A 144,179-nucleotide genomic window follows, 5' to 3' on the forward strand; every position below is an offset into this window, starting at 1 on the left:
TCTGTATTCTGCTTGCTGGAGACTTTGTGTGAGAACTGGAAAAAGACATGGCATCCTTTTTATAGGACTGGCTGAAACAAAGGGAGCAAAGAACGAAAGGGAAAATCAGATGTATTAGAAAAAAACAGCTCGTGGTTTAATAGCCTGTGGAAAAAATGTTTAAAAACCAGAAAGAGTTTGATTTTCAGTCATCTTGCCTATGTTACACTGGGACTGCTCAACTCCCTTAATCTTTCTTCCCTCCAATAAACTTCATGCTTTTAAAACCCCAGGTTGGTGCAACCGAATCAATTCCCCCGAGTTACTCCAGCTTTATTATGGTTTTCAATCCTTGTGCCTTTACTAGGTTTCTCAATTTAAGTGTTATTATCTCTAATCTGTGTAGAGTTAAACCTGAACAGGAGACTATTTATTGCATGTGTGTCTGTCTTTGTGTTTGTGTGTAACTCCACTGTCCTTTAAAATCCTGATTGCAGGGCCATTTTGGACTTGTCGGATTGTCTGTCTAGACTGTGTCTGTCTTTCTCGATCTGTGTTTGTGTCTTTGTCCCTCTCTGGGTCTGTGTTTGTGTCTTTGTCCCTCTCTGGGTCTGTGTTTGTGTCTTTGTCCCTCTCTGGGTCTGGGTCTGTGTCTCTCTCTCTCAGTCTGGGTTTGTGTCTGTGTCTGTGGGGTGTCTCTCTCAGTCTGGGTTTGTGTCTGTGTGTCTCTCTCTCTCTCATTCTGTGTTTGTGTCTGTGTGTGTCTCTCTCTCAGTCGGGGTTTGTGTCTGTGTGTCTCTCTCTCAGTCTGGGTTTGTGTCTGTGTCTGTGTGTCTCATTCGGGGTTTGTGTCTGTGTGTGTGTCTCTCTCAGTCTGGGTTTGTATCTGTGTCTCTCTCTCTGTCTGGGTTTGTGTCTGTATAAGTCTCTCACTCAATCTGGGTTTGTGTTTGTGTCTCTCTCTCTCAGTCTGGGTTTTTGTCTGTATGTCTCTCTCTCTCAGTCTGGGTTTTTGTCTGTGTGTGTCTCTCTCAATCTGGGTTTGTGTCTGTGTGTGGGTCTCTCTCTCAGTCTGGGTTTGTATCTCTGTGTGTCTCTCTCAGTCTAGGTTTGTCTCTGTGTGTCTCTCAGTCTGGGTTTGTGTCTGTGTGTCTCTCTCTCAGTCTGGGTTTGTGTCTGTGTGTCTCTCTTTCAGTCTGGGTTTGTGTCTGTGTGTGTCTCTCTCTCAGTCTGGGTTTGTGTCTGTGTCTCTCTCGCTCTCTCTCTCAGTCTGGGTTTGCATCTGTGTGTGTCTCTCTCTCAGTCTGGGTTTTTGTCTGTGTGTGTGTCTCTCTCTCAGTCTGGGTTTGTGTGTGTGTCTCTCTCTCTCAGTCTGGGTTTGTGTCTGTGTGTGTGTGTCTCTCTCTCAGTTTGGGTTTGTGTCTGTGTCTCTCTCTCTCTCTCAGTCTGGGTTTGTGTCCCTGTCTCTCTCTCTCTCAGTCTGGGTTTTTGTCTGTGTGTGTCTCTCTCTCTCTCAGTCTGGGTTTGTGTCTGTGTGTGGGTCTCTCTCTCAGTCTGGGTTTGTGTCTGTGTGTGTCTCTCTCTCAGTCTGGGTTTGTGTCAGTGTCTCTCTCTCTCAGTCTGGGTTTGTGTCTGTGTCTCTCTCAGACTGGGTTTGTGTCTCTGTCTCTCTCTCTCTCAGTCTGGGTTTGTGTCTGTGTGTGTCTCTCTCTCAGTCTGGGTTTGTGTCAGTGTCTCTCTCTCTCAGTCTGGGTTTGTGTCTGTGTGTCTCTCTCTCAGTTTGGGTTTGTGTCAGTGTCTCTCTCTCTCAGTCTGGGTTTGTGTCTGTGTGTCTCTCTCTCAGTCTGGGTTTGTGTCAGTGTCTCTCTCTCAGTCTGGGTTTGTGTCTGTGTGTCTCTCTCTCAGTCTGGGTTTGTGTCTGTGTGTCTCTCTCTCAGTCTGGGTTTGTGTCAGTGTCTCTCTCTCTCTCTCTGTCTGGGTTTGTGTGTGTCTCTCTCTCAGTCTGTGTGTCTCTCTCTCAGTCTGGGTTTGTGTCTGTCTCTCTCTCAGTCTGGGTTTGTGTGTGTCTCTCTCTCAGTCTGGGTTTGTGTCCGTCTCTCTCTCAGTCTGGGTTTGTGTCTGTCTCTCTCTCTCAGTCTGGGTTTGTGTCTGTCTCTCTCTCTCTTTCTCTCAGCCTGGGTTTGTGTCTGTCTCTCTCTCTCTCTCTCAGTCTGGGTTTGTGTCTGTCTCTCTCTCTTTCTCTCAGTCTGGGTTTGTGTCTGTCTCTCTCTCTCTCTCTCTCAGTCTGGGTTTGTGTCTGTCTCTCTCTCTCTCTCAGTCTGGGTTTGTGTGTCTCTCTCTCTCAGTCTGGGTTTGTGTCTGTCTCTCTCTCTCAGTCTGGGTTTGTGTCTGTCTCTGTCTCTCTCTCTCAGTCTGGGTTTGTGTCTGTCTCTCTCTCTCTCTCTCAGTCTGAGTTTGTGTCTGTCTCTCTCTCTCTCTCAGTCTGGGTTTGTGTCTGTCTCTCTCTCTCTCTCTCAGTCTGGGTTTGTGTCTGTCTCTCTTTCTTTCTCTCAGTCTGGGTTTGTGTCTGTCTCTCTCTCTCTTTCTCAGTCTGGGTTTGTGTCCGTCTCTCTCTCTCAGTCTGGGTTTGTGTCTGTCTCTCTCTCTCTCTCAGTCTGGGTTTGTGTCTGTCTCTCTCTCTCTCAGTCTGGGTTTGTGTCTGTCTCTCTCTCAGTCTGGGTTTGTGTCTCTCTCTCTTTCTCTCAGTCTGGGTTTGTGTCTGTCTCTCTCTCTTTCTCTTAGTCTGGGTTTGTGTCTGTCTCTCTCTCTTTCTCTTAGTCTGGGTTTGTGTGTGTCTCTCTCTCAGTCTGGGTTTGTGTCTGTCTCTCTCTCTTTCTCTCAGTCTGGGTTTGTGTCTGTCTCTCTCTCTCTCTCAGTCTGGGTTTGTGTCTGTCTCTCTCTCTCTTTCTCTCAGTCTGGGTTTGTGTCTGTCTCTCTCAGTCTGGGTTTGTGTCTGTCTCTCTCTCTCTCAGTCTGGGTTTGTGTGTGTCTCTCTCTCAGTCTGGGTTTGTGTCTGTGTCTCTCTCTCTCAGTCTGGGTTTGTGTCTGTCTCTCTCTCTCTCTCTCTCAGTCTGGGTTTGTGTCTGTCTCTCTCTCTCTTTCTCTCAGTCTGGGTTTGTGTCTGGGTCTCCGTGGACACTGATGGAGCCGGGAGCCGGTGACTGGTAGGTGCTGCTGCCGAGGAGCCGCCTCCCGACCGAGGAGCCGCGCTGGACTTCCAGCCGGGCAAGTACGGGACCCGAGTCCGGGTTTATTGGGTGGGTCCGAGGCCCGTTTAATGGGGCGAGTTATTATTTCCGATGCCGGCCCGGCCGTGTTGCGGTCCCCGGGCAGGGCGAGCCTGAGTCGGGCTCTTCTCACTGACGCTCCGCTCGGCTGTCTGGGCTGCGGGCGGGCCGCTCCCCGCTTAATCTGCTCATTTAACAAAAAAAACCAAAGGTTTAACATCAAATCTCCAGTTACCGACCCTCAAACCCAATGAAAGAGCCACGATCCCCGCCTGATGGACAGACCACCGAGCTAAGGACAGCCCTGTGGACCCAAGCCCTATATTAGGGTTGCCAACCCTCCAGGATTGCCCTGGAGTCTCCAGTAATTACAGGTTAACCTCCTGGACGCTGCTGCGAGCAATCCCCCAGGAGGAAAATCATATGGGCATGGGGAAAAAAAATGTTTTTTTTCATTTTCTTTGAATACTTTTGTTTATTGATTATGACAATGTTGCAAATTGGGGGAAAAAATGACTGTTTGACTGGGTGGGGCGGTGGGAGGCCAGTGGTCATGTGATGAAACCTCCAGAGATATGTGCAACCAGAGTTGGCAACCCCACCCCAAGCCCGTGCGTGTTCCACAATGGGCCCCTGTCTCTGAAAGGCCCAGCTTACCATTGCCAGGGTAAGCAGCCTCCGCCTCCCACAGGGCGAGGAGATACTGCCTCCCACAGGGCGAGGAGCCTCCCCCCGCCGGCAGGCAAGGAGATACCGCCTCCCACAGGGCGAGGAGCCTCCCTCCGCCGGCAGGTCGAGGAGATACCGCCTCCCACAGGGCGAGGAGCCTCCCCCGCTGGCGGGTCGAGGAGATACCGCCTCCCACAGGGCGAGGAGCCTCCCCCAGCCGGCGGGTCGAGGAGATACCGCCTCCCACAGGGCGAGGAGCCTCCCCCGCTGGCGGGTCAAGGAGCCTCCCCCGCTGGCGGGTCGAGGAGATACCGCCTCCCACAGGGCGAGGAGCCTCCCCCGCTGGCGGGTCAAGGAGCCTCCCCCGCTGGCGGGTCGAGGAGCCTCCCCCGCTGGCGGGTCGAGGAGATACCGCCTCCCACAGGGCGAGGAGCCTCCCCCCGCCGGCGGGTCGAGGAGCTCGTGTCAGGGCCTGAAGTTAACAGCTTTGGTCTTTCTGATGTTGAGCTGGAGGAAGTTGTCACTCATCCAAGACTAGGTGTCATACATACCCTTTAAGAACCTACTCTAGTGAGGGTGCAGTGCAGTAACTCACACAGCAGAACATTGATTTCCCTGCTTACAATGAGAATGTGCTGGGCAAAACAAAATGCAAAAAATACTGCAGATGCTGGAAAACTGAAATAAAAGCAGAAAATGCTGGAAAACACTCAGCAGGTCAGGCAGCATCTGTGGAGAGAGAAACAGGATTAATGTTTCAGGTTGATGATGTTCTGGAGAAAGGTCATCAACCTGAAACATTAAGCCTACCTTTCTCTCTCCACAGATGCTGCCTGACCTGCTGAGTGTTTCCAGCATTTTCTGAGAAAATTCTGGGGGCTTGGGTTGTGATCCTCTGGGGGCACCTTCCCACCCCCATCAGTCGAATAGCCATCCAATTCTTCCTGTTCACTCCTGATTCAATATCAGCCTGAGGCTCAGAGTAAGAAGGGATCACTGGCCCATCCTGTTTAAATGCAAACCTTTGTTGTGCAGGTAGCAGAGAGTTTTGGAAGATGCTGGGGACAGGTGCTGGTGACCACAGCCCTTCGATGCTGCAGAGGGTGGCCCTGGGCTTCGTACCTCTTGTTGCTGCCCTCCTTGCTGTCACCACATTCTTCAGGATGGAGCTTCTGGAGCATTTGTCTTGGTTGAAGGGACCTGGGGACAGGAGTTCAGACTCATGCCTGTCTGGCCACTTCCGACTGGGAGGAATGAAGGATTGCCTCTCCTGGCTGTCCTGTGATAGGATACAGAGTGAGGTTACTGTGACGGAGCTGATTGGACAAGGTGCTGTCAAGCAGGTGAGTTCGTCATGAAGAAGTTTGATTCCCCCCCCCCCCCCCCTTTCTTTAAATCAGTTTTATCCTTTTCATTTTCATTTTTGGTGAAGTGTTATCTTGGGGAGTGGAACACTTAACTTCTCCCCTCTGAATTGGGTTTAGAACGAAAGACTTGCATTTATACAATGCCTTTCACAAACCCAGGATATCCCTCAACCAACATCACTAAAACAGATTATCCGGTCATTATCTCATTGCTGTTTGTAGGACCTTGCTGTGCGCAAATTGGCTGCTGCGTTTCCAACATTACAATGGTGACTACACTTCAAAAGTACATCATTGGCTGTAAAGCGCTTGGGTCGTGCTGAGGTCGTGAAAGGCACTATATGAATGCAAGACTTTCTTTTACTGGGCAAGACCAGTCTATGGTTTCTATTTCCACCATGTACAGAGGTTGTGCCCAGAGGCGGTTGTGAATCCCAGCTCAGCACTCGCAGAAATGATTGAAACTTGCTAAAAAAAAAATCTTTTTTGTGGTAGGCATCTTTTGCATTATTTATATTCACATATAATTTTTCACTAAAGTTAGTGAATGGAAGCAAATATACTGCCAGGCCTTCAGCCTGCTCTCCATTCAGAAACATGCTGCCCTCGGACTGCCCGACATAGCAGAAGGTTGTGTGACCTCAAACCGAGGGAGGCACATTCTCATCTTATCAATTCAAATCAAGGCATAGGAGAACTCTCAGTTCCTGAAATTCGTACAGATCCATTAAATTCAGTTCTGTAGGTAGATGTGTCAGTCACACTTGTGGAGCCTGTTCATGTTCTGGGGTATAAATGACCTCAGCTTGTACCCAAGTGTTACCATTACCTATCAGACTAAATAGACAGTCGGTATATTTCCCTCCAGTCATGAATCGGGACATGTTCCCTTTGGAGCTTGGAAGAGAATTCTGTAATAACTATTGCTCTGCCAGTGGGATCTCCGCTAAAAATCCCACACCTCGTTCCTTAATAAAATAATTTCCTGATTGATAAATCAACTAATCAAACTCTCTGGAGAAATTAAGACTGTACTGAAATTTATTTTTAGGGAAACAGATTTCAAGCTGTCACCAGGCCCCATTGAGACCAGCTCATCTCTAACTTCCTAGTTACATTGTTCCATATTTGGCTTTGACAGTTGCAACATTTTATGATCTCTATATTGTTACCCTCTCCATTCACCCTCCTCAATAGCCCACCCCATTCTCCCTTCATAATCACCTTCCCCCATTCCCCCTTTCCCCCCACAATCTAGATAATTAATCATTAACCCATGACACTGCAGCTTTCCTGATACAATTAATAAACCTCTAATGAGATCACTGTCCCATTAACCGGTCTGTATATTCACAAATGCCTCTGTTTGCACTGCAGGTATTCCTCGCACACTGGAGGGGAAACAACGTTGCTCTCTCTCGACTTGCTGTCTCTGAATTCAGGAATGACTTCTTTCATGGATTAGAGATGCTGAAAGGCTTACAGAGTGCGTACGTGGTTAAACTGCTGGGATACTGTGAAGAAGATCACACTATTCTCACCGAGTATCACCCCTTTGGATCATTAATCAACGTTAATTCAGTTTTGGGGCAAGAGGGGCATCGCGGCTTAAATACTTGGGAAGTTCGATTTCGTTTAGCAGTTGAATACGTGACGATCCTGCATTATCTACACAGCAGCCCTTTGGGCACTCGGGTTATGTGTGATTCCAACGACCTGGGGAAGAGCTTGTCCCAGTATTTGTTAACTACAGACCTGCACGTGATAGCTAATGATTTGGACGCTCTTCCGCTGGTGAATCGGAGCGCTGGCATTTTAGTAAAATGTGGTGCCCGGCAGCTGCAGGGTGATTTTGTGGCCCCAGAACAGCTTTGGCCGTTTGGCGATGACCTCCCATTTTCTGATGACCTCCTGCCTCCATACGACGAGAAAACAGATATATGGAAGGTGCCGGATGTTACGGATTTCCTGCTGGGACAAGTGGAAGGAAGTGATGTAGTCAGGCTCCATTTGTTTCAATTGCATCAAGACTGCAAGAGGAATAAGCCACAGCAAAGGCCATCGATGCTGACTGTTGTACGGACTTATAAAGCTGTTTATACTTCACTGACACAGGAGTCAGAACTGTTCGGTACTTACAGCGACACATTACATGATTTATAATAAATGATGGGATTCTGTTCTTATGGGATGCTGTAATTTAACTTCAATAAAATCCCTTCTATATTGGAGGTAAAAGTGACACCTTTTGTCAATCTGCAGGTATCACGAGTAATCCAAAGACAGCGCACCAGGTAACACCTGCCTTCTCCTCGGCTGTGGGCAGATTGGCTTCACCTTATCTAAAAAAGAAGCCACCACATATCAGGGCTCCAACTGTGCAGATCTGTTTGACTCTAATGCTTTCCCACACCTGCTAACCCCAGCCCTTCCAAACCTTAGGCCCACTCATCCCACTCACCCCCAGTATGCCCATACCCAGGGACCCTTCTCCCACCCCCCAGTACACCCACGTTCTGAGAACCTTCTCCGACGAAGCCATTGTCTTCAGGCCCTGCCTCAAACTCTGTTCCCTGGCCACCGACTCCCTCCCTCTCCCTGACCACTGTCTGAGGCAGAACCAGATCGTTCGCAACCTTGGCGTCCAATTTGACCCTGAATTGAGCTTCCGACCACATATCCACTCCATCACCAACACCACCTACTTCCACCTCGGTAACATCGCCCGTCTCCGTCCCTGCCTCAGCTCACGTGCTGCTGAAAACCTCTAGATTCGATTATGCCAATGCTCTCCTGGCCGGCCTCCACCTTGGACCCTCCGTAAATTTGAGCTCATACGAAACCCTGCTCCCCTCATCCTAACTCGCACCAAGTCCCATTCACCCATCACCTCTGTGCTCGCTGACCTACATTGGCTCCTGGTCCGGCAATGCCTTGATTTTAAAATTCTTATCGTTTTTAAATCCTTTCATGGTTACTTCCGTCTCTATCTCTTTAATCTCCTCCAGCCCTACAATGCTCCAAGATCTCTGCGCTCCTCAAATTCTGGCCTCTTGCGCATCCCCGATTTTGATCGCTGCACCATTGGCGGCCATGCCTTCGGCTGCCTAGGCCCTAAGCTCTGGAATTCCCTCCCTAAACCTCTCCGCCTCTCTATCTCTCTCCTCTTAAACACTCATTAAAACCTACCTCTTTGACCAAGCTTTTGGCCACCTGTTCTAATTTCACCTTAAGGCTCGGTGTCAAATTTTGTTTGATAATCGCTCCTGTGAAGCGCCTTGGGATGTTTCATTACATCAAAGGCACTATATAAATGAAAGTTGTTGTACTTACCACCCCCAGCACACCCATACCCAGGACCTTCTGGTACTTATCCCACCCGCAGGACTTTTCCACAGTGCACGTTTACCCTGGGACCCTTCTCCCACTCCTACCTGACTGGTATCCCTTTCGCAGAGCTCCCTCACTGAAGTACACCCTCCCACTACTGCCACACCAAAATCTCTCCCAGTGCTCCCACACCCTGGGACTCCTCTGCCATTCCTACCCATACCAGTGGTAGCTATTGGTCCCACACTACTATTAACCACTCTGCCACTTATCCCACATCCCAGAATTGTCCCCTCATTCAATGCTCCCATGCCCAACAGCCTCTTTCCACTCCCATTCCTTTGTACAGTATTACAAATGTGTCCCTGCACTGCTCATGGTGTATTGGAGGATAAGCTGTTTTCCACAGACATAGAATAACATCAAAGGTATGAAACAGAAACAGGCCAATCAACCCAATTAGTCCGTGTTGGTATTTATTCGCTACGTGCACAGTAATCCTCATCCCACACATCAGCTCTGTTCCAATATCCCTCTATCCCCCTTTCCTTCACCAACCTATCTAACCTATTCTTAAATGTTGACATAGTCTCTCTTCAATCATGAACTCTGGTAGTGCTGAGGTATGCTAGGAAAGATGCAGTATTTTGAACTGACATAGGAACAGGCATAGGCCTTCAGCCCCTTGAGCTTGTTCCACCACTCAATTAGATCATGGCTGATCTGTATCTTAACTCCATCTACCTGCCTTGGTTCCGTAACCCTTAATACCCTTGCCTAACAAAAATCTATCAATCTCAGTTTTGAAATTTTCAATTGACCCCCAGCCTCAACAGCTTTTGGGGAAGAGAATTCCAGATTTCCACTACACTTTGTGTGAAAAAGTGCTTCCTAACATTACCCTGAATGGCCCACCTCTAATTTTAAGTTTAAGCCCCCTTGTTTTGGACTCCCCCACCAGTGGCAATAGTTTCTCTCTATCTACTCTATCAACTCGTTTAATCATCTTAAACATCTCAATTAGATCACCCCTTAATCTTCTACACTCAAGAGAATACAAACCTAGTCTATGCAACCTGTCCAAATAATTTAATCCTTTTTGTCCCGGTATCATTCTGGTGAATCTGTGCTGCACCCCCTCCAAGGTCAGTTTATCCTTTTTGCCAATCAGTCGCTGGTTGCCAAGATGTAGCAGACTATGAAAATACCCTCCTCTTTGTTATCTGGATTGTCCCTATACCATTTGCTTTGAAGATGATGGGTCCTCACCATCCAATCAGAAGATTAAAATGGAGTAAAAAGATATCGCTTTCTCCTCAGTTGATAAGAAGGTGAAAAAAGTTTGTCAGTGTGGTCATTGGCCATGAGGTTTGTGCCCGACTTTACCATGAGAGTTTGACATCTGAAAGTGAGAGAAAGTTCAAACAAATGCAGATGCCTAACACAAAACTTGCTTTATGTTTTCAAAATGGAAGTCAAGCACGTATTCAAGTGATGTAACTAAGTAAACAGTGCATGATTATCAACATATGTTCTATCAAACAACACAGGGCCATACCCTTTCCAGAATTAATCTTCTAATATATCCACATACCTCCCCCATTCCTCTGTCCACATGTACAATGGAAACTTTGTATGTAAACGTGTCACATAGTAATTACACCACCTACCAGTGGTGGTGCTGTAATGCCTCTGTTTTGCCTCTCCTAGCGCCTCAGTCTGTACTGCAGAGAAACCCCTCTTCTCCAATGATCACCATTTCTCTGCTGCCCAAATTGTTGCAAGTTTTGCAATTTAACTATTGATTATTTTACATTAGATTAGGGCTCATGGGATTGGGGGCAATATATCAGCATGGATTGAGGATTGGTTAACGGGCAGAAAACAGAGAGCAGGAATAAACGGGTCATTTTTGGGTTGGCAGGTTGTAACTAGTGGGGTGCCACGAGGATCAGTGCTTGGGCCTCAGATGTTTACAATCTATATCAATGATTTAGATGAGGGGACTGAGTGTAATGTATCCAAGTTTGCTGACGATACAAAGCTAGGTGGGAAAGTAAGCTGTGAGGAGGAGGCAAAGAGACTGCAAAGGGATATAGACAGGTTAAGTGAGTGGGCGAGAAGGTGGCAGATGGAGTATAATGTGGGGAAATATGAATTATCCACTTTAATAGGAAGAATAGAAAAGCAGAATACTTTTTAAAATGTGAAAGACTAAGAAATGTTGGTATTCAGAGAGATTAGGGTGTCCTTGTACACGAATCACAGAAAGTTAACACACAGGTACAGCAAGCAATTAGGAAGGGAAATGGTATGTCAGCCTTTATTGCAAGGGGGTTGGAGTATAAGAGTAAGGAGATCTTGCTGCAATTATATAGGGCTCTGGTGAGACCACACCTGGAGTATTGTGTACAGTTTTGGTCCGATTACCTAAGGAAGGATATTCATGCCTTCGAGGCGGTGCAACGAAGGTTCATAAGATTGATTCCTGGTGTGAGAGGATTGTCCTATGAGGAGAGATTGAGTAGAATGGGTCTATATTCTCTGGAGTTTAGAAGAATGAGAGGTGATCTCATTGAAACGTATAAAATTCTTAGAAGGCTTGATAGATACTGAGAGGCTGTTTCCCCTGGCTGGAGAGTCTAGAACTAGAGGTAATAGTCTCAAGATAAGGGATCGGCTATTTAGGACCGAGATGAGGAAAAATTTCTTCACTCAGAGGGTTGTGAATCTTTGGAATTCTCTACTCCAGAAGGCTGTGGAGTATCTTCAAGACTGAGATTGATGGATATTTGGACACTAAGGGAATCAAGGGATATGGGGTTAGAGCAGGAAAATGGAGTTGAGGTAGAAGATTAGTCATGATCTTATTGAATGGCAGAGCAGGTTCGAGGGGCCCTATGGCCTACTCCTGCTCCTATTTCTTATGTTCTTATTAAAAATGTAAACAATTTTACAACACCAAGTTATAGTCCAGCAATTTTATTTTAAATTCACAAGCTTTCGGAGGCTTCCTCCTTCGTCAGGTAAACATTTACCTGACGAAGGAGGAAGCCTCCGAAAGCTTGTGAATTTAAAATAAAATTGCTGGACTATAACTTGGTGTTGTAAAATTGTTTACAATTGTCAACCCCAGTCCATCACCGGCATCTCCACATCATTATTAAAAATGGGGATTAAGTTACAATTGCACACCTTGGTCCAACTATCTCTTTTCCCCTGGCCCAACTTCACCTGAAAACTACAATTGATCTTCAGCCCCTGTACAATACACGGGAGATTGGCTAGTGTAACATTTTTTAAATGAAGACACAATTCCTTTAAATATGATGAGAATTTAAATCTACACCACCTGCATATGATAATTCTACTACTGCAGTACTAATAAATTCGAAAAAAACGATGAAAAATGTTATTATTTACACACATTTAGAAAAATCAAAGAACTGCACTATTTTCTTTGCAGCTCAGGGTCACTCCCATTAAAGTTATCCCTTTCTTGAAGGTTGATTACTTCAGGATCTTTCAGTTACCGTCTCAGACCGTCACCCACTGCATTTGAATCGGATAACTCCGAAATAGTAAATCCTCAATAAACCAGCCCTCGATAACATTGAACAGAGGAATTGTTAAATCACAGTGGAAAATCAGTACACAATACAGTTCCCTGGTTTTTTTTCTCACAGTTTTAGATGTCAGATGTTTTGTGATATCCTAGCGCTGCCGTCTGGAGCTCCTGTGACCAGTATCCATGTAGTGGCATGGTCAACATACAGTAGCTTTATTTTATCTTGTGTTTGAGAGGTGTGAGGTGTTAATCTGGGTGGAAGGGGCTCCCTGGGGTCTGAGAATGTACTCAGGGTGTGAGTTCCCTGGGGTGTAAGGAGCTCCGCAGGGTGTGAAGGGAAACCCGGGGAGTGAGTGTTTTTTTTTATTCATTCATGGTATGTGGGCGTCGCTGGCAAGGCCAGCAATTATTGCCCATTTCTAATTGCCCTTGAGAAGGTGGCGGTGAGCTGCCTTCTTGAACTGCTGCAGTCCGTGTGATGACGGTTCTCCCACAGTGCTGTTAGGAAGGGAGTTCCAGGATTTTGACCCAGCGACGATGAAGGAACGGCGATATATTTCCAAGTCGGGATGGTGTGTGACTTGGAGGGGAACGTGCAGGTGGTGTTGTTCCCATGCGCCTGCTGCTCTTGTCCTTCTAGGTGGTAGAGGCCGATTTGGGAGGTGCTGTCGAAGAAGCCTTGCCGCACATGGGTGGGGTGAGGGGGCATCACGCCCCCACATGTGCCCCCCGCGCCTCTCCTGACATTGCCCTGTGTACTGACTGTCGCCTCCCCTGTACTAATGGTCCAATATTCCAGCTCCCACCTTGATCCGGCCCCGCCCTCAGACAGATGCCACGCCCCCAGACAGATGCCCCGCCCCCAGACCGGTGCCCCGCCCCCCCGCCGATGCCCCGCCCCCAGACCGGTGCCCCGCCCCCCGCCGATGCCCCGCCCCCAGACCGGTGCCCCGCCCTGTGAGGCGGAGTCGGAAGTGGCCGCCGATGAAGCGCCGAGTGCGGCTGGTGGCGGAGGAGAAGCAGCGGCGGGAGCGGGGCTCACCGGGGCAGAGCGGAGCGCCGGGACGGCATCAGGGCAGTCGGGCAGCGACGGGAGAGCCGATGGATCCTGGGGGCCTGAGCCTGGCGACTGTGCTGTTCTTCGCCCTGACAGTTCTGCTGGTGGGCGGCGTGTACCCGCCGGGCGCGGTGTCTGAAGGTAAGAGGCCAGCGGAGAGGAGACAGTGTGTCCCGGGGGGGGAGCGAGGAGAGGAGACAGTGTGTCCCGGGGGGGGGGAGCGAGGAGAGGAGACAGTGTGTCCCGGGGGGGGGGAGCGAGGAGAGGAGACAGTGTGTCCCGGGGGGGGGAGCGAGGAGAGGAGACAGTGTGTCCCGGGGGGGGGAGCGAGGAGAGGAGAGAGTGTGTCCCGGGGGGGGGGAGCGAGGAGAGGAGACAGTGTGTCCCGGGGGGGGAGCGAGGAGAGGAGACAGTGTGTCCCGGGGGGGGAGCGAGGAGAGGAGACAGTGTGTCCCGGGGGGGGGGGGGGGGGAGAGGAGACAGTGTGTCCCGGGGGGGGGGGGGGAGCGAGGAGAGGAGACAGTGTGTCCCGGGGGGGGGGGGAGCGAGGAGAGGAGACAGTGTGTCCCGGGGGGGGGGGGGAGCGAGGAGAGGAGACAGTGTGTCCCGGGGGGGGGGGGGAGCGAGGAGAGGAGACAGTGTGTCCCGGGGGGGGGGGAGCGAGGAGAGGAGACAGTGTGTCCCGGGGGGGGGGGGGAGCGAGGAGAGGAGACAGTGTGTCCCGGGGGGGGGGAGCGAGGAGAGGAGACAGTGTGTCCCGGGGGGGGAGCGAGGAGAGGATACAGTGTGTCCCGGGGGGGGGGGGGGGAGCGAGGAGAGGAGACAGTGTGTCCCGGGGGGGGGGGGAGCGAGGAGAGGAGACAGTGTGTCCCGGGGGGGGGGAGCGAGGAGAGGAGACAGTGTGTCCCGGGGGGGGGGAGCGAGGAGAGGAGACAGTGTGTCCCGGGGGGGGGGAGCGAGGAGAGGAGACAGTGTGTCCCGGGGGGGGGGAGCGAGGAGAGGAGACAGTGTGTCCCGGGGGGGGGGAGCGAGGAGAGGAGACAGTGTGTCCCGGGGGGGGGGAGCGAGGAGAGGAGACAGTGTGTCCCGGGGGGGGGGAGCGAGGAGAGGAGACAGTGTGTCCCGGGGGGGGGGAGCGAGGAGAGGAGAGAGTGTGTCCCGGGGGGGGGGAGCGAGGAGAGGATACAGTGTGTCCCGGGGGATACCGTGTGTCCTCCTCCCCCGGGGGGTAGTGGGGGGGGGGGGCTACAGTGTGTCCTCCTCCCCCGGGGGGTAGTGGGGGGGGGGGCTACAGTGTGTCCTCCTCCCCCGGGGGGTAGTGGGGGGGGGGCTACAGTGTGTCCTCCTCCCCCGGGGGGTAGTGGGGGGGGAGCTACAGTGTGTCCTCCTCCCCCGGGGGGTAGTGGGGGGGGGGCTACAGTGTGTCCTCCTCCCCCGGGGGGTAGTGGGGGGGGAGCTACAGTGTGTCCTCCTCCCCCGGGGGGGTAGTGGGGGGGGGCTACAGTGTGTCCTCCTCCCCCGGGGGGTAGTGGGGGGGGCTACAGTGTGTCCTCCTCCCCCGGGGGGTAGTGGGGGGGGCTACAGTGTGTCCTCCTCCCCCGGGGGGTAGTGGGGGGGGCTACAGTGTGTCCTCCTCCCCCGGGGGGTAGTGGGGGGGGCTACAGTGTGTCCTCCTCCCCCGGGGGGGTAGTGGGGGGGGGGCAGAGTGTGTCCTCCTCCCCCGGGGGGTAGTGGGGGGGGCTACAGTGTGTCCTCCTCCCCCGGGGGGGTAGTGGGGGGGGGGCAGAGTGTGTCCTCCTCCCCCGGGGGGGTAGTGGGGGGGGCTACAGTGTGTCCTCCTCCCCCGGGGGGGTAGTGGGGGGGGGGCAGAGTGTGTCCTCCTCCCCCGGGGGGGGCAGAGTGTGTCCTCCTCCCCCGGGGGGGGCAGAGTGTGTCCTCCTCCCCCGGGGGGGGCAGAGTGTGTCCTCCTCCCCCGGGGGGGGGCAGAGTGTGTCCTCCTCCCCCGGGGGGGGCAGAGTGTGTCCTCCTCCCCCGGGGGGGGCCAGAGTGTGTCCTCCTCCCCCGGGGGGGCCAGAGTGTGTCCTCCTCCCCCGGGGGGGCCAGAGTGTGTCCTCCTCCCCCGGGGGGGCCAGAGTGTGTCGTCCTCCCCCGGGGGGGCCAGAGTGTGTCGTCCTCCCCCGGGGGGGCCAGAGTGTGTCGTCCTCCCCCGGGGGGGCCAGAGTGTGTCGTCCTCCCCCGGGGGGGCCAGAGTGTGTCGTCCTCCCCCGGGGGGGCCAGAGTGTGTCGTCCTCCCCCGGGGGGGCCAGAGTGTGTCGTCCTCCCCCGGGGGGGCCAGAGTGTGTCGTCCTCCCCCGGGGGGGCCAGAGTGTGTCGTCCTCCCCCGGGGGGGCCAGAGTGTGTCGTCCTCCCCCGGGGGGGCCAGAGTGTGTCGTCCTCCCCCGGGGGGGCCAGAGTGTGTCCTCCTCCCCCGGGGGGGCCAGAGTGTGTCCTCCTCCCCCGGGGGGGCCAGAGTGTGTCCTCCTCCCCCGGGGGGGCCAGAGTGTGTCCTCCTCCCCCGGGGGGGCCAGAGTGTGTCCTCCTCCCCCGGGGGGGCCAGAGTGTGTCCTCCTCCCCCGGGGGGGCCAGAGTGTGTCCTCCTCCCCCGGGGGGGCCAGAGTGTGTCCTCCTCCCCCGGGGGGGCCAGAGTGTGTCCTCCTCCCCCCCACCTCAGACACCATACCACCCCTGTCCCACCCTCTGTACCCCATCTTGGACTTACTGTACCTCCCACCCACCACATCTTGGAGCTGTACCCACCCCTGGGGGGGGGGGGTAGGAGTGATATGGTGTGCCCCCTGTGGGGTTGAGGGGATATGGTGTGCCCCCTGAGGGTTGTCCTCCTGGAGGGGTACAGCGTGCCCCTCTTGTGTGGGCCCTCCTGGAGGTGAATGGTGCCCGAGGGGTGGGTGGTGATGGTACGGTGGTGGAGGGGGTGATATAGTGTGTCCAGGGCTGAGGGGGATTGTTTTTCTGGATATTTTTGAGCCTGCATGTGTCACTGCCAAAATCAATAAACACAAGTGTATCCAATCTTTAAATATTCATGTGTGTATCGATGATTTTTATAAAAGGTTTCATGTGTGTTTGTGATTTACTGTTTACTCATTGCTTCTTCCCTTAGTCTCGGTATTTTTTCTTACATCTCCCATTTTTCCTGCTCTCCCTTTTCTTTGTCAATTTCCTGTTTTTTTAAAAAAATGCAGGAAATCTGAAACAAAAGCTGCGAGTACTCAGGTCAGTGAGCATCTGTGTCGCGAGCAGTCAGTGTTTTGGATGTCGATCCTTTAGAACTAAAATGTGAAAAATGGAAAGCATTGAAATAGGAACCAAACAAATGGCAAAAGAGAGAGAAAATATTGGTGAAATGACCTGTAATGTGTTTGAAAGAAAAATGGATGGTTAGATGTCCAAGATATTTTATATAAGGTTGCAATCTCTGCTCTAAGTCAGAAGGTCGTGTGGTTCAAGCCGCACACCAGAGACGTGAACATAATCCAGGCTGACACTTCATTGCAGTTCTGAGGGAGTGCTGCACTGTCAGAGGTGCCGTCTTTTGGATGAGACATTAAACCGAGGCCCCATCTGCCCTCTCGGATGGGCGTAAAAGATCCCACAGCACTATTTTGAAGAAGAGCAGGGGAGGCATTTATCCTTCAACCAACAGCTAAAACAGGTTACTTGGTTTGTTTCATTGCTGTTTTTGGGATCTTTACACTTCAAAAGTTCTTCTTTGGCTGTAAAATGCATTGGGGCATTCTGAGGTTGTGAAAGGTACTGTAAAAATGCAAGTCTTTTTTTCTATAAGGCGATGGGACGGAGTTCTAATAAAAGGAATTGAAGGTGTGAGCGAGAAGAACAACTGAAGTGGGGGACGGTAAGTCAGGCCTGAAATGGTAACAGGAGAAGCTACTAAAATGGGGCAGGATTCCTGCGGTCTGGAGAGAAGAAAAGCAGGACTGACCCCTCGAGTCCTCAGGCCCTGCCAGCAAAGTGTTCTGATGGAGGGTCCCCACTCAAACAGGATGGGTGTGTCAGTGCGGAGGGGGAGATGGGTTGGCCCTTCAAGGTGGGGAGAGGGGGTGTTTGAAACCCTGCGCGTGTGAGTGGGAAATGCTCAGGTTCCTATCTGCTGGTTGCATGCAGGTAGTTTCTACTTCCAACAGTACAGCTACCTACAGCTCCCAGCCGATCCTTTCTCTGTAACTAGATGCTTTCCTGCGAATTGGGGAAAGCCACTCCCCCATTTAGTTGTTGCACGTTGGCGTCTGGAACCATAACCGAAGCACTCTGCCTCAGGTGGTCCTGAACTCCAACCCACTGACCGCTGTCTGTTGCAACCCTATACTCTTTGCTAATACATAGCAGCAGTGTTCCCTCACGTTAGTTCCACAGTATGTGGCCTCTGTTTTCACAGCAGCGTTGCAGAAAATGAAGGGGAAAGAAATGGGGAGGGAGTGTGACCCCTTTGAACCATTCATTCTTCTCAGCCCTCTCCCAGTTTCAGATTACAGTGTTTAGGCACCGGGACCCTCTGTTACTGGGTCCTCCTGAAAGCACAACACTAACCCTTGCCTTTTCCCTCGCTGTGTTCTTTCGGGTTTAGGATTTGGCCAAAATTGGCGACCCTAATCGGGTGGTGCCAAGAATTCCCACTGGGAATTCTGCAGGAGTGGGGGAAGCTAAGTGCTGAAAATCGGAAATAAAACAGAAAATGCTGGTAATATACTGCACCCTGTCAAGAGATGGTATTTTGGGTTTAGACAGTTCATTGAAATTGGCAGAGCAGGCTCGAGGGGACGCATGGCCTACTCCTGTTCCCGTGTAATTCCATGGGATTCACTCACTAGACACGACAGTCTCCACTTTCATTGGAAAGTGATAATTTCACAGAAGTTAACTTTTGCAAGAAATAAGTATAAGAAAAGCAGTATCTCTTAAAAATATTTGTAAAATGCAACACACTGCAGATGCTGGAAATCTGGAACAAAATATTGGAAGTACTCAGCAGGTCAGTCAGCATCTGGAGAGAGAACAGACAAGTCAACATTTCTGTTGTGTCCTGCTGTGTGTTTCCAGCATTTACCTGTGTGTGGTGTGGAATCAGGATATTGGTGTAGAAGGTATTTATTTATCTTTTTATTGCTGTCTTGTGACCTGGATGGGCAGTGAATGTTGCTCTGATTGGTACAGATTGTTGGAGGTTATATCTGCCTGTTTAACTTACGCAAGTATGTGGGCAACATATGGGATGAGAGTCGCAAGTCTGTACAAGCGCACTGAGAGACATGCTGTCTGCCCTAAGGCGGGATTTACATCAGAGGTCAGGTAGTTAGTAGAAACTACATCTGTTGCTCACCAGGCTAAATGCACTTTGATTGAAGAGCGCAGGAATGAGCTGTGCTTCCTCTTCCAGCGATTTCTGTGACGTTGACAGTAGTTGAAGGGGCAAACTGGTTTAACAACCCATGACACTTCCTTTTTTCCCCCTTCTATCTAATATCAGTGAGGTAAAGTCATTTAGTATTCCTCAGTGAAAGTGGGGGGAGGGGGTGAATGATAGTTACATAGAAAATAACTTCTCAATTGAAATTAAGTATTATAAATGCACAACAGCCTCTTAAAGCTGAACGTAAGTTAATGTTTTGTTCAAAAGGCATTCGATAAGGTGTCACATAAAAGGTTGTTACGCAAAATCGGGGCTCATGAGGTTGGGGGTAATATATCAGCATGGATAGAGGATTGGTTAACAGACAGAAAACAGAGTAGGGATAAAAAGGTCATTTTCAGCTTGGCAGGCTATAACTAGTGGAGTGCCGCAAGGATCAGTGCTTGGGCCTCAGCTATTTACAATCTGTATTAATGACTTAGATGAAGGGACCGAGTGTAATGTATCCAAGTTTGCTGATGATACAAAGCTAGGTTGGAAAGTAAGCTGTGAGGCGGACACAGTGTCTGCAAAGGGGATATAGACAGGCTAAGTGAGTGGCCAAGGTGGCAGATGGAGTATAATGTGGGGAAATGTGAAGTTATTCACTTCGGTAGGAAGAATAGAAAAACAGAATATTTTTTTAAATGGTGAGAAACTACTAAATGTTGGTGTTCAGAGGGATTTGTGTATCCTCGTATAAGAAACACAAAAAGTTAGCAATTAGGAAAGCAAATGGCACGTTGGCCTTCATTGCAAGGGGGTTGGAGTGCAAGTGTAAGGAAGTCTTGCTATTGTACAGGGCTTTGGTGAGACCTAACCTGGAGTACTGCGTACAGTTTTGGTCTCCTTATCAAAGGAAGAATATACTTGCCTTAAAGGGGGTGCAACAAAGGTTGATTGTAAACCAGGCATCTTTTTAGGGTTTGTGTACTGTTGGCGTTGGTGGGAAGCTGCTTCCGGTTGGCCTCTGGACAGCAGTGATGAGATTTCGTGAAGGAGGCTGTCTGCTTTAATTTGATGCCATGTTGGGATGTAAATCTTTGAGCAGTAAATATTACCCAAGGGAAGGATCCCTTTTACCTCCTGGGCACTTTTTAAGTGGGCATGTGATCTCAGTACTCATTCACATGGCATATGCATGTGAACATTAACCTTTTTATACAGTTGGTAAGATGGTAAGACACAAGTAGATTGGTCCAGATGCAGCTTACGCTGCGCTACATCACTCTGAAGCCCGTGGACAGACCGCAGGGGTTAAAGGAAGGGAGGATTAGAGGGAGTGGTTCCCTCTGTCCTGTGATCGTTTAAGATGCTGAATTGGTAGTAACCTCTGACCAGGCTGCCATTAGGCGATTTGAGGTACCTGCCAAGAGACCAAAAAGACGAATTTGAAGGGGTACATGCTATTTATTTTGTATGTTTTTATAAAAAACCTGAACCATTCTCAATAAATCCTGAGAATTTTTAATTAACTAGAAATGCACCTATCTTGCCAGAAGACAAGAAAATGTGATGGTGGTTTTATTGGGGAGGCGGGGAAAGGACAAAGGAAGTTGAGGTTTGTTACTTGCATGATGGGTATTTGCATTTGAGTTTTTTCTTTTTTATTTCACAGAAGTGCCTGAAAGAAGGTCTCAAAAACTCGAGATGGACCAAGCAGTTTTAAGAGTTTACAACGAGCTATTTCATGAAGGCCTGGTGGTCTCCTGGTTGTCGGATCACTGTTACCAGGTGGGAGTGAGGTAGCACACGTCAACCGAGTTGTGTCCTGTCAGTTGTTGTGCTCAGGCCTGTCACTGTATCCCACTGTAAGCTCTAGATCGTATCTTCGCTGTAACGGCATTGAGCAATCGGAACTGGGGTGAAAATAGGAAAGTACCGCTTCAGAAATTAAAACCACGTGCACTGGACCCAGTGTTACAATATTGAGAGGGCACGCTCTTGATTGTGGGAAGCAACTACTTTTGATGATCAGGACTTTGTGTTAAGATAACTTTGTCCTTTATTCTCGTCCCTTTTGCATTTGCGCTTGGAATTGAGCTGGTTAGATTACGTTTAAATTTAAACGTTTAAACGCCTGATTTAAAATCACTGAAAATGACTTTTTAAAAAAAAAAATTATACTGAGCCATTTAATAGTTTCATTGGTGTACACTGGTCAGCTTCTTCGTAAATTAAATATATTTTGATATGCAAAAACTTGTAAAACGTGCCAACTAGCGCTTTTGCGTGTGAGAAAATGAGCGCAATTTGAAGAGCCTCCCCGAACCAGCGCAATCTGTGCAATCTCGCAGAGTGTTTATCTGGAGGTGTGGCTAGTTTTGTGGGCAGGGCCTGATCCGGGCGAATTGAATCTTGAACCACCGCAAAAGATCAGTGAAAACACGAGCATGAGTGGTTTTGGGCATAACTTACCGACGTTTTAAATTTCCCGATCTTTCTTTTGTGCTGGAGTCTGGGCACAAACTAGCAGAAACTCCACCCACCCCCCCCCCCCCCCCCCCCCCAATATAAAAGGTTGTATGTGATTAGCCAGCTAAGCAGAGCTGGAATTTTGCCTTGGATTCAGACCATTGTCTGTTTGGAGTTGATGTTGGAGCTAGGCAGCAATTTATTTGGAGCATCTCTCGGTCACAGAGACTCTCCAGACAGGAGGATTTTTTTTTTAATCCAAACTTTCTCGAGGTCTGCGTACTGTCGGTTGTAAAACACGAGCAAATGAAATCGTATGGCGAGGTGTAAATCTGCCTTCGTTAATATTTATCTCACTGTTTGTTTCCATCTGTGTATCTGATTTTTTCAGTGCTTGTATCAGGAACTTGGAAAAGTGCCTCCAGAAAAACGTCTAGGACACCCTAGGAATTCAACATTTGTCATTGACACCAAGCATCCAGTCACATTACAGCTGAAAACTAAGGTCGATGGACAAGAGGTGTGCAGGTTAGTGAATGCACTTCCGCACTGTTACTACTGTATCCCCAAGTGCATGCATCTGGGAAAAGTCTGATATCTGACCTGGCTCGCTCTTTGTTGGGAGAAGTCTCTGGCCCGCTCTTCGTTAAATTACTAAACTGATGAAGACGCAGTTCCTGAGTATGGAACGGAAGCTGTGTGTTACATAGTCACGGTTTCAGGCAGAAGACCTTCAGCCCATCTAGCCCTCCCATCCACAGTGTTCCCATGGTGCATTGTTAATAACCCTGAATCCCATTTGTTGACCAGAACCTGTCTAGTTCTTTCCTGTCACCCATTAAGGTATCTTGTTCCACCACCCATACTGGCAATCTATTCCACATACTCCCCATCCTTTAGTTGCTCCTGCAGTTATCCTTAATTTCTAAATATAAATGTTTTTGTGATGAGTTGGTTTGGTCAGTTGGTGCTAATCATTGATGGGATGTAATTTGCAGGCCTCCCCACTCTCACACTTAACCGCACTCACCAGGCTCTTCTGATCTCTGCCACACATGCTCAAGACAGGGATGTCCCCAAGTAGAACCAGTCTGAGCTGAGCACTTCAGGCTTGGCGCTGGCTCCTCTGGAGTACTCCCAGTGCCTGCACCCGCCCCAATTAGATAAATGAAATCCTTTAGAAACAACTGCAAGACCTTGATGAGAAACAAAGCAGCAACGTTAGCTCAGTACAGTAATGTGGAACACTCCTTGCTCCAAATTATCCATGAGCAGCATTACAGGTGGTCTATCCCAACTAGTATAAAGAATTAGGTGCAAATATTCAACAGTAATTTGCCTGATGTCAAATCTTCACGGCATAAAAATGCAAGCATAATGTGATTAGAATGGTGCATCTTACGAGTCTAATCATCGTGAAGTAGGAGTAACTAAGAAGCTACACAACTTAAAAAGTTTTATTTTCATTTCTCATTGTCACTGATTCTGTGTGTCTCTCTTGCAGGGTCCATGAAAGCTTTGGTGAGCTTGGACACTACTCCTTATGGGTGACAAAGGCCAACTTGAGTAATGTGAGTGGACCAGTCAACTGTAAAATCATCATCGACCAAGAACCCATCAACAGCAACCTTCGTATGTACACTGTGGAGTGTTACCACATTTTGCCCTGTTCAGAGTCAATGGGGCAATGTTTCTTTTGAGGAAGTGGAAAAAGAGAAATAACCTTTAATTACTGCCCTGGGTGGGTGAGGGAGTCCTATCGTGAAAGATGCAACAAAGAGCTTTAGTCTCTCGTGAAAGCGTGGAATACGTTTTTCAATACACAGCCGTATCAATATTGCATATACGGCGTATGTATCAAACCCGTATTCTCAGTGGTGAAATATGCGGATTGACCCACTGGTTGTGGTTTGGATTTAAATTGTATTAAAATAAACTATTAGCTTGGGTGCAAATTCCTGTGAATTTTTTCTTTTTTTTTCTGTTTTAATTTTTTTTCACCTGTTTCTAAAAGAATTTCTTACGCTATACTTTACAGTCTCAAAATAAAACAATCTTCTGTGTTTTTACTACAGCTATTTTATATGCGTTCCTTGTCTATGCTGGATTGGCCATTTCAGTGTGTTTAGGACAATTTATACTGGGGTAAGTACCATAATTTAAAATGAGTTATTAAATTAATTGAAGTTTAATTTGCAGCACTCTGTGGTAGAATTAACAATAGAGCCATATAGACAGGGCAGGCAGGTTCAATTCCTGGTCTGTGCTCAGTTTCTGATATCAGCTAGTGTCGCAATTGCCTGTAGAGAGGGCAGAATTGTAGAATCATAGGCCCCAGCCCAATGCATCTCACCATTTAGTCTCTTTCTCTAAACCCTTGCAAGTTCTTTCTGTTCCCAGTAAAGTTTCAAAAGCTGTAATAGATTCTGCTTCCATCACTGTTTTCTGGCCAGCCATTCCATGTTCTAACAACCATCTGTGTAATTTTTTGCTAACCTTTCCCATTGTTCTTTTGGTGTTTAGATTTATGCCCTCATTACCTGCTAACTGACCATAAATTTTTTCCGATTTACCTCACCAAAGCCCCTCCTTAATTCCTCTGTCTGATCTCCTCTTAACCGTCTTTGTCTTAATAAAAAGAGCACCAGTTTCTCTAGGCTTTCCTCATAACTAAATCCCTGGTGGTATAGCAAATCTCTACAGTACACTCGCCACAGCCTTGATGCTGTCCAGAGTTTCTGCTCCTGATCAATAGCCAACCACCTCTGCTGAGTTGGGACTGTTTTTGTTAGAACAGATGAGATTTGGGGGTGACTTGATAGCGCTGCTTAAAATTATGACAGGATGGGACAGATTGTATCCAGCAAGTGAGGGGTCTAGAACAAGATGTGAACATTTGATTTAAATGTAAAAGATTTATGAGGGCTGTGAGGCTGTGGAATGCACTACTGGAGTTAGTGATTGAAGCAGTGACCGTGCGAACATTTAAGAATAGGTTAGATAGATGGTTGAAGGAAAGGTGGATAAAGGGATGTGGATTAGGACCACTGCTCGTATGGAGGATGAACACCAACACAGATTGACTGGGACGAACAGGCTGTTTCCGTGTTGTAATTTGTGTAACTGTGTTTGGGGGCGTAGGGTGAAGATAGAATAGAACTTGCCTGTGATGGCCTCTGGCCTCCTGTGGTCGAGTAGTTTGATGCTGTCCATGGTCACGTGGGAAAAATCATCATCTGGCTAAGTTACAAACAATGATGCCTGTGGGATCCAACAAGGAGTAAATGCCTTCAAGAGGGGAGGGGGAGGGGTGATGTGAATGGGATAAATGGGGAGGGAAGTCTAATTTTGCCTTATTTTTCTCTTCAGACTTCATTCTGTTAATAACCTGTTGTTCCGCCTGTCGCCTCGTGTGGAGATGGAAAGGTTAATTAATTCTGTAAGTATCAAATTTGTTTGTTTTTGAAATTAATTTTTAATTTAGTTATTCAGCATTACTATGCTTTTCTCTTTAAGAACATGCAGAAGAAATGCTACATTAAAATCAGAAATTCACTTTATTGAGGAATTAAAGATAGCATTTGCTTAAATTGGCATCGATGTTTGTTTATGGGCCACTACCTGATGGGAAGGAAGTTGGGTGACTTTTGAATTTGATGCTGGGAGTATTACAAGATGACAGACTGACGTGCCCTCTGATTGTGAAAGAGATGGGACTCCTAAATAAGTTGAAAAGAGCACAAAACAAACACAGCCGAATGGATAGATGGTCAAAGAAGCGAGAGGGAATAGGGAGGAGACTTGTGAGGGAGGCACTGGACACTGGAGAGGTACCGGTAGATTGGAAATGGGCTAATGGGGTGCTCAAGTTCAAAAAGAGAAACAAAACTAATTCAGGCAACTACAGTCATTAGTCTGGCTTCAGCTCTATGTAAAACAATGAACTTGTCAGAAGTAAACTTGAGGACAATAACCTTAAGAGCATTCAATACAGCTTTACAAGGGGATCCTGCCTACCTAACTTCCATGACTTCTTTGAGGAAATGAGAATCCAAATGGACTGTGGTAAACCGTGATTTGGTGTGTCTTGACTTGCAAAAGGCATTTAATAAAGTTTCATACAAAAGGTTATTAGTTATGGTCAAAGCTGTTGGGATTCATGATAAACCCTCAAAATTGGCTGAAGGGTAGAAAACAACAGGTAGTGGTTAGAGGGGCAATGCTTGAGGGGGGCGGGTGTTGGGGAGTTAGAGTGGGGTGCCCCAGGGTTCAGTGTTGGGGCCACAACTGTTTCTAATTTACATCAATAACTTGAACCCAGAAACCCAATGCAAATTGGTCAAGTTTGCCATTGATGCCAAACTAGGAGGGAGGTGGGATCTGAGGAGGCAGCTCAGAAACTATAGGATGAGTTGGACAAAATATGGAATTGGATTGAACAGAAGAGGGCATTTAATGCAGACAAGTGTAAAGTATGGCACGTAGGAAAGAAAAATGGGCAACACTTGTACTCCAGGAATGATGTTGAAATAGCAGAGGATGAAGCTGAACGAGACCTAGGAGTCTCAGTAGACTCAACACTCAACATGTCCAACCAATGCAGAGCAGCAATCAACAAAGCCAGTAGAATGTTGGATTTCATAGCCAAAAGAGTGGAATATAAGTCAGAGGAGGTTGTGATCAAACTGTATGAGGCTCTGGTGAGACGACATCGCTAGTACTGGAGACAGTGCAGAAAAGAGCCACGAGGCTGATTGCCAGTGTCAGGGTTCTGAGTTATGAGGAAAGACTGGAGCGACTTGGGCTTTTCAGTAGGGAAAGGAGGTGCCTGAGAGGTGATCTTAGCAGTTGGGTGGGGGAGAGGGGATGTGTGTTTTTTGTTACTTAACATAAATAACATCTGTTTATGTAAACTATTTGGTTTCTCTTCCTTCTTAGGGTTTTGCTGCTACTTGATTAGAACTTTTTTAATAAAATGTGTGTGCTTTGTTTCAAAGGAGCTGGGATCACCAAACCGTCTAACAGACAACACGAGTCACGGTAACCTGGTATCAGGACACAATCCAGGCTACCCTCGACTCCGTTCAATTGACACCTTGCGAGGGTAACTCGATTTCAGACTGTTTTAAAGCCCTTGCTGTAACAAAACGTCAGTGTGTCTGCCATCCCCACGGTTGTAAAATTTTTGTAATTAAACAAAAACATTAAGAACAACTTTCTCCCAATCCCCCCGGTCTCTTGATGTTTGTAGGGGTGCACTCCATCGGAGCTTTAAGTAGCCCTGATGTGCAGCACCTGGCGTGTTGTTGGATGCACTGCTGTTGCTGTGCCTTAAATTATGTGCAGCATTGCAGACACGAGCAGTCTGATTACAGTCCAGTGTATGTTGGTTTATAAGTGAGATCTGAGCTTAAACAATTGCTGTTATAACCTCAGAGTAACGATACAAGACCACTCCCTGCCATCGGTCCCTCTATTGGAAGTGTACATGTTGAATTAATCTGCAAACTCTTTTTGCCATGTTGGGTTTAGTCGTGTGAGTGAGAGTTAACAAAACTGTTTTGAGTGTGTACTCAAATTGAGTTGAGTGTATATCATTCAGAATTCTTAACTGTTTGCTAGGTAGAGAATTTAACTTTTAACGTGAATGATTCATTACTCATAATAAATCAGAGAAATTTATGGTACAGAAGGAGGCCTTTCAGCCTGTCGTGTCTGCCGGTTGAAAAAAGAGCTATCCAGCCGAATCCCACTTTCCAGCTCTTGGTCCGTTGCCTTGTAGTTTACGGCACTTCATCTGCATATCCAAGTACTTTTTAAATGCAATGAGGGTTTCTGCCTCTACTACCCTTTCAGACAGCTAGTTCCAGACCCCCACCACCCTCTGGGTGAAAAAATTCTCCTCGACTCCCCTCTAATCCTTCTACCAGTTGATTTTAAATCTATGCCCCCTGGTTGTTGACCTCTCTGCTAAAGGAAATAGGCCCTTCCTGTCCATTCTATCTAGGCCCCTCATAATTTTATACACCTCAATTAAATCTCCCCTCAGTCTCCTCTGTTCCAAAGAAAACAACCCCAGCCTATCCAATCTTTCCTCATAGCTAAAATTCTCCAGTCCTGGCAACATCCTCGTACATCTCCTCTGTATCCTCTCTAGTGCAATCACATCTTTCCTGTAATGTGACCAGAACTGTACGCAGTACTCAAGCTGTAGCCTAACTAGTGTTTTATACAGGTCTATCATAACTTCCCTGCTCTTATGTTCTGTGCCACAGCTAATAAAGGAAAGTATTCCGTATGCCGCCTTAACCACCTTATCTACCTGTTCTGCTACGTTCGGGGATCTGTGGACATGCACTCCAAGGTCCCTCTGTTTATACTTTTCAGTATCCTACCATTTATTGTGTATTCCCTTGCCTTGTTTACCCTCCCCAAATGCATTACCTCATACCTCCAGATTGCATTCCATTTGCCACTTTTCTGCCCGCCCATCCATCGATAACTTCCTGCAGTCTACAGCTTTCTTCCTCACTATCAACCATACGGCCAATTTTTGTATCATCTGCAAACTTCTTAATCATGCCCCCTACATTTAAGTTTAAATCATTGATATATACCACAAAAAGCAAGGGACCTGGTACTGAGCCCCGGGGAACCCCATTGGAAACAGCCTTCCAGTCACACAAACGCCTGTCAACCATTACCCTTTGCTTCCTGCCACTGAGCTAATTTTGGATCCAATTTGCTACTTTCCCTTGGATCCCATGGGCTTTTACTTTTCTGACCAGTCTGCCATGTGGGACCTTGTCAAAAGCCTTGCTAAAATCCACATAGACTACATCAAACACGCTACCCTCATCGACTCGCTACCCTAATACTCCTTTTATTTTTGATATATATAAATAAAAATTTTACTCCCTGCGGCATTCCTGATGAGATGACCACTTGCCTCTCAGTGAAAGCGAGTTTTATGATATGGCTTTCCTTCCTTTGGCGGGGAGAGGAGAGACACTCGACTTGATGCTGCAATTGAGAGCTCGGTGTTAGAGAGAATGATGAGTGAGGTCACACTGGCTCCAGCACACCATTGCCATCCTGTTTTTTTTTTCCCCCAGCAGATATTTAAATAAATATAATGAATCCCCATGTAACTGATTCCTCAAAGCTGTTGCAAACTAAAAATATAGAATAAATAGAACAATACAGAATGGTGCTTCATTGATGTTTGTTTATGAATCAAGCTACCAAAGTACCTCTGATCCTCCTATTCTTCACCTAGTGAGTCAAAGTATAGGGGAATGTATCAGTCAGAATGTAACCAGATTTCTGTATACTCTCCTAGGCTGGCTTTGGTGATCATGATCTTTGTTAACTATGGAGGTGGGAAGTACTGGTTCTTCAAACATGAAAGCTGGAATGGTGGGTGAGGCTGCTTTTTGTTTGTTTGTGTGCATGTGTCTGCGGTTACTGATCATGAGTCCTGCGGTGCATGTGACGCTCGCGAGTCCAGTCCTGCCATCTTTTGTTCTAATACTGTGAATAATTTGCTTTTTGAAATAAGGGTTCAGAGGTCCTGTTTTGTTAAATTGATTAAGATCTTGTTTATTCGTGACACATTGAGAATTGTGTAAATGATCAAATACTTGCTGCTGGGATGGTCCTGTCCGTTCACTAGTTTTATGTAAACATCTGGATGCAGCACAGGAGAATGTCTCTTCATATTGGTTGATGTTGGTTTATGGTGTTTATGTGAAATTTTCTTTATTAATCTACAGTTGTTTGTTATGTGAAGTTTCTGCCTAGATCTGTAATAGTATTTTCTGAACTCTTTATAGGATTAACAATAGCAGATTTAGTGTTTCCATGGTAAGTGTGATTTTTATCTTGTATTTTTTTGTGATGGAGATGCTTGTGTGAAGAATAAACCTTGCAGTCTCAGACTGTAACAATTACCCAACAATCATAAATAACACAGGTGTTAGCCATGCCTCAGTGGTTGTACACTTACCTCAGTCAGAAGGCTGTGGGTTCAAGTCCCGCTCCAGAGACTTGAACACAAAATCTATGCTGACACTCCAGTGCAGTACTGAGAGAGTGCTGCACTGTCGGAGGTGCCATCTTTTGGATGAGGTACCACCTGTCTTCAGGTGGATGTAAAAGATCCCATGGCACTGTTCAAAGAAGAGCAGGGGAGTTCTCTCTGGTGTTATCTGGTCATGTATGTGGGACCTTGCTGTGTGCAAATTGGCCACTGTTTCCTACGTTACAATAGTGACTACATTTCAAAAGTACTTCATTGGCTGTAAACCCCTTTGTGGCTTCCTGAGGTCTTGAAAGGCGCTATATAAATATGATTCTCTTTTTTTCTTTCTTTCTGAAAAGTTAACGCAAAAAGTGTGACAAAAACATGGCCACAGGAAGTGCATGCATGTGAGATTTTTATATATAGACATATTTAAAATATACCTTTTGCATATAGGTTAGTGTGAATTCAGTCGTTTTTAACTTGAAAAAAAATTGAATTCCTCATACAAATTACATAATTTTAATTAAACAGCACAGGAGGCTTTTTTCCACTATTTCAATTTAAATGAATGGATGATATGAATTAAGAAGAATAGACTGGAATGTGTCCCTTTAAACTTATATAAGGCAAGTTGTGACAGATGCTGCTTGTTTTTGAATGTGCGAGTGTGTCTAATCAAGAAGGTTCTGGATTTCTTTGCCCTAGGTTTGTGTTTATCATGGGAACTTCCATTGCACTCTCCCTGAGCCCAGCATTGCAGGGTATCCGCTCCAGATGGAGGTTGCTGGGCAAAGTTGCTTGGAGGACTGCAGCCCTGATACTGCTTGGGATCTTTATCATTAACCCAAATTACTGCAAGGGAGCACGTAAGTGTTCATTTGGAGACGTGCTTGAAAGTTTAATGATTTGTTTTCTTCAAGTAGTGAAAATAATTCTTCAAGGTTACAGTCACTCAACCTCCATTTACTAATGGTACTTGTTTTTGTTTAGGTGCTTTCCAGTGACTTACACCAGCAGGAAATAGTTAGCCACTCCCCAGCTCCCTTACACATGCTTTTCCTGCACCAGCACATGACTTGCACATGTGCAGTGGATTAGTGCATACATTTTTAGAGGAATTTTAATTCCTATTTAGGATCGAGGGGGGAGAAAAGGGCCCTATAAAAATAACTTTTTAAAAAGAATATTTATTCTCTGGATGCGGGTAGCGCTAGCAAGGCCACGTTTATTGCCCATCCCTAGTATCCCTGAGGGCATTGAGTCAACCACATAGTATGGGACTGGAGTCACTTGTAGGCCAGACTGGGTAGAGGTGGCAAGTTCCCTTCCCTGAAGGGCATTAGTAAACCAGTTGGGTTTTTATGACATTCTGGCAGTTTTTTATGGTCGTTTTATCTGGTGCCAACCCACATATGACCAGATTTATTGAATTCAATTTCCCAACTTGCTATGGTGGGGTTTGAACTCTCAACCTCTGAATTGTTAGTCCAGCACCATAACCATGAGGTTATTGTATCCTTTGAAGGATGGTGTGGATTGAAGCAGAAGGCAGATAGCCAATAAATGTGTGAATGTAGTGAATGCAGGTGTCTGTGTGGGAACAGTGAATAAAACCTAATGGACTTTGATAGGTTCAGTTTATGGAATCTGTGCTACGTGGACAGATGAGAGATGGATGCCAGAGTGTGTAGTGTGTTTTATTTTCTCTGCCAATTTGAATTTGATTTGCTGCTATAAATGGGGTACGGTAGTCTAATGGTTCTGAAAACTCTGCAATACCGTGACAATTTCTCCTTTTTATGTATTTTAAAAAACAAAAGAATATTTGAGTTGACCATGACAGCCTTGAGCTCTGCTCAGTAGGATGAGGAACACAGTTAACTACAATGAGATGAGTTGTTAGACTATTAAACGGCAGTTGAAAATGATTCTCAATTGCTGATCTGCAGATCCATGTCGACGTACAGTGCATGTAGCTGGCTGGGGTTAATGCAATGATACATTATTTTCATTGATTTGGTTCCATTTTACACAGCATCCTAATTCCTGCTTAATTATGATTGTTTAGCGACCAACTAACTCATTGAGGGTAGTGGGTTAATGCCGACTGTTAGCTTCATGTGTAGACAAAGCACACAATTCATGTTTGTGTATATCTGGCCATGCAAAGCAAACCTCTTAGTTTTTAGAAATATGTAAATGAGATACCAGGGAATTATTTTTAATGACTCATTTTTATTGATTCATGCAAAATATAAAATGTAATAATGAGTTTTCAGTGTACACATCCCATCTGAGCATGTACAAGTGTACTGCAGGATCTAGCACCAGGGACCCAATCTTCCTGTAAAGCAGTTAATTGAATTCTCCCTCCCCAGGGAACAAGTCTCTTCCCCTATCATGGAGGAAAATGAGAGGTGATCTTGAGGTGTATAAGATCCTAAGTGGAATGGAAAAGGTGAATCCTCAGCATTCATTTTTCGAAGCTAAACCAGAACAAGGGGAGCTGGCTGCAAACTGAGAAAAGGCAACTTGCCGAGTGATTAGTGCCTGGGCACAAAGGCCTCGTTTCAATATTACGCCCATTTCCGGAGACGCTCGTGAAATTGGTTAAAAGTTGCCACGAGCTCCAAATACGTTTCAGGCTCTACAGCCTAACCAGGGGTCCTTAAAGGGACCACTGGAGGCAGCGGTAGATGCCTGCAGGTAAGTTTTTTTTTGAAACTTGCCTTAATGTGAAGCCAGGAAGAGGAGTGTTCCTCCTGCTTCCACAATAAGTCAGTGACCACTGCCAGCCCACGTTCGCCCCCAAAGAGTAATGGATATAACATCATAAAGGGCCTCAGCTAAGGGAGCTAAACGTGCATTGATTAAAATGTTTTGAGAATTTAGCTGGATAAATACCTGGTACGAAGCACATTTAAAGGTAAATACAGATGGGAACCTGTTGTGACCATGGAAACACCATGACAAGGAAGTTAACCAATCAAGGATGTAAAATAAAGGGATGATAAATACACTCAGTTATACTCTGTTTATCTTTGGGAGGGAGTAGGATTAACAATACCTAGAACTTTTTCTCAGGAGGGTGTAGCCGATTGATAAAATGGCCTGTGGAAGGAACAGGCTTGATGGGTTTGAAGAGCCATTTCTTATTCCGTGCTTTCCTTCTTCCCGTAGTTTCCTGGGATACCCTGCGGATTCCTGGTGTGCTTCAGAGACTGGGTCTTACCTACGGTGTGATTGCTGTCATGGAGCTTGTGTGTGGGAAAAGTTCACCTGATTCTCTTGCTGTGGTAAATTAAACTTTGATATATTTCTCTTTGCCCTTGGTTCGCACTTGAATAGTTTAAATTTTTTGTCCTTGGTTTTCAGTGGTATACCATCCTAAACCCTGTACAAAGAAAATTGTCATTCTGTTTTAAACTATTGGAATATCTTGCATGTAATTTCTGCAAGCTTGTTTTAAAATTGTGAATTTTCATGAATATTCAGTCCATGAACTGCACAACATTAGCAAAAACTGAGCCAGTGTTAAGGTGCTGGATGGCACAGTGGAGGAGGGTGTGTTTATTTTAGCATTTTCAAACGTGCTTCAGTTGTGCCAGCTGGCTTATAATGGCTGCTGCTTGCACTTGGGCTGAATTTTGCAGGAAGCAGGAGCACTCAGTGCATGTAGCCAGCACTAACTGACTAGCAGGAGTTATCCTTGCCTCCTGGCACTTTGTCTGCCAGTCATGAGTGGCATTGATGCATGTTGTGTTGTTATATAGTGGAGTGTTGAGTTGGCTCTGTATGTGACTGGAGCTGCTCTAGTGCAAATCTGCAAGTTTTGCTGGGGAAAGTTTTTTTTAGTCCTTATCACAGCGGAGAGCAGTGCGGGTATGGTTGTGCAGTGATTGTTACTGAACTAATAATCTAGTGGCCTGGACTAATAATACAAAGAATGTGAGTTCAAATCACACCATGGCAGTTTGAAAATTTGAATTCAGTTTTAAAAGGAATCTGGAAATAAAAAGCTGGTGTCAGTAAAAGTGACCATGAAGTTGTCGGATTGTCATTAAAAAAAAACCCAACTGATTCTCCAGTGTCCTTTAGGGAAGGAAACCTGCCGTCCTTGCCTGGTCTGGCCTATATGTGACTCCAGTCCCACACCGACATGCTTGACTCCTAACTACCTTCTGAAATGGCCTAGTAAGCCACTTGCTTGTATCAGACCGCCATCAGCGGTTCAGGAGGTAACTAGGGATGGGCAACAAATGCCGGCCTTGCCAGCAGCGCCCACGTCCTGATAATGTGATTTGTACAGTGCCTGATTTGCCATCAAAACCATGTGGATGTGGTGTAAAAATCAGATACGGGGGAACAATAGCCACACTGTAGTGAAGCAATGTACTGAGTTGAGAGTATCAACTGTTCGTTTTGCTCCATCACCGTGAGGTGAGTACTGATGAGAGGTGCAAACTTAAATAACACTCAAACTCTTCATACAGGTCAGAATTCTTGCAGTGTTTTTTTTCTTAAGTCTTTTGATAATGAGACTTGTTCTCTACAATTATAATTTTCTTGAAATATCCTAATATGTTGAAACTTGGCTTTTTTTTTTGTAGGATAGTTGGTGGTCTCTGCTCAGAGATGTTTTGATCTACTGGCCTCAGTGGATATTGATTCTGCTGCTAGAGTGCGTTTGGCTTTGTCTGACTTTCCTGTTGCCTGTGCCAGATTGCCCGCGGTAAGTCCTTGTTTCCCTGTTGTTGCTGTAGCGGAACAAATTCTTTATTTTCTAATGAGGGAAATTCACCATCCAGCATGGAGAGAAATAAGATGGCCATATTCCATTGGTTTCCAAACTGGGGGTTTTGGGCCTGGAGGTGGCCCCTGAAGCCATTGATTTCTGTATTTGTTGGCGTACTGGTCCATTATTCCTGTTGCCATACACTAAAAACTACAATGATGGTACTGTTTTTTGGGGTAGTTGCCATGTTTGGAAGCTGAGGGAGTAGGATTGGCAGGAGGTCCTTGAGCATGTTGGTATTTTCATGGGGTCCGCCATCGCTGCTTTATTGTGTCCTGAAGAACAAGCTGATGTGGCTCGAGATATTTTTCTACGTTCATGGTGTTATATAAATGCACATTGTTATAGTTTCATAATAGTTAAGATCGTTATTCTTAATTATTGTTACTGAGAATGATTCTTCCACCACTACTAACTGACCCAAGACTGGACCAAGTGTTTGGCTTCCCATCTCTGAAGACAATGTACAAGCTACCCTCTCATGGGCAGCAACCTATTTTAAAAAAAATATTCATTTTCGGGATGCTGGCATTATTGGCCATCTCTTGTTGCCCTTGGGAAGGAGGTGATGGGCCACCTTTTTGAGCCACTGCAGTTTATGTGGTGACGGTGCTCCCACAATGCTGTTACGTAGGAAGTTCCAGGATTTTGGTCCAGCAACGATGAAGGAATATTCAATTTTTTAATTTAATTTTTAAGAGATCATTCAGCAAAATTTATCCCTGACCTTAGGAAATTGGACAGAAGTCCAGAATATCTGTATAACCCTTCAACCTTTGTTGTTTCGCCTTGACTGGCTCCTTTCCGTTGAGGCCATCCTCCTGGATCTAGCACTGCAGGAGCTATTGAGTTCTGTGGCATTATTTGAATGTTTCCGTCAATCACATTATTTAATGTGTATCGAGTGCTTTGTCTGGGAGTCTGTCCCATGTATTCACTACACTGGAAATTTTTTTCAAACCTTTAGAGGTTGTTGATGTTATAGTTGGATTCTCCCTTTGTACTCGAATAGTCCTGGCTAAATAACCTGCAGTCACAAGATGATTATGAATGAGGAAAGCCGTTTGGCCCATCTTCATTCAGAAAAAATGTATATTCTCCCATTACAGCATCTAATTGTTTCTTAAATGATTCAATTTTTTTTTGCCTCCACTATTCTATCTGACCGTCCATTCCAAGAGTTGGTTTCTCTTTTTGTGATAAACAACTTTTTGATATCAGTCCTAATTTACCTTTTAAACTAGTTTGAACCTATGTCCCCATGATCTACTCAGTAGTATGATGGATTTACTTGTTCTGTTCCCTTGAATATCTCTCTCAAATCAAACACTTATCTTTCCAGGCTGCAAAGCCCAAGTTTCTCCAGTCTCTTCTCACCAATTTTGACCTTTGACACGGGATCAGCTTCCTGGTTTTTCTCGTTGCATCCAGTGCTTGAATGTCCCTTTTTTTTGTTTCTCGGTGACCAGAACTGGATGCGGCACTCGAGGGGACCAGAACTGGTCCAACTCATCCTGTAGTTTCTGAGCTGCGTCCTCCGATTTAAACTGTCCCTCCTAGATTGGTATCATTTTCACATTTGAGCACTTTGCATTGAGTTTCTGACACCACATCATTTATGTGAATTAGAAATCGTACCCAACACCAAGCCCTGGAGGATGTCACTCAGTACTTCCCCCTCCCCTGACCAGTACCTGTTGTTTTCTACCCTTCGGTCAGTTTCTTATCCATTCTCGGGGTTTACCACATAGCCCAACAACTTTGACCTTAGATAGCAACCTTTTTTGTGAAACTTTATTAAATGCATTTTGCAAGTCATGGGGGCGGGGGTTACCACAGTCCATCTGGGTTGTCATTTCCTCAAAGGAGTCAAGGGAGTTGGTTAGATAGGATCTTCTTGTTAACAGCAATCAGCACAGCTTCACAAGATTATTGTTGCACAGACAATCCTCAAGTTTACTCTAGATTGATTTAATTAAAGATGCTGCAAGCATAGATAAAGACCTGGATTGTCAGGTAATTTTTTTTTAAAACAATGAAGTTTTTAAATCTGTGTGTGATATATTTTTGCAAACTGAGACAAAGTAATTATCTTACTGAAATGTATTTAAGCACCACCTCAGTAGACTGTGTTGATCTGTCCTGGAGTATCAAAACAATTTGCTACCACGTGTTTATTGACACCACTGTGTCAACCGATGAGTTACATAGTTACAAAGAGTCTACAGCACAGAAACAGGCCATTCGGCCCAACGAACCTCCTCCCACCCCTCATCTAACCCTATAAGCAAATTCTTTTCCATTCTCCCTTTATGTGCTTATCTAGCTTCCCCTTAAATGCATCTATGCTATTTGCTTGAACTACTCCTTGTGGTAGCGAGTTCCACATTCTCTCCACTCTTTGGGTAAAGAAGTTTCTCCTGAATTCCCTATTGGATTTATTAGCGACTATTTTATATTTATGACCTCTAGTTTTGGACACCCCACAAGTGGCAACATTTTCTCTACATCTACCCTATCAAATCCTTTCATTATCTTAAAGACCCCTATCAGGTCACCTCTCAGCCTTCTCCTTTCTAGAGCGAAGAGCCCCAGCCTGTTCTGCCTTTCCTGATAAGGATATCCTCTCAGTTCTGGTATCATCCTTGTGAATCTTTTTTGCACTCCAATGCCTCCAGTCCTTTTTATAATATGGAGGCGGGGTGGAACTTAGGCCGGCAGGATTTTACAGCAAACAGCAAAACAAACACTGTCTATTTACAGTCTATTTGAAAAGAGTGTCTACGAACTGCAATCAACAGAACTCGTGTGTGTAAAATCAATCCCAGTCACTTACAGCAGTGCAGTCTTCAGGCATGATTGACAGGGGAATTACCCAATCACCTCCATTCTGGCCAGGAATAGCGGTGTCACTATATGTTCTATGCTCCTGATTTCTCTCCCTCCCACCCCCTCCCTGCAGTATCAGTGTGTAGTTTGAGGTGTTGCCTACCCTGCATTATTGACACTCCAGTGTAGTACTGAGGGAGTGCTGCCGTCTTTCGGATGAGATGTTTAGCCGAGGCCCTGTCTGCCCTCTGAGGTGGATGTAAAAGATCCCTTGGCGCTATTTCGAAATAGAGCTGGGGAGATCTCCCCAGTGTCCTAGCCAATATTTATCCCTCAACCAGCACCTTAAAGCATTCTCTGGTCATTATCACATTGTTGGTTGTGGGACTTTGCTGTGCGCAAATTCCCTATGTTACAAGAGTGACTGCACTTCAAAAGTACTTAATTGGCTGTAAAACACTTTGAGATATCCTGAGGTTGTAAAAGGCGCTATATAAATGCAAGTCTTTCTTTATTATTGTGCCACAGGAATGAGAACCCAGCACATCCTCTCACAATTGGCCTCAGTGCTTCCAGTTTTGATCAGTCCCACCAGCTAACTCCGCCTGGACCAGGATTTGAACTTATGGCCTTTCTATTTTTCTGAGCTGGACGAGCCGGTGCCACTTCTGTTTTTTTTTCTCTCTCTCATTAAGCAGTGATCTTTAACTAAAAAGTGTTTTTGTTGCTGTCAGAGGTTATCTCGGCCCTGGAGGAATTGGAGACTTTGGGCAGTTTGCTAATTGCACTGGGGGAGCAGCAGGGCTCGTTGATCGGTGGCTCTTTGGAGAGAAGCACATTTATCAGCATCCTTCCTGCACAGTAAGTAGCTGCTGGATTTCACTTTTAGTTGGTATCCTATAAATGTTTTTTTTTGTAATGTATAGTTTCATTTTTATGGTTCTTACAAAAAAAATTAATTCATAAAACAGTAGCCTTGCTTTCAGTGCTTAATGGTACGGTACAATTCTCCCAGTTTTCCTGCATTAAAGGGAATGAGGGAAAAACACTCCTCCTTGATATAAAAAAAAAACAAATATTTACAGAATTCAGCATCAAACAGCTGAGCTGAGCTTTTCCAGCGATTTTCTGTTTTTATTTCAAACAGCTTAGTTGGGCAACTAGATGCCGCCATCTTTAGTTTCCGCCCCACCTCCCCTTTGGTCAATCCCAGATCACAAGCCCTCTGCGGCTGACGTTTCGAATATTGCTGAAGATTGGGTTCTGTGTGGCACATAAGGGATCCTTGTTGACCCCCGCCCCAGATTAATGCTGCACCTTCCAAAGCAACATGGCTGAGCCCGGGAATTCACCACAGTGAGATGCTCCAATGTGCTGAGCTGAAAATGTCCACTTCACACACGTGATGTGGGAATAGTTTTGAGTTTGATAAATTGACGTTATCGCAATGAGGCTTCACATACACTTTTTTTTTTGTACTGCACGTGATGACATCACGTTCAGAACGAGACTTCTTTACAGCATGACTTCTGAGGAGGGGGAAAGCGAGCCAAATGCTAGAGTTTGTGTTGTCCTGCACTGACCAGTCCTTTACAGCACCTGTACAACAAGCAATCAAAAAACAGCACCATCAACTTATTGCATAATTTCATGATGACGTCACATCAAAAAAAAAAATTTCATGCTTGTAAAATGCTACGGTGACAATTACTGTATAATACTGTATCTAAAACCCAGAACAAGTGTTCAGTCACTGCTACTGTAATAGGGAGGGAGTGGGGTGGTGGTGATGGTGAGCGACTTCAGTACAACTCCCAACTGCTGGTGGTGGTCAGATCGTGTGTCGCAGAAAATACTCTCCAGACCGCCCGCAGACTAGCCCTACAGAAAATAATCAGCCCAATGACGTCAAAACACAATTCGAATATTGTACATGTGGGATTTTTGACGGGAAGGGTTCCTGTGGACTATTGAGGCAGACACCACTATGAGGCAGTAACTCCTTATAGTCGAGACTACCAGCACTCATGCAATTAAACCTGATGCAACACATAGTTTAATCACGTTGCCTCCCTTTCTCCCCACAGAGCATGTCTGAAAACCTGGACCTCCAATAATTGAGGAGAGAAATGTTTTTTGCACAATGCCTGGAATCCATTACAGTGGTCGTGTCACTTTTGACTGAACTGACCCTGAATTTTTCTTGTGCGAGGTCCAGGTTGAATCTGCTTCTTGTTTCTCGTCTGCCCTCCTCCCTTGTGGCCACACTTGCTTTCTTCAGATGTCCTGTTGAGCACTGTGTGGGTGATGTTATGTGACTCAGCTGCTGCATGTGGTCGAGGGTTACAGTCTTGCGTATTGGGAGAAAAGACCAACATTTGTAAGACTTGATAATCCGTTCAACCCCCTTTTATATTGAACTTGAACATTCAACTCCTTCACCAAATGTCGATGGGTCTTGCTGCACGTAGGACTGCAAACACTGGGTCAGAAAAGAACAAGTGTAGAGGGGATGAGGGATGGGTTGGACAAGCTTCCATTCTCTTCTAGAAAAGAAAGTGACTAAATATAAAATATTAAATGGTATGGATAAGGTCAACCCAGAGTATTACTTCAAAGTACAGCAAGATGATAGGACCACAGAAAATTGAATGACAAATGTTTGGAGATAATCTACCAGGTAAATAAATAAACACCTTTAGGATTATTCAAAATATATGGTGAAAAAATTATAATGGGAAATAGGAAGCCTTCAAGAGGGTCAAGAGACGACTTGCCATCGCTGACTCTTCAGTTATGTTCTAATTGAAGCTAATGAGAGGAATCAGTCCCATTTACAAAGGTGGCTTTTGCTCTCCGTTAATCTCCATGTGTACATAAATCTGGCCATGAAGGGATGATTTTCCAGAGGAGCATCAGAATGTAATAAATTAACAAACTATTTAAACACGAGCTGAGTTTAAAAACTAACTCTGAAATGGAGAAATATTTGCCATCCTTTTCCTGTTGGGACTATGCTCTTTGGATGAGTTATGCTGTTTCGTGAAGTCTGTTAATTTGTTTTGAATTTTTAAAAAAATTTGATAGAGATGTAATAAACATAATTATTTTTATTTTTAAGCTACTTTATCACACTACAGTGCCTTTTGATCCAGAGAACTTGCTAGGACTAATCAATTCGATTGTGATGGCATTTCTGGGACTACAGGTAATAGTCACTGAGTAACACTGACTACTTGGAACAGTAAAACCACAAGCAGTAAGTTGTCTTGAGATGTGAATATACTGTACCCGTTTGAATATAGAAACCCTGTGTAATGTTTCCACGTAGTTTTACAGTCTGAACTGCAGTGAGCATGAGGGCTCTGTTGTATTCTGTGGGGTTAAAGGCTGAAATGAAATTCTTCCCAGTTCATACAAGCTCCACATGGTTGGTGGATTCTAGTCAATGGCAGCTGGTGATTACTAGCTGGATGCTGGTGGATTCGAGTGGTTGCTGGCAGATGGGTGAATTCTAGTGACTGGGAGAGTTTTTTAGTAGCAGATTCTGGACAGATTTGGTGGTTGTGATGTGAGGAAACATAAATTTGTTTTTAAAATAGTTTAGCACAAACTTAGACATCTATGCAGACTTAGCCTGAGCTCGATTGGGTTTAGAAAGAAAGAAAGAAAGAAAGAAATTGCATTTATATAGCGCCTTTCACGACCTCAGGATGCCCCAAAGTGCTTTACAATCAATGAACTACTTTTGAAGTGTAGTCACTGTCGTAATGTAGGAATGGCACTGACAGATGCCTGGAAGTCGTTAATCTTCTGCCTCACATGGTTGAGTACAGGAGCCGGGAACGTGCGTTCCAACTCCTGCCCCTTGTTTCAATTTATGTAGTACCACAAAATTACAACTTTGTATCAGAAAGAAATAGCTCAGCATGGTTTTCTTCCAATACAGGCTGGGAAGATTTTCCTTATTTACAAAGGTCAGAATAAACAGATTATGCTGAGATTTTTCATTTGGAGCATACTGTTGGTAAGTGAATTAAAAATAATTTTTTTTAAAAAACCTTTTTGGTAGGTCGAGTATAGACTGTCTTGCTGGTGAAATGTTCCTTGTTTGTCTAACCTGTCGATCTGCTTTGTTGACTGTAGGGTACTATTTCAGCCATCCTTACAAAATGTTCTAAAGATCACGGCTTCATTCCAGTCAACAAGAATTTATGGTACGTATGCCGTCGCATTAAACTAGGAAAGGATTTAGTGCAGTACTGCAGCCAACCAGAAATCATGCACATTTTGCCACTTGCCCCATGCAATGAAACCTGTCTGAAAACTCCGTTTGCAGAACAAAAACAGCTTTCTGAGCGATGAACAGATCGCTTGTCCTGATTCTAACTGTCTGTAAAATGCCTGCTTCAGTAATCTGTAAAGAGGGATTGATTCCCAGCAGGAGAAAGGAGGAGATCAGGAGTTCATGAGCAAGTTGCTATAAATGGAATAAGTGGAGTTTTTGCAATAATGGGCCCAAGTGCAAGTTATTACAAGTGTAGCAGACGCTGTGCACTGTCCCCTTCGCTGCCACTCACTACTTTAGTGGTGAGTGCCAAACACAGAGATGGTGGAAACTGGGTAAACAACAAATTACATCTATCTAGCACCTTTAACATAGTAAAAGAAAAACACCCAATCATGGGCCAAGTCTGAGCAGGAGTTAGAGGTTGGGGCAGTGCAGTCAGAGATGTAGTGAGAGGGAAGTTACTTAGGGAGACAGTTCCTAATTGTGGTGGCATGCTGGCTGAAAGCTCTTTGACTAGTGGTAGAGTGTGGGGGAGGGCCATGTAATAGAGCAGCAATGGAAGAGCAAACAGTGCAGGCAGGGATGTAGGGCTGGAGGAGTAAGGCCACAGAGGAATTTGATGAGAAGGATGAGAATTTTGAAATTCAGGGACAGGGAGCCAGTGGAGGTTGGCAGGATGGGAAAATGAGTGACATTTTAGGAAGGAAAGGTTGCAGGCAACAGAGTTCTGGATAAGTTGGACTTTCTACATGGGACTCAGGAAAGACGGCTTTTGGAAAGGTTGAGGCTGATGGTGACGTAGATGAGGGTTTCGATGGCAGGGATGGAGATGTTATGGAAGTGGGCAGAAGGTTGGAGATGGGGAGGATTAAGGCCGTTGAAAGATTTGGTGTCCAGGACGAGGATTTTGACATTGAGGGACAGGGAGCTGGTGGAGGTTGGCATGGATGTGGGGCTTGAAGCTTGGCTCACGGTCAAAAAGGAGACAGAAACCCAGCTTGAGCCAGGAAGGGTAATGGGGATAGGGAGCTCGGGCTTGGAGTTTCCGTAGGATGGGGGAAGGAGGCAAACAAAATTGCTTCAGTCTTGGGCTGTAAAGCTTCTGCCTCATGCCCTTCGTATGGCAACGGTGTGGAATCTGGGCTAAAGCTGGGTACCATCTACACAAAAGCTTATGGATAATATTGCTGAGAGTTAAGTACACAAACTGTGGATCCTTGCCAGGTATAAAACTTTTAAAATTAATGTCTTGAAAGGGATGCATTTGGAATGTGATTTTGCTTATACTTTTAAATGTACATGGCTAGAGGGGGAGATGAAATGAAGATGTGACTGTGCTGTCCTCCCCAACTCCAACCTTTTGAGGCGACGAAGAAAACAATTTGGCAGCCTCGTTAATTAGAGCAGTTGTCGCTTCACCTCAATTTGAGCTGAGTTGTGGATGCATTCCTCTAGTGCTTCATTTTCACCGATCTACAATCCAGCGTCTTTTCCCACTGCATTCTTGGGTGACAAAGTACCAAGGAAATAGTCACCCATTATGTTGTGTGTGTGTGTGTGTGTGTAGGGAAACTATTCTAATGGTATCTGCCACTTTTCTCAACATAAGGAAACCTTTCGCTTGCCTTTGTCTTCCACATACAGGTCCATCTCTTATGTTACGACACTAAGTTCTTTTGCCTACGTTCTTCTCTTGCTGATCTATTTTGTGGTGGATATAAAGAAACACTGGACCGGAGCTCCCTTTTTCTATCCAGGTATGGAAAATCCCTCCATTTCATAATTACTGGATTTTGGTGCTTTTGCCACTCTATTATCTTTGACTCCTCTCCCTTACAAACCCCCCCCCCCCCCCCCCCCAAAAAAAAACCTTTAACTGGGAGGTTGTGATGGCCACAAAGGTCAGTTCGATGGTGATGAGATGAGTTAGTCGCCTTGCTGTACAGGCAGAGGCTGCCACCTGGTGAGCTAACTGAGAACTCCCCTGTATCACGGGAATGATATTTTTAAGCAGAGTGCACTGGCAAGCAAGGGTAAGTAAATGTCGAGCCACCTTGACATTAAACCGAGGAGCTTTTTTTTTCTGTAAATTTTCATCCGCCTCTCACCACAGATCCTACTTGAGGTGAGAGTGGAACAGTGTGAATCCGCAGAGTTCTCCATTTTTACCAGCGGTGCTGTGTTGGGTCGAGCTGGTTGCTACCTATGATGCCTTCACCTTTCCATGTGGTCCTCCTCTCTGGGAGCAGCTGAAAGCTGTTGAGACTGTGACATTAAGTCTCCTTGTACCGTGGATTCTGCGATGTTTCTACCTCCGAATCATTCTCTTGTTTTCCGTTAAAGATCAAGAAAGGGAAATGTTGTCTGACTGTGAACTCAGACATTAATGATTGTCTGTGCAAGTGGGCCATGTGTTTCTTTTCAGCTGCTAGAATTCCCTTGCACTGGTCAATAGGGTACATTTGATGCAGTTAAGGAGATGCATTACTGTGCGAATAGGAAACGATGTGTTTGTGCCAAAAAACGACATTTTCAGAAGAGATTGGGGTAACAGGGCATAGCGCAGAGAACCCGAGGCAGATACCCAGGGACTCGGATTGTGTTTTCATGGCATCCTAAATCACCAGGCAATATGAGTCACACTTATAATTGCTCCTCGGCTTGCTACTGTTATGAAGTTTCACTTCTAGTTGTCTGATCGCTAGGCTTCCTTGTAGGTTAACTGTCCAAACCCAGCTGGTTTGTGGGTGGCATCAGCTTGTTCCAGCTGTGGGTAGAACGTTCTTTAGCGATGCCCAGTTTGTTACTAGTCACTTCAGTTCTACAGTCACTTTTCTTTCCTCCAATCTCTTTAGGGATGAACTCCATTCTGCTTTACGTTGGACACGAGGTGTTTGAGCATTATTTTCCTTTCAGATGGAAAATGCTTAATGACCGTTCGCACGGAGAACACTTGGCCCAGAACCTCCTGGCTACCACCATCTGGGTTTTTATTTCTTATGTTCTTTACAAGAAGAAAATATTTTGGAAAATCTGATCAGGAATCGACAGTATTTTTTTGGCGCATATACAAAGTGAAGGTCTATATTTTTCTATAAATGTAAATAAATGGACAAGATCTGTTTGCATTTTGTATCAACAAATGGAAACATAAATGTCAACCAGTTTTTAATTTGTCAAATGGCCAGTACACCAATGATTTAGTTGACAAGTTGCAGTTAACCCTTGGAGTACCATATTCCTGTATAACTTTGAAACTGCAGATCCATTTTGTCAATCTCCTCCAATTTTTGTGAAAAGCAGTGAGATATGTATATGTACTCCATCATTGCCAACTGATTATATTTAAACTTGTCCAATTCAAAGGGTTAATGTAGGAGTACTCTACTCCTATACACTCGATATTCTATGTATTCATGTTCTATACTCCTGTACCATCACTATCTTACCCTCTTCTAGCTCTCCACTCCTATACCCTCCCACTATCTTACCCTCTATTCTAGTACTCTACTCCTATACCCTCTATTCTGGTACTCTACTCGTTTATCCTCTCAATATCCTACCCTCTTCTAGCACTCTGTCTCTCTCTTTCACTAGCATTCTGGTCTTGTTTACTCAGTAAAATTGTTTTTAAAATAGTATCAAGTAAAACTTTGTCTAAAACAGTAGTTTGTAAACGCTGTGTTGTTGCTTCATCTCGATGGATGTGAGGAAAGGATCTGTTGATGCCTATCGGCAACTTTCCTGTCAGCCACGAACTGGCAAACAAGTTTGCAGCATTGAATTGTAACCATTCTGATATGAAGTGCATCTCACATCAGGGTTCAAACATACACTTACCTAATTGATGGGAGTGGGAGGTTTGAAGGACAATGTTCCTAGGCTTTGCCATTCCATCAGGCCATTTTCTCTTTTGTGTCAGGGTAATGACTGTGATCATATGGGAGTATTGTTTGTCACGGTTAAACAGTTGTATAAGTGCGCCTGACTGATGAAATAATGAAGGCTCTTGCAGGTATTTCTAATCTAGTTGTGTTTCGGAAAGCATGTCATCCAATGGCTCAGTTTCTTCACATGACTTGCATCTACCTTTGACGTGGTGGTGAGACCTACACAGGGTAGCACAAGTAGCTCCAGCCACCTGGATAGTCTAGAAGTTCAGTACCCATTAGCAAGCTTACTCATCAATTGCTTAATCCAGATTGAAACTTGGCCAAAGCAAGTTAATGCAATGGGTTTCTACCTGTAGTATAGACCCAGCACTTTGGGTTTCTTTTGGTCACTCCTGTACAGTGTAACTAACCTGTTGCTGAAGTTATGACAGTAGACTTCTGATTATTTGAACCATTCTGGAAGCTATAGATAGTTGGTTGACTTTGAGCCAACAGCTATATTGAGGAGGGTGCTACTACAGAAACAAAGCTTGCAAAGTTCACCTGGTTAGGTTAAGGGTACAGAGATTATAAAGAACCCACTGCTGAAATTCAGATATGTTCAATACCCAGGACAGGATAGCAACATTCACTGTTTAAAAATCCTGGCTCAAATGAAATCATTGATGTTGATATCAGTATTTCATGTATGAGGTTCTATAAATGTTGCTGACTTGGAAAATTTTGCACTATTGTCTATCATGTAGTTCACTTGTGATTATGTTTAACTTCTAATTTGTGCTAACGGGGAAACTAAGTTGAGGTGTTTTGACTCCTTTTTTAAAAAAAAAGGATCCTATTCAAGCCTGTATAATTATGCAAAACAAAATTCTTTCTTGCTCATTACTTAGAGAAATCTGCAGCTTTGCACTGGCAGTTTGATCAGTCAATCTTCATTCTCTATCTTCCCCCCCCCCCCCCCCCCCCCCAAATTTTGTGGTGTGTTATATATAAATTCATGCCTGTGTTTCAAGTCTTTTGAGAGAGATGCCCTTAGCTGTCTTCCCTCCTTTTTGATAGTTGTGTTCATCAATGTCTTTCCACACCAGCACTGTTTCGTGCTTTTGTTTTTCCTGCTGCATGTTGGTGCAATTTGTAATTGGCAGATTTGATAATCCTGTGAATCTTTTTTGAAAGATTATATCGCTCTTCAACGGCTGAAGTTTTACTTTCACTTGGTCACTGATGTTTTCTTCACCTGATATTTTGTGCTACCTTGTTATCTTCATCCACTGGTTTAGTTGCAGTTGTCCTTTCCTTGGCTGTCAGTTGTTGGCTCCTTGAGTCAAAACTTGTCAAACAAATGAATCCTTTGCAGCAACCATAACATCGATTTGCACCATCTTCTGATGCCGGTCAATGATGCACTGGATTGGGTGGTGCAGCATCTTGCCACACTCTCCTGAGCCTTAGTTTTGAATACAGTTCAGACTAAAGGAGTCAAGTCTCCTGTCTGTGGCATGTAAAGGGGTCCCTTTTTTGAGTTTGGAGAGCTTGGGCGGGGGAAACTCTTCATTCCTCCCAATTCAGTACGTTCTGCCATTATGTTGACAGTCTGCTCAAACAGACCACAAAGATGGCTGGTGTGAGAAATGGAAATGTCACATTAGTGCAGAGGGTAAAGGATCAGAGGGCATTGTTGGGATAGATTAAAAAGGGAGCCTCACTCTCCAGTCCTGTACTCGACCTGATATTGACACCAGCTGCCTGAAACATGTAATTGTCCTATTCCTCAACCCCTTGCCTTGGGCATAAAAATTCAAAAAAAAATACAAGATTGTTGGATTCAGCCAAAGCTTTCCAATTCCAACCACTTGCAGAACTGGCTTTGCAGTGTACACAGGTGGTGGTGTAATACCGGTTTTAATTGACTGAGACTAAGATTAGGCAATTACACAAGGGCTTTGAAAACTAGTCTCCCTATCAATGTTAGAAAATGTTCACTGCTGTTAACATGAAATGAATTTTGAAAAATCTTTCTGTACTTAGGATAAAATGCTTTTAACTTTTATTGGCTATTAGTTTTCCATTTTCTTTGGTAGTTATTTAAAGCACACGTCACTTTTGAGATACCTCATATGGTTAACAGTTGATGTCAGTGTTCCTCGAACTCATTGTTTAAAGCTATTGGAAATTATTAGCAAGCTTTGTTTTTACTGCTCACCAGTTTGAAAGAAATTTTTTCCAAAGACTCCACTCATTTTTAAAATGACTCAAACCATGCTGACTTCTTATTGGAGTCAGGTACACTTTACTTCTGCACATCTCTGCTACCATCCCTAAACCTGGAGAAATACCTACAGCACCAGAACACTGTTCCCAGGTCACATTCATTGTAAGGTCAGTAGTTCACCTCAGCACACTTGATGGGTTGTATGCTCCTTCAAGCTTATTTTAAGTATATAATTTTCCGATTGCTCTCATTATGATTTGGGTCTGAATTCTTTGCTTCTACAAAAGGGAAAGGTAATGTTTGTTTTTAAAGTGTTTATTTGACAATAAAAAGATGTAATTGTTTTGTACTCATATTAAATTCAAAGGTCTGTTTTTACACCCCAATTTCTGGTTAAATATTGAAATATTTGTGTGGAGTCATTTCTTGTATATGTTTGATACACTACTTCAGTTTAAATGGGATTTTACCTGAATATAGGGATTTTACTTTTTTCCCCAAATCTACTAAACCTTCAGATTCATTTTTGAGTCAGTCCCTGCTTAGCGGTTTGTGCTGTTGTAGCTGTATTTAACTATAATCTTTGTACATTGCGATGTAGAATGATCATCATGTATTGATTTGTTTCCCATTTATGGAATGTCTTTATTGCTAAGTGAATAAAGTTACAATTCTCATTTTGTGTACGTCTGTAATTGTATCTTTACCGATGCAGTTAGGTAGATTGTCCTCACTCCAACACTAGTGTTCTTGCTGGCTTGTCCACTGTCTTTCCTAGCTATACCCACTAGTCTTTAAAATGGAGATCACTGAACTTTCCATTTTTTTTTGCTGTAGGTTGCAAGTATACCCAACAACTTTCATAACTAAGAGGTCATTTTGATGGTCTGTTTGAAATTAAGGTATTACTGTGTCCTGTCACAATTATGGATCTTTAATTTTGACATTCTACAAGTCTCTTATGGGCTCTTGTGGTTGAGTGCTATTGTACATTTCCTCTTATTAACTGGGAAAGCTTCTTGCTCATATTGAGGTTAAGCCTCTGCTGAATTTTGTTGGGATGAGAGTTCATACAGGAAGTGGAAGTCATGAGTGATTCCAACCAGAATGATCCAGTTCAACATCAATACTGAGGCCCAGCAGCCAGTTATTGAATTTTAAAAGGGCCAGCTTCAAACAAATGAATTACTTAAGCAAAGCTTCTGCTGCTGAATCCCTTATCTGTGCCTTTGTTACCTCTAGACTTGACAGGGGTTAAATTGGTTAATCCACAAAAACAGGCATCACATTGTGTAATTAATACAAACTTATGTTAAAATGTTGCACACCACTAAATCCCACATGCTGCAATCTGCCGGTCCAAGTTGGTACCAAGCCTGTGAGTGTGTGCACCAAGGTTCTCCTGATGATGCACTAAAGGCCTTAGTGCAGGAGGTGGACAGGAGGGGCATCCTATATCTGCAGGGGTTGGGGGTGCAGAAAAAAGGCCCTCCGGATATATGCTCAAGGCATAGGGGACCGTCAATGCCAGGCACACAGTGCCATGAACATGGATGCAGTTCAATGCTTTGACATGAGTGGTCAAGGTGAGTGAGGTCAAGTGGTGTCTCTGATCAACTGCACCACTAGCCCCATCCACTGCTCCACACACTACACCCCCACCTACCAACAAACCCTTTCAGTCACCCTTACACATTACCACTGTTGCAAGCTGCACACCCACAACTCACACTGGTAGCTATTGAACTATGACAGGCACATTACCCAGACACATGTCCTGCTTTCATAGAAAATAGCAGGAGTAGGCCGTTCAGCCCTTTGGGCCTGCTCCACCATAGCATATTCCTGCTCTCCCCATACCCCTTGCTGCCTTTTGTCTAGAAATCTATCTAGCTCCTTAAATATATTCAGTGACTTGACCTCTACAGCCTTCTGTGGTAGAAAATTCCACAGGTTCACCACCCTCAGTGAAGAAATTTCTCTTCATCTCAGTCTGAAATGGCCTGAGTGTGACCCCTCATTCTGGACCCCCACCTCGGGAAACATCCTGCACCCAGTCTGTCTAGCCCTGTCAGAATTTTATATTAAAGAAAATATTTTATATTGCAGAAGGTGGTGCCTAACAGGAGGCAGCAAGTGGCATTTAGCCCCTCAAGCCTGGTCCACCATTCAATGAAATTATGGTATATCATGTTGGATCTGTGACCTAACTCCACATAACCTGCCTTAGTCCCATATCCCTTACTACCCTTGATTTCTGTGAACCCATCACTCAAATTTAAAATTCACAATTGAACTAGCATTAACTGCCATATGCAGAAGAGCATTCCAAACTTCTCCCACCCTTTGCATGTAGAAGTGTTTCCTGACTAGGAGACCTCCAAAAACAGTTACAAATGCATCAGCAGCCAGAAGCAATAATCCAGTGACTAACCTGTAAATCTGGCATGATCCCTTTAAATAGCACTGTGGGGGAAGGGGGGTGGTCATCAGGTCTTTGGGCATTCTAAGACATGTTCAGGTGGTTGTGGTTAAGCCCCAAAATGGTGATCTAACAAATGCCAGCAGTAAAGTGAGAGAATGCGTTCAAAGGCCCAATTTCTAGCTCGCTTACTCGAAAGCTCTCCTGGCTGGCCTCCCATCTTCCACTCTCCATAAACTTGAGTTCATCTAAAATTCTGCTGCCAGTAGCCTAACTCGCACCAAGTCCTGTTCACCGCTCACCCCAGTGCTGACCTACATTGGCTCCTGGTCCAGCAATGTCTCTTAAAATTCTCATCCTTGTTTTCAAATCCCTCCCTGGCCTTGCCCCTCCTTATCACTAACCTCCTACAACCCGCCGATCTCTGTGCTCCTCCAGTTCTGGCCTTTTGCTCATCCCCAATTTTAATAGCTCCACCATTGGTGGCTATGCCTTTGCCTTTAGGTACGTAGGCCCTAAGCTCTAGCATTCCCTCCCGATACCATTCTCTCTAAGATGCTCCTTAAAATCCACCTCTGTCCTAATATCTCATGTGGCAGTGTCAAATTTTGTTTGATAATGCTCCTGTGGGATGTTAAAGTATATACATGCAAGTTGTTGAAACAATTTGGGAAGGGGATTATTCAACACTGCCTTAATGGAGGAACACCATTTAAAGGTAATGCTGAGTGTGCAGCATAAATACATAACACGTATTACTGAGTGACCCTAACTGCTGTAAGAAATTTATTCAGAAGTTAAATGACCTCTGCACAACCTATAGATAAGGATGTTCTGGGATGAATACTAGAATATACAGGAAAGATATTAAAAAGGTGGGTAGGGGTCCTGGGGAAAATAGCATAGCTTCAGCTGTACAACAAATTCTCAGAAAAAGATGAGAACCTTAAAAAGGTGCCATTGGAATCACAACCAAGAATGAGCACAAGATAGCTAATCTACCTAAATGATTACTTCAATTATTCACTGGGAGAGGAAGATTGCCAAGTGGAGTAGTGTTGGGACCCTTTAATAACCTCAGTAGAATCAAAGGTTGAGACTAGTCATTCCTCCCCTTCCCACCCATTGAGTCCAAATCTCTCTGCAGTCTCTGCTCCCTCCAAGCTAATCTTACCTGACATCTGTCTCCTGCCCCCACCATTTAACTCCTGAGCACCCAATTCCCAGCTCATCAGGAAGATTGAAGCCATTGCCTTCAGCCCCTACCCTAACCTTTGCTGTCCTGTGTTAACATCCATCATGATCAGGAGCAGAAACCCTGGCAGATCTAGGGTGCAATTAAACTATTTGCCTTCCCAATAATTTAAAAGAAAAACACATCACCTCCAGTAATAGAACAAAGTTGTATTGTGTTCAAATATATAAAAAACCTGAAGTGTAGAAATATCCATGGATTTTAATGGAAGCCATTTTATTACATGGTAGAAAAAAATATTCAGCACAGCTGTTTAAAATTCAATAAACTCTAGACTACATTAATTCCTACTATTACAGTGGGAATGATGCTGTAATACCACATACGAGATTGCTATCAAAGCTTTATACATCCTCAGTAGAACTGAAATACATTAACTATGCAGACATGATGAGCATAGACATTTCAAAGTTTTAGCTTCTTTTTTCGACCACGTGCGTCTGGTGCCCCGTCTGATTTACGTTTCTGTGCCTGAAACAAAAAAAGTGTTCAATTATTCCAAGTTACGTGCTACAAAACAAGCATCGCAAGTACACAACTTAACCAGAAAGAGGTTTGATTGAAATTATGTTTTAAATACAAGTGACAGGACACCAAGTCAATTTGAAATATGAAAATAGGTAGGGATTAAAAATCAGTTCCACCAATAAGCTCCCATTTCTTCCTCCCAGGTAGTGGTGTACAGGATACCCAGTGTTCCAGGAGGGGTATGGTATTGTAATATCATTTTACTGAACTAGTAATGCAGAGGCCCAGGCCAATAATCCAGGGAACCTGAGTTCAACACTCACCATGGCAGTTTGAGAATTTGAATTCAGTTTAAAAAATAAAATCTTGAAATAAAAAATTGGTATTAACTGGTATAAAGCTGTTGGATTGTCATTGAAAACCCAACTAGTTCACTAATCCCCTTCAGGGAAGGAAATCTGCCATCCTTACACTGTCTGGCCTAGATGTCCAGTCTCACACTAATGTGGTCGACTCTTAACTGCCTTCTGAAGTGGCCTAGCAACCCAGTCAGTTGTACCAAACAGCTAGAGATGGGCAAAAACCCAATTTCCAATTATAAAATGTTTTTTAAACTTTCCATAATTGAGGCCTTACGGTGCACATGCACCAAAGCAGGAAAAGAAACAATGGCAGTTTGGACCTTTAAGGGAATCTTCAAGTTCTGTTGAGAACAATATTCTTATACTACAGCAAAGTCACTCTGCGATTCCTAGTTGGATATGGCAGGGCACTAACAGGTTCCCCCCCCCACACAAGACAGGTCATAAAATCAAATGCCAATTCTGGTGAAACGTCAAGCCACGTTTAATAAAAGCAAGGTAGCAACTGCTCCCTGGAACACAATCAGCAATGTGTAACTTCTATGTATTTCTAACAAAGAAACAGGCCATTCAGCCCAACCAGTCTACGTCTGCATTCACTTTAAAACTATATGCGGAATCACATTTACCCACACCGTTCCCATATCCCATTTCATAGTGGCAGGAGCCATAATATAGGTTCCTCAATTTCAATTTTACTTTTTAAAAAAAACTAAAAAAAACTATCCCAGGATTAGGAGTCACACGTCAGGCCCATTAAAGTTTTTTTTAAAAAAAAGTTCACAGCACCAGTAGTGTGAAGCAATCTCTTCAAGATGGTCTTGCTCCAGCTCCAGCTCCATAGCAGATTTGGTGTTGGTGCAGTGGGAAAAAAATCACCCAGCCGATGTGAAATGAAATGTAACTGAAGAATACATCTCAGGCTTATAAGCCCCACAATATAGTAATTTTAAAAGTTACCGATGTCGTTTTTGGTCCACGCTTTTTTCTTTCTGCTTTCTCTTTTTCTTCAAGTTCTAAGTTTTCTCTTTCTATTAGAGTGATTAAAGTATTACATCGCCTTTGGAGCTCCTAAAAAAAGTGTAAATGAAGCAACAAATGGGTTTAATTCTTTGATTGCTTCAGTACTTCAAACATTCAGCTACAAACAGGCTACTTTAACTAAATAGCCTGGTGAAGGTTGTAAAGTTGTAACAATTTTTTAAATCTATTAAGCCAAGTGTCTTTGCAAAACAAACCAGTTACCATAGCAGTTCTCGATTTCAGGAACCAGTCAAATCTGAATTGTGGAGAGTTCCGAATGCACTGTCTAAGCTCATCGTAAACATTCTCTTTGTCGAAGCCCAGCTTGTGCAGCATGCAGATCAGAAATCTGTCCTCCTCTTCCGTATAGTTCTTCCCTTTATTTGTGCCGTATGCTATTCTCAGTTGGTGGAAAGGTGCTTTATAACGGCCAATCTATTCAAGGATAGAAAGTATTACTGTAAAAAAAACAGAAGTCCAAGAACAATAGTCTAGCTGTTCAGCAAAATGGAATATAAAAGTTTGTATGTGAGATGTTCGACTATTTCTTCCAATGAATATACTTCTATCTCTGGAGCGGGATACTGGAACATATTTGAACTTTACCTTTGTGTCTAGTGCTTTTTTGATGCTGATCCTCCTTTGGATTCTAGCTTCTCCCCTTTCTATTTGTGCCATAATTTTTTCAATGTCTTGGAGCTCGTTACATCTCTCCCAGAACACAGCTAAGAAAAACAGTAGCCAGTCAGTGAATCTCCAATAATGAAGAGTGATTCAGGCTTCAAGAATGAGCAGAATAAAATAACAAAACAAAAATGCATATTTTGCAAAACAAAATGGCAGATGTAACTTGTTAAATAAAGACTGAAAACCTCACCAGAGTACTCGATCACCTCCTCAGGAGTTTTCCCCTCTACTTCACGGGCAATATTTTCAATGTCATCACGGCCCCACTTCTCATTTGCTTTGATAAACTGATTAAAGTCCCTTTTTGTCCAGTTGGTAAATCCCTGTCAAATATTATATTCGGTGTCAAATATATGTACAACTACATAAGCCAACAACTGTGACTAAAGATGGCAGAATACTGCAGATTCTGTGCAATAAAGTGATGGGGCACACACATTTTGAAGCTTGGAGAACAGTTGTCCAATTCCAAACAAATTCAACATTTTTATGAAACAGATTACATAGAAAGAAAAAACAAATATACATTTATACAGCGCTTTTCATGTCCTCAGGATGCCCCAAAGTGCTTCACAGCCAATGAAGTACTTTTGAAGCAATGAGATAAATGATGAGATGATCTGTTTTAGTGATGTTGGTTCAGGGATAAATGGAAGGAGAACTCCCCAGCTCTTCTTCGAATAGTGCCATGGGATCTTGTACGTCCAGCTGAGGGCAGAGGGGGCCTCGGTTTAATGTCTCATCTAATGCAGCCTAGATTATGTATTCAAGTCTCTGGAATGGGGCTTGAACCCATGACCTTCTGCCTCAGATGCGACAGTGCTACCAGTGAGCCAAGGTTGACACCAAGAATTAGCTTTATTCCAGCATACCAAAAAAGGACACATTCTCACTTTTAAAAGATACAATTAGACAGTTTCACAAGTTAGTGCTGACTACACATGCAGACATCAGTGTCTCAGTGCTCAAATACTGAAACATTTACTTCTAAAATTTCCATGGAAAAAAAGATCATAATCTGAATATGTAATACATAACCATGTTTTGGAGTTACACCAAAACTGGAAACATTTTCAAAAGTTAGCTTTAACTATTACACTGCAGTTGAGCCTCACTTTCATAGAAGCCAGGGTTAAACTAATTCAAGATACTGACGAGTTCTGATGAAAGGTCATCGACCTGAAACGTTAACACTGGTTTCTCTCTCCACTGATGCTGCCTGACCTGCTGTGTGTTTCCTGCATTTTCTGTTTCTATTTTCAGATTTCCAGCATCCACAGTATTTTGCTTTTGTTAAAGTAAGTTATACTATGTTTATTGAGGTTTGAGTTCTGCTGTTGATAGTACATAAAATTACATAGAATGTACTGCACAGAAACAGGCCATTCAGCCCAACTGGTCCATGCCAGTGTTTATGCTCCACACAAGCCTCCTCCCACCGTTCTTCATCTAGCCCTATCAGCATAACCTTCTATTCCTTTCTCCCTCGTGTTTAATCTAGCTTCCCCTTAAAATGAGTCTATGCTAGTTGCCTCAACTACTCCTTGAAGTAGCAAGTTCCACATTCTAACCACTTTTTAGATAAGAAGTTTTTCCTGAATTCTCTATTGGAATTATTAGCGACATATTTATGGCCCCTAGTTTTGGTCTCCCCCACAAGTGGGAACATCTTCTCTATATCTACCCTACCAAACCCTTTTGTAATCTTAAAAACCTCCATCAGGTCACCTCTTAGCCTTCTCTCTTCTAGAGAGAAGAGCCCCAGCCTGTTCAATCTTTCCTGATAGGTATAACCCTCTCAGTTCTGGTATCATCCTTGTAAATCTTTTTGCACCTTCTCCTGTGCGTCTATATCCTTTCTTTAATATGGAGACCAGAACTGTGCACAGTACTCAAAGTAAGGTTCCATAGGAGATCCCACCATATTCAGAAATAGTAACACTACCTGCGTTAGCAGCTTCTCCTTTTCTTCAAGCTCATCATCATTTAGGGGTTCAGCCTCATCAATTTTGCACTGTTCTCCTTTCTGTAGCTGAGCTGAATTTGGTAGATCAGGGTTGCGTGGCACCTATAGTGAAATGAATAATATTAAATGACCCACAGGTTCGGTGTTCCTTCCCATTGGCCCAGAACTCAGGTCAGCGCCTCCAAATGTGACAGCAAACATTAAATGGGCCTTCATCACAAACAGATTCAAATGATTAACAATGGCCAATGTTCCAATGGCAGATTCACCATGCTGCTTAAGGCACATTTGTGACTTAGAAATACATCAAAGTTACAACACAGAAACAAGCCATTTGGCCCATCCAGTCTGCGTCAGCGTTTACCCTCCACACGAGCAAATAGTCCCAATTACATTTACCCACCCTGTTCCCATATCTGTCCCCTTATTCCTTAATCCACCTATCCAATGTAATCTTGAATGTTGACAGTTTCAGCCTCAACCACTAGCCCTGGCAGTGAATTCCACAGCCTCAACTCTGCAGAGAAGTTTCTCTTGCCCTCTCTAAATCTTTTGCACTTAATTTTGTATCTTGAAAAAAAATGTTACAGCATAATGTACAGCTTTTAATATTCAGGTAATACATTTTCGACTAGAAATCAGCACATTCAAAGAAGGGAAGAGAAAAGGGTGGAAGTGACAGAGGACCAGTCACATTAGGCCAATCTCATGCACCTCCTAGTGGCCATTTAGGGGTCACTCAGGCCAAAGCAGACATTTAAATCAAAACTGATATAGTCGCTGGTGCCTCATTGCTAGATTTTGGTCTCTGCTTCGATCATTCTTCTAAGTTTGGAGTAGTTAGTACCAGTACAAAATTGAGACTTTTTTTCACACTCTGGCTAATTCAGAAATATCAATTTCTAGACAATAAACACTTACCTTGTAACCGATAGTTTTTCGGTAATAAAGGATTTCTTTCTCTAGCAGTTCAAACAGTCGAGGGGGAAAGAATTGGAAGTCCTGAATGTTGGGCTGTTTTGGTGGACGAGGAGCCTAACAAGAAAAGAGAGAGCATCAAAGCTAAACTTTTACAAGCAAACAACAGTCGTGACCACGTGTGAATATATAATATGCAACGAGGCTTCTGTTCACCTCCCTCCAATAAGTTTTCTTTAATCTAACCATCTTGTGTCTGAACACTAGGATTCTGGATGTTACTCTTCTCTAACGTAAGCTTTAATGAGCCCAAAGGCTTTTTCTTTCCTAATCCTTTTTGTACAGACAAAAGTCAAGGTCAATTGATTATAGAACACTTTCAGGATCGCAGCAGAATAAAAAAAATTTTTTTTGTGTCAATCCTTTTTACAGATTAAATGTTTTGTTCAAACTTATGCTGATACTGAAAAAAAAGTGTACCATGGTCTGAATAATTTGGCATATTGTACAATGATAATTGTCAAATTACAAGTAAAATTCCTCAAGTTAAATTACCACTGTTAAGCTTGTTAGAATGCAATGCTGATCTCAATTGATGTTAACATCTGAAGTCTTATAATGTCCAATTACAAAAAAAAATCAGCGACCTTAACTATTGATAAACACAGGAGGGAACGAAAGTATATCATAAACACCTGCTCCAACTTACTTTGGGTGCTTTCGGCTCACTGACACGGAGGGCCTCTCTGAAATAAGCATCAACAGCATAGTTTGCTTTTCGTTCCCGTTTGGGGGGTTCAATCCATTCAGTTAGAGTCAACTGTGGATAAAGCAACATTTTAGTAAAGCAGTTTAAAAGAAAAAATATATTAAAAATTAAATAGCCAACCAAAACTAAACTTACCTTTTGCTTCTCTCTATAGTCCTCACCTTCGAAGTTGTACACACTGACCTCGGTTTCCATAGTGAAGTTTCTCAGTGAACCTTCACCCATATGTGAGAGCTTTTCATTCATCTCAGCTGTCTGCAGATAAAACAGAAGGATGTCCCGTGTATGGTGAATTGTAAACAAATACAGCATCACATGATGACGTCCTTTTTTTTGGGGGGGGGGGGGGGGGTGGGGGGGGGAAAGTCATAGAGTCATAGAGTTATACAGCACGGATAGAGGCCCTTCGGCCCATCGTGTCCGCACCGGCCATCAAGCCCAGTCTAATCTACTCCCATATTCCAGCATTTGGTCCGTAGCCTTGTATGCTATGGCATTTCAAGTGCTCATCCAAATGCTTCTTGAATGTTGTGAGGGTTCCTGCCTCCACAACCCTCTCAGGCAGTGAGTTCCAGACTCCAACCACCCTCTGGGTGAAAAAGTTCTTTCTCAAATCCCCTCTAAACCTCCCGCCTTTTACCTTGAATCTATGCCCCCTTGTTATAGAACCCTCAACGAAGGGAAAAAGCTCCTTAGTATCCATCCTATCTATGCCCCTCATAATTTTGTACACCTCAATCATGTCCCCCCTCAGCCTCCTCTGCTCCAAGGAAAACAAACCCAATCTTCCCAGTCTCTCTTCATAGCTGAAGCGCTCCAGCCCTGGTAACATCCTGGTGAATCTCCTCTGCACCCTCTCCAAAGCGATCACATCCTTCCTGTAGTGCGGCGACCAGAACGGCACACAGTACTCCAGCTGTGGCCTAACTAGTGTTTTATACAGCTCCATCATAACCTCCTTGCTCTTATATTCTATGCCTCGGCTAATAATGGCAAGTATCCCATATGCCTTCTTTACCACCTTATCTACCTGTTCCGCCGCCTTCAGGGATCTGTGAACTTGCACACCAAGATCCCTCTGACCCTCTGTCTTGCCTAGGGTCCTCCCATTCATTGTGTATTCCCTTGCCTTGTTAGTCCCTCCAAAGTGCATCACCTCGCACTTTTCCGGGTTAAATTCCATTTGCCACTGTTCCGCCCATCTGACCAACCCATCTATATCGTCCTGCAGACTGAGGCTATCCTCCTCGCTATTTACCACCCTACCAATTTTTGTATCATCAGCGAACTTACTGATCATACCTTTTACATTCATATCCAAGTCGTTAATGTAGACCACAAACAGCAAGGGCCCCAGCACAGATCCCTGTGGTACCCCACTGGCCACAGGCTTCCAGTCACAAAAACAACCTTCGACCATCACCCTCTGCCTTCTGCCACTAAGCCAGTTTTGTATCCAAAGTGCCAAGGCACCCTGGACTCCATGGGCTCGTACCTTCTTGACCAGTCTCCTGTGCGGGACTTTATCGAAGGCCTTACCGAAATCCATGTATACCACATCCACTGCGTTACCCTCATCCACACGCCTAGTCACCCCCTCAAAAAATTCAATCAAATTAGTCAGACATGATCTTCCCTTGACAAAGCCATGTTGACTATCCCTGATTAATCCTTGCTTCTCCAAGTGGAGACTAATTTTGTCCTTCAGAATTTTTTCCAATAATTTTCCTACCACTGATGTTAGGCTCACTGGCCTGTAGTTCCCCGGTTTTTCCCTACTCCCCTTCTTGAATAATGGTACTACATTAGCCGTTCTCCAGTCCTCTGGCACGTCCCCTGTGGCCAGAGAGGTTCTGAATATATGTGTTAGAGCCCCTGCAATCTCCTCCTTTGCCTCACACAGTAGCCTGGGATACATTTCGTCCAGGCCTGGGGATTTATCCATTTTTAGGCCTGCTTAAACCGCCAATACCTCCTCCTGCTCGATGTTAATATGTTCGAGTATATCACAGTCCCCCTGTCGTATTTCTATGTCTACATCGTCCTTCTCCATAGTGAAAACAGATGCAAAAAATTCATTTAGAACCCCTCCTACATCTTCCGGCTCCACACATAGATTGCCATTTTTGTCCCTAATGGGCCCTATTTTTTCCCTAGTTATCCTCTTACCCTTAATATACTTATAAAACATTTGAGGCTACAAAGAAAATCCAATGTACATAAACTAAACTCAGATGTTTAAGATGCAAAGGTTACAAGGTCACAGGTTAGTGCAGTGACATTTATATCCAACAAGTGGGCTGACAAGTTTCGTCTCGACTTATGTTCCGCTCGTAGCACTGGATCATATCCCACAGGCCTTCAAGAGCTGGAGTACATCATTTTTAAAAATGAGGTTAAAAAGAAGTTTAAATTATGTTATTTTAGATTAACTTTCAGATAGAACAATTCCTATTATGTTGAAAACTGGTTCCAGTGATGTAAAGTATAAAGACAGGTTACTTGCTTAGCAGGATGGTTATTGATGTATAAAGCCTATGACAACCCTTTCAGTCTATACATTTGTACTTCAGGATTAGCTGCCAGCTAAAAACATTATATTAAATACAGTTGGAGTAGCAAGACTGATTCAATGACCCCAACCATTAGGTTGAGGTCACAATCAGATCAGCCATGATCTGATCAAATGGCAGAGCAGGCTCAAGGGGCCGAATGGCCTACTCCTGCTCTTAATTCGTATGTTCGTAACCTTAAATGCGTTCTTTGATGAAGTAACAGAGTTGATGAGGGTAGTGCGGTTGATGTGTATATGAACTTTCAAAAGGCATTATTAGCAAAATTAAAGCCCATTGGATTAAAAGGGACAGAAAGCAGAGAGCAGTGGAGAATGGTTGTTTTTCAGACTGGAGGGAAGTAGACAGTGGTGTTACCTAGGGGTCACTATTAAGACTACTGCTCTTTTTGATATATATTAATGACCTGGACTTGGGTATGATTTCAAAGTTTGCAAATGACACGAAACTCAAATGTAGTAAACAATGTGGAGGATAGTAACAGACTTCAGGAGGACATAGGCAGACTGGTGAAACAGGCAGAAAAGTAACTGATGAAATTTAATGCAGAGACGTGTTAAGTGATGCATTTTGGTAGGAAGAATGAGGAGAGGCAATATAAGCTAAATGGTACAATTTTAAAGGGAGCACAGGAACAGAGACCTAGGGGTGCAGATACCTTTGAAGGTGGCAGGACAAATTGAGAAGGCTATTAAAAAAGCAAATGGGATCCTGGGCTTTATTAATAGAGGCATAGAGTATAAAAGCAAGGAAGTTATGCTAAACCTTTATAAATCACTGGTTAGGCCTCAGCTGGAGTATTGTGTCCAATTCTGGGCACCACACTTTAGGAAGGATGTCAAGGCCTTAGAGAGAGGGTGCAGAAGAGATTTACTAGAATGCTACCAGGGATGAGGGACTTCAGTTATGTGGAGAGACTGGGGTTGTTCTCCTTAGAGCAGAGAAGATTGTGGGGAGATTTGATAGGTATTCAAAATCATGAAGGGTTTTGACAGGGTAAATAAGGAGAAACTGTTTCAATTGGCAGAAGGGTCAGTAACCAGAGGGCACAGATTTAAGGTGACCGGCAAAGGAGCCAGAAGCGATAAGAGGAAACATTTTTTTTTAAATGTTGTAATGATCTGGAATGCACTGCCCGAAAAGGTTGCTGGAAGCGGATTCAACTGTAAGTTACAAAAGGGAATTGGATAAATACTTGAAGGGAAAAAAATTTAGTGGTAAGGGACTAATTGGATAGATCTTTCAAAGAGCCGGCACAGGCAGAGTGGGCCGAATGGCTTCCTCTTGAACTGTACCTACTATGATGATATGAACTGCACTGAGACTGATGAACTCATTCTAATTGTTTTGCCAAGACCACAATGAAGCTTTTTTTTATACAAACTTAGTACAAAAGTAATGACCAAAATAATCATTTTGATATCAATACAACCAAAGTCTTCAAAACTGAATTCAAGCTGGGTTTCTTCACTCCAAACGTTCACTCCCCTTGGCCCACATGATAACTCTGTGATTGGCAAAAAGACTGCACGAAGAAGTTACACTACACCATCTTTAATGCAGTTAGCCTCGGATAGACAGTTTGTAGAACTTTATAAAGATACAGATTAAATGACAGCTATTGTGCTTACACAAGGTTTAAACTGTCTTGTGGGAACAATAAATAAATCAGTATTGAATAAGTGAGCCAAGAGTGGCAGGTTTGAACTAGCAGTACACGGGATTCTCCCTTCCAAATAACTTGGATGCATGTTGCTGTTGCCGTTACCTTCTTTTCACCCCTTTCCAGTATAGCATCGACATCTTCATCTGTAATCTCACTCTCTTTAGAAGCAAACACGTGGGTAGCACCGTGACGAATCATCTGCAGCATTTCATCTTTACCCAGCTTATTTAGATTTTGATCTACCAACCTTCCTAAAAAGAATAGTTTCACAATTAACAGATCTACTCATAAATTCAAGAGACCTCAGTTCACACACTACAATGGACACAACCGGGGCTGTGCTTACCAGAACAGGGGGGAAGGGAGAAATAGAATGTAAATTGTCGAGTCTAACAGTCTCACAGTGTACATTAATTGGTTGTTCATGTCCTATTCCATGGAAGACTGCGTGGAAGGGTTTTGTGTCCTTTTGTTTAGGAAGTTGTACAATTTAATTCTGTTTAGGACTCTCACCAAAAAATAAGAACATGTGCATTGGATGGCTCAGTTCCAGATCCCTTTAGGTGGTAGGTCTCAGTCTATTTTAATGACAAATCATAACAATCTTTGGAGATTAGAGCAGTTAACTCTCAAAATATTTAAGTTTAATTTTAAAATGTTTTGAGTATTTGAAATTGAACGGCAGAATGAGATAGTATTCCAACGCACCCACAATCCCCTCCACAAAGTTTTAGATCTCTGCCATACTTTTGCCAGAATGGGAGGAGAGCGCAAGAGAGAAAATTGTTGAGCAGTGACAACCAGGGACTATTGTGAAAGGAAAGGAATGCTGTCACTTCTTTTGGTACCCCAGATTTCCAGTTAAGCCATTTAAAATTAGTGTTACAAAGCTCTGGAACATGTAAGTTTACACAACTTTCAACCTCCTCCATGCAGTTTCTCTTCCCCCACCCCCCCTCACCCAAAAAAGCCCTCAACAACACCAACCTTGCTGAATTACAATAGAGTCCAGTCTAAGTTTCATTTCAGCACGTTCGACTATTCTTTCCTCGACAGTGTTCTCAGTTATAAATCGGAATACTCTGACTGTTTTTGTTTGTCCAATTCTGTGGGCTCGATCCTAAAGAAATAAATTCAAGTAAAGTTATATGGCAGATCCACAGAACCAAGCAACAACTTCAATTAACGTTCCTGTATATATTGCTTTTAAAAACAGCAAGGCAATATATTTTATAGTGAACATTGTTTTTATATACAAGAAATGTGGGAACTGCAGACAAAAACCCATCAATCTTTCTAGCAGATAAAGCCAACTCCCTAGCCATCTCTGTACTGCTCGGTCAACTTGCAAAAGAGAGAGAGCGAGAGAGAGAGCAGAATGGGCTAATTCTGGCTACTTTTTCCTCTCTCTAATTATCCAGTTAAAAGCAAGGACTGTTGTTGGAGGGGGGCGGGGGCAGAAAACCTGAGAAAAGAACAAAAACTCTTGCATTTATTTAATTATTTGTCCTCAGGATGCATTTATTGCCCAGCCCTGGTTGCCCGGAAGGTGGTGGTCGGACTACGCGGTGATTTAATTTTTTTAAAATTAAAACATTGAGTAGCTTGCCAGGTCACTGCAGAGAGCATTAAGAGTCAAACACTGTATATTGGAGTCATGCGCTGGCAGGTGCCCTTCCCTGAAGGACATTAGTGAACCACTTGGGCATTTGGCAGCCCCTTTGAATTAATTTAAATTTATGGCTAGCAGCAAAATCAAAGTTCACAACTTGCCATGGCGTGATTTGAACTCAAAACCTCTAGTGCACTACCATACCATAGAGCATCTTATGTTCTGAGGAGATCCCAAAGCACGACTTAATCAATGGGATTACTTGTGTGGGTAAACAAAAGAACAGAAGCTGGTTTCTTTCAGTTGCAGTGACACCAAAATGTTACTGCAACTTAAAACTTGCTTTCAAGTTCACACACAATCACAGTTGAAGTGAATTGGTGAGCAGAAAGAGGATGCCCCCTTCAAATCCAATCAGCTCAAATGATATCATCTTGATCCTGGAAGCAAATCCAATTGCATGTTCGTAAATATAACAGGGAAGCAAACAGACTACTGCTGGAATACTTCCACTCGCTCAGTGGAGCAGTTTAAAAGAACCATGTCAGCAACACATGGAAGCTTCTTTTGGTTGGGGGGGGGGGGGGGGGGGGGCGGGAAAGAGAAAGGTTAAAAAAGTGCTGCCTTGCTGATGCACTTGGATAACAAAACTAAAACATACAAGTGATACCAAATGCTGGTCAGGCCGCATCTGTGGAGAGAGAAAGAGCTAATGTTTCACATCGATGACCTTTCATCAAAACTGTGGATAAGTAAAGAAACAAAAGATAGGTCCAGAGTAGGTAAATGGTAACAACAGAACCAGAAGCCGTTCTGATGAAAGGTCATCGACCTGAAACGTTGACTCTGTTTCTCTCTCCACATACGCTGCCTGGCCAGCTGAGTTTTTCCCCCAGTATTTTCTGTTTGCATTTCAGATTTCCAGCATTGGATATTTTATATCCAGTTCAACAGTACATGACTTTCATGACACATTAAAACAAGAAGGATTGCTCAGTAACTTACCATAGCCTGGAGATCAACCTGAGGGTTCCAGTCAGAGTCGTACAGGATTACCACATCTGCTGTAGCTAGATTTATACCAAGACCCCCAGCACGCGTGCTCAACATGAAGACAAACTTTGAGCTCCCAGGAGAATTGAAAGCACTAATAGAATCCTGAAGGGAGAGAGAGAAAAGTTAAGCCAGAATCACACGATGGAATGAGACCAATCTTTCTACAATCTGCTGGAAAGTTACCTTTTTAAAAATAGGTTCAAATTGAATCTTCATGTTTCTTGTTTGAAAAAAATCATAATCAGTAATGTAACTTGAAGTCTAGAATTCTTACATAGATAATAGAGCCTCAGATCAATTTAATGGGTGGTTTGAAGAGGGGGGGGGGGAAAGCGAGCTTTCAGAAAATAAACATTAGCTCAGTTTTGAAAGCACAGAGCAAGAAACATACCTGTCTCTCCTCATGTGGAGTCTGCCCATCCAGTCTACAGTACTCATAGTTTCTCCACATACAATAATCTTCCAAGATATCCAGCACCCTGGTCATTTGGCTGAAGATCAACACCCGAGAACCTATGGAAATGAAGATTCTACATCAGGATAATCTGTCAGTCAGATGGAATACAGTTCAGATGTTATGCTTCAAAACCTACATTTACTAAAGTGCAAAACGAAAACCACATTTCTTCATCGGTGCCAGTGTGCATGAATTTTAAGAATAATTTGATAACGAGCTAGTCACAAAATATGCAACATATCAAGCCAACTCCCAATTTACAATTCACAGCATGTGAACTGCCAATGGCATTTGACATCAAAATACAGCCAGCTTCTTTGCTTAATAGGAGAGAATTAGAAGGGTTTATATTCCAGATGGATTTTGGACTGAACTGCAGTTTGAGCAGCAAGAATGAAGCCCAAATCAAGAAACAGCTGCAGTCACAAACCATATATGATTATTCTATCATGGAATTTCTCTTCCTTCTCCCAGCCTGTTAACCCCCTACTTTAAGAGAACACGGTTCCTGCATCTACCTCCCCTTGGGACCAAACACTGCTGTAATGTCTACAGCCCTCAACACAGTGATCCAGCTTTCTATTAAAAGGTGTCTTTTGACACTGAATCAGCCAGCTTCTTTGAGAGTCCACATTCCTCGGTGGGTGGGTGGGTGCGTGGCAGGCTTTCTAAAAAAAAATCTTGCTCAAGGTTTCAGAAGTTTCTCCTCACGCCCTCTAGTCATACGTTTATTGTCCAAGTTAAACAGCTTGCTTACTTAAACCTTATCCACACCATTCTATCTCTCTCTCTCCTAGTTTCCCCTTAACCTTCTTTCCTTCAGCAAAAAAAAACTTACATTTACTCAAGCCTATCATCTTCTAAACTCAGCCTGAAATCTTGATCTCTCTCCTCTGAACCCTTGCCAATGCATTTATATTCTTTGAAGTAGGGTGACTAAAACTGGATGTCATATTTCAGAACAGGACACGCCACTGATTTAAACAGTCATTAAAACCTTGCTGACTAATCCAAAACATCACAGCGTGCAATTTGCCGTACTCTGCTTCATACTGACCAGATGCTTCCAAGGTATGATCAGTGATCATTCCCAAATTCTTTGCAGCCCCTGCCAGTGGATATCCTTGCACATTCAATTCCAAACATTACAGGCCCCCTTTCAGTAGTAACTGGTTGCAAATCCTCCCCCTACAATTCATTTTTGGTCACCCAGCACACAGGGGGTTCGGTGGGTCTGCACCAGTGGGGCTGGCAATGTCTGCCATCCACAGGTTCAGAATACACAAGATCAACAGGCAGGCAAGCAGTTGGAGGAGCAATATGTTTACAGCTGACCCGAGTACCAGTATGTTGCATTTACCAGCCCATTACCAGCTCATGATAAATGGGCTGGGCACGTTAGCATTTGTTCAATTTCTCCTGACCTCAAGAGTTTAAATTAATTTATTAACTCAAGTTTGGGTGGGCCATCTGCTCTCTGAATTTTCAGTCACATCTGCCCAATCCCCCAGCCTCTCTCAAAATAGGACCCTTTAATATTAAGCCAATTCTCAATCCATCTGGACAATGTCATCTATTTCACATGCCGTAACCTTCATTACTGATATCTAATAACTGATTTTAGTGAATGTATTTTGAAAATCCAGTTTACATCTACTGGATTATCCTTGTTCACTAGCTTAGCCATCGCCTCAAAAACATCCTGGCAAGCTTCTTAACAGGCCCCATTATGTCTAAAAACCATGCTGATTCCAGTGCTTTGGAATGTTTTCAACCAATTTCCCTCTCATTATGGCCTGTAATTAACAAGTTTGTGCCTTATTCCTTTGGAGCTACATTTGCCCTCCCCAGTCCTGATAGTACACTTAGTACTTATGAAGCTCTGGAAAATAACCAACGCATCATTAAATGTCTCCTTTAATTCTTTGAGGATTTCAGAATATATCCTTTCTGACTCAGAAGCCATGGGGTATTTTTCATCCTTACAGAAAGATCGAAAGTCATGGGAAAACAAAAGCCTACATTCCTTATAACAGGCCTTCAGCTGACCTTGTTCCTTCACTTTTGGCAGTAGTTTGTCCAATACCACCATTTTGCCACTGTTAACTACTAGGTGAGTATCAGTAGTGTAAGGTGGGCCGGGCTCAGCTCCATCAAAGAGATATGGGTGGTTGCAGCACTTGCGCAGTTGCATCAGTATGTTCAACAGACGCATTTTGTCCATTTTCCCTGAGGAGTTCAGGATGTCGATATCCTTCATTAATATCCTGGTATACCTGTAACAAAGATCACAATTAAAACTTGTCAGACAAACTTGGAAAAATAAAACTTTTTTTGTGCAGTTCTAACAGAAAAAGTGGTAACAACCTAAAATGAACACTTTGTTGTATAGGTAGCTAGGACAAAGCCTCCCAAACTCCACATACCAGGGATTTTTTAGTACATCTAATCCCAGAGATATAGAACCCCATATCTAGTGACCAATATCCACTCAAGCCACAAAAGATCTTTATTCTTTGACTGCAAGTACACTCCATAAACCACTGGGGAAAGAGGGGCCTGATCTCCAGGAGGGGGTTCTCTCTACATGTTATTTGGAAGATAGCATTGAAGAGATGCCTACACTAAAAAAATTAAGTACTTTGGGACAGCCTGAGGATATGATATTGTGCTATATAAATGCAGTCTATCTTTAAGGGTCATTGCTGAGTTCTCCCTGAACTACTAGATGGATGTTGTGAATATAAATTTTTGAGAACCCCCACTGGTAGTTAGTCAGGTTTCAGGAGGGTTGTGCTGAGCTAGGTGGAGATCTGAATTTTTTTTTTGGATTGCAGTGGAAAATAGAAAGGGTGGAGGTGGAAAGATGAAAGTCTGAGCATGAGAATAAGGCACTCGCTGGCTTTTCAGCAAAGGAATGTTGTAGGGAGACCCAAACCGTTTTAAACACTGCAGTATTCACATGTGCATAGAAACAGTCCAGTACAGATTCACAGGTAATCTAAAAGTTTGGCTTCTGTTTAGGGAAAGAATTCATTCAAATAATAGAAACTTGGGGTTCTAACTTGTCTCGGTCAGCAGCCAAACAATAATGCTGCAACACTAGACAACCAGAAGGAAGCAAGCTCACTATGGTACGGAGTCAGTATTTGCATGCACAGTACCTTGGGTAAATCCATTCCATTAGTTCTACAAATGCTCTCACTAATGCTTAAAGTGCAGTGTAAGTTCTATGAATTGATGCAAGATTATGCCGTGCTTCACAATGCAACATGTTAATATTCTTAAGTTGCATACTCACCATTCCCTTTGCATTTTGCTAAGGCCTACATACATTTTGACTTCCTTTTTTGGTGGCAGGCTCTTTTCTACCTCAGCTTTAATACGTCGGAGAAGGAAGGGTCGCAATACCTAATTCAGGTTAGAATACATGCTCAAGTAAAAAAACTCAGTTACAAAGGCGTATTTTAACAGTCTTGTGGACTGGAAAAAAAAAGGTTAAAAAGCAAAATATTTTAACAAGCCAAGTGTTTGAGTACATCTGCAGATATGGGTTAAATATTCAGTTACATGAATGCACCTCTATTTACAGCCAAATTCAGATCAAAAAATACCTCTGACAGCCAAGTTTGATACAACTTTCTTTACTGCAAGATCACAGCACCCAAAGCAGAGTAAGTGTACAATGTTTTAGGATACCCACAGGCTTGATGCAATTACAATTTGAATCAAATTTATTTGCATGCATTAATTGGCAGAGTCACACACTGGCAGCAGTCCATAACTGATTTGTTTTGAAACATAACTAATCCCAATTTATGTAAAAGAAATACAGTAAACTCAACACACTGACTTTCCTCATAGCAAGTCTGAGCAAGTTCCACCCCCATTTCAGCTACTGAAAAAGTACATATAGAGCAGGAAGAAAAGGACTTGCAGCATTATATTAAAAAAATCACTCCATCTTGTTTCCTCAGATTTGAAATTCACCGCTCTTCTATGGAGACCCATCACTTTAGTTCTCCGTATTTATCTAGTCCTACTAGAAATCCAGCAGAATTTAAACAAGCACGGATTTGGGTGACTGACTCAGGATCGATATGTACTGCAACCCATGGAGATGCTTATTACCAAGGTCGACTGAGGGGCTCAGTAAGTAGAGACACACAAAAAAAGATAATTTTTATTTACTTCGAAAACGCAGGACTAAACAATCTCTCTTCCCCTGCTCTATAATATCTAAAGTGATTTGAGTGATCCAGATCTGGGTACAGTACCCAGCACTTAAAACATCCATGATTAAAATGGCAGTGGTTTATGTCGGTCAAAAAGCAATAACAATTACCTATTTGCATTAATGTCAATTTCAAAGTTGCCAGTTACAGTGTCTGAAGTGCTCAGTTTATTTCTGGCAGAAATAACTGTGCTTACTCACTAGTTTGCATCTCCATAAGGTGCACTGAATGCAAGAACAAACACACACAAGGAATTAACACCTCGTTAATGTTCAGTTACCCTTTGTGTACTTACACCCTTCCAAGTGGTATGGGATTGCAGTTTGTACTAAGCACTGATTGCAGTTTAAATAATGCTGCAGGTCAGAGTGGAGATGGAAACAGTGGGCAGAAGGAACATTCTTGTTATATAGTAATAGCGCTACCAAGTTATACCGGCCATCGCTTATGGCGGGCAAATCACATTCGCACAAACATGCCCGCTATAAGCGGCGGGGACCGTACTGTTATCGTTCTTTAAAGTTCATTAGTCAAATTAATTTGTATTTAATGTGGCATAACTCAAAATTTAATCACCCTATGATAAACATTCATTTATACAGATCCTCAGTTTTAAGTATCATATTTTTGATTAATAAATTACAGTTCTAAAATTTGCTGTTTCTTTGAAAACACACTACCTTCATTGGAGAGTATCTAATTTTCAGATTACAAATTGCAATGGTGATGGGGCCTCAATTACATTTGTATTTTAATGATTTCATGATATTGCAGCATCACAATGCAGATGCACTTACCATATGCAACCGTTCAACTAGCTTCTGGTCTCCAAAACAGTTGTTTGTGTCAAACCAAGAATCGAAGTCCTATAAAGAACGAAGAAGGAGCATTGGTCATTCAAATCAGACAAGTTTGCTCACATTTGTTGTTAGTTCTATCAACCCCAAAGCCTATGGTTTCAAATACCAAGTTGTTTATTGCTAGGAGCACAAGAATGATAATAATGAAAAAAAAGGTAGCATCCAAATTAGATATGTTTCAAAGTCATTTATCATAAAATGGATACACAGCTGTTCACAATAACTGCAATATTTCAGTTTCATCTACTAGGCACATCAGCAGTTTGACAGAGAAAATATTTAACACAATTTATCGTGACGACAGTGAGTTTTTCCATTGAGTAGCGGAGTCACGGACATATGTACGGTCCCATTCCTCAACTGTGGAATGTGCTGAGTTAGCGGGTTCAGCCAGGGCGGAGGTAGGGGCAAAAGGAAAGCAAGTAAAGAGGTTTAGGTTCCCACTCCTACTTTCTCTTCAGCTACTTCTGGAGCAGTGTGGTGAGGAAAGGATCAGGATGAGTCAAATATCCTTTTGACACCCACTGCCAGGTCCACACACAAAGAATGGTCACCTGGGCATGGAGTAAATTTTTTGTAGCTTGGATTACTTTACCAAAATTGTTAAATACTAAAATATTTATAAGAAGCTACTTAGTGGGTCAAGATAGATTAAAAGTAATGGTTTTACAGAATATATAGCACTAACATGCTTTTAATGTAATTTTCGTTTGTTACACAAGATGGCAGAGTTGCTCAAGTTAGCAGTCAAGGAAGCATCAGATAAAATACACACTGTTGATCTAAGTGGGCAGACAGATTCAATATGCTTTGTAGTTGTTGAAACATGAATTAGGGGAAGAAACAATGTGAAGACTGGTTGGGTGGCTGTTCCACCCTAAAGGCAAGACATGTCCCCTGCTAGCAATTGACCTCCTATTGTGCATATGCAAATGGTGTCACTCGAGACCACATCTAATCTCATTAACTGTTAAAATACTTAGGCGCCTTTGAACTTGCTACTTGATGAAAGACAATTGGAGCCATCAAGTCAAAAGGGAAATGGCCAAAGACAGTGATCTGCATAAGATCAAGCCCTGGAAAAATATGCATAAAATAATTAACTTTGAATTGGTGAATGACAGAGACAGCCAGTACAGGGAAATACAGGGAAACAAACACAGGGAAACAAAGATCAGTCAAATAAAAACTGAAAATGCTGGAGAAGATCAGCAAGTCAGGCAGCATCTGTGGAGAAAGAAACAGAGTTAACGTTTCAGGTCGAAGACCTTTTGTCAGAACTGGAAGATGTTAACAGTTAAAGTTTTTAAGCAAGTACAGAGCCAGGGAAAAGGGGGGTGGGGAGGAAAAAACAAAAAGGGAAGGTCTGTGATAGGGTAGAGGGCACGAGTGATTAAATGACAAAAGGAATGATGGTGCAAGGCAAGTAGGGTAGTAATGGGACAAGTTAAGAAACAAAAGATTGATCAGGAGTAGCTGTAAATAGCAGCAGCAGAACCATTACCAGCACTAGCTGACCAAAAAAACCAGGAACAATGATTTCAATAACTTCAGATCGTAACCAATGTTGTGTCAGGAAGGTTGTAAAGATCAGTCAAATACAGGGAAATCACACCTCACTGATCTGTGAGATCAAGCTTTGAGGGAAGAAATGTCTCACATGGTTCGAGTGAACAAAGACGCAACAATGTTTGTGGGGAGATGGCCATATCAAAGCCAGTTGTCTAAGTGGTGTTTGAACAAAGACAGAGACAATCAGTCTACATGTATTAAATAACTTGTGGTAGGGCGTGTCCAGAGTATTTGAAAAAGGTAGCATACAGGGATCATGCTTTTGGCTGTTAGTATGTACAACACTAAAGCAGCTGTCTCTACTGTACTGTAATTCCAGCCTGCCTCTGGATAAAGAACACATATCTATGTTGGATTGTACCCTGTTTGTTGAACGGCTCTCAATAAAGGACAGACTTCCTTTTAGTTGGAAGAAGCCACTGTATTCTCCTTACAAGTATTCGTTAACATAGAAGACTACCACATTCTTTAACAGTAGTTTACGGCAGATGTAATATGGAGCATTAGAAATGGATATGAGCACAGTTTGAAAAGGTGAGATACATCCAACTGGACTTAGTTTGAATCCACTTTTCTGCACTTGCATACAGAATGGTGAATGTGATCGCCAGGAAATTTGGGGAGGTGAACAAAGGAATGCACAGGACTGGAAAAGACCAGCCATCTGGCTGCTCCTAATGCCTAGGAAATATCATATCCCACAATACGCCTCACACCACTATCGAGTTAGGGAAAGCTTCACCGTACACTATGGTTAAGTCCTGAAAGTGAAGAACAAACTCTGGAGCATTCTTTCATCCCTTCCAAAAAGAAATAAGGTTCAGTTGCAGCGTTTAGTTTAGTTTTGATGGAAACATCCCAATTTCAAACTTCACTTGAACTCTTTATGAACCGTAGGCTAACGATGCAGTCAGTTTGCTGTTGAACTACTTACAGCAGATGAATTGAAGACATCTGGAAGAAGGAAGTTGAGCAGAGCCCAGAGTTCATGCAGGTTGTTCTGAAGAGGTGTACCCGTGAGCAATAGCCGATTTGTTGTCTTGAATTCTCTCACTATTTCAGACAGCTGCAATTGTAACATATTAAAAAACACTACTATACAAACTGGTCATAAATTCAAATCACAATACCAGTAGCACAATTGTTAGATTCAGACTTAATTCAAAGATCATAGAGCTATTTGGATGTGTTTATGCCTGTGATTTTGCCCCATCTATGCATTTGTATAGAAGCACTAACGGCCAAATTCTTTGCATTCGGGAGGAAAAATTAACCATTAGATAAAAAGCAAGTCATCCTACCAGTAGTACATCAGTATTAAGTGATTATCCATAACAAGAAAGATGAGAATATCGACACCTCCGAGATCCATCCTCAAATGAATTACACATTTTTCAAATCACAGTAACAGTGGGCGTGGAGTGGAAAGTGGCTAAAAAGCTTTTAATAGTTCATCAAGGCCTGAATAAGCAAACCAGATTTCTGATCTTAAATCCAAAAGATTTTTCCCTTCTAGTTTTTAAACTCAGGGATGAACTATCAAATCTCTGAACCCCTGGAGTTATAGTTCACTGCTATTTAAAAATCACCAGTATGGATATTCTCAAGCCATTGATTTGCATTGGATTATTTCGGTGTAAGGCACTATTTTTCTCCTGATTTACATACCATCAGTGACAGCAAATGTCCCTTTCAGCTTGACTATTGAAGCTCTGATGGTGGACGGTTAAAGGAACAGCAAGATAGAAGCAGCATCTACTCAACACTATTTCAACCATAATTACATTTTACTACTGAAAATTCATCCTCCTTTACTCTTTCAAAATCTCTAATCCTGGAATGTTTTTTCTTGTTACCCTCTTTCTGCCCATCACTATCCCATTCTCCCAACAGCAGCCACTTTCACCCCCACCCCACTTTCTACAGCAGCCTCTTGCTTTTCCTCACCATCATTCCATTTTATCCCTCCCTCACATTCCCCTCTCCAGTATGGCGAACCTCTTGGCCCAATTTGTTCTCTGGTAACAAATGACTGCATCCCGCTTGAAAATGACCTCACACTCTAGATACATTTCTCAAAATACACCAATACCACTGAGAATATGAACAAGTCCAGCTCTTTGCCACAGAGCCAGCCTGCACTACTCCCAATTCACTTTTTGGTAAGCCAGAAAGTCTTCCATTTACCTCAACTGTAACCATTAACACCTGTATTAAATGTTTTTTCCCCTTTTGGGTGGGTGTCAAGAAAGAGCAGAGAATTGAGGAAAAATAAATTTACCTTAGACTTTTCATTTTTGATCCTATGGGCTTCATCTATAACCATATACCTCCAATTAAACTTTTTGAAAACAGATTTCTCCCTGATCAGCATTTCATACGATGTGACACAGACATCCCACTCTCCAGGCAGCAGGACATCTCTGATGAAGGCAGCCTGATAAAGGAAGGAGTCATTTAAATTTCAGCTTCTTTAATACCAGAAACATTTATCTTTCTAGTATGCAATTGAGATACAATAGAAACAGATAAGTAGCTTATGACAGGTATTAAACAGCCAGATTTAAGCTAATATAATAGTTCAGAAATAGATTTGTTGAAAAATTAATATCGTTTTCCTTTAATGTAGTGAGTGCAATAAATTACAATGCAACATGAAGAATGCAAATTTGGGCTCAAGATTATGTGCATGGTGAATTTCTGATTTTAGTTGTGCAGAGCAAACAAACAAGAAAAGCTGATCACCATAGGCTAGTCTTGGGGAACCCTGATTGCTTACATTATCACAGGCCACTGATCCTTCTTCCTTGTGCATATTGCAAACATGTACTTAGAAAGGACGAACAAAAGTAAGTGCACTACAGTGTAAGAAAGTGAAAGGTGGGACCATTATTAAAGACTGAACCAAGCCAAATCCACCCCTTCCTCCCAAAACAAACATTTTCAATTTTTTTTACAAAATTGTTTTTTTTTTAAATTGGGGAAAGGTTACATTAAAATTATGTCCCCCAAGTCTTGAGCCCTTCAGTTATTGTACTTGCATTATACAACATGTTTGGTTACATGCAGCCATTCTTTTCACATGCAAGCCTTGAATGCAAGTGTTTAGCAGGCTATTCAATTTCCATTTGACAAGTGTGACAGGATGACAAGATAGCAACCAGGACTAAGAACCCTGGCTGATTTTTCTCTTCCTTATGCTGGGGCACCAAGGGCAGTTGTATTTTCCCAGCTGGGCTCAGCTATCTTGATAGTTGATCCAAGCGGCACTGCATAGCTTACTTCCACAATGTGCAGTGCATTTACCAACTAAGCTCCAGACACCAGTTGTATCGTCCATTGGTATTTTCAGGAACACAAAATACAGTTCTTACCCTTTGGTCCTTGTCACCAATTAGACAAATAGCTCGAAAAGTTGGTGTCCATCGCTTGAACTCAAGCATCCAGTTGTGCAGTGTAGATTTAGGGACCAGAACCATGTGAGGTCCAGGAATGCTTCTGTAATATTTCATGTACCCAAGAAGGGCAATAGTTTGTAAAGTCTTCCCAAGACCCTATTAAATGAAATACATCAATTAAGCCTCGCACAACCTATCGCTGCTTTTTGATCAGGATTACCCTGAACATTTCTGAACAGTGCGATAGAACTGGAGTAAGTCATTCAGCCCCTCGAACCCGCTCCGCCATTCAATTAGATCATGGCTTATCTCCATTTAAAGATCTTGGTTCCATGTCCCTTACTTAACAAAAAACGATCAATCTCAGTTTTGAAATTTTCAATTGACCTCCAGCCTCAATAGCTTTTTGGACGAGAGTTCCAGATTTCCACGACCCTTTGTGTGAGGAAGTGCTTCCTGACATCAGCCCTGAATGGTCCAGCTCTAATTTTAAGGTTATGGTCCCTTTTTCTGGACTCCTCCGCCAGAGAAAATAGTTTCTCCCTACCTACTCTATCACATCCTTTAATCATCCTAAACACCTCAATTAGATCACCCGTTAATCTCTTATAATCACAATCAAGGTGGATTCATACCATTTCATCTGCCAGGATACCATTAATGCCATTCTCATATAAAGAAATCAGCCAATTCAGTCCACGGATCTGGTAGTCCCTGAGTTTCCCTCCTTTTATATCTGTGGAAGAGATTCCTAACATTTAGAGCCTGCAACAATTGCAAGAGTCTGCACAAAACACAATTTAAGTGGATATGAAATCATTGCCATGACCAAAAAAAAGTCTTACTGTATCAGGAACCATTTAACTGAAAGCATAATGACAGCTCGAGACAACAAAAAGCAAGCAGCTCAAACAAATCGGTATCAAGATCTCAACGTTTGGATAAAGAATGTCAGCATTTAGGTGAGGACTCCAAAACAAAGATAGTGTATTTCACTGACAGACTACCACCATTTTATGGCGGCTAGATTGAACGTTAAACATGAGGCCAAATAACATACAGAGACATGAACAGTTAAACAGAGCAGATAAACTTCATTATGACAGGTGTGTGGGGTGGGTGCTAAGAGGAAGAAGAGTTTATTTGGACTTGGTTTCTTTGTAAGCGATCATTGCAATGTTACCACAGGGATGTTTAATATCTTACAATTGGAGCAATGCCTGCTGGGGAAACATTCAGCTCACCTTTTGGTAGAATTATAAAGGAACTGATTACATGGTGCTTAACTTCAAAAGGAGAGCAAGTTACACGTGCACAATTAATTATTCCTCTTCTGAAAATATAGGTTGATCTGTTTTAATGTAGCCCAGACTATTAAGATGACTTCATTCTTTTGCTGGCTGCTAGGGTCCTATGCAAAATAAATCTGAGCAGTTTCAACTTAGTTCCTCATGAGCACTGGCTGAGTGTGCAAATCTGAGCAAAATGTGGCACTGAGGCCAGGGTGAAGGGCTGGTATATGAAAGATGTTTCATACTGGCATAGGGTAATCTTTCAGCTTTACTCTGCATTTTATCCATGCTGAACTTCACCTCAAAATGCTCAATATCAACAATCCACAATCATGAGTCACAAAAATTTTTTAAATGTCGAGATCACAAATTAGACTGGAGTGAGTCCGTGGTCTCCATCACCATTTTATCACAAGGGGTCTTGTTGATGCAACAATGAATGCAGCCAATAATTTGGAGAATGGCAGACGGAGGTCTTGGGTTTGAAGCTCGAAATTACAGCAGTCTCAAATGTCCTACGAGTCTAGTTTTGACTATTTTGACAAAAATTGAACACTGCAAATCGATGCAAGGTGACCAAAGAAAATGTAAAAGCAATTGGGAAAAAGTGAAAACTCTGAGTGATTTAAATGTATGCATGAATTAATGAATAAAATGGCTTTACATACATGATGGGGATTCTTCAAACCTTGTGCAGACATTGGTTGTCTTGCTGTTTTCTGACAGTAGTTCTTCATCTTCTTCCTGTTCTGTACGGCGATGCCGATAACTAAGAATTAAAAGTGAATTGTTTTGTGCAGTCACCATTATATTCTAACCCATTTTAAGTGAGACGTTACTATCACCGATTTCAAATCTGCAGCCAAGTCAGAATAACTATCAGCTTATACCATCACCAGGAGGAGATTGTGCGTTAATTTTGCAGCCAGGTCTAGCACGTGTACGGTGCATTACTAACCTAAAATTCAAAATATGCAATTAATGCAGATGATCACTATTTTAATTTAAAGCTGATCCCAAGTTGAAATAATTTTAAAATCTACTGTTATTCAAATAATTGCGCTCTTCCAAACCCATGGCAGATTACAGGCTAATAAAAGCATAGTTATTTGCAACATGTATTAGTAAAAAAAGTGCTAGGGAAATTAATGGGGCTAAAGGCTGACAAATCCCCAGGGCCTGATAATCTACATCCCAGAGTACTAAAGGAAGTGGCCCTGGCAATAGTGGATGCATTGGTGATCATCTTCCAAAATTCTATAGACTCGAACAGTTCCTACAGATTGGGAGGGTGGCAAATGTAACCCCACTATTTTAAAAAAAGGGAGAGAAAAAACAGGCTAACTGGTCTGTAATTCCCTAACATCAGTCTATTATAAAAGATGTGATAACAGAACACTTGGAGGGCATTAACAGGATTGGACAAAGTCAGCATGGGTTTATGAAAGGGAAATCATGCTTAACAAATCTACTGGAGTTTTTTTTGAGGGATGTACCATCCACAGGATGCACTGCAGCAACTCTCCAAGGCTTCTTCGACAGCACCTCCCAAACCCATGACCTCTACCACCTAGAAGGACAAGAGCAGCAGGCGCATGGGAACAACACCACCTGCACGTTCCCCTCCAAGTCACACACCATCCCGACTTGGAAATATATCGCCGTTCCTTCATCGTTGCTGGGTCAAAATCCTGGAACTCACTTCCTAACAGCACTGTGGGAGAACCTTCACCACACGGACTGCAGCGGTTCAAGAAGGCGGCTCACCACCACCTTCTCAAGGACAATTAGGGATGGGCAATAAATGCCAGCCTCGCCAGCGACGCCTACATCCCATGAATGAATTTTAAAAAACTAGAATAGGTAGGGGAGAAGCAGTGGATGTGGTGTATTTGGCTTTTCAGAAGGCTTTTGATAAGGTCCCACACAAGAGGTTAGTGTGCAAAATTAAAGCACATGGGATTGGGGGGAATATACTGGCATGGATTGAGAATTGGTTGACAGACAGGAAACAGAGAGTAGGAATAAACAAGTCTTTTTCCGGGTGGCAGGCAGTGACTAGTGGGTTACCGCAGGGATCAGTGCTTGGACCCCAGCTATTCACAATATATATCAATGATTTGGATCAGGGAACTAAATGCAACATTTCCAAGTTTGCAGACGACACAAAGCTGGGGTGGAATGTGAGCTGTGAGGAGGATGCAAAGAGGCTCCAATGTGATTTAGACAAGTTGGGTGAGTGGGCAAGAACATGGCAGATGCAGTATAAACATGGATAAGAGCGTGGTTATCCACTTTAGTTGTAAAAACAGAAACGCAGATTATCATCTGAATGGTGATAGATTGGGAAAAGGGGAGGTGCAACGAGACCTGGGTGACCTTGTACACCAGTCGCTGAAAGCGAGCATTCAGATGCAGCAAGCAGTTAGGAAGGCGAATGGTATGTTGGCCTTCATTGCAAGAGGATTTGAGTTCAGGAGCAGGGCTGTCTTACTGCAGTTATACAGGGCCTTGATGAGACCACATCTGGAGTATTGTGTGCAGTTTTGGTCTCCTTATCTGAGGAAGGATGTCCCTGCTATGGAGGGAGTGCAATGAAGGTTTACCAGACTGATTCCTGGGATGGCAGGACTGACATATGAGGAGAGATTGGATCGACCAGGCCTATATTCATTAGCGTTTAGAAGAATGAGAGGTAATCTCATCGAAACATATAAAATTCTAACAGGACTAGACAGACTAGATGCAGGGAGGATGTTCACGATGGCTGGGGAGTCCAGAACCAGGGGTTACAGTCTCAGGATGCAGGGTATGCCATTTAGAACTGAGATGAGGAGAAATTTCTTCACTCAGAGGATGGTGAACCAGTGGAATTCTCTACCACAGAAGGCAGTGGAGGCCAAGTCATTAGATGTATTCAAGATAGATGGAGATATATTTCTTAATGCTAAAGGGATCAAGGGATATGGGGGGAAAAAAAAAACAGGAACAGGGTACTGAGTTAGACAATCAGCCATGATCATTTTGAATGGTGAAGCATGCCCGAAGGGCTGAATGGCCTACTCTTGCTCCTATTTTCTACGTTTCTATGTATAAACTTTCTAAAACTATTTCTGTGCCAATAGATTAGTATGTCAGCATGCTCTTCATCACACTCATGTGACAAGTTTAAGAATTGTGGTGTTATTATCCAGGGTTGAGAGAAATTCTATGTCCACTATGTTATAATAAGTGCAAGATATTGATCACTGGGTGAACATGATGCTGTTCCAACTTTAAATAACAGGGACAAGAGTAGGTCATGCAGCCCCTTACGTCTGTTCCACCATTCAATTAGATCATGCCTGATCCGTACCTCAACTCCATATCCCTTAATACCCTTATCTGACCAAAAAAAAAATCTATTGATCTCAGTTCATAAAATTTCAGTTGATCCCCAGCATCTTTGATTGGGGGGGTGGGGGGGGGGAAAAGAGAAAGAGTCCCACATTTCCACTACCTTTGTGCGAAGAAGTGCTTTCTGATATCACTCCTAAATGGCCTACCTCTAATTTTAAGATTATACCCTCTTGCTCTAGATTCCCCCACCAGGAAATAGTTTCTCTGTATCTACCCAATCAAATCCCTTAATCATTTTAAACACCTCAATCAGTTCATCCCTCAACCCTCTAAACTCAAGGGAATACAAACCAAGTTTATGCAACCTATCCTCATACTTTAAGCCCTTGTATCATTCTGGTGAATCTGCACTGTACCCCCTCCCAAGGCCAATACATCTTTGTTAGTTCAGTGCCCAAAACTGAACACCACTCCAGATGGGGTCTGACCACAGTTCTGTGCAACTTCCTCACTTTTCTATTCCAATCCCCTTGAGATAAAGGCCATCGTTCCATTAGTCTTTTTGATTACTTTTTGTAACTGTGCAGTCATTTTTAGTGATGCGTACATGGACACCCGTTGCTCCTCCGCAGTTCTTAATCTCTCCCCATTTAGAAAATACTCAGATTTGTCTATCTCTGATCCAAAGCGGATGACCTCACATGTCCCCACATGGAATTCCATCAGCCACAGTTTTGCCCACTCATTGGTCCGTCTCTGTCCCATTGTAACTTCCTCCTCCCATCCACACAACTTTCTGTGCCTCCTGGAAACTTGGATCTATAACTCTCTATTCCTTCATCCGAGTTATTGATATATGATGAAAAGCCAAGGCCCCAAAAGCTCAGGAAGAAATGAAAGCTTTACTGCCACCATTCTATTTTGATCAAACATTAACACCTTTTTCCCTTTCAAATATGAAGAATGCTTTCCAAGTTGGGATTGCACAGAATCTGCATCTTGAATCCAAAAAACACATTGCCTGTAATATATCTTACTCTCCAGCTGACAGAAGTGTCTGTTTCTCATCTTTCTTTACGCGAGGACGTCCAGGTTTCATCTTTAAAGGCGAAGTTGGAGTCTTCTGTGCAGCAGGTTGGATAAAGTGGGCAAAAAGTTCGGTCTGCTGCAGCAGATAATCAAATCTATTTGACCTGTCTGTTTTCTGCCAACCAAAAAAAGAGAAAACAATACTTGTGTTAAACAAAGAAGAAAGTGAGGCAAGGTGAATCAAAGATCACAGTGTGCAAACATTTCGCAATTAATCTATTACAATCAAAAGGAACTGTTTCTTTCTGGGAGCTGCATAATGAGAATACCACATTTTTGGAACGGTCAGCTTATCATAAGAAAAATGATTTGCAGTCACCTGGTATCAGTGGCATATTTTGTAAATTGGACCACTATGCAACTTTTTGGTGAGGTGGGGGGGGTGGGGGGGTGCGGGGCGGGGGGAGAAATAAAAGCAACCATTTCTTCAGGGGTGCTATTAAATCATTCCCATTAAAACCATCAATACTTCACCTTGTGATAGTCAGCTCAAAAATGTTCTCTTCAAACAACCCATGTTTGGAAGGACATAAATCTATAAATTGCATTGTTATTTTTTTTAAAAGTTAGATCAAGTAGACAGAATACAAAAAAAATTAACACGTCCATTGTGCTTTACTGAAATCCTGGAGACAACACAACTTATCCATGACAAATGTATTTCCTTCAACCCTATGTTCAAGATAACACATACACTCATACAACCTATTTGAGCACTTTTAAATCCAATATATAACCCAACCTTAAATTTAGCAGTGTATGTGATAAACGCATTATGAAAGCATTAAATATACAGCTCATACTTTAAGTGGAACGCAGTGCAAAATGAAACTAGAATTACTACAGGAAAAGGAGGCACCTGGTGGTTAAATGTTTTGAAACAATAGCAGCCATTTATCCTCCTCAATGTACTTGAAGTAGTTGTTTAAACAGTTAACAACCACTGTTCCATACCACTTCCAAAAGGTCGACAACATAGCTCGGCTGTAATTATGCTAAAATTGCTCCATTTGCTCGGAGGATTCAGCAACACCAAACAATAGAGAATGTCAAAGCTTGTGTTGTGGTTTAAAAGTCATAAACAAGTGCAATTACAAAACCATATTTGTGACTTATTCGCTCCATTAGAGAATATGTATACAGTTGAGCAACGTTAAAAATCCATTGCTAGTTCACACAGGCCACAACAAGAAAAAAAAAGCACGTGCCCGTGATTCAAATGTTGACCCAATATATATATATTTTTTAATTATTCAGAACAGTAGACTGTCCTGTGGTTCCCAGAGACTGGGAAGGACATTTCACGTAATCACATCAGAGCCACTGACAAGCAGAGGAAAATCCAAGATATAGCACATAGTGACCTTGACTTACTCAAAGTAAACTTACATATTATTGAACGGGTGCAGGACGTTCTGCAAGGGGAAGGGGAATAGCCAGAAGTCATGGTCCATATGGGAACCAATGTCGTAGGTAGGACAAGGGTTGAGGTCCTACAAGCAGAGTTTCAGGAGCTATGAAAAAGATTAAAGAACAGGACCACAAAAGGTGGTAACCTCTGGATTACTCCCAGTGCCACATGCTAGCGAGTACAGAAACAGGAAGATAGTGCAGGTGAATGTGTGGCTGGAGAAGTGGTGCAGGAGGATGAGCTTCAGATTCCTGGGGCATTGGGATAAGTTCTGGGCACGAGGTACCTGTACAAGCCGGATGCGTTGCACGTGAATGTCCTCATGGGAAGATTAATTAGTGCTGTGGAGAGGGTTTAAACTAATTTGGCTGGGGGAGGAGAACCAGGATATAGCAGAGAGGAGAGACAAGACACATAGAAGACTAGGAGGGACAAATGGCTACAGAATAAAGAATAGTGTAGAAAGAGCAGGAATTAGATAGAGGAAAAAAGCAAAGCATACTAGCATAGTGTTGGAATGCGTGCGTGTTAATGCGAGGAGTGTTACAAATAAGGTTGATGAGCTGCAGGCACAAGATGCCACATGGGGTTATGATATAATGGCTGTGACGGAGATCTGGCTTAAACATGGGCAGGAATGGGAACTAAACATTCCTGGCTACAGTGTATTCAAGATGAATAATGAAGGATAAAAGAAAAGAAAGCGGGGGGGGGGGGGGGGGGGAAATGGCAGTATTGATCAAGGACAATATTACAATTCTACAGAGGGACAACATACTAGAGAGTTCAAGACTGAATTTATTTGGTTAGAGTTAAGGAACATTGCTGGGTGTTTATTATAGACCCCCAAATAGTGAGAAGGAGATGGAGGAGCAAATCTGTACGCAAATTTCAAAGAAATGTAAAAATAATAGAGCAGTAATAGTAGGGGATTACAATTACCCTAATAAGGACTGGGAAAAAAAGTGTCAAGGACAAGGAGGGAGAAGAATTCCTAAAATGTGTCCAGGAGAACTTTTCAAAAATCAGTATGTTCCTAGCCCAACAAGGAAGGAAGCAGTGCTGGATATAGTTCTGGGGAATGAAGTAGGGCAAGTGGAGTGTGTTTCAGTGGGAGAATATCTGGCTAATAGTGATCATAATATAATTAGGTTTAAAGTAGTTACGGAAAGGGACAAAAAAAAACAATGGTGAAAATACCCAACTGGAAAAGAGCCAATTTCAGTGTTTTGGAAGGGATTTACCACAGGTGGACTGGAAAAAAAGATTGGCCAAGTAAACAGTGAATGAGCAATGGCAAGCCTTCAAGACGATGATAGTTTGGGTACAAACCAAGCATATTCCCATAAAGAGGAAAGGTAGGGCATCCAAAGCTAGAGCTCCCTGGATGACAAAGAAAATAGAGGTTAAAATAAAACAGAAAAAGGAGGCTTATGGCAAATGTCAGGTACAGAATACAGCAGAAAACCAGGCAGAATACAAAGAGTACATGAGGAAATTGAAAAAGGATACAAGGGTAAAGAGAGAATATGAGTAACGATTAGCAGTTAACATAAAAGGGAACCCAAAAATCTTTTATAAACATATAAAACGTAAAAGGATAGTTAAAGGAATGGTGGGGCCAATTAGGGACAAAGAAGGAAATCTTCTTGTGGAGGCAGAAGGCATGACTGAGGCACTGAATGAGTACCTTGCATCTGTCTTCACAAAAGGAGAAGCTAATGTCACAGTAGAGGAGGGAGTACAGATATTGAATAGGATAAAAATAGAAAGAAAGGAGGTGCTAAATAGGCTGGCATCACTCAAAGTTAACAAGTCACCCGGTCCAGATGGGATGCATCCTAGGTTGCTGAGGGAAGCAAGGGTGGAGATAGCAGAAGTTCAGACCACAATCCTTCAAACCTCTGTAGATATGAGAGTGGTGCCAGAGGACAAGAGGATTGCAAATGTTACACCCCTATTCAAAAAGGGGAGAGGGATAAACCTGGTAACTAACTACAGGCCTGTCAGTCTAACATCAGTGGTGGGAAAACTACTAGAGACCATTATCAAGGACAAAATTAATCCTCACTTGGAGAAGTTAGTAAGGGTCAGTCTGACTAACCTGATTGAGTTCTTTGAATGTGTGTCAGGGAAGGCTGATGAAGGTAGTGCAGCAGATGTTGTATATATGGACTTTCAAAAGGTATTTGATAAGATACCACAAAACAGAATTATTCGGAAAATAGAAGCACATGGGATTAAAGGGACAGTGGTAACTTGGGTACGTAATTGGCTATGGGATAGAAGGCAAAGAGCAGTGGTGAAGGATGTTTTTCTGACTGGAGAGGATATTGAAATTCCTTCTAAGGGAATTTAGCTTGCAATATTCAACCTATCACACTGTTGAAGATTAAATGGACTCCTGCTCTAAAAGATGGAGCAGTAGGGCTGAAAGTTTTAAAACAACAACATCACAAGAACAGCATCCTTTAAACTGCAGCAAATCTTATGTACTTTCTTTGGGGAGGGGAGGGGAGGGGTCAGAAAGCAAATAATATTTTTTTCCAGCTACACAGGTTGGAAAGGGGTTATCAGTTGGTCCTTGAAGATGAGGTAATTAACAGACACCTGATAAAATCCCAAATTCAGGGACATGTAATGCGAGAGGCTTTGCATATATTTAAGTATTGCGATAATACATACAAGTAAAAGTAATTTCAATAACTGTTGCCTTTATTGTTTTTACCATTTTTTCTTCATAGGCAGGATCCTCTTCTCTCACCTCTGGTTTAGGCATTTTGAATATAAATGCTGCATCAATACTTTCCATCTAGTAGAGAGAATATTACATTAAGTTTACAAGAAAGTGATTTGCAGAGTACACAATTATTCAACCTGAACTACACTGCATTACAAATGTTAAACCTTCCGATATTTCAGGAATAATGAAAACAAAGGCACTAACCAACACTCATTGGTTCATCTTTTGAGATGCTGGAAGTACAAGCACAACTACATTATATCAAATACCAATGACATTTGGTACTGGGGAATATTCTCACTTATTTTAAAATAGGCAAAAATAAATGGCTTTGGCTGCAGATAGGTTGGCCATTGGCTCACCCATAAAGCTTAAACAATGTACCTTTTACATTCCCTGACCATCAAGGAAGGAAAGCAGGTAGATAGGTGGAATGGTAAAGTTGCATTTTTGGCTTCAAAACTGCAACCTTCGGTTATTCCAGTGCCACATAGCAAATTAAATGGGTCAAATTCCAAACCAGAATTGGGCATTATGATGGAACTGTTTGCATTGGAAATATTTCCACAAAAAAATGCAGCAAGAATGAGCTACTCATTGCTGATTAGCAATCTTACTGGTCTTGGACGTTGACGACAAAATAAAAGCCTTATACACATCCATTAGTGAGTTGTCATCGTTCTAACACTATCTAGAAAGGACAACATTTAATTTTCATCAGAGAGCTTTTTGTAAAAAGTACAATCATCTGAGGAACTACAACACTTTGTTTAATTCATTCCATAAAAAGCCATAATGCACTCTCACCTGCAATGAGAGTTATTGATCTTTCATATCCTTGAAATAATTGCTACAGGTAATTTTACTGCGTCATTCTCCTCATAGCAAGAAGAATGTTTTTAAATTTACAATAGTCTAGAGGCACATCAGATCGCACATCAATCCAATGTAACCAAGGGCAATATGCATTACCAGCAGAAAAGGGCAAACATACTTCAAATGACTCACATGGTCACTGGGTTTTCTACACAAAATAGTAACTTTAAAAACCATATAGCTTTAATTTGAGAACTTGCAAGTATGTTACAACTGAATATTGCTGCAAGACAATTTTCATTTCACATCAATCCAAAATCCAAAGTAAGGAAACAGCCTAAAACCATACAGGATCCTTGGCTTCATAAACAGAGACATAAAAGTAGAAAAGCAAAGAAGTTCTGCTAAAGCTTTATAAAACACTGGTTAGGCCCCAACTGGCATACTGTGGCCAATTCTGGGCACCACACTTTAAGGATAAATAGGCCTTAGAGAGGGTGCAAAGGTGGTTTGCTAGAATGCTACCAAGGATGAAAAACTTCAGTTATATGGAGGGACTAGAGAAACTGGGGTTAGAACAGAGAATGTTAAGGAGAGGTGATCAAAATCATGAAGGGTTTTGATAGAGTAAATAAGGAGAAACTATTTCCAGTGGCAGAAGGGTCGGTAACCAGAGGACACAGATCTAAGGTAATTGACAAAAGAACCAGAGGTGACATCAGAGGAAAAAAAAAACAAGGAAGTATTAACTTCCTGAAAGGGTGGTGGAAGCAGATTCAATAGTAACTTTCAAAATGGAATAGGATAAATACTTGAAGGGGGGAAATTTACAGGGCTATCAAGAAAGAGCAGGGGAGTGGGATTGATTGAATATCTGTTTCAAAAGAACCAGTACAGGTACAATGGGCCGAACAGCCTCCTCCTGTGACGTCTCGCTCTATGTGAACCACTTTAAGTTCAATGTAATCGGCCTCCTATCCGGCCCAATGCCCAACTATATTCAGATCCTCCTGGAGTTTACCTCAAGACTCTGAAAGGCAAAGTGAAACAAAGAGATTGGGGGGGGGGGGGAAGAGAGAGAGAGCCGCACCGAGCATGCGCGAGGGGCTGCCGTGACGTTGACCCTTCCTCACCGCGCAGCCCAAAGCGGTTCAGAGGATCGCTGCCGCCGGCGGCTCCGGACCTCCCGCACCGGGGGCAATACACGGAGGGGACGGGGAAAACTACTGTTAGGGGGGGGGGGGGGGGGGTGAAGAAGAGGGGAACGAAAGAAAATTAGGATGAGAGGAGTCATAATCATCGGAGCCAGAGTCGGCGGGCGGGCCCGTCAGGACCGCGCGATCGATCGGTCGGCCGGCCGGCCGGTCGGTTCCGTTTCGGCAGCGAACACGAGGCCGCGCGCGCGGTAACCGGCCAGGCCGGGGTTCGGGTAACGGGCCAAAGCGGCCGTGCCCTGGCTCCCGGCGGGCGGGCGGCCGGCCGGCCGAGCCCGGGTGCCGACCTCCCAGCACGAGGCCACCGGGGGAAGTAATCGTTCCCCTCCCGGCCGCCGCTTTCCGGTAAACAGCCGCTCTCTCTCTCTCTCTCTCACACACTCACTCACTCACCAGGGTTTGAGTCTGGGCTCCAGCCGCTGGCGCCGCGCTCGCCTCCTCCGGCTGACTCTCGGCCGGGACCGGGTTCGGCTTCTCCGCGGCCTCAGACATTTCCTCCTCCTCCTCCGCCTCCTCGCAGTTGGATGAATATTTTTTTTCTTTAAGAAAATATATACTTCCAGTCGGGGCCTCTCTGCGCCGGCTCCTAACTCCCCGCCTCACGCCGCCGCCGCCGCCCGGCTTCCCTCAACCGGCTTTTTCAACACAATCCGCTCAACTGCTACCCGCCGCCGCCGCCGCCGGCTCTCGCGAGACTTTGCCTGCCCGCCTCCTCCTCGGCGGCGGCGGCGGCGCTGCGCCTTCCCTGAGATATCGCGAGAATGAGCTTCCACCCGCCGCGATTCGTCCTGTCGACCGTCTAAGTATCGCGAGACCACGGTTGTTACTTTCGGTTTGAATTGTTGCTAAGCAACAAGGAAGGGGGCGGAGTAGAGTGAGCGCGGGGATTCCCCCGGGAGGGAAGTTAAGTTGCAGGAGGTCAGGGGAGGGAAGTTGCAGGAGGTCAGGTCAGGGGAGGGGAGGGAAGTTGCAGGAGCAGGAGGTCAGGGAGGGGAGGGAAGGGAAGTTGCAGGAGGTCAGGGGAGGGGAGGGAAGGGAAGTTGCAGGAGGTCAGGGGAGGGGAGGGAAGTTGCAGGAGGTCAGGGGAGGGGAGGGAAGTTGCAGGAGCAGGAGGTCAGGGAGGGGAGGGAAGGGAAGTTGCAGGAGGTCAGGGGAGGGGAGGGAAGGGAAGTTGCAGGAGGTCAGGGGAGGGGAGGGAAGTTGCAGGAGGTCAGGGGAGGGGAGGGAAGTTGCAGCAGGGGAGGGGAGGGAAGTTGCAGGAGGTCAGGGGAGGGGAGGGAAGTTGCAGGAGGTCAGGGGAGGGGAGGGAAGTTGCAGGAGGTCAGGGGAGGGGAGGGAAGTTGCAGGAGGGCAGGAGCAGGAGGTCAGGGAGGGAAGGGAAGTTGCAGGAGGTCAGGGAGGGGAGGGAAGTTGCAGGAGGTCAGGGAGGGGAGGGAAGTTGCAGGTGGTCAGGGGAGGGGAGGGGAGGGGAGGGAAGTTGCAGGAGGGGAGGGAAGTTGCAGGAGGGGAGGGAAGTTGCAGGAGGTCAGGGGAGGGAAGTTGCAGGAGGTCAGGGGAGGGAAGTTGCAGGAGGTCAGGGGAGGGGAGGGAAGTTGCAGGAGGGAGGGGAGATGGGAAAATGCTGGAAATCCTCAGCAATTAAGGAGGAAAGAAACAGTGTTAACGTTTCAGGTCGATGACCTTTTGTCAGAACTGGAAGAAGTTAAAGATTAAACAGCGTTTAAGCAAGAATAGGGCAAGAGAAAGGGGTGGGGAGGAAAGATCAAAAGGGAAGGTCTGTGATAGGGGTGGAGGGCAAGAGTGATTAAATGACAACAGGGATGATGGTGCAAGACAAGGAGGGTGGTAATGGGACAATTAAAGGAACAAGAGATGGGTCTGGAGGAGCTGCAAAAGGCAGCATCAGAACCTTCACCAGTACCTGCTGTCTGAAAAAATGGGAGCAATGATTATGATCTGAAGTTTTTGCAATCAATGAAGGTTGTAAAGTCCCCAATTGAAAGATGTGGTACTGTTCCTCGATCTTCTGTTGAGCTTCATTGGAAACAGTGTAAGAGGCCGAGGACAGAGAAGTGGGACTGGGATGGAGAATTAAAATGGCAAGCGACCAGCAGGTCAGGGTCACGCTTGCAGACTGAGCAGAGGTGTTAAGCAAAGCGATCATCCAATCTGCATTTGGTCTGCCCAATGTAGAGGAGACTTCATATTGAGCAGCGAATACAGCATACTAAATTAAAAGAAGTACAAGTAAATTGCTGGAAGGAGTGTTTGAGGCCCTAGACAGTGGGAAGGGAGGAGGTGAAAGGGCAGGTGTTGCATTACCTGTGCTCGCAAGGAAGGTGCCGTGGGGAGGAAAGCTGGTGTTGGGGGTGATAGAAGAGTGGACCAGGGTGTCGCGGAGGGAGTAGTCTCTTCGCAATGCTGAAAGAGGAGGAGAGGGGAAGAGGTTTGATGGTGGGATCGCGCTGGAGGTGGCGGAAATGGCAGAGGATGTGGCTGTTGGGGTGAAAGGTGAGGACAAGGGGGACCCTATCATGGTTCTGGGAGGGAGGGGAAGGGGTGAGGGCAGAAGTGCGGGAAATGGGACGGACATGTTCGAGGGTTTCCCTCCACTGTCAATTACAGTGGAGGGAAACCCTCGGTTGAGGAAAATGGAAGACATAATGGAAGCACTGGTGTGGAAGGTGGCAATGTCGAAACAGATGAGACGGAGAAACTGGGAGAACGGAATGGAGTCCTTTCAGGAAGCGGGGTGAGAGGAAGTGTAATCAAGGTAGCTGTGGGAGTCGGAGGGCTTATAGTAGATATTGGTTGACAGCCTAGCCCCAGAAATGGAGTTAGAGAAGCCGAGGAAGAGAAGGGAAGAGTCAGAGATGGACCATGTGAAGGCGAGGGAAGGGTGGAAATTAGAAGCGAAGTTGATGAAATTTTCCAGTTTGGGGCGAGAGCTGGAAGCGGCACCGATACAGTCATCAATGTACCGGAAAAAGAGGTGAGGGAGGGGCCCCGAGTAGGACTGGAACAAGGAATGTTCCACATATCCCACAAAAAGGCAGGCATAGCTGGGGCCCATACGGGTTCCCATAGCGACACCTTTTATTTGGAGGGAGGGAGTGAGTGAGTGGAGTCAAAGGAGAAGTTGTTCAACGTAAAAACAAGTTCAGCCAGGCGGAGGAGGGTGGTGGTGGATGGGGAGTGGTTGGGCCTGCATTCAAGGAAGAAGCGGAGGGCCCACAGACCATCCTGGTGGGGGATGGAGGTTTAGAGGGACTGGATGTCCATGGTGAAAAGGAGATGGTTAGGGCCGGGGAACTGGAAAGTGTTAAAGTGGTGGAGGCCGTCGGAAGAGTAGGTCGGTGGAGACTGAACAAGGGTAGAAAAAGTAGAGTCGAGATAGGAGGAACTAAGTTCCGTGGGGCAAGAACAGGCTGAAACGATGGGTCTCCCGGGGCAGACCTGTTTGTGGATTTTGAGAGGGAGGTAGAAGTGGGCTGTGCGGGGTTGGGGGACTATAAGGAGGGAGGGAATTGGAACTGGGAAGTGAGATGGGAGGGAGGGGCTGAGAGGAAAGGATGGAGTTGAGGAGGACGAAGAGAGGGAGTTGAGCAAAAGGGAAAGGAGAGAGGGAGATGAAGGGGAGGGAGATAGGGGCTGAGGATCAGAGGGAGATGGAGGGGGTGGGGGGGAAGGGGAGGAGCGAGAGGACAGGTAGGCAAGATTGGGTCAATTCTGCATCTCCCTTGGGTCAGTTGTGTATTTCCCTCGAATCAGTTATTCTGTATCTGTTTTGGATCAGTTATGTGTTTCTCAAGGATCAATTTTTCTGTTCTTTCTCCTCACATGCTGCCTAACCTACTGAGTATTTCCAGCATTTTCTGTTTTTATTTCAGATTTCCAGCATCTGCAGTACTTTGCTTTTGATCAATTTTTCTGTATCTCTTTTGGGTCAGTTATGTATTTCTCAGGGATCAGTTTTTGTCTATCTGTTTTGGATCAGCTGTGCAGCTCTCTGGGATGGATCAGTTGCACAAATAAATAGATTTGGCCTGCAGTTTTGCTAAACAATTCATTAACTAAACAGCGATCCTGGAATCTGAAGGTGGCATTTGCAGACATGGGAACAGGAGTGAGCCATTCAGCCCTTCGAGCCTGTTCCGCCATTCAATGAGATCATGGCTGATCTGTATCCTAACTCCATTTACCCGCCTTGGCTCCATATCCCTTAATACCCTTGGCTTGCAAAAATCTATCGATTTTAGATTTAAAATTATTAATTGAGCTAGCATCTACTGCTTTTTGTGGGAGAGAGTTCCACACTTCTACCATCCCTTGCGTGAAGAAGTGTTTCCTAACTTCTCCTGAATGGCCTGACTCTGATTTTAAGGTTATGTTCCCTTGTCCTAGATTCCTCCACCAGCAAAAAAGTTTCTCTCTATCTACCCTATAATTCCTTTCAAAATCCTAAAAATCTCAATCAAATCACCCCATAACCTTCTATATTCCAGGGAATACAAGTCTGGTTTATGTAACCTCTCCTCACAACCTAACCCTTGGAGCCCTGTTAACATTCTGGTGAATCTGCGCTGCACTCTTTCCAAGGCCAATATAACCTTTCTAGGGTGTGTTGTCCAGAACGATACACAGTACTCCAGATGTGGTCTAACCAGGGCTTTGTATAGTTGTAGCAAAACTTCCTCCCCTTTATATTCTAGCCCTCTAATTATAAATGCTAACATTCCATTAGCATGTTTGATTATTGTTTGTACCTGACTACTACATTTTGTGATCTGTGTACCTCTAAATCTCTTTGGACCTCCACTGTTTCTAGCTTTTCGCCATTTAAAAAAACTCTGATCTATCCATTTTTTGGTCCAAAATGGATGACCTCACACTTACCTGCGTTGAAATCCATCTCCCACAGTTTTGCCCACTCACTTAATCTATCAATGTCTCTTTGTAATTTTATGCTCCCATCTACACTACTTACTGAGGACCTTGTCTGCACTCTGAAAATATATTTGCTTTAATTGATTTGCCGTTGCTTCAGAACTAAATAAATCATGTATACATTAAACTCAAAACAGCCCAATCAGACTAGCCATGTTTGCGCATTTGCTTTAAATGGTACAAAACTGATTATCAAAATTGGCTGCTGCATTTCCCTACATTAAAACAGTCACTACACTTCTAAAGTACTTCATTGGCTGTGAAAGGTACTGTATCGATGCAAGTTCTTTCTTACTCTAGGGAGGCATAAGGATCATACTCTCAGACATCACATCACATCACATCTTGCATTTCCTTAGATAAAAATTAAACTAACTTATTTAATTTAGTAAATCCAAGGGTTACCATTTCTAGGCAATTTACAATTAACCCATTAAATAACAACAGTGACTATGTTTTAAAAGCAATTCATTGGCTGTTCAGAGCTTTGAGACATCCCGAGGATCCGATAAAGCGATACATAAATGTTCTTTCAGGGCACATCCATGGTGATAATAAGAAGTAACATCACCACCAAGAACCCGCAGGCTCTCTGTGTGTTTATTTCTCTATTAACTACGCTTCAGAATCTATTCAGTAGAGACTTTTGTTTGAAAAACACAACTTTTCAGATGGAGCTAACAGCAAAGTTTCTCCCAGGTGTCCACTAATAGTGGGCAATAACTGGCCAGTAAGGGTTGTGGGAGGCTTGGGGTGAATTATGTGATGATTTTCTTATCTCTGTGGGGACCTCACTGCTCGATGATTCTCCAGATGGATTAGCTGACATCAGGGAGCAGCAGTTAGGGAGGAGTTGAACCTGCAACGTACTGGTCTGTGCTACAGTGCGTTCAGGCACTAATTATAAAGTGTGACATTTCGAGACTTGGATTAGAGTTATGTTTTGCCTATTCTTCACTTCAGGTCAGTAAAACTCAGGCTATCAACTCTCCCACCTCAAAACTGCGATCTCTTGCACATCGGGACTGTGCTGATAATCCCTGACATTCCCTTTGCTGGAGAGTGTGAGAGAAAGTAATATGGCTATTGCAGCATTTGTAGCATAGGAACAGGAGTAGGCCATTCAGCCCCTCGAGCCAGTTCCGTCATTCAATTAGATCATGGCTGATCTGTATCTTAACATAAGAAACAGGAGCAGGAGTAGGCCATACTGCCCCTTGAGCCTGCTCCGCCATTCATTAAGATCACGGCTGATCTTCGACCTCAACTCCACTTTCCCGCCTGATCCCCATATACCTCATTTCCCTTAGAGTCCAAAAATCTATCAATCTCAGTCTTGAATGTACTCAATGACTGAGTATCCACAGTCCTCAGGGGGAGAGAATTCCAGATATTCACGACCCTCTGAGTGAAGAAATTCCTCCTCCTCTCAGTCCTAAATGTCCGACCCCTTATCCTGAGACTATGTTCCCTAGTTCTAGACTCTCCAGCCAGGGGAAACATCATTTTAGCATCTACCCTGTCAAGCCCTCTTAGAATCTTATATGTTACAATGAATTCCATCTACCTGCCTTGGTTCGGTAACCCTTAATACCCTTGCCTTACAAAAATAGCAATTGTGAAACCTCTCTATTAAAACTACTTAGCCTACTGCAAGTGAAGAGCAAGCCATGCAGGCTGTAAATGGAGAAGGGGAAATATAGGAAAAGGGAAAGAGACAGAAATAGGAGAAAAAGGGATGTGAGCGAGGATTTATTGAAGGATATATTAATGCCTGTTGGTTGCTCCTTCTGGCCCCTGTAACAACTAAATCCCTATTTTAAGCACATTTATACATCTAGTGTGAGGAGAAACTTCAGCTACATATTTCTTGATTGAAATTCTCACACCGCAGATTTGTCTGCTGTTGATAGCTGGGATAAAGAGTTATGGTTATTTGCATCAGTAAGTGCTAAATGGACTGATACGGAACTGAAAATCTGGCATCATTCTTCAGTGAATGAAGTGGTGACATGTGGTTTAGTGCCCATGATTCCTAACGTCTTATTCTCACATTCCTTACAGCAAATCGCTCGAAAGTAGCAATGGCAAAGGTCAATCAAGGTCAACTACTCAACTGGCCCGTGTGGAGCATAAACACCAGTATAGACCAGTTGGGCCGAATGGCCAGTTTCTGTGCTGTAAATTCTGTGTGTTTTAGTGGGGGAAAGTGTAGGGGACATAAAGAAGGAAACGGTCTATTGTATTTTTCAAATGGGCAGAGTGAATTAAAGAAAAATACCCAAATTGGGTCTTATTTTTCTCATATTGCAAACCATCAATTTACTTTTCTGTTGGAACTAACTCAGAGTCCATGTAATAGGCACTGGGGGGAAGGGAGGATTTCCCTGTTCACTATTTCGAGTAGAATAATAAACACTTACATAATGAATGTATTTATGGTTTTGTCAATTGGGAACAGCAGAAATCTCCCCTACCACCTTGTGTCCACCAGGTCTGATTTTTGCAGCACATGGAACGGAATTTGTTTGCGGGAATTGTTACGATCACTTGTGCTCTGTACGCTCTGACTAGTATTTTTGCTGCAGAAATGATTTGATTTGAGTTTTCGTAATCCACAAGAGGCTGAAACCCTGGAGTGGATACAATGGTATTCTAGGCCTGATTTATACAAGCAACTAAAATAAATGGAAGGTATTTAGCAATGACCTTACACAAAAAAAAATCAAAAACTCTACGACTCGCTATAGTCTCTGCTTGTTAATTTTGTAATGGAGGTGGTTGGTTCCATAAATCCTAGTGTGGCTACAGCAACAGTTCCAGATCTACTGGGCGATGGGGGAGTGTGCATAAGAAGAAATGGAAAAAATTTTGCCACGAAAATGATTTCTTTCAGCGCACCTCAGCTTTTGTTCTCTATAGTGGGGATCAATAGCAACAAAATGCAGTTGGTGCAAGTACAAGGGGAGACCTTCGCTGTGCATCCCTGGAATACTGACTGTGTGACTGGGTGTGTAACAGAACTGAGGAGCAGAGGCCAATGCCATAAGTGCACAAAGCATTTATTACAGTTATTGATCTGCGTTGGAAAAAGTGACACTTAAAAATTGATCACGTGGCCCACTTTATTACAAGTGGGCAGCACCAACATAATTAGGAAGGAGATTTTGGGGGGAGGGGTGTGACGAATTGGCTCTTGTATTTAAAACGTACTAACCAGGGTAATATTGCACAGGTTTTTGGAATATAGCTATAGATTTGATTGTAATGTTGGGCAATATTTATCTCTATTCGAAGAAGAGTTCATTGCTTTTCTAAACACGGTTGAATAGCCCGTTATTCGCTAAAATGAATGAATGGGGAAATTGTGGCATGTTATGTTTTGTTAGACTTGGTTCAGCACCTTTAGTTTATTTTTTCATGCCATTTCTCTGTTCTCCATCTGCACCTTTTTCTCCTTTGTTCTTTCATTACCGCCCTCCCTCCTTTTCAATTCCATTCTTTCCTCCCAGCTCTGCTTGTCTCACATTTTGCCAAAAGTTTAATGCCATTCTTTCTCTATTGCTCTCTCTCTCTGTTTGTCTGTCTTTCTCCCTCTTTTTGTCACTGTCTTTCTGTCTCTGTACCTCTCTATTTCTTTCTCTTACCGTGTCTCTGTCTTTCTCCGTCGCTTTCTCTCTGCTTGTCTCGTCCTCTCTGTCCTTGTCAATTTCTCTTCCTCTCTCCCTCCTTCCCTCTTGTATGTGTGTATCTCTCTCCTGTCCTGGCGTGGATCTCGGTGACAGGTCATCTGATGCAATTCATGACAAACTGGGAGATTTCCATTCATGTATCGATTCTTCCTTTCGTTACAAGTCGACACCTTTGCACTTCAGTAGGGCAGTGCGGCCATCCCTACAGGAATCGTTTTCCACATCGTTCACCTGAGGAAGGAGGTAGCCTCCGAAAGCTTGTGAATTTAAAATAAAATTGCTGGACTATAACTTGGTGTTGTAAAATTGTTTACAATCCCTACAGGAAAGCAGTGAATTCATGGTATTTTGCAATCCCTGATTACTCTGGAGAGCAATGTTCCATTCTGGCTCCCAGACCTCTGAACAAATTCCTCCATAAGTACAGATCAGGCCAGAAACGCAGTGCCGAGGTTCAAAATACCGATACAGCATTGCAAAGAAGATGATACAAACTTTTCAACTGCAACGAGCACCTTTTACACTGGAGGGTTCACTGTATGTGTTGTGTAAGTAAAGGCCAGCAGAGGGCATGCTCGGTTCGTGTAAAGATAGAGGAAGTCTGGTTTGGGACGGTATGTTGCTGAAGAGTTTTCATGGTAAAACTGGAAGCTAGAACGCTGCTGTAAAACATTAACAAAGTTATATTCTGGAGATCTTGCGCGTCTGAATCCATTCATCCACTATGCAACATATACTACAAGTTTGGCACCTGTGCGAAGCATTTTTTTTTTATTCGTTCACGGGATGTGGGCGTCGCTGGCGAGGCCAGCATTTATTGCCCATCCCTAATTGCCCTCGAGAAGGTGGTGGTGAGCCGCCTTCTTGAACCGCTGCAGTCCGTGTGGTGACGGTTCTCCCACAGTGCTGTTAGGAAGGGAGTTCCAGGATTTTGACCCAGCGACGATGAAGGAATGGCGATATATTTCCAAGTCGGGATGGTGTGTGACTTGGAGGGGAACGTGCACGTGGTGTTGTTCCCATGCGCCTGCTGCCCTTGTCCTTCTAGGTGGTAGAGGTCGCGGGTTTGGGAGGTGCTGTCGAAGAAGCCTTGGCGAGTTGCTGCAGTGCATCCTGTGGATGGTACACACTGCAGCCACAGTGCGCCGGTGGTGAAGGGAGTGAATGTTTAGGGTGGTGGATGGGGTGCCAATCAAGCGGGCTGCTTTATCTTGGATGGTGTCGAGCTTCTTGAGTGTTGTTGGAGCTGCACTCATCCAGGCAAGTGGAGAGTATTCCATCACACTCCTGACTTGTGCCTTGTAGATGGTGGAAAGGCTTTGGGGAGTCAGGAGGAGGGTGGAAAGGCTTTGCCCCGTGCACCCTCCTTGTGTAGTGTGAATCCAGAGTAATGGTGTGACCTGACTCAAGCAAAGCAGAACAAGATTGGGTTTTCCAGGAAACCTCACTCAGCTCAGCTGTTGTGTCAGGTTGGGCCCTGACTTTAGGCTGCAGCCTCCTTGGCATCTTTGAGGAAGTGACAGTCCTATGACATGGAGTACCTTGACTTCCAAAAGGCTCTTGGTAAAGTTCCACATGAAAGGCTATTAATTAGACTTATAGCTGCAGGGATTCAGGGTAAAACTCTGGGGATGGATAAGAAACTGGCTGAAGGGTAGGAGACAATGAATATTGGTTTGAGGAGTTTTGTCAGGGTGGGGAGAAGTACTGAGTGAGGTACTTCAGGGCTCGGTGCTGGTCTCAGAAAATCAAGCAAAATGGTCAAATTTACAGATGATGCCAAACTAGATGGGGAAGTGGAATCAGAGCAGGCAGCTTAGAAACTACAGGATGAGATGAACAAAATGTGCTATGGAGTATAACAATGGGAGACGAGAATTAATGCAGACAAAGCATGCTCACCATAAATGGTGTTCAAATAGCGAAATAATGAAGTGGAAAGAGGTCTAGGAGTCTTAGTAGACTGAATGCTCAACATATCCAACCAAAGCAGAGCAGCAATCAACAAAGCCAATAGAATGTTGAATTTCATACATAAGAACATAAGAAATAGGAGCAGGAGTAGGCCATACGGCCCCTCGAGCCTGCTCCGCCATTCAATCAGATCATGGCTCATCTTCAACCTCAACTCTACTTTCCTGCCCAATCCCCATATCCCTTGATTCCCCTGGAGTCCAAAAATCTATCTATCTCAGCCATGAATATATTCAACGACTCAGCATCCACAGCCCTCTGGGGTAGAGAATTCCAAAGATTCAAAACCCTCTGAGTGAAGAAATTCCACCTAATCTCAGCCTTAAATGGCTGACCCCTTATTCTGCCACTATGCCCTCTGGTTCTAGACTCTGCAGCTAGGGGAAACAATCTCTCAGCATCCACCCTGTCAAGCTCCCTCATAATCTTATATGTTTCAATGAGGTCACCTCTCATTCTTCTAAACTCCAGAGAGTATAGGCCCATTCTACTCAACCTCGCCTCATAAGACAACCCTCTCATCCTAGGAATTAATCTAGTGAACCTTCGTTGCACCGCCTCTAAGGCAAGTATATCGTTCTTTAGATAAGGAGACCAAAACTGTACACAGTACTCCAGGTGAGGTCTCACCAAAGGCCTGTACAATTGTAGTAAGCAAAATTTCATAGCCAAAACAGTAGAATACTAGTCAGAGGAAGATGTGATCAATCCGTACAGGGCTCAGGTCAGACCACATCACCAGTGTGTCCACTTCTGTTGCAGAGATACAAGGGAGATAATCAAACACTGGTGGCAATGCAGAGAAGAGCCACAAGGTTGATCCCCAGTGTCGGGTCTGAGTTATGAGGAATGACTGCAGAGACTTGGACTTTTCAACCTCGAAAGGAGGAATCTGAGAGGTGATCTTTTCGAGGGATATAAGATTGTTAAGGGTATAGGATAAGTTAACTTGGAATATTACTTTGAATTAAACTGTGGGAGTAGAACAAGGGGACAAACTTTCAAACTAGTAAAAGGCAATTTTAGGACTGAAATCAGGAAATGCTTCTTCACACAAAGAAGGATCAACGTGTGGAATGAACTTCCAGCAGAGCAGTGGAGGCAAAACCCCAGAATCATTTAAGGGAAAATTGGATGCTACAATGGGAGACATTAGGATCTCTCTGGATGGATGAATTATGATGGGCCAAATTCATCATTGTAATTATCCTGTGAAATTATCATTTACCCTATAACTGAAAAGTGAAACCATTTTGCAAACACGCTACAGTAGTGTAAATGCACCCTTAGCTACTCCTTTGTCAGCATCCAAATCTCTCTTATTCTATGATGGCTTACTTCCCAAACTAAAACAATCCTGATGTTCTTCTGTACAGTATCACCCCCTCCATTGTTTCCTGTACATTATACATCGTCCCTAACCGAGACTAAAAGCAGGTGACCATCTCTCTTGAGCTATTTCCTGTGCTTCCTCACAGAGAAAATGTGTGACTCACTGACCTCCATTCAGCTCCCTCCAGTGACTGACTGAGATCAGCAACTTGCCATATGTCAAATCACACTTGAGTAAGTAGCTGAACGTAACTGAAAGGAGGATAAGTGAATCATGTCTGCATATTATTGAACTGTGTGATACAGTTTTATATCTGCTTCTGGCATTCTCAGGATTGGGCATCATTGCCCATCCCTGGTTGCCCTGAGAAGGTGGTGGGCTGCCTTCTTAAACCACTGCAAGCAGTTTGATACAACTGAGTGGATTGCTAGGCCGTATCAGAGGCCAGTTAAGAGTCAACCACGTTGGTGTGGGACAGGAGTCGCATATAGGCCAGACCGGGTAAGGACAGCAGGTTTCCTTCCCTAAAGGACATTAGTGAACCAGTTGGGTTTTAACGACAATCCAACAGCTTCATGGTCCTTTTTACTGATACCAGCTCTTTATTTCCAGATTTTTAAAAACTGAATACAAATTCTCAAACTGCCATGGTAGTTCTCTGGATTACCAGTCCAGTAAAGTAACTACTATGCTATCGTACCCACTACTGACTTATTCCCGATCTTTAAGGAAGAGGAAACCTGAGTGCAGGTTGATCCAGGGCACTCTCGCACCCTCTTGTGGCAAGTAACAGAATGGCATTGGAAGAGTCCTGGGGATCGTCTGCCCATCCTGTCAGTCCAGGCAATGGGGCATGGCAGGAATGACAAAGAGAAGGGGAATAGGGGTGTGGGGGGGGAGGTTGAAGGAAGACAAAATAAAAATAAATGTGAGATCTAACTAAAAGATTTGTTTTAGGGTTTTCGGGTAACCATCAAATGTCTTCAATTTGCATTTGACTAGTAGGCTATAAAAATATGAGTGCAGCATGCAGTAGTCTTGGGAGTCAAGGGATAATAGTGTTGTGTTAAGGGAAGTGTTGCATGTGAAGCTCATTTAAAAAACAATCCTGGTGGTTTGTGTACTAATGATACTATTTACATCGTAAAGTGTTTTTCTGATAACAGAGCGCAGTGCAGCACGGTTTTCATCAGAACATTTGATTTACTCCAGGGAGCTGGCATAACTCCACAAGGAAATCCTCCCTACGGCACATTAAGGTTTGTGTCTGCTGTGTCCTGGAACTGGAGCACAACACCATCATCCAGCTGCAGATCGGGCAGTTTGGGGATTGGTCCGTGTAAAATGAATGTCACAGAACATACGGTGGAGATGCCGGTGATGGACTGGGGTTGACACTTCACCTGACGAAGGAGAAAGCCTCCGAAAGCTTGTGATTTTCAAATAAAACTGTTGGACTATAACCTGGTGTTGTAAGATTCCTTACAGAACATAAGGGAATGGAAACTGGTCAAACACAGTAATGACTGAAACAATCGGGTCTCTATTGGAACCCAGAATGCCAATGGGATTGACACTCAATGTCTATGGGAACTGGCACCCAACAATAAGACTAGTTGACAATGCCACCAACTTGCATTGATATAGTGTCTTTAATGTAATGAAACATCCCAAAGCCCTTCAAAGGAGCAATTATTAAACAAAATTTGACACTGAGCCATATAAGAAGACATTAGGACAGGTGACTAAAAGCTTGGTCAAAGAGGTAGATTTTAAGGAGCGTCTTAAAGGGGGAGACAGAGGTAGAGAGGCGGAAAGGTTTATGGAGGGAATTCCAGAGCTTAGAGCCTAGGCAACTGAAGGCACGGCCACCAATAGTGGAGCGATTAAAATCGGGGATGCGCAAGAGGCAAGAATTGGAGGGGCGCAGAGATCTCGGAGGTTGTAGGGCTGGAGGAGGTTACAGAGATAGGGAGGGGCAAGGCCATGGAAACAAGGATGAGAATTTTAAAATCGAGCCGTTCCCAGACCGGGAGCCAATGTAGGTCAGCAAGCACAGAGGTGATGGGTGAACGGGATTTGGTGCGAGTTAGGATACGGGCAGCAGAGTTTCGGATAAGCTCAAGTTTATGGAGGGTGGAATTTGGGAGGCCGGCCAGGAGAGTGCAGTCCCACCCAACTGGACGACGGAGGAGAGGCGTTGGAGGAGGATGGTGTGGTCAACTGTGTCAAAGGCTGCAGGCAGGTCGAGAAGGATGAGGAGGGCTAGTTTACCACAGTCACAGTCACATGGGATATCATTCATGACTTTGATAAGGACCGTTTCAGCAATGTGGCAGGAGCAGAAACCTGATTGGAGGGATTCAAACATGGAGTTGCGGGAAAGATGGGCACAGATTTGGGCGGCTGTTAAAAAAGCATACGGGATCCTTGGCTTTATAAATAGAGGCATAGATCACAAAAGTAAGGAAGTTTTGCTAAACCTTTATAAATCACTAGTTAGGCTCAGCTGGAGTATTGTGTCCAATTCTGGGTACCACACTTTAGGAAGGATGTCATGGCTTTAGACACCAGGTTATAGTCCAACAGTTTTATTTGAAAATCACAAGCCACATCATGGCTTTAGAGATGGTGCAGATGAGATTTACTAGAATGATACCAGGGATATAAGATATCAATTACGTGGAGAAACTAGAGAAATTGGGGTTGTTCCCCTTAGAACAGAGAAAGTTAAGGGGAGAATTAATGGAGGTGTTCAAAATCATGAAGGGTTTTGATAGAGTAGATAGGGAAAAACTGTTTCTACTAGCAGGAGGGTTGATAACCAAAGGACACAGATTTAAGATAATTGGCAAAAGAACCAATTATAGAGGAGACATTTTTTATGCGGTGACTTGTTATGATCTGGAATGCACTGCCTGACAGTGGAAGCAGATTCAGTAGTAACTTTCAAAAGGGAATTGTATATATACTTGAAATGGAAAAAATTGCAGGGCTATGGAGAAAGAGTAGGGGGTGGGATCAATTAGGTAGCTCCTTCAAAGAGACAGGATGGGCCGAATGGCCTCCTTCTGTGCTGTATGATTCTATGCAACTGGCACCCAATAGCTATGGGACTGGACCCAACACCAAATGTAAAAAGAGGGAGAGGCACGCTGAAGTTAATCTCCTTTAAGGTGAAATGAAAGTGCAAAGAATCATCTGTTTTGCTGGGAAACTGTCAAACACTCCACAGAGCAATAAATTTAACAAGGTGTGAAATTCTTTGTTCAATCTAATGCCGCTAAATTGTCTCATCAATTGTTTATTCATCGAGATTAACAACAGCAGACACTCCACTGAGCACGGTTTAATGAGGTGTGAAATGGTTTAAAAGGTTTAAAGCCTTTGGCTACTCAACGGCTAAAAACGTTTGGGCCCAATTTAAAGCTGAAAAATAATGGCAAAACACCGTGAATTTAGGAGCCAAACAAGAATAATGCAGCAGAATAGTACTGGAAAGAGTGTTTAATTGAGAGAGAAGGTCATTGATAACACCCAGCTTCCTTGCTTATTTTCCACAGGCAGAGCTGGCTTACTAGTTTACCCACCGAAACTGATCTCAGCGGGATACCAGTAGGGACACTGCAACTGGCTCTGGAGGATCCCGGTTTGGACGGGGAAATCAGCCAGGGTTCCCCACTCTCAATCGCTGTCCTTTTACTCCTGTTGGAAATGACTTATGTGAGGGACAGGAATGTGCCATTTTCCCTGGTTTGGCTGTCATATTTCTCAGGGTTGAATCACCGATATAATGTCAAGGCTTGTACATAAACAGTAGGTATTATACAGACTGCCCTGTGGGTTTGAGAGAAACGAGGATGGCAAATGTTTTCAGTCATTTTCCTTCAGTTAGTTTTCAACAAGTGCTATTTTGTGAAGGTGTAAAACTGTTTAAGCCAATAGAATATCACTGCGTTTATCAGATTTTCTCAGTCTAGAAAGATGTCTGTTTGAATTAGCTGCTCGATCTCTGAAAGCAGAATTAGAAAAACTTTGCCATGGGTTACCCCAGTTGTGGTGCCTCTATCACTGTGCTGGCCAAGGTGAGGTAACAGCACACCTGGGACTTCCTGTCTGACAAAGTTCTGCACTGTACAGTGAACTGACCAACTGAGCATCACAAGAGCTAAACAAAAATGGAAAAGAAAATGTTATATACATGATGTATAAATGGGAAATTTCATTTTAATCTCTTTCCCAGCTTCAACCCATTATCAACTCGCCAAGGCTTCTTCGACAGTACCTCTCAAACCCGGGACCTCCACCGCCTAGAAGGACAAGGGCAGCAGGTGCATGGGAACACCATCACCTCCACGTTCCCCTCCAAGTCACACGTCATCCCGACCTGGACATATATCGCCGTTCCTTCATCGTCGCTGGGTCAAAATCCTGGAACTCTCTACCGAACAGCATTGTGGGAGCACCTTCATCACACAGACTGCAGCGGTTCAAGAAGAAGGCCCACCACCACCTTCTCAAGGGCAATTAGGGTTGGGCAATAGATGCCGGCCTTTCCAGCATTGCCCACATCCCAAGAACAATAGAGGTCTTTCAGATTATAAAAGGGTTTGATGGGGTAGACGTAGAGAAGGTGTTTCCACTTGCGGGGGAGACCAGAACTGGGGGCCATAAATATAAGATAGTCACTAATAAATTCAATAGGGAATTCAGGAGAAAATTCTTTACCCCACAGAGTGGTTAGAATGTGGAGCTTGTTACCACAAGGAGTAGTTGAGGCAACTAGCATAGATGCATTTAAGGGGAAGTTGGATAAGCACATGAGGGAGAAAGAAATAGAAGGATATGTTGATGGGGTTAGTTGAAGAAGGGTGGGAGGAAGCTTGTATGGAGCATAGACCTGTTAGACCGAGTGGCCTGTTTCTGTGCTGCATATTCTATGTAATTCTATGAATTTAAAAAAAAACTAACTCAAATTCTAACTCAGTGTTTTTCTTTAGAATCTGGTGTAAAGGTGCAAGCTGCAGTCAGCTCAAGCTTCTGCTTAACTCAGTTTGGTTGAGAGGGCGGGAAGCTAAGGGGCCTTAGAGCTGTTTTACTGTTGCTTTGAGCATTGTGGAAGAGAAGAGACACAGGCAGGAAATATAAAACTTTATTTCACTTTGAAGATTGCAATGGTAAGCGTCACAAGCCTTGGGGTAGTAAATCCTTGCAAAGGTTTATAACCCTTTTGCGAACAAAAGGGAGATTTAAAAATGGTTTGTTAGCCCATTGAGGACTTAAGGGCGATGGAGAGGGTGAGCAAAGGTCACCACCCATTATTCATGAGCAATCCTCATCCCAGCAGTGTATGCTGTTCAATATACATTCATTTACTGCGCTATGGTGCCAGTAAGCAGGACTATTGTGTCAGTGCTCACTGTCATCTTAATATACCTTACTGTGTTGTATTATTTATATTATATGTGATACTTTACTGTAACTGATACATTTTCTTTCCATTGCTGTTATTTTCAGACAGTTAGACATGTAATGAGGCTTGTCCTGTGAACTCTGTGGCCCATTGCAAGGTCCCACCAGATGTTATTCAGTCCTGATTCCACTTAGAATGGTTGTCTCCAGAAATGAACGCAGCATTTTATTTTAGAGCTTTGCCTATTTGATTACTTCTTAACTTATTAAAATGATATTGTGTCTCAGTTTGAAACTGATTGCACTGTTTACTGCCCGTTCCTACTGACTGGTTACTACAGAGTCTCTACCATTTAATTAAGGGCACACTCGATGTGAATCATTGCCCAGGGGTGAAGGAGAGACTTCTCATCCCCCATTGATAAGGGACTGGCTTCATACGATGAAAACGATTCATGAGACTTGGAGCGATTTGTCCTGTTTATAAGGTTGCCAACTCTGGTTGGACGTATTCCTGGAGGTTTCATCACATGACCTCCATCCTCCAACTGCCCCACCCAGTCAAACAGCCTTTTCTCCCCCCATCTCCAATACTTTTATAACTAACAAAAGTGTTCAAAGGAAATTAAAAAACACACCATTTTATTTTAATGCCCCCTATGATTTTTCTCCCGGGTTGCTTGCAGCAGCGTCCTGGAGATTAATCTTTCATTCCTGGAGATTCCAGGACAATCCTGGAGGATTGGCTACCCTATCTGCAAAATCATGGGAGCATTTGAAGAAGTGTATTCCTGGATTGGACAAGGTATGATTGGTCAAGTCAGATGCTCTGACTGGTTCCCTAACAATGTCATGAGATTCTCATTTTGAAGAGGTTTGGTTGTTTTTCAGAGCCTCGGATGGTGTAAAGTGTTTGCTTTTGTGTAACCCTTTTGTGCTGTTCTGTATTTTGGTTGGAGTATTTTGTTACTGTATTTGAAAGGATGTATTGATGAAATTTGTTAACTAAGTGAGATAAATATAAGAAATCATGGGGTGACTTCAATGAAGTGTAATCAAAAACAACTACTAAGGAGGGTGGGACTCCTTCTCTCCCCCCCTCTTTTTTGTGGGTCTCTTCACACCATGTGCCATCCGTAGGCAAAGATAGGCAGCAGCCCCCTCCCAGATCTTTACTAACACCTGCTTGTGATGCATGAGAGGGACCTGGGATGTCTCTGGTTTTCTCTCTCCCTAAATGGAAGGCCTTCAATTCCCATCTGCGTGTGTCAGTATGACTTAGATTGCCAACTCAGCACACAGAGGGACTTGGGAATAAAGCTGTTTCTTACTGATCCATTGTGCAGTGCCTTGGGACTACAACACCAGCATACGACCACTCTTATTTTTTTGTTTGAGTGAGACTGAGGAACATCAAGTAGACGCTGAATTAAATGGTAGAGTTTATGTAGAAACCGGTCAGTAGGACCAATGTGTTCCTTCTCAAATTCAACGATTAAAACCTTTTTTTATTGGTGATGGATCAGGGTGAGCTGGATTTGCAGATAGTATGTCAAAATTACACTAAGCCGAAATGTATGGAAATACATACAAATATGGACAATTTAAATCACAAATAAATTGCACATAGTAAAAAAAAGCACTTTTATAATAGATTAGTTTTGATTATCTATAAAATATTAAGTTTGGTACATGGGGCATATATTCCAATGAAAACTCCTGTGTAAAGAGCTCTTAATGGGAAATCTCATTTAAAAAGTGCTCACCTTTATGCAATCACCTGTGATTCCTGTAGGTGGCACTGTGATAGACTTGCCAATGTTAGAGGTACCACATAATGCCACTCTCTTGCTCACTCCCATACCCTTTAATATCCCACCTAGTCTAATCCCACTCTCCTTCTCAATCCGCATACCCTTTAATATCCCACCCATTCTAATCCCCCTCTCCTTCTCACTCCGCATACCCTTTAATATCCCATCCAGTCAAATTCCACTCTCCTGCTCACTCCCCATCCCCTTTAATATCCCACCTCATCTGATCCTACTCTCCTCATGCCCCTTACACTTTACATGCCACCCAGTCTAATCTCACTCTCCTGCTCACTCCCCATACCCTTTAATATCCCACCTCATCTGATCCTACTCTCCTCATGCCCCTTACACTTTACATGCCACCCAGTCTAATCTCACTCTCCTGCTCACTCCCCATACCCTTTAATATTCCACCTCATCTGATCCCACTCTCCTCACTCCGCATATCTTTTAATATCCCACCCAGTCTAATTGCACTCTCCTGCTCACTCCCCATACTATTTAATATCCTACCTAGTCTGATCCCACCCTCCTGCTCACTCCTTATGACCTATATTATTCCTCTTCTCTACCTAATTCTGTTTTTTAAGCATCTACGGACTCTGTTTCAATATTACAGAAAATTACACATTCCGACCACCCTCTGAATTTTTTTTCTAACCTTCTGTAGGGAATTCCTTATTTTGTGTGATTCTTGGACACTGGACGAATAGTCAAGCAAAGAAAATCGCCCTCACAGTAGTTTCGTTAATCAGAATTATTTAATGATGTCATCTTTCATACGAGCTTTCTTGAACCAAAATCAAACCTTACATATGACTTTCCTCTATAAAATCCCATTATACACTTAATAATTCGCAATGTTATTATGTAAAGACTTAACAATTCATACACATATCAGGCAAATCATTAATACATATACAACCTTTAAACCAAGGATTTTGCTCTTCGGACCTGAAGATTGATCAGCTCTTCAGTACTCAAGGTCCTCTTCTTCTTGCTTGATGTTCAACTGCAGTGTGAGTTCCTTGTGACTGCTGGGTAGTGAAGAAGAGACTGTTCTTCTCCCAAAGTCTTCTTTTTATATTGTTTTTTTACCAATAGGACGTAGGATTGGGGAGGGTCATTCTTTTTGTCCAATCGCTCCCTGTTGCTATGCTTCAATCATTAACATACTTCAATGATTGACAGTTTAGGCTTTGATCATGTGACTGGAGACCCTTTGATGTAGAAAAGACCATGCGCTCGAACGACGGGCTATAAAAGGCCCCTTTATTGTCTCTGTTTATGGCCTTTCATGTAGAGATAGCCCCTTACATTTCTATGCCCAGACATTCTGAATGGTCCTTACGTCTCCAATTTTGATTGCTTCAGTGGCTTCAAATCCATTCCTTATACCATTTGACTATATGCTGGGTGCAATGCTATTTGATGTTTTACAAATCCCAGTTCTTTTGAACAGATTACCAGACAGGAATGAGAGGCCCATGCTTTTTTTCCTATTTTTGCTTTCCTGATCTGAAGCCTTTGATGTATGTCCTTGTTCCCTTTTCTTACATTACCCCCTGCTGTGTTGAAAAGCTTGTGCTTCCAAAAGCCTATGTGTTTTGAAAGCCTGACAACGCTTGAAGCTCAATATTATCCATCGAGCTTATTTACTTAATAATCTAGATATCTATTTGCAGTACAATGTCTTCGATCCCGAAACTCAGACTTCTCCAATGCCATCAGCGTCAGTGAGGGAAAAACAGGATTTGCGAGAACCCAGTCTACCACATTACTGTGTTTGCAGGTTTTCAAATGTCTTTGTTTAAAAGGGGTACAGTTAACCCTTTCCTTCAAATATCTTTTGTTAAAGGGGTTTTGAACTCCACACTTCCCTTTGATTCTTTTTGCAATGATCTGAAATTTGTGCCATTTTGTTACTGTGGGCAATGGTGCATCATTAAAAATTGTGGGAATTGCTAATATATCCGGTATGTTGTAAAACAATATGTTATTTGATTAAAAATTCTTGACTTTGATTACTAAATTGAAATTCTGTACATTCCCTGTAGAGGGAGTTGAAAAGCCAAGAACTAGCTGATATTGCAGAGCAACATTTATATTCCCAAAAGATTTCCTCATAAATTATTTCTTTGATATTATTTAACCAGAGTATAATTATTTAAATGTGCTCATTTCAAGACCCACCATGCTGTTTAAGAAGGGTCAATGTCCCATGACAGTGTGAGTGTGAGAGAGAGTATGGAGAGAAGGATAGTGCTTTTTTTATTTGTTCATGGGATGTGGGCGTCGCTGGCGAAGCCAGCATTTATTGCCCATCCCTAATTGCCCTTGAGAAGGTGGTGGTGAGCCTCCTTCTTGAACCGCTGCAGTCCATGTGGTGAAGGTTCTCCCACAGTGCTGTTAGGAAGGGAGTTCCAGGATTTTGACCCAGCGATGATGAAGGAACGGCGATATATTTCCAAGTCGGGATGATGTGTGACTTGGAGGGGTACGTGCAGGTGGTGTTGTTCCCATGTGCCTGCTGCCCATGTCCTTCTAGGTGGTAGAGGTCGCGGGTTTGGGAGGTGCGGTCGAAGAAGCCTTGGCGAGTTGTTGCAGTGCATCCTGTGGATGGTACACACTGCAGCCACAGTGCGCCGATGGTGGAGGGAGTGAATGTTTAGGATGGTGGATGGGGTGCCAATCAAGCAGGCTGCTTTGTCCTGTTTGTTGTCGAGCTTCTTGAGTGTTGTTGGAGCTGCGCTCATCCAAGCAAGTGGAGAGTATTCCATCACACTCCTGACTTGTGCCTTGTAGATGGTGGAAAAGGTGTGAGAAAGTACGGAGAGGTGTGTGTGGATGGCCTCTTTCCATGCTGTAAATTGCTATGGTTTAGTTTTAACATCATTATTAAATAATAAGGGGAGAGGTTATTAAGAATGTTTTTTACACAGAGGATTAGGCATAAAATACCCAAATAGAAATAATAGTGGAAGCAGAATCCATAATGGCTTTTAAAACGGAAGTGGATAAATATTTGAAAAATAATAATGTAAGGGGATATGGGGAAAGGGCAGGGGAATGGGACCAAGGGGTGAGCTCTTTCCAAGTGTTGGCACAAGCATGAAGGGTCAAATGGCCATTTCTGTGCTGCAAATCTCTGATTCTATGAGTGTATGGGAGATTAATGTACCCAAAAATATATGAAAATACACCAGATTGTAGTATTTTTTACATAAATGACTGAACTTTCCAGAAGATGCAGCATAACCTGAACTACTTACAATAATAGCAGCTCACCCCTTCAATCATTAGGGGTCCCCAAAGTTTCTGACCCAGTGCTGTGTATGAATGTTGTGGTGTGTACAAGTGTGGTTTATATGTGAGTGTGCTATGTATGAACATATGTATATATATGTGTGTGATTTGTATATATTCCTGATTGTGGTGTATGTAATGGTGTATATTTATGTGTGTGTATACATATAAGCGTGCCGTATTTTTTTTTTATTCGTTCATGGGATGTGGGCGTCGCCAGCGAGGCCGGCATTTATTGCCCATCCCTAATTGCCCTTGAGAAGGTGGTGGTGAGCCGCCTTCTTGAACTGCTGCAGTCCGTGAGGTGAAGGTTCTCCCACAGTGCTGTTAGGAAGGGAGTTCCAGGATTTTGACTCAGCGACGATGAAGGAACGGCGATATATTTCCAAGTCGGGATGGTGTGTGACTTGGAGGGGAACGTGCAGATGGTGTTGTTCCCATGTGCCTGCTGCCCCTGTCCTTCTAGGTGGTAGAGGTCGCGGGTTTGGGAGGTGCTGTCGAAGAAGCCTTGGCGAGTTGCTGCAGTGCATCCTGTAGATGGTACACACTGCAGCCACTGTGCGTCGATGGTGAAGGGATTGAATGTTTAGCGTGGTGGATGGGGTGCCAATCAAGCGGGCTGCTTTGTCCTGGATGGTGTCGAGCTTCTTGAGTGTTGTTGGAGCTGCACTCATCCAAGCAAGTGGAGAGTATTCCATCATACTCCTGACCTGTGCCTTGTAGATGGTGGAAAGGCTTTGGGGAGTCAGGAGGTGAGTCACTCGACGCAGAATACCCAGCCTCTGACCTGCTCTTGTAGCCACAGTATTTATATGGCTGGTCCAGTTAAGTTTCTGGTCAATGGTGACCCCCAGGATGTTGATGGTGGGGTATTTGGTGATGGTAATGCTGTTGAATGTCAAGGGGAGGTGGTTAGATTCTCTCTTGTTGGAGATGGTCATTGCCTGGCACTTGTCTGGCGCGAATGTTACTTGCCACTTATCAGCCCAAGCCTAGATGTTGTCCAGGTCTTGCTGCATGCGGGCTCGGACTGCTTCATTATTTGAGGGGTTGCAAATGGAACTGAACACTGTGCAATCATCAGCGAACATCCCCATTTCTGACGTTATGATGGAGGGAAGGTCATTGATGAAGCAGCTGAAGATGGTTGGGCACAGGACACTGCCCTGAGGAACTCCTGCAGCAATGCCCAGGGGCTGAGATGATTGGCCTCCAACAACCTCTACCATCTTCCTTTGTGCTGGGTATGACTCCAGCCACTGGAGAGTTTTCCCCCTGATTCCCATTGACTTCAATTTTACTAGGGCTCCTTGGTGCCACACTTTGTCAAATGCTGCCTTTATGTCAAGGGCAGTCACTCTCACCTCACCTCTGGAATTCCGCTCTTTTGTCCATGTTTGGACCAAGGCTATAATGAGGTCTGGAGCTGAGTGGTCCTGGTGGAACCCAAACTGAGCACTGTCGCCGACACCTTCCATCACTTTGCTGATGATTGAGAGTAGACTGATGGGGCGGTAATTGGCCAGATTGGATTTGTCCTGCTTTTTGTGGACAGGACATACCTGGGCAATTTTCCACATTGTCGGGTAGATGCCAGTGTTGTAGCTGTACTGGAACAGCTTGGCTAGAGGCGCTGCTAGTTCGAGAGCACAGGTCTTCAGCACTACGGCTGGGATGTTGTCAGGGCCCATGGCCTTTGCTGTATCCAGTGCACTCAGCCGTTTCTTGATATCACATGGAGTGAATCGAATTGGCTTCTGTGATGGTGGAGATATCAGGAGGAGGCCGAGATGGATCATCCACTCGGCACTTCTGGCTGAAGATGGTTGCAAACACCTCAGATTTGTCTTTTGCTCTCACGTGCTGGACTCCGCCATCATTGAGGATGGGGATGTTTGCGGAGCCTCCTCCTCCCGTTAGTTGTGATTGAGTGAGAGTGTGAGGCATGAGTGAAATATGAATATTTATGACATGGGTATATGTCTGAGTATATGTGTGTGATGTGTGAGATGTGCAAGTGTAAGATGTGTATGAGTGTGAGATGCGTAAGTGAGTGTGATATGTGTGAGTATATGTCTGAATGTGAGATGTGTTTGTGAGTGCGATGTGTATGTGTATAAAGGTGAGTGTATGAGATGTGTATGTGTAAGTGTGCGATGCGAGTGAGAATTTTATGTGTGTGATGTGTATGTGTAAGAAGCGTGTGAGTGAGATGTATGTGTCTGATTATGAGTGTGAGATGCATCTGAGCGAGTGTGAAATTTGCAAGTGTAAGATGTGTATGGGTAAGTGTGTGATGGGAGTGTGAAATGTGTATGTGGGAGTGTGAGATGTGTATGTGTAAGTGTGTGATGGGAGTGTGAGATGTGTATGTGGGAGTGTGAGATGTGTATGTGTAAGTGTGTGATGGGAGTGTGAGATGTGTACCTGCAAGTGTGCAAATGGGAGTGTGAGATGTGTAAGTGTGCGATGGGAGTGTGAAATGCGTGTGTGGGAGTGTGAGATGTGTAAGTGTTTGATGGGAGTGTGAGGTGTGTAGGGGTAAGTGTGCGATGGGAGCGTGAGATGTGTAAGTGTGCGATGTGAGTGTGAGATGGGCTGAGCCCCCGCCCCGCTGCCCTTCCGTCCCGGAGCAGCACTGCCGACCGGCTCGGCACTGACAGCCCGACCACCGGAATAAGTGGGTCCACCGCCGGGGGCGAGGGGGTCTGAAACAGAAAGAACCGGCCAGGGGAGAGAGACAGAGAGACAGCGGGTCACCCCCGGGGACCCAACAGCGAGTCATCCCGGGACCCGGCACCAGTCATTTCAATCTCTCGGGTAGATCGTGCCTGTGAGCCGTTATTTGTTCTATTGTATCCAACATGCTCCAACCCTGCCATTCTTTTTGTAACATCGTTCTGTGTGGCTGTTTTAGTTTTGCAAATAATTTAAATTTATTTAACTGCTTGCTAACCTGCTCTGAGATACAAAAGCCACACATAAGCCATAATAATTAAACAGATGTCCTGTGAGGTACAGAGCTGTCCAGAGCAGGAAGATCCTGGGTTCAATCATGTGTGTGCACAGAGTTAGACGATCTCAGCCAGGGAGGTTGTGGACTGTATAATGTCCCTCCGTGCTCTCAGGGCTAGGGTGGGGTCTGATGTCAATCGGGGGTCCCACTCTTGATTGCTGTCCAGTGATCACTGGGGATTGAGAAAGACCAATGATTACAGCCCGCCCCCCGAACATGGTCAAATACTGTTTTGACACATAAACAATACCCATTTGGGTGATTTTCCTTCCCATTCCAGGTGTATAATGGGCCGCCGATCCGGTATTGTCCATTTTACACTGTTGGCAAAACTTAAAATTACCCTGAAAATGTGCCCATTGATATAAGGGAATTATTATCTAATTATTGAACTCACTGTCAGCCGGACTTGTTTTAAGTTACTGCCCTCAGCAGTCTCATAAGCGTCTATATTAAAACAAATTTTAAAAAAATTGACAGAAATGAATGGAACAAAATGTCCATGTCAAACATGATTCTTTCTACCTTTTGATTTGTTTTAAAGAGAGACGTACAATTCAACACCTTTTTTTTCACAGCATTGGTTGTAACTTTTAAACACACTGGCTTTTCTAAATGCTGCCATTTCTTAAATTTACACTTTTTTTATAAATGATTATGAGCTAAATATTAGATTGCCTGCAAAAAAGAGATTGTGCTGGGGCCTGTGCGCTGGGGCCTGTGTGCTGGGCTTGTGATTTAAGATCTTTTTGAAATACAGCCTGACTTCACTAAAATAGAATACCGAATTGGTCAGATTCCAGCATTCCTCCAAATTCTACTGGAGTTTGTGTTGTTTTGCACACCGACCTCTCACCTCTGGAACATGATGTGGAGATGCCGGTGATGGACTGGGGTTGACAATTTTACAACACCAAGTTATAGTCCAACAATTTTATTTGAAAATCACAAGCTTTCGGAGGCTTCCTCCTTCCTCAGGTGAATGTCAAGAAATCCTCGAACCTTTCGCACTTATAAATCACAGAACAATACCTGGTGATTACAGATAGTCTTTCCAACTGCCCGTTGCCAAGGCAATCAAAGTGTTCAGACAGAGAGGTGTTACCTACGGGGCCACCGAATATACAAACAACCAAAAAAAAAGAGAGAGAGGCAGAAACATAGAAACATCCGGAAGGAAGAGAAAGACAGCAAATGACCCGTTATATTAAAAACAGATAACTTCTGTTCGCTGGTGGGGTTACGTGTAGCGTGACATGAACCCAAGATCCCGGTTGAGGCCGTCCTCATGGGTGCGGAACTTGGCTATCAATTTCTGCTCGACGATTTTGCGTTGTCGTGTGTCTCGAAGGCCGCCTTGGAGTACGCTTACCTGAAGGTCGGTGGCTGAATGTCCTTGACTGCTGAAGTGTTCCCCGACTGGGAGGGAACCCTCCTGTCTGGAACATGGGCTAGAATCCAGCCCAGAATGATGCAGTGAAAGTCCTATCATTCTACCAGCTGCAAGGCTCCTACAGGAGATAGGTTTGGCCAATCTAAACCCAGTTTCTAGAGGGCACATGCCTGCGGCAGAAATGTATCAGTAACTTGACACCAACTGGCTGTCTTACACTGAGAAGCTATAAAAGGTGCGTGGAAGATATAAATTAATACTGGTACAGTAGGGGGTGCTCTTATACTGCACTTTCCTTTTGGAGAGGGTTTGAGGAATGTTGTTGGATTTTTAGTTGTGTTTTTATACAGTTTGAGATGCACAATAGATAGTAATGTAGATAATTTTCCAACTGGTTTTATGGGCAATGCTGACATACTGAAATTGTAAATATAAACAATGGAGAACCTGCCCTCTAATATGATTCCCATTGAGCCTCAATTTAGGTGGGATTATAGTCAAAAATAAATGCCTAAACTGGTAGGAATGAGGAAGTTGGGTAAATAACGTTGGGTAAATATGTAAATAACGTAAACTGCAATGATTCTTTCCAATTTGATGCATTATGTAGGTGTAGGACTATTTCCTCTGGCTGGGGAATCAGTGATGAGGGGTCATCAATTGAAAGTTCGCACTGTGAGTGAAGCGGGGGTTTAGGAGAAATTTCTTTACACAGAGAGTACATGAAATGCTTTAAAAAAGAGAAATGCTTTGCTATGGGGTTGACAATGCTTTGCTATGGGGAGCATTTGAGGCAAAGACCATTCCATCTTTTAAGGGACAATTAGATAAATATTTGAAGCAGGGGAAGGCTCTGCTCTATGGGGAGAGAGCAGGGCAATGGGATTAGTTTTGGATTGCTTTAGCCGAATTTAGCCAAATGGCCTCTTCTGTGCTGTGAACTTCTGTGGTTTTGGGATAGAATTTGGATGCTGTAGTATTAGAGTTGGGAACTCACATTCATAGGGTCTGGTTCTGAACTTTGACCTTCACCTTTCCACCATCTAAAGGCAAGCTGTTGTTAAAAATACTAAATAAAACTTTAACAAAACTCGTAAGTGTCCTTACCTCATCAGACACTGGGATAGTTTTGAAATGGATAAAGTTAGAAGGGAAGGCGATTGTATGGTGAAGAGGGTTAACACATTGTCCTTTCAGTTCCGAGGCCCAGACTAATGGAATGAAAATCTATCATCATTGATGGGTGTAAGAGTCCTACATGAAATTAGTTTATTGAGTTTCAGATCAGCTTCCAATGGGCATGTCACCCAGCGCACTGTCCTTAAATGAATAGTCAATTTGTAATCTCAGTTGGAGAAGCTACAGTAATGGATGCGTGGGAAATAGATAAATTCATACTGGTGAAGATGGGGTGCAGTTCTGAGAGTGAAAGGATGGTATATTTTGAAGGCAGAGTGGAGAGAGCTTTGCTCTGTAGATGTCATGCATTCCTGATTAGGGAGTGCCAGACAGTGTCATTGGCTGCCCAGAATGGAAGCATGTATGTTCCCTAGTACTAACATCCCTCACCTTGAACGCATAAGTTCACTTGAAAGAAATGCATAACTCAGAGTTGTCCGTGATTTCCCCTTTGCATGTTGTAAGAAGTAATGTGTCACCTCAGTAGTTTCAAAAATGGTTCATCAGGCTTCGAGCAAACCATTAGAGTCCTCTTCTTATCAGATTGTGGGATATTTTCTAAAATGGACTTGTCCATAGCAGTAAGCTTCATTCCACTTTGACAAATGAATAGGCTGGAACACTTCCCTCTAGAAAAGAGAAGGCTGAGGAGTGACCTGAAAGAGGTCGTTAAGATAATGAAAGGGTTTGACAGGGTAGATGTACAGAAAATGTTTCCACTTGTGGGAGAGACCAAAACTAAAGGTCATAAATATAAAAAAGTCACTAATAAATCCAATAGGGAATTCAGGAGAAACTTCTTTACCCAAAGAGCGGTAAGAATGTGGAACGCGCTACCACAAGGAACAGTTGAGGCAAATAGCATTGATGCATTTAAGGGGAAGCTAGACAAGCACATGAGGGAGAAAGGAATAGAAGGGTATGCTGATAGGGTTAATTGAAGTAGAGAGGGAGGAGGCTCGTGTGGAGCATAAACGCCGACATGGACCAGTTGGGCCGAATGGCCTGTTTCTGTGCTGTAGTTTCGATGTAACTCGATGTGACTTCAAAACATACCTAATTCAGCAACTGATTTTCTTTAAGAGAATACTCCAGGAGAATGCCCTATAAGGTCCATTATTCTTCGGCATTCAGCACCGTTGTAATTTTTGTCACTCTTGCCACCAAGACCACCTCTTTATTGGAGCCATTACCTGCTTCATATTTTCAGAGCTCGGTGTAGAAGCATAAAGTTTTATCACTTGACTTTGGATGCCAGCACCAAACTTCACTGCTTATTCCTTGGACTGGGGCTATGAAAGATGTTGGGAGCAGAGGCAGAGAGGATGACACTGTGCAGAGGGGCAGCCATTTCTAAGGTGAGTTTAAAAAAAAAGCTTTTTCACTTACAATTTTTTTTTGCATGTGTTTATTTTTCAAACACATGCTCAAGGATAAGACCACTATATGGTGTTAAACAAGAGCATGCTTTTAATCATTCACTGGACTTGTTTTACGAATGAATGTGGTACAAACCATAAACCCAAGTCTCTGAAAATATGATGCACTTGAAAACCAACTTGATATGTAGAGGGTCCTTGCTGGGACCTGTTGTTCATAGTTTTTTCCATTCGAAGGAATTGACCAAATAACACAAGTGAGGGCTGGGGGATTTAGTTCTGCTACCTGGACTTGAGGAAAGTGATTAGAAGATCCAGTAGACGAACACCTTTGAAGTGATCTGCCTTTAGGGCTGGGCTTTCTGTCTGTGTAAACTGATACTAGTTGCTTGTGCAAGTAGTGACCAGGGTTTTGGCAATAGTCAATCAAGGCACTCTGTGATCACTGCATTTGGGTAACAAGTATTGTTTATGCCTCAGGGTGTTTCCCACTAGAATATCCAGACAAGACCCTCTCTGAGGAAAAGGTATTTCCTCACGCTGCAGTTAGCTTTAGTTGCTCTGCTTCTAAATGATGCACAACAACTTTCTGGATGGTGACGTAAGGGAAAAAACAGTTTTTGTTGCTTACAGCGGGGACATAGCATTCTCTGAAGCATTTGGTAATCCTTCACATGAAGTTGGTGAAGTAATTGCCAGTGATAACCATGTAGCCCATTGAGAGCTAGGTATGGTAACCTAATGGTTATAGTACTAGCAACCCAGAGGTTCAGATCCCACCAAGGCAAGTTGTGAAATTGAATTCATTAAATCTGCTAATTTCTGGGCTAGCATCAGAAAATGATGATGACAGCTTCACTAATGTCCTCCCAAGGATGGAAGCCACCTCTACCTACACATGACTCCAGTCCCATGCTATGTGGTCAACTCTTAATGTCCTCTGAATTAGCCTAGCAAGCCACTCAGTTATAAAACAATCAACTGCAAAGTTCAAAAATAAGGAAACGAACAGAAGTAAATGATTCTGTTTGCTTTGAATATTAGAATAAGAATGAGGTGGACCCACTGGCAATTAAGGTGATATGGCATGGACTGATTCCGTACAAGGCATAACCTACTCAAAGCAAAGTTTAGTTCTGCTATTTGTCATGGATGTATCTGCGTTGGCTGTTTTCATTGTTTACTTCTCCAGTTCATTAGCAGCAAGGCAGTGGCTGTAGGAAGGGTTTGTTTAGCACACACGATTTTCTAGCTTGTGGGTGAAAGGAAGGCAGTTGATAAAATCTGAATATTTAATGTATTGCACTGTACCCATATATGGAAATGGTTACATAAAGATTGTACCTCAGGGCCTGAACAATTCAACCCATGATATATGAGATTTTCTCCCATCAAACTCTTTGTTTTTTTCACCAGTTGAAAACTGCATCCAGAGACAATATTGTTTCAAATCAGAGGAGAGACAAGGTTCACACTGCAGGACAACTGCAGGAAAAATTAAGACAGAAGGTGTGATGAATGAAGAGGCAGCGGTTAAGTGATGCCAACCTTGGGTGTTAAAAGACACTAGGTTGTAAGAGGAAAGGATTACTGAGGGAGTCAAGAGTTTTGCAGTTTTGAGATCCTGGGAAAGAATGAGTGAGAGTAGGAAATGGATCAGTAAGTTTTAATTTCAATGTGAGGATGTATGGGGCAGGGGGATGGATGGAAGATTAAGGACATTAATTTAGAAACTTAGAAGGAATAAGAGAGGAAAGTTCAGAGAAGCAGTGTTAGTATCAATAAAATGAAGAGAGATGAGAAAGATTCTAATGGAGATAGAGGTTTGAGGTTAGAGGATTGCTACGATATGACAAGTTTTTTTTGGTATCCTGTCCAAGAAAGGTGGTTGAAGATTTTCCCCCAACGTGGGAGCAGTGTCCAAGTCTGACGCATTTGGGCTTTATAGAGCATTGAGGGGAAAAAAAGTGTTCGACACAAAAGAGGAAACCAAGCTTCTTAGGGATAAGATGTAGAGATAGTGAGGCTAAGAATGTCAATAGATGAAGAAGGACTAAAAGTGGAACCATTCAAATATAACAGATGGTGGCCTTTAGTTGGACTTGAAAGACATGAAGCCTTTTGAAGAAGGAAGAGAAACAAGATTTTCATTGTCCCATTAAAGAGCACGAAAGAGATTAATGATTCAGCCATTGCTTTGTGAGCAGGGTGAATGTTGTGTGTGATCTGAAAGAAGCTGACTGTAGAATAGATTATTACTAAAAGAGTGGATAGGGGAGGTGATCTTAGATATGGAGAGAGAACAAAGTGCAAGAGAGAACTGAGATGTAGGGAAGCTTATAGTTTATGGAAAAACAAGATGTACCACCAGCAGAAAGTAAACTAGATACCCATGAGCAGAAAGTTGGTGAAAGATCATATGATGGTAGCTTGTTTAGAGATGTGCAATGTCAGAACCTAACTATGGCTTTGCAGGTGTCCAAGGCAATGACACATTAATCACCAAATTGTTTAAAAGCAGAGTCATAGGAGTTCATAACTCAGGTAAATGGGTTGCCTGTGGGCTGGCCATGCTGATTGTGGATTAGGCCAGAACTTTTAAGATGTTAAATAATTTAAGAGTTAACAGCAACTTCCTTAACTTTAGAAAGTACAGTTTATGCACCTGTTAAAAAGGTAAATCTATTTTCCAATGCAAACTCAGCACAGTATTTTTTGGACTTACATGTCTATGTACTTTCTTTTTCGATGTTATGATGCTATGCTTTTTGAATTATTTCCACAATTTTATTCCTCTGGCCTGTTTTTTGAGTGTTAATTTCTAGTTTCCTCTTGTAGTTTGGTCACATGTAGGTATGCTAATAGAATGTGCATTTTCCACTTTCCTGTTTCAATGAATGCTGATTGGCAGTGTCTTAAGTTGCCATCTGTACTTACAGTATGTTCAGATTTCAATATTCACAGCTATGACAATGTACCCGTCAGTATAAAGTGTTTCCTTCTGGCATCCAGTGTGATTGCATTTATCAGTGAGGTGATACTCTTCAGTTTGAGTGTAGTTCTTTATTGGTGAGTGGAGTTACTGGAGTAGCTGTAACCTGGGTTGGCTGGGTATGATATTGTGTGATTGAAGGCTGTAACAGAGATTGATTGGATTGATGTTGCCTGATTGAAGAGTGTAACAGAGATGGGTATTTTTCTGTTTGTTCTTGGAATGTGGGTGATGCTGGCAAGGCTGCATTTATTGCCTCCTGACAATTGAGTGGCTTGCTAGGCCACTTCAAAGGGCATTAAGAGTCAACCACATAGGGTGCCACTGGAGTCCCATGTAGGCTAGGCCAGTAGGGGTACCAGACTCCCTTCCCTGAAGGATTGTAACAGAGATGTACTACACCAATACTGTATGACTTTATTTTTGATGTCTCCTCTGTGAGGTACCTTGGGATGTTTTCCTACGTTAAAGGTGCTGTATAAATGCAAGTTGTTTTGATTGATGGCTGTAAGAGAGATTGACTAGAATGAGGCTGTGTGACTCCGGTATATAACACACATGGAGCAAAATTACATTAGGTATACCAGAAGTGCTAATATGTGAATAATCACTGCTGCCTGAGATATTTTCCTTTGGTGGTCACGATTAAAGAAAATGCATAACCCACTGGTGAACCTTAAAAAGGAATCTAGTAACGACACCAAACTTTTTTGTAGAATAGATTTCATCACATGAATCCAGTTATCAGCAAATGGCAAAATCAGGTGCTGATTATTCAAAGTGTGTCAAGGAACTATAGGTGTCAGCTGTGGCTCAGTGGCATCACTCTTGCTTCTAAGTCAGAAAGTTGTGGCTTTAAATCCCACTGCTGAGTACTTTGGGAATGCTGCACTGTGGGAGGTGCTGCCTTTCAGATGAGACATCAAACCAAGGTCCCGTCTGCCTGCCCAGGTGAACGTAAAAGATCCCATGGCATTATTTGAAGAAAAGCAGGTAAGTTCTCCCAGTGTCTTGGCTAACATTTATCCCTCAACCAACATCTTAAACTGGTCATTTATCACATTGCTGTTTATGGGAGCGCAAATTGGCTGCCGTGTTTCCTGCATTACAGCGGTAACTACACTACAAAAGTAATTCATTGTAAAGCTATAAAGCACTTTAGGACATCCTGAGGCTGTGAAAGTCACTATATAAATGCAAATTTATTTTATTTCTTTCTCTCACCTTGGAAGAGAACAACATCAAATTCTTCACACTATTACTGTACTGTGTAGATTATTTTTGTGTTATTAGATCAATTTAGCAGTTCTGTATTATCTAGTGAACAAAATCAGATGTATGCCAATGAATTATGCTCTCATTTTTTAACTATTGCTGTGCCAGTGAGATAAAATTCCTATTTTGATGGTGAGTGAAGCTTCCTATGGAAACAAGAATCGGAAACTTGGCACTTCAGACTTCCCACAAAGTACACTTTCCAGAAAAGATGGTGTCGGGACAGAAGGGGACGGTCTGGTATGGATTTCACCAAACCCACATTGCTAGTTGGTTGGTTTATAAGTGTGGAGAAGTTGATTAGAGCTTGTTTCTCTAATGTGGTTTCCCAGTCACATGATGTAGTGATACAATTGTGATATCATTCAGGCATCAGTAAGTAATGACAGTGTGACTGACTTGTGAATATATTTTGAGAATGTAAACATGGAGTTTGCAATTTATGGGAGTTGGTTGAGGCTGATCCAGGATTTAATCAAAATGGACTCAGATCATCCAGTAAAATTATTTCCTCCAGCATTAACCTTTTGTCTTTCAACATCCTAATTACTGTTTAACCCAGTTCTACCTGGACCTTCACCGAATTCTCAGAAAGTACAGGTATTTCAGTATAGTCCTCATATCACTGCCAACTTGCTGTTCTAACAGGTTTCAGCTGTGGCTCAGTGGGTAACATGCTTGCTTCTGAGTTATAGAAGGTTGTAGGTTCAAGTCCCCCTCCAGAGACTTCAGCACAAAATGCAAGCTGATATTCCAGTGATGCTGTCTTTCCTGATAAGATGTTAAACCAAGACCCCATCTGCCCTCTCAGGTGGATGTAAAGGATCCCATGGTACTATTTTGAAGAAGAGGAAGGAGTTCAATATTTATGCCTCAACCATCATCAATAAAACAGATTATCTGGTCATTATCTCATTGTTGTTGGTGGGAGCTTGCTGTGCACAAATTGTCACGTTTCCTACATTACAACAGCGACTACACTTCAAAAGTGCTACATTGGCTGTAAAGTGCTTTGGGATGTCCTGAGGTTATAAAAGGCACTATATAAATGCAAATCTTTTCTTTCTTTTATATACCAGCAGAACGAATGGAATGATTTATAGCCTCATCAAATCCTGAGGATGTATAGAGGCCACAATACAACTATTAAATAGTTTAAATGTTCTCTCTTTTTTCTTTGCTCCTTTTCAGAGGGCAATGACTCACGCTGGAGTAACAATTCAATGGGTGCCAGCAGGCATCTGATACCCCATCGAGCTCTGTGTGTGCGAGTGTTGGCAGGCTATTCCCTAGTGGATCCACTCTCACCGTCTGCAAAGGTTCACTGAATAGCAATCAGAAGTGGGAGCCCAGGCTGATTTTATTGTTACCTCTTGCCCTGAGCACCAAGGCTAATGGTAACACCTAACTCATACCAGATAACTCTGCATGAAGCAAGTATTGAACTTCCTGCTTCATTTATTCATTGAAACAGGGGTGAGCTAATTATGTAACTTTAATAATGCTTACAAGTGATTCCTGGACTACAGAGCCTATTTTGTGAATGGAGACAGTTTTAGGTCACTAGGAAAGAGGTTTTAATGAGTTCATGATAAAAGAAATCAGCGATACCCCCGATCAGATGACGGGAAGTTGGAATACTGTAGAAGCTGAATAATGTCGAGTGACAGCAAGGGTTTGGACTGTGGCACAAGGCTGTAATGTAATCAAAGGGTGCATGATATCTTAAACCAAACCAAACTAGAGCAGTTTGTGAACGTCATTGGAGCTCAAAGATTGTGTTTCAGCTGGTAACGTTCTCCACCTCATTATCTTATATGGTGTGCAGCGATTGTTCTTTTACTTCCGAACGGATCCAGTGGCCCAGAAATTGCTGGAAAAATAACGGCAAGTTCACGGCGTCCATAGAAAACCTCAGCAATTTGTGGCGAGGAAGAGATACGGCGTGAGTTGCGAATCGCCACAAATTGCTGGATGATTTGCGCTGCTCCGCCATTAGCCTCACAAAAGCGGTAGTTCGCCGTCAACCTCCCCATTGACATTCAAGAAATTGCTGGGTTTGCGCCGTAAATACGAATTAATCTCACCGCTGCCATTTAGGGCCGCTATCTCATGTCACAATGACCCCGTCAAAGGCGTGATTTATGATCCCCCACCCCCTCAAGGTGCAGCGTGGGGACAGGAGTGACGATGTCACTTCACCTGCCCTCCGCCACCCGAGGCGCGCAGCCTCCTCTCCCTCCTGCTGGCTGCCCCGTTTCTCCTTCTCCCCCCCGCTCAGTCACGGCCTCCATGCTGTCTGTAGCCCCTGTCTCCGTGCCCTCTGTAGCCCCCTTCTTCGTGCCCTCTGTAGCCCCTGTCTCCATGCCCTCTGCTGCCCTCGCCCCTGTGCCCTTTGTAGCCTCCGTCTCCGTGCCCTCTGCAGCCCTCGCCCCTGTGCCCTCTGATGCCCCCGCCATTCTCTGGTTGCCATGGACCTGTGGGAAGGAAGAACAAATGTTACAATGGTGTAGCATGCTCATTTGCCACATCACATTAGTTTTATCTTCACATTCTATGCACAACATGGAAAAGAGCAATTCACCCCAAGCGGTTTATACCAGTGCTCAGACACTACACAAACATCCACCCACTCTAATCTCCTTTTTCCACTCTGCAGTCACGAAAGAGGTTTTAAACATGCAGTCCGTAGAGCACATGCAATTCACAAACCTCAGATTTCTCTCCTCCCTGTTTCAACCTTCTCTGTCTCCTGGCCAGGACACAAAGCAAGAGAACGCGACACTCACCTTGCCTGAATCCAAAGTCTGCTTGGGTCACAGTCACTGCACCCTTGTAACCCTGCAGCTGCAGGGCTCTGTCCTCATGGGGGGTAAACTCCCTCAGCAAGGTAGTAGCCCCACCAACATCGCCTGCTCCCGGCCATTATGAGCCATCTTACACAGACAGAAAATATAAAAAAGAGAGAGCAGCACATTAATAGTTGCTGACTGATGCCAGGGATTTCTTTTCATGCATTGTAATATGCTCTCTCTGCAGCAGAGATAAAAAGGTGTTAAATGCATCTCTTTGGGCAGGCTGTTTCTCATGGCAACTGTGTTTGACGACTCACTTGACTGTGGATTGAACCCTCTGCTAACAACTTTAAAACAATTGTAAACAATTTTACAACACCAAGTTATAGTCCAGCAATTTTATTTTAAATTCACAAGCTTTCGGAGATTTTCTCCTTCCTCAGGCAAATGTTTCAAGATCTCCTTGAAGCCTACGCATTTATACATATTGAACAATGATAAATGGTGTTTACAGACTGCCCCTGCAACTGCCCGTTGCCAAGGCAATCACCGTGTTCAGACAGAGAGGTGTTACCTGCAGAACCTCCGAATACACATTCAATAAAAAAACAAACAGGGAAAAAAAAACAGAGAAAAAAAAAACACAGAGAGAGGCAGAAACATCCGGAAGGCAGAGAGAGCCAGCAAATGACCCATTATATTAAAAACAGATAACATTTGTTCGCTGGTGGGGTAACGTGTAGCGTGACATGAACCCAAGATCCCGGTTGAGGCCGTCCTCATGGGTGCGGAACTTGGCTATCAATTTCTGCTCGACGATTTTGCGTTGTCGTGTGTCTCGAAGGCCGCCTTGGAGTACGCTTACCCGAAGGTCGGTGGATGAATGTCCATGACTGCTGAAGTGTTCCCCGACTGGGAGGGAACCCTCCTGTTTGGCGATTGTTGCGCGGTGTCCGTTCATCCGTTGTCGCAGCGTCTGCATGGTCTCGCCAATGTACCATGCTCTGGGGCATCCTTTCCTGCAACGTATGAGGTAGACAACGTTGGCTGAGTCACAGGAGTATGAACCATGCACCTGGTGGGTGGTGTCATCTCGTGTGATGGTGGTATCTGTGTCGATGATCTGGCATGTCTTGCAGAGGTTACCGTGGCAGGGTTGTGTGGCGTCGTGGACGCTGTTCTCTTGAAAGCTAGGTAGTTTGCTGCGAACGATGGTCTGTTTGAGGTTGGGTGGCTGTTTAAAGGCGAGTAGTGGAGGTGTGGGGATGGCCATAGCGAGGTGTTTGTCCTCATTGATGACATGTTGAAGGCTGCGGAGAACATGGCGTAGTTTCTCCGCTCCGGGGAAGTACTGGACGACAAAGGGTACTCTGTTGGTTGCGTCCCGTGTTAGTCTCCTGAGGAGGTCTATGCGATTTTTTGCTGTGGCCCGTCGGAACTGTCGATCGATGAGTCGAGCGTCATATCCCGTTCTTACTAGGGCGTCTTTCAACGTCTGTAGGTGTCCATCGCGTTCCTCCTCGTCTGAGCAGACCCTGTGTATTCGCAGGGCCTGTCCATAGGGGATGGCCTCTTTGACGTGGTTAGGGTGGAAGCTGGAAAAGTGGAGCATCGTGAGGTTGTCCGTGGGCTTGCGGTAGAGTGAGGTGCTGAGGTGCCCGTCTTTGATGGAGATTCGTGTGTCCAAGAAAGAAACTGATTCTGAGGAGTAGTCCATGGTGAGCTTGATGGTGGGATGGAACTTGTTGATGTTATCGTGTAGTCTCTTTAGTGATTCATCAGCCGCACTCAGAAGACAGTCCAGAATGTCACCCGAGCACAACGCAACGCCATCAACGCTCTCAAGACCAACCGCAACATCGTCATCAAACCAGCGGACAAAGGAGGAGCCATAGTCATACAGAACAGAACAGACTATTGCAAAGAAGCATACCGACAACTGGACAACCAGGAACACTACAGACGGTTACCCGCAGATCCGACCAAAGAACACACCCACCAGCTCAACAAACTGATCAAGACCTTCGATCCAGACCTTCAAAGCATCCTACGCATTCTCATCCCACGTAATCCCCGCGTGGGAGACTTCTACTGCCTCCCAAAGATACACAAAGCCAACACACCCGGACGTCCCATCGTATCAGGCAACGGAACCCTGTGTGAGAACCTCTCTGGATACATCGAGGGCATCCTGAAACCCATCGTACAGGGAACCCCCAGCTTCTGTCGTGACACTACAGACTTCCTACAAAAACTCAGTACCCACGGACCAGTTGAACCAGGAACACTTCTCACCACGATGGACGTCTCGGCACTATACACCAGTATCCCCCACGATGACGGCATCGCTGCGACAGCATCAATACTCAACACCAACAACAGCCAATCTCCGGAAGCCATCCTACAACTCATCCGCTTCATCCTGGATCACAATGTCTTCACCTTCGATAACCAGTTCTTTACCCAAACACACGGAACAGCCATGGGGACCAAATTCGCACCCCAATACGCCAACATTTTCATGCACAAGTTCGAGCAGGACTTCTTCACTGCACAAGACCTCCAACCAACACTATACACCAGATACATCGACGACATTTTCTTTCTATGGACCCACGGCAAGGAATCACTAAAGAGACTACACGATAACATCAACAAGTTCCATCCCACCATCAAGCTCACCATGGACTACTCCTCAGAATCAGTTTCTTTCTTGGACACACGAATCTCCATCAAAGACGGGCACCTCAGCACCTCACTCTACCGCAAGCCCACGGACAACCTCACGATGCTCCACTTTTCCAGCTTCCACCCTAACCACGTCAAAGAGGCCATCCCCTATGGACAGGCCCTGCGAATACACAGGGTCTGCTCAGACGAGGAGGAACGCGATGGACACCTACAGACGTTGAAAGACGCCCTAGTAAGAACGGGATATGACGCTCGACTCATCGATCGACAGTTCCGACGGGCCACAGCAAAAAATCGCATAGACCTCCTCAGGAGACTAACACGGGACGCAACCAACAGAGTACCCTTTGTCGTCCAGTACTTCCCCGGAGCGGAGAAACTACGCCATGTTCTCCGCAGCCTTCAACATGTCATCAATGAGGACAAACACCTCGCTATGGCCATCCCCACACCTCCACTACTCGCCTTTAAACAGCCACCCAACCTCAAACAGACCAATGTTCGCAGCAAACTACCTAGCTTTCAAGAGAACAGCGTCCACGACGCCACACAACCCTGCCACGGTAACCTCTGCAAGACATGCCAGATCATCGACACAGATACCACCATCACACGAGATGACACCACCCACCAGGTGCATGGTTCATACTCCTGTGACTCAGCCAACGTTGTCTACCTCATACGTTGCAGGAAAGGATGCCCCAGAGCATGGTACATTGGCGAGACCATGCAGACGCTGCGACAACGGATGAACGGACACCGCGCAACAATCGCCAAACAGGAGGGTTCCCTCCCAGTCGGGGAACACTTCAGCAGTCATGGACATTCATCCACCGACCTTCGGGTAAGCGTACTCCAAGGCGGCCTTCGAGACACACGACAACGCAAAATCGTCGAGCAGAAATTGATAGCCAAGTTCCGCACCCATGAGGACGGCCTCAACCGGGATCTTGGGTTCATGTCACGCTACACGTTACCCCACCAGCGAACAAATGTTATCTGTTTTTAATATAATGGGTCATTTGCTGGCTCTCTCTGCCTTCCGGATGTTTCTGCCTCTCTCTGTGTTTTTTTTTTCTCTGTTTTTTTTTCCCTGTTTGTTTTTTTATTGAATGTGTATTCGGAGGTTCTGCAGGTAACACCTCTCTGTCTGAACACGGTGATTGCCTTGGCAACGGGCAGTTGCAGGGGCAGTCTGTAAACACCATTTATCATTGTTCAATATGTATAAATGCGTAGGCTTCAAGGAGATCTTGAAACATTTGCCTGAGGAAGGAGAAAATCTCCGAAAGCTTGTGAATTTAAAATAAAATTGCTGGACTATAACTTGGTGTTGTAAAATTGTTTACAATTGTCAACCCCAGTCCATCACCGGCATCTCCACATCATAACTTTAAAACAAGCTCACTCGGCTCACATGAAGTAGACAGCCAATTTTAAAAAATCTACACTTTAAAATAAATTAAAATATCTAATAATCTGAATGCGCCTTCCCTGCTCTGGTCAGGTCATTATATTTTTTTTACACTGGTCCGCTGTCTGTGGGACAGTGGATGTCGCGGTGGGGCTCTCTGCCACCTACTTCCATGCCACCATGGTGATTTTGCGTGAAGCCCTGACTCTTCATTTCGACCTTGTCCAACAGTGCCCGCAGTCTTCATCGGCAAAGCTGTGCGACCTCTTCTCTTCTGCCTTTTCTTGCGACATGTTTTTTCTGTGAAGTGAATAGGCAAAACACTGTTAATTACTTTTTACTGTTTAGTAAAAAGGTTTTAAAAGTTTAAAAAAATTATAGTAACTTTTTAAAGTTAGTTTTAGGTCATTTCAAAAGTTACAGGTCACCCATCTCTCAGTGCCACCCTTAATCTGGGTTGATGGCATCTGTTTTCATCTATTTATAGTGCCATGTGGTTGGCCTGTTTGATAGACCATTGGACCCGTCGTTCATGAGGTCCCAGATGCCCCGTTGGCCTCACTGCACCACTTCCAGCAATTTGCGGCGCAAAAATAATACGACCTAAAGAGCGCGGTAAACAGTGCAGTTCACGGCACTCGCCGTGAGATGTCTCCGCTCCAGCAGTTTCTGGCCCAGTGAGGTGAATTCTGCCATTGTTTGTAAATATCCGCCACAACAATCTTCTGAAGGCCACAGTGCCCATACCTGGTGTGGTAGTCTGACTGGTTCTGCTAAAACTCTTCAAGCACATTTTGCTGTGACAACTAAAAATTCCAGAGCCTTTAGCTGCCGTACAGAGGAAATCACCTGCTGACGTGATATCTCACACATCAGTGTGAATAACCCAGAATTAACTCGTGCTGTAGGCGTGTGAAATATGAGTGAGGGAATCCCATCATACACCACAGGCAGTGGAATAGTCTATTATATGTCTGTTGCTGTAGAAAAAGGACAATGTGAGACGATTGTTCTGATTTTTAATGTTAAGTGGTGAGAATGTGGCATGTGGTAGAGGTAGTTTTTCAAAGACTCATGATAAATACAATAGACAGACACCCGTGGGTGATTACAAGGCAGCGATCTCACTGATCCGCACAGATGACATTATCAGTCAGGAGAAACAAATAGTTTATAATTATCATCTAAACCCTATCGAACCCCTTTATAATTTTAAAGACCTCCATCAGGCACCTCTTAGTCTTTTTTTCCAGCGAAAAGAGCCTCAGCCTGCTCATTCTTTCCTGATAATAGTATCCTCTCAATTCCAGTAACATCCTTGTAAATCCTTTCTGGACTTTCTCCATTGTAGTTGATGCATGGTGACTTCAACACCAAAGGATTAATGATTGTGACATCATTTCAGTGTTGTTTTATTTTCAATGTATGATTAATGTACCCACGTCCTACTGGAAGTTAAAACTATTTAAAAACATTTGCTGAAAAAGAAATTAACTGTAGGTGTGTCTATTGTGATGCTAAACACCGTCTGAGAAACATGGCCTGATATTTGGGTGGGTGGGACTATGTAGTGCAGCTCCGCTCAGCCTTTCCCCTGTTTAAAGGGACAAGCTTACAGGGGCACTGAAAGGTGCTGGGGGTTTTAGCAATTTACCCTTTCCTTTCTGGGACCTGGGTTCCAACCCAGCCCAGACCGATGAATGAAAGACACCTCGTTCTGCCTGTTTGTACAGGTCATAAATGACGTGGGTTTGGGTAGTTTAAATGCAGTTCCTAGTGGGGTCAGCTCATCAAAAACTGGCTTCTAATTGTAGTATTCAATAGAATGGTTGGTGTGGGAAAAATGTACCACTGGGGCAATAAGGGGCATTTTTCTGAGGGTGGGGGAGGGGGGGGGGTTAAGACATGTTGTTGGTGGAGCGTAGAACAAAATTTGTATCTGGGAGCGCTCGATACTCAATGCTGAAATGGACAAGCGGCCTACTCTCCAAAAGTTTACTTCTCTCCATCCAAAAAAAGGCAGCCGGACCAGCACAGGACGTTCGTTGATCTAATTTCTTTTAATTAAGAGATTGATGTGGTAGAATCACATTATAACCAATTCCAGTGCCCCTTTTAACAAAACTTCACTTCACAGTGGAGTAAAACAAACAGCTGTAGAAGTGGTTGCAAATTTTAGAATTTAAAAACCATGTGATAGCTGGAAAATAAAAGAGTGCTGGTGACAACCTAGCCAAAGCACTCAACAAAAACTTGTATTTATATAGCACCTTTAACGTAGCAAAATGTCCCAAGGTGCTTCACAGGAGCAATTATCAAACAAAATCTGACACATGTCCACATAAGGAGATGTTAGGATAGGTGACCAAAAGTTTGTGAAAGAGCTAGATTTTAAGGATCATCTTATAGGAGGAGAGAGAGGTAGAAAGGCAGAGAGGTTTAGGGAGGGAATTCCAGAGTTTGGGGCCTAGGCAGCTGAGGGCATGGCTGCCAATGGTGGAGCGATGAAAATCGAGGATGCGCAAGAGGCCTGAATTAGAGGAGCGCAGAGATCTCGGAGGGTTGTAGGGCTGGAGGAGATTACAGAGATAGGGAGGGGCGAGGCCATGGAGGGATTTGAAAACAAATCAAGGTGTTGCCGGATCGGGAGCCAAAGTGGGTCAGTGAATACAGGGGTGATGGGTGATCGGGACCTGCTGCGAACAGGAGAATTTTGACTGTGCTCAAGTTTACAGAGGGTGGGAGGCCGGCCAGAACAGCATTGGAATAGTCAAGTCTACAGGTAACAAAGGCATGGATGAGGGTTTCAGCAGCAGATGAGCTGAGGCAGGGGCGGAGAAGGGCGATGTTATGGAGGTGGAAGTGTGAGGTTTTGGTGTTGGAGAGGATATGGGGTCAGAAGCTCTGCTCAGAATCAAATAGGACGCGAACGTTGCGAACAGTCTGGTTCAGCCTCAGGCAGTGGCCAGGGAGAGGGATGGAGTCGGAATTAATGTTATGCTGTTTGCTAAAAGGAGTTGGTTACAGCAATCTTAAAATCAGATTCAGCATAATGGAATTACAGTATCTCTGTCTTTATACATTAGTGCAGTAACAGCTTTCCACTGCAGGGCGTAGCCAATAAGGCTGTGAATTGCAGGGATGAAAATGACTGCTCTCAAGCACCAATTCACAACATAAAAGTCTGTAGACTAAATGCATTTCCTCATAAAGTATGTGTATGAATGTACACGTATATAGAAAACAGCTTCATAAGCAGTTCCCCATCCAAATCACACACAATCCCGACTTGGACATATATCACCGTTCCTTCATTGCCGCTGGGTCAAAATCCTGGAACTCCCTTCACCACATGGTCTGCAACGGTTCAAGCAGAAGGCCCACTACCACCTTCTGAAGGGCAACTAGGGATGGGCAATAAATACCGGCCTTGCCATTGACTCCCATATCCGCAGAATAAATAAAATCTATATATGAATGTACATTTATATATATAATAGCTTCATAAAATGTGAATATTCATTCTTCAGAGCCCAATGATCCTAAGTAGAATATAAAATTGATGCACAGAAGTAACTGATACACATTTTTAAATATGTATGACAGGCTTTGATCAATGTTTAGGGCCAGTTCTGTGTCCAATCTGTCATTCTTGATTTTGGGAATCTCCTTCAATGTTTTTGTGAATGAGTTACTTCAGTAATTTAAGAAAAGGAACTGTATGAATCGGGGGACAAATTGGAATATGGGCCTCAATATTATCCCCCGCACGATGGGCAGAAGAAAAAAATGAATAATGAGGACCTGCCTCTAGCACACCAGTGATATACTGCCTGGTTCCTCGGCCGATTCCAGCTTTCCGCGCACCTCGCCCCTCCTCCCCGTAAATATCCGGGGGCCATGGTGTCACGGGAAGTGGAGCTTTTTAGAAACACAGCCAGGTCCGGCACTTTACTGTGTGACGGTTTGTATGCTAACTGTATTCACTCTGGCAATTGATTGTTGATTAATGCAGTGATTATGCTACATTGGTTCAATGTCCCCATGTATCAATGATGTGGAGATGCCGATGATGGACTGGGGTGGACAAATGTAAGGAGTCTTACAACACCAGGTTATAAGACTCCTTACATTTGCCCATGTATCAACACAGAGTGTAATACCTGTCAGCTTCTGTGTGACTGCTGGCATTGGTGAAAAAAAATTATGATTAAATAAACCACCCCCATAAAGTTTATATATATATAAAAAAATTAATGGCTATTGTGGAATGATTTCAAAGCAATAATTTTGACACCAACATGGTTATCTTGTTGCCCCAAGGAAGACAGTTTTGTATTTAAAATGAGATCTGCGTTCCTGTGAATAGTCCCACCAAATGGACAAGGGTAATGTGGGAAAAATCTTGTTGACTCTCCATCTTCCCGATAAGGAAATTGCGTTGTATATCCCCCATAGATGCGTCTGATTGAGATTGAGGATTCATACAAAGGCAGAAAATGCTGGAGGCACTCAGCAGGTCAGGCAGCCTTCGTGGAGAGAGCCTTTCAGGTGCCGACCCTTCATTAGAACATCTGTAAAACACCTCCGTTGCCCCAGGCCGCAAATTAGCAGTTGCCCCGAACCTACTTTGGCAGAGAGGTTCATGCTGGTTCAGTTTAGTGGAGACCCTGAAAGAGTGCAAATATTTAAAGTTTGTTGACTGGTCTCCAGATGTTATTACTGACGACGCCGTCATCTAGATCTCACTGTGCAACATTTGCCTTTGCCTGTACAACATTTACAGACAGAGAAACGGTTCACAGTTTATTAATCAGAATGTTCATTTTAATGATTATTGCAATTCATACAACGTGTGTGCACTGCCGAGATTTAGTTCTATCAATGGAAGTCTTTTTTTAAAACAAAAATATATGGAGGAGAATTATTTAATTTTTACATTTAAAGTATAGAAATCACCCCTTTTGGACCCATCCCCTTTGTTTTACTCTGCTTACTAGTGACATTAATCGCTGATTAAAAAGTGAAAGGTTTAGTATACCTTCTCCCATGCTTCTTTTAGAGTCATAGAGTCATAGAGTCATACAGCACGGATAGAGGCCCTTCGGCCCATCGTGTCCGCGCCGGCCATCAAGCCCTGTCTACTCTAATCCCATATTCCAGCATTTGGTCCGTAGCCTTGTATGCTATGGCATTTCAAGTGCTCATCCAAATGCTTCTTGAATGTTGTGAGGGTTCCTGCCTCCACAACCCTTTCAGGCAGTGAGTTCCAGACTCCAACCACCCTCTGGGTGAAAAAGTTCTTTCTCAAATCCCCTCTAAACCTCCCGCCTTTTACCTTGAATCTATGCCCCCTTGTTATAGAACCCTCAACGAAGGGAAAAAGCTCCTTAGTATCCATCCTATCTGTGCCTCTCATAATTTTGTACACCTCAATCATGTCCCCCCTCAGCCTCCTCTGCTCCAAGGAAAACAAACCCAATCTTCCCAGTCTCTCTTCATAGCTGAAGCGCTCCAGCCCTGGTAACATCCTGGTGAATCTCCTCTGCACCCTCTCCAAAGCGATCACATCCTTCCTGTAGTGCGGCGACCAGAACTGCACACAGTACTCCAGCTGTGGCCTAACCAGTGTTTTATACAGCTCCATCATAACCTCCTTGCTCTTATATTCTATGCCTCGGCTAATAAAGGCAAGTATCCCATATGCCTTCTTTACCACCTTATCTACCTGTTCCGCCGCCTTCAGGGATCTGTGAACTTGCACACCAAGATCCCTCTGACCCTCTGTCTTGCCTAGGGTCCTCCCATTCATTGTGTATTCCCTTGCCTTGTTAGTCCCTCCAAAGTGCATCACCTCGCACTTTTCCAGGTTAAATTCCATTTGCCACTGTTCCGCCCATCTGACCAACCCATCTATATCGTCCTGCAGACTGAGGCTATCCTCCTCGCTATTTACCACCCTACCAATTTTTGTATCATCAGCGAACTTACTGATCATACCTTTTACATTCATATCCAAGTCATTAATGTAGACCACAAACAGCAAGGGACCCAGCACCGATCCCTGTGGTACCCCACTGGCCACAGGCTTCCAGTCACAAAAACAACCTTCGACCATCACCCTCTGCCTTCTGCCACTAAGCCAGTTTTGTATCCAAAGTGCCAAGGCACCCTGGACTCCATGGGCTCGTACCTTCTTGACCAGTCTCCTGTGGGGGACTTTATCGAAGGCCTTACTGAAATCCATGTATACCACATCCACTGCGTTACCCTCATCCACACGCCTAGTCACCCCCTCAAAAAATTCAATCAAATTAGTCAGACATGATCTTCCCTTGACAAAGCCATGTTGACTATCCCTGATTAATCCTTGCTTCTCCAAGTGGAGACTAATTTTGTCCTTCAGAATTTTTTCCAATAATTTTCCTACCACTGATGTTAGGATCACTGGCCTGTAGTTCCCCGGTTTTTCCCTACTCCCCTTCTTGAATAATGGTACTACATTAGCGGTTCTCGTTGACATCTTCCTCCCAGATCACGCTGTATGTGTGCTGTGCATCGGAACATAGGACCATAGGAACAGGAGTAGGCCATTGAGCCCCTTGAGCCTGCTCCACCATTTGATAAGATCATGGCTGATCTGTGATCTAACTCCATATACCTGCCTTTAGCCCATATCCCTGAATACCTTTGGTTGCCAAAAAGCTATCTATCTCAGATTTAAAATTAGCAATTGAGCTAGCATCAATTGCCGTTTGCGGAAGAGAGTTCCAAACTTCTACCACCCTTTGTGTGTAGAAATGTTTTCTAATCTCACTCCTGAAAGATCTGGCTCTAATTTTTAAACTGTGCCCTCTACTCCTAGAATCCCCAACCAGCGGAAATAGTTTCTCTCTATCCAACCTATCTGTTCCCCTTAATATCTTATAAACTTCGATGAGATCACCCCTTAACCTTCTAAACTCTAGAGAATACAACCCCAATTTGTGTAATCTCTCCTCGTAACTTAACCCTTGAAGTCCGGGTATCATTCTAGTAAACCTATGCTGCACTCCCTCCAAGACGGCCCAGCTCTGCACCTCAGCAACTCTTTATGCTGTTTGACGCTGAGCTAAAGCCCTCAACCAGATCTACAACCCTGGCCCTGTATCTTGCAGCTTTCTCCTCTCGCTGCCTGAAAAAACATGGCGGCTCTGAGGGGAAAAAAGAAGTGACGTGTGTCTGGGCAAAGGCTTCGGCCCACTATGAAATGCGCTAATGTATGTTTTTAAAATTTGTTCTTGGGTTTTAGTGACACTGGCAAGGCCGCATTTATTGCCCATCCCTAGTTGCCCTGAGATGCTGGTGGACCTTCTCCCTGAGGTGGACCTTCTCCTTGAGCCATTGGTAGTCGTTGTGGTGATGATGCTCCCACAATGGTGTTCTCACAACACTTGTCAAACGTCAAAGTCATTGTGATTGATGCCTCACCGAGATCACACTTCAGATCTCCTCTCTGACGCCCCCGGTAATGTGAGGTGCGGGAGGAAAAACCTGCAACTGGGAGCAGCTCCGTTAATTTCAGTAAGGCTGGTGTCAGCTGTGGTTCAGTTGGTAGCACTCTTGCCTCTGAGTCAGAAGGTCGTGGGTTGAAGTCCCGCTCCAGACTTGAGCACGTAATCTCGACTGACACCTTGTTACAACACTGAGGGAGTGCTGCACTGTCAGAGGTGCTGCCTTTTGCATGAGACATTAAAGCGAGGCCCCATCTGCCCTCTCAGGTGGAGGTAAATGATTCCATGGCAATATTTCAAAAAAGAGCAGGGGTGTCCTGGCCAATATTTATTCCTCAACCAAAATCACCTAAACAGATTATCTGGTTATTATCACATTGCTGTTTCTGGGACTTGCTGTGCGTAAATTGGCTGCTGCATTTCTTACATTACAACAGTGACTATACTTCAAAAAAGTACTTCATTGGCTGTAAAACACTTCGGGATGTGCTGAGGAGGTGAAAGGCGCTATTTAAATACAAGTTCTTTCATGTGAATTTAAAAAAAAAAGTTTACAAGTATATTCTATTTCTTTGATTTGGTAATGAGGGTTATCTAAAAGTTACTTGTTAGGAAAAGACAGGTCACTTCATCCACTGCCACTGTCTTGTGTTTCATTTAATCAACTCTGCAGGAAAATGGTTGTAATCGTGGTTGACCTTTGGTATAATGTAAAATTATAATTCTCTTTGATATGGTCACTGAATACAATGTATTGAGTTGTTATGCAGTGTAGTTGCAAAAAGAAACTTAATGTGCTATTTCTTCAGAGTAATCATTATAGGAATGCACAGTTAATAGAGCCTGAAAAGACACAGTCTAAGCATCACTACTTCTCTCTAAACTTCAACAAAAATCTCATTCGTCTTATGTAATAAGACGGCGCTGCCAAAATTGTGAGGAAATCATCTGCAATTTTGTCTCAGCCCAGCCTCTCCTGATGGAAGTGTCTCATTACACATTGGATTAAACAATGACCAGCTGAGTGGTATCATCAGATCACATTCTATCTTGGATTCATCTCTGGGAGTTTGGGTTCAAATCCCGCCCAAGGAATTGCCAGTTCTAAGCAAAGTTACTTTGGGCAGTTCCTCCAGTGGACGTGAGTCTATAAGACAAAATTGTCTGTAATTTTGTACTGATTAATGATTATTGAACCATCTCATTAAGAGAGGCTGAAAGGGGTGGTTGTGTAGAATGTGGATATATCATTAGTGTGCTGGAAGCTGCTCTTCTGAGGTTAGGGCTGGGGCTCATAAATGAGAAAGATTTGTTCTATTATTGCAAGAAACATATTTTAACTTCCCATCAATGTTTATCCAATACTCGAGTGCAGCAGAGTCATTTAACTGCCAAAATAACATGAATCAGGCTGGTTTAGATGTGGGCCATGATGTGGCCTGAATCTGCAGGCCTTGGTTATTCACTTGCTCTATGGCTGTGTTTCTAGTGGTGTGGAAAATGTATATATCACTGGATTTCTGAGGTTAGGCTGAAGCTTTACTCCGGTGCTGGACAGAAAATTGCCTTCTCCCATGCCAAAGTCCATTTCTCCGCTGGCTTCTGGGCTTTACTATGACCTCAACCTTCTCAACCGCCTTCTATTGAGACTGTATTCTCTGCTGGACTGCCTCCGTTCCAATACCTGGTCTGCCCCTGTGGACTCCATTTTCTGCTGTTCCACTGAGAATTTTACTCGATGTTGAGCTAGCTTTGATATGTTCCTGCTGATTCCCATCTTTCTCTGGATTCTGCTCCCTGCTTTGCTGCTTCCTGTGGCCACCGACTTCACTCATCCTTCAGAACACCTCTGTCATCTTGCGCTGGACGGGGTTGGACTGGATTCTCAAGCTCCTACTGCTGCTCCTGATCTTGTGTTCCTCACCTCCTGACAGCTGTTCCTCAGACCAGCTCCCTCGTCTGCACTGATCACATGGATTTACCTTTCACTCTCCCCAAGCTCCCTGGACTTCACTGCTCTTGGTCCTTGGGTTTCAATCCCAATTGCTCCTCTGCTGATGTATTGGATCCGCTGGTGCGTGCTGCTAACATCCGAAGCCACTAAGCACCTCTGCTGGACCCCTGAATCAACCTCTGCTGGTTCATGGTCGACTCTCCACTCCTCCTCGGCCCTCTGTTTTCACTGGACACCTTCCAGCAGCCTACCCACTGATACTCAGCCTCTCAAACTGCTTCTGGATTCACTCCCTCTCCTCAACTGTCTCTGCACGTGGACACCAGCTTGTCGATGCTCTGAGCTCCACTACTGTCTCCTTAAACCCCTCTCCCGCTCCCCCTCCACCCTCACCTCCAGCAACAAGTGCGAGGAGCGTAGAATGTTTACATTTTCAAACTATCAGCTGATTGCAATACCATTCTGTTGCAAGAAGCTTTCAACTGGTTAAGTTTTGAAAACAGAAAAAAATACCGATTAGAATGAGGAAAGACACTCTCTGTCTGTTTACCTCTCACTCTCTCTCATTTTCTCTCTCTCTCTCTTTGGCTGCTAACGCCTCTGCTGGACCCTTGAATCAACCTCTGCTGGCTCATGGTCAACTCTACCCTCCTCCTTGGCTCTTTGTTTTCACTGGACACCCTCCAGCAGCCTGCCCGCTGATACTCAGCCTCTCAAACTGCTCCAGTGGATAGCTGTCTCTCTGAGCTAAAAAAAATAAGTTGATCAAAGATGAAATGTCCTGAAAAGTTTATTCTGCAGGTTATTTTCAAATAATTTGTAAAGACTCAAAGAAACTCAAAAATCCTTTTACACCACGAGGAGTAATTGTGAGTCAGTCACTATCTAACTGAATCCTACTGGCGCATGATAGGAAATTCTGCACATGTTCAGACAGCACCAATTTCCTGAAGCTAGCTGTTGGTCAAAATGCCAACTTCAAACCCAGATTTTCACAGATGCTGACATCGTCACTTAAAATTATCAGTGAAGCTAATTAAGAACACAAAAGACGACTTTATAGGTAGATTCCATTGGTTCATCAACAAAATGTGACGCTGAAATGTTTACATGTAGTTTTTCCATTATAAATGTTTACATATAGATTTCCCAATATATATGTTTATGTAAGAAATTTCCAGTATAAATGTTGACATAATTGAAGTGTTACAGGAAGCAAGTGTCATATGCAAGATGTTTAATAATATATAATTTATAGAACTAAAATGAAGGGATAGTCATTACCTGGTATCTTTATTGAGGTAGCAGTGTGCTTGGTTAGCAAATTAATTTTGACAGCAAGAGGCTACTCAATCTTTAATGAAGCACATGTCAGTAGTACATGGTACACCAGTTCTGTGTAATGGTGTATAATACCCAGGTTTATCTCTGGAATTTCTCCTACCTCATCCATGTTTTTGTTACCTCCAGTCTTGACTATTCCATTGCTCTCCTGGCCGGCCTCCCTTACCCCAACCTATCGCTACTACTCTACCTTCCTACTCTCCTGCTGGTGTCCCAGGCTTGAATCCCCCTTGGATAAGTCCTTGGTTTCCTTCTGCGCCTTTCTTGGCATTTTCCATAGGGTCCATCAAGACATGCGTCACTACCTCTTTACAAGCACAGCCCCAACTGCCCCATCCTCCTCTCTTGCCGATCTCTCTTCCTGTTCAGTTTACCCGCCACTACTCTCCCTGCAGTCTCACTTCGCATTTCCCTCCAGAATGTCCGTTCACTCGCAAGCAAGGCCTAGACCATTCACAACCTCATTGTGGACGATTGCACTGATATCATGAGGGAAATTTGAACCCTCTCACAATGGGCTGGAGAGGGTCGGCGGGTGTTAAATTGCTAAAAATGTGAAACCCGACCCAACCTGCCGCGGACGCGCCTTGTTCCGGTTTTGCCGCGGTGGATTGGGGATCGGCCGAGTAACCCGCTCTGGAGAGGCAGGTCAGTGATTGTAATATTTTAATGAGGCTGAGTTCCTCAGATTTTGGTAACCATTTAAATTAAACGCTGGCCGGCCGTGTTTCCCAGGGCTCGGAAACCTGGCAGCTGAAGGGATGAGCAGGGGGTGCTTCTCCCAGTCCCTCAAGCAAACCTGCTGCGATCTTCTGACCCTCCGCGCGATCTGTCGAACCTCCCTACGATCTCTCACCCCCCTCCCCCTGCGATGTCTCCGCCCGCGATCGCTCACCCCCGGCTGCTGCCTTTCACAGCAGGCCTTCCAACCCGGCAGGCGGCCAGTCTCTCAATCTGGCCGGCTGCCGGGCGGGAAATGGAGTAAAAAAATTCTGGCGAGGTCCTGCCGTTAAATTCGGCAGACCCACCGAATTCCCGGTATTTCTAAGTTTCCCGACCGCTGACATGCGCCCCAGCTCCCTCTCCTTCTCCCCGTCAATATCGAGGCCCATGACTTTGATTGAAACTTGGCTCATGGGTGGCAACAACTTGTCTCTTACTGAAGCTTCTCCGCGTGGCTATACTTTCCACCACCTGCCCCACCCAAACCGCCGCGGTGGTGGTGTGGCCCTTACCAAAGAGCCACACCTTGGTCTCCCCTCTGGCACCTTCTCTCCTTTGATCACCTCACCTTGTTTCTCACCTTCTTGCCTCTTCTTTAAAATCCTTGTTCTCTACCGCCTCCAAGCTCTATCCTGAGTTTCTCCCGGAGATATCCTCCCTCCTTTTTGCCCTCAGCCAATGCACTCACTGCCCTCCTCAAACCTCTACCTCCATATAAACTCCTACCCATATTCACAGTCATTCCCTCGGCCTTGCCATTGCACATGGCCTCTCTACTCCCATGGTCTCGATCACACAGACAAGGCCATCTCCAACCATTTCCTTGTATCCCTCACTACCCACATTCTGATACTCCCTTCTCCCCCACTTCATTCTGTGTACGCCCCTGGAAAAGACCCTTCCCTGAAGTTACTTACAGTTGCACTTTCAATCTCCAACTGCCAACCTTTGGCTTTCCATTGATCACTATTCAGCAGCTGTCGATTTGCTGCCTTGTGCATCTTTCCCTCCCTTTGCCCACGATTGGCACAGTGCCTTCAGCCGTCTAGGTTCTAAGCTCTGGAATTCCCTCTCTGCCTTTCTACCTTTCTCTCCTCCTTTAAGATCCTCCTTAAAACCTACCTGTTTGACCATGATTTTAGTCACCCCTCCTAATATCTCCTTCTTGGGCTCTACATCCATTGTTGTCTGATTACGCCTCTGTGAAGCGTCTTAGGATGTTTTTGTCTGATAAAGGCGCTACATAATTATTAGATGTCATTGTAGTGCCTGTACAGTACTTACAGGTGTGTATTTTCTATGTGTGAAGTTGAAGAAAATACCTTTTACTAAACTCTACTTACAAACCAATGATAGTTTAGTGAAAGATTTTTTTCTAACTTTATATCAGGAAAACATGTCCCTAATGTTTTGTAATAAGTGGCTCAGCGCACGGTTCCAGCCCCCATGTTTCTACAGATTTGTACCTTGTTAGCATTGATCTTTCTATTCTCAGCTGTGTTTTGCTTCTCCTGCACACAGCACAGGCCTGACTGTAGTACAGGTGGTGCAGCATTTTCGTTTACCCAGAGAATCATTTCTGTGATTAGTATTAGCTAAACTCTGACCCTGAAGTTAAACACTGAGCCTCCTTCCTGAGTCGCTGTGAATTTATCTGTTTTAGTTGTCTCATATGTCTGATTAACTTCTCCTCTGCTTTCCTCAGTCCCTCAACAACAACTTGCATTTATATAGTGCGTTTAAATGTCCCCAAGGTACCTCACAGGAGTGTAATCAAACAAAATTTGACACTCGTGCTCCTTTTATTCGTGCAGTGTAGTTATACTGATGGAAAGTAGAGCTTACCCACTCTGCATACAGAAAGCTCTCTATATTACACGCGATAATTTTGAAGTGTTTCCTGTGATTTTTTTTGGGCCTTATGAAACTCGACCTCTCATAATCCGATTATGACCGTCTTTCCAGGGAGGAAGGAGCGGGAAAGATGCAATGAATTAAAAATGGGAGTGAGTCAAAGATCAAATTTACGCTATGTGATTTTAGTAAAATTGAAGTCAATGGGAATCAGGGAGAAAACTCTTCAGTGGCTGGAGTCATACTTAGCACAAAGGAAGATGGTAGTGGTTGTTGAAGTCAATCATCCCAGCCCCAGGCATTCCTCAGGCAGTGTCCTAGGCCCAGCCATCTTCGGCTGCTTCATCAATGACCTTCCCTCCATCATAAGATCAGAAGTGGGGATGTTCGCTGATGATTGCATACTGTTCAGTTCCATTCGCAACCCCTCAGATAATGAAGCAGCCTGCGCCCGCATGTAGCTAGTCCTAGACAACATCCAGGCTTGGGCTGATAAGTGGCAAGTAACATTCGCTCCAGACAATCACCAGGCAATGACCACCTCCAACAAGAGAGAGTCTAACCACCTCCTCATGACATTCAACGGATTATTATCGCTGAATCCCCCACCATCAACATCCTGGGGGTCACCATTGACCAGAAACTTAACTGGACCAGCCACATAAATATATGGCTACAAGAGCAGATCAGGGACTGGGTATTCTGCGGCGAGTGACTCACCTCCTGACTCCCCAAAGCCTTTCCATCATCTACAAGGCACAAGTCAGGAATGTGATGGAATACTCTCCACTTGCCTGGATGAGTGCAGCTCCAACAACACTCAAGAAGCTCGACACCATCCAGGAAAAAGCAGCCCCCTTGATTGGCACCCCATTCACCACCTTAAACATTCACTCCCTCCACCACTGGCGCACCATGGCTGCAGTGTGTACCATCTACAAGATACACTGCAGCAACTCGCCAAGGCTTCTTTGACAGGACCTCCCAAACCTACGACCTCTACCACATAAAAGGACAAGGGCAGGAGGCGCATGGGAACAACACCACCTGCATGTTCCCCTCCAAGTCAAACACCATCCTGACTTGGAAATATATCGCCGTTCCTTCATCGTCGCTGGGTCAAAATCCTGGAACTCCCTACCTAAAAGCATTGTGGGGGAACCTTCACCACCTGGACCTCAGCGGTTCAAGAAGGCGGCTCACTGCCACCTTCTCAAGGGCAATTAGGGATGGGCAATAAACGCTGGCCTTGCCAGTGACGCCCACATCCCATGAATGAATTTTAAAAAATTTCAGGTTAACACCTTTTGTTAAAATAGCAGATTTGATCGGGGAGTGGGGGGGGGTTCAAACGAATGAATTAACAACAATTTCAACCCAACTGGGAGGGAATAATTTGGTGTGTGAAGTTTGGGTAGCCAGCAGCTGGATTAATGAACTATGGTTTCATTTTTTTGTTTAAATTACAAAACGCTAAAAAGTGTGGACGATCAAAGAGGTTCAAATACATAATTCCCTGAGAGTGTAAGTCCCAGCAGATAAAGCTATATAAAAGGCCAACAGTATTTTGAGATTAAGTAATTTGCGTTGTATCTATGATAGTGCATATTGTACCCGGTCTATTAGAAGGAAGCCATGATTCCGGATGCCTGGGAGTAATTAGAGAAAGCAGACCAAATACCCGAGGGTGATTCTTCTAATCTTTAGTCCTGTCTGAATGTTTTATTCATTTGTTTTATGCTGTCAGTGGCTGTCCAATGCTGGTGTAGTTGGTGCATGATTATAGTAAAGGATTAACAATTAGTGCAAACGTCTTGAGAAAATGCCATGTCACATATGTGTTACATACTGAACAATTCACTTCACTATCAGAGGGGAGAGGGAGAGGGTGGTACTACGGGATGCCTAGTCTGCCAGTCATCACAATGTTGATATTGTAGAATTTGAGGAACAGTATAAATTTCCATAACTGATTCGGCTGCAAAGTCAGATCCATTTTAACAGACCTTTGCTCCCGTGCAGGCAGCTGAACTTTTTTTTCTCTCTGCACGTTTCCCGTGCTGCTGGAACCACAGTGCAGTGCCAGCTCAGCAGAGTAGAGATAGCGGTGAGAGACACTAATGCATGTTAAGTTTGGTAGACAGATGCTCCAGGGAGATGGTTGAACAAGTTAGCTTTGTGGCAGGGGCAGAGACATTAATCATCGGCACTCGCTCTGAATGAGATGTACTGTAAACCTGGTGACGCTGGCCACTTCTGAATTTCTATTACGCTGACGATTAAAATTGTAGCCATCTTTATCCCCCCCCCTCACCCTCACCCTCCCCCATCAGATAAACTGCTTTCATTCCATGACTGAACACCATTCCTTTAGAAGATGATCAGCAAATGTCATTTCTGTTTGCTAAACTACGAAGATTTTAACGTGTATCTGGCTCCCTTTTGCAGGTTTTCAGTTTAAACTGAAAATAATTCACAGTCAACATAAGGCACCACAGGACACGTGCTGATTTATTCCACGTCTCCACATCTCCATGGAAAACTCAAAAGCTTTTAAATCAAATCTGGTGCATTGCTTAAATTGAAAAGCAACACTTTTTAGAGTAGGATAATGCATCTTTCTTTCTAAGTCAATGAAAGGCAACATTGATGTTAATTTTAAATACACTGGCCCATTGTTTTTTGGCTGCTGTTTCAGTATTCCCAGCAAAGTGATGTGCAGGATTACAGACAAATGCATTTCACTGTCTCTCTTCTTTAAAACAATTCCCTCTTGTGTGGGAAGAAGGTAATGAGCTACTGACAATTTCTTAAAATATACACGATTAGAATCATAGAATCATAGAAGTTTACAACATGGAAACAGGCCCTTCGGCCCAACATGTCCATGTCGCCCAGTTTATACCACTAAGCTAGTCCCAATTGCCTGCACTTGGCCCATATCCCTCTATACCCATCTTACCCATGTAAATAGATTACTCCAGTCCTTTCCCTGATATTAGGACACTGTCAGTGTGACCACAATGATATGCACAAGACGTATTGTTGGAGGTTTACCTTGACCTTGGAGTGCTAAATTAATCAAAGTATTTGATCACGGTCATTGGAATCAGTCCTCCGAGTGGAAACAAAATAATCCCAGCACAGCTTTACTGATTGCTTATTTTACATTCAACTGCCTCCTCTCTCCTCCCGACACCCGCCTCCATCTATCCCACCCCTGATAGGGCTGACAACCCTCCAAGATTGTCCTGGAATCTCCAGGAATTACAGAGTAATCTCCAGGACACTGCGACAAGCAATCCAGGAGAAAAATCATAGGGATATTAAAAAAAAAGGTATTTTTTTTTCAATTTCTTTGAACATTTATTAGTTCTAAAAATACTGGAGACGGGATAAAAAAGCTGTTTGACTGACATTCAAGCATCATCCAATCGGGGAATTAAGAGCCTGTTTGCTTTCCAATTGGCCTGGGAAGGTAGTGTGCTGCAAGGATGGATGTGTCGGGGGACCAATGACGGGAACGCACGAGGTGGGGTAGTTGGAGACGGGAGGTCATGTGATGAAACCTCCAGGAATACTTCCAACCAGAGTTGGCAACCCTAACCCCAGAGCATGATGCTAGTTTCCTATCAGAGTTGGGTCGGCCTCAAGAACCCCACTGAGCCATCTGTGATTTCCACACAAGGACAGGAGGAAGATTCGTGGGCCTCATGGCTGTGTTTGGACTGAAGCAACTTTAAAGGAGCAAAGCATCTTTTTGCATGTTGATTTTTTTTAAATGAAAATATAGGGCAACATTATCCCTCCAGCAGGTATCGTTTTCTAAACTATT

General features: G+C 44.0%; 3 protein-coding genes across 8 annotated transcripts; 2 read left to right on the top strand and 1 right to left on the bottom strand.

Moving 5' to 3' along the window:
• The first annotated feature begins 2,972 nt into the window (after window positions 1-2,972).
• pomk (protein O-mannose kinase) lies at window positions 2,973-7,519 on the top strand. Of its 2 annotated transcripts, none has more exons than XM_067973595.1 (3): window positions 2,973-3,247; window positions 4,950-5,257; window positions 6,659-7,519. In XM_067973595.1, the coding sequence occupies exons 2-3, from the start codon at window positions 4,970-4,972 to the stop codon at window positions 7,442-7,444; spliced, it is 1,074 nt and encodes a 357-aa protein (XP_067829696.1). In that variant the 5' UTR covers window positions 2,973-3,247; window positions 4,950-4,969; the 3' UTR covers window positions 7,445-7,519. The 2 variants fall into 2 exon arrangements, with proteins under 2 accessions (XP_067829696.1, XP_067829612.1); XM_067973511.1 differs by having other exon boundaries at window positions 2,973-3,182.
• Window positions 7,520-13,163: 5,644 nt separating this feature from the next.
• LOC137329042 (heparan-alpha-glucosaminide N-acetyltransferase-like) lies at window positions 13,164-47,838 on the top strand. 2 transcript variants are annotated; one of them, XM_067994385.1, is made up of 18 exons: window positions 13,164-13,377; window positions 20,319-20,434; window positions 21,507-21,643; window positions 22,620-22,747; window positions 23,191-23,260; window positions 24,485-24,554; window positions 26,113-26,219; window positions 28,458-28,534; window positions 28,951-28,981; window positions 29,847-30,007; window positions 32,322-32,437; window positions 33,752-33,873; window positions 37,500-37,626; window positions 39,887-39,973; window positions 40,715-40,792; window positions 40,912-40,982; window positions 42,701-42,813; window positions 43,912-47,838. In XM_067994385.1, the coding sequence occupies exons 1-18, from the start codon at window positions 13,164-13,166 to the stop codon at window positions 44,091-44,093; spliced, it is 2,007 nt and encodes a 668-aa protein (XP_067850486.1). In that variant the 3' UTR covers window positions 44,094-47,838. The 2 variants fall into 2 exon arrangements, with proteins under 2 accessions (XP_067850486.1, XP_067850487.1); XM_067994386.1 differs by lacking the exon at window positions 40,912-40,982 and having other exon boundaries at window positions 13,183-13,377; window positions 43,912-44,050.
• A 3,160-nt stretch (window positions 47,839-50,998) lies between these two features.
• Window positions 50,999-87,075, bottom strand: LOC137329069 (SWI/SNF-related matrix-associated actin-dependent regulator of chromatin subfamily A member 5). 4 transcript variants are annotated; one of them, XM_067994388.1, is made up of 24 exons: window positions 86,758-87,074; window positions 84,320-84,403; window positions 80,129-80,295; window positions 76,421-76,521; window positions 75,096-75,196; window positions 74,437-74,616; window positions 73,344-73,499; window positions 71,997-72,128; window positions 69,428-69,496; window positions 67,697-67,806; window positions 66,445-66,671; window positions 64,330-64,451; window positions 63,888-64,040; window positions 62,258-62,390; window positions 61,373-61,521; window positions 57,167-57,286; window positions 56,972-57,082; window positions 56,266-56,379; window positions 55,321-55,446; window positions 53,569-53,701; window positions 53,298-53,416; window positions 52,914-53,126; window positions 52,629-52,739; window positions 51,000-51,309 (listed from the first exon to the last, which is right to left on the bottom strand). In XM_067994388.1, exons 1-24 carry the CDS (start codon window positions 86,854-86,856, stop codon window positions 51,244-51,246), a joined length of 3,096 nt encoding a protein of 1,031 aa, XP_067850489.1. In that variant the 5' UTR covers window positions 86,857-87,074; the 3' UTR covers window positions 51,000-51,243. The 4 variants fall into 4 exon arrangements, with proteins under 4 accessions (XP_067850488.1, XP_067850489.1, XP_067850490.1 ...); XM_067994389.1 differs by having other exon boundaries at window positions 55,324-55,446; window positions 86,758-87,073; XM_067994387.1 differs by having other exon boundaries at window positions 50,999-51,309; window positions 55,324-55,446; window positions 56,972-57,286; window positions 86,758-87,075.
• Between the last annotated feature and the right edge of the window lie 57,104 nt (window positions 87,076-144,179).

The sequence above is a fragment of the Heptranchias perlo genome, chromosome 1 (assembly GCF_035084215.1).
Source record: "Heptranchias perlo isolate sHepPer1 chromosome 1, sHepPer1.hap1, whole genome shotgun sequence".
NCBI lineage: Eukaryota > Metazoa > Chordata > Chondrichthyes > Hexanchiformes > Hexanchidae > Heptranchias > Heptranchias perlo.

Bases quoted from the DNA above. Each gene is read 5' to 3' on its own strand.
- pomk (XM_067973595.1), top strand. From the start codon at position 4,970: ATGCTGGGGACAGGTGCTGGTGACCACAGCCCTTCGATGCTGCAGAGG. The intron at 5,258-6,658 runs GTGAGTTCGTCA...TTTGCACTGCAG, and splicing joins GACAAGGTGCTGTCAAGCAG to GTATTCCTCGCACACTGGAG.
- LOC137329042 (XM_067994385.1), top strand. From the start codon at position 13,164: ATGAAGCGCCGAGTGCGGCTGGTGGCGGAGGAGAAGCAGCGGCGGGAG. The intron at 28,982-29,846 runs GTAAGTGTGATT...TCTTTGCCCTAG, and splicing joins GCAGATTTAGTGTTTCCATG to GTTTGTGTTTATCATGGGAA. The intron at 32,438-33,751 runs GTAAATTAAACT...TTTTTTTTGTAG, and splicing joins CACCTGATTCTCTTGCTGTG to GATAGTTGGTGGTCTCTGCT.
- LOC137329069 (XM_067994387.1), bottom strand. From the start codon at position 86,856: ATGTCTGAGGCCGCGGAGAAGCCGAACCCGGTCCCGGCCGAGAGTCAG. The intron at 74,617-75,095 runs GTATGAATCCAC...TTCATTTAATAG, and splicing joins GTATCCTGGCAGATGAAATG to GGTCTTGGGAAGACTTTACA. The intron at 53,417-53,568 runs GTGAGGTTTTCA...TGTTTTTCTTAG, and splicing joins GGAGGTGATCGAGTACTCTG to CTGTGTTCTGGGAGAGATGT.